The 144,179-nt window shown below is 46.0% G+C and overlaps 1 protein-coding gene across 2 annotated transcripts; it reads right to left on the bottom strand.

Annotated features, from left to right (window-relative positions):
• Positions 1-63,555: 63,555 nt before the first annotated feature.
• On the bottom strand, positions 63,556-131,232 carry HSD17B10 (hydroxysteroid 17-beta dehydrogenase 10). Of its 2 annotated transcripts, XM_069645296.1 has the most exons (6): positions 131,086-131,232; positions 124,629-124,793; positions 100,932-101,096; positions 80,735-80,863; positions 69,510-69,618; positions 63,556-64,072 (listed from the first exon to the last, which is right to left on the bottom strand). In XM_069645296.1, the coding sequence occupies exons 1-6, from the start codon at positions 131,107-131,109 to the stop codon at positions 63,882-63,884; spliced, it is 783 nt and encodes a 260-aa protein (XP_069501397.1). In that variant the 5' UTR covers positions 131,110-131,232; the 3' UTR covers positions 63,556-63,881. The 2 variants fall into 2 exon arrangements, with proteins under 2 accessions (XP_069501397.1, XP_069501398.1); XM_069645297.1 differs by lacking the exon at positions 80,735-80,863.
• Between the last annotated feature and the right edge of the window lie 12,947 nt (positions 131,233-144,179).

Below are 144,179 nucleotides of genomic sequence, written 5' to 3'. Positions count from 1 at the left end.
TGGCGAGGGCGCCAGCCAGCCCCAATCTCAATCTATCAGTGCGCACGCGCTGCGCGCACATAGCTTAAGGGCACGCCGCACGTGCGGTGCGCCCATGCAGCCCATGGGCCTGGCTGGCACCAGCGGGCCCGGGGCGGGGAAGTGAAAGCAACAAAAATGTTGCTAATTTATTAGTCAGTTGCTGCATGGCCTGCCCTGCCTCAGGGCAAAGGCTGCAGCCTGAAGCAGCAGTAATACAACACGGACGTGAGTGACGTTTGTTGTTTGTTTTTGTTTGTGACATGAATCATTTTTTATAATGTCATGATGACATTATAAAAATGATTCTGAATAAAAAATGAGTGAAAAAATGGGCCGAAAGAATTGGTTTAGCACCACTTGAAAAAATTGCACTGCCATAGCATTTATGCCAGCATGATATTTTCATGCTGCCAAAAATGCTGTAGATTTCAATGGGAACGGGCTGTTTCTTCCACCAGAAAAAAAGCAGGCACATTGCAGAGGATTTCATTGTAAATGCTGTCTGGCGTGCGTAAATGGCAAACACCATTTACTACATTTGCACAGCAAAGTGCAAAAGCGAGAAATTAAGGTAATTTCATCTGCTTGTTACACTTACCTTTTACAATTCTTAGTGCAAGCTTCCTCCTGACGCTGCCTGGTAGAAGTACTTTTGCCCAATGCTTTCATAGGCCACAGTTAGACGTGCATATACAGTGGGATGGCTGCCAGTTGTTCAGGGTCACTTTGTAACAGTGGCTTACTGCCTTGTCAACTACCTTACCCTTTCATGTGCACTATATGCCAGCACAGTGTTTAGATACCAGGCCTCCCCTTCCCAAGAGGGCTGTGCCTGCTGTTCTCATCCCCCTGTTCTAGCTCGAGGTATCACACAAGTTTTTCTCATAGTGGTGACAGTTCATTCCACTGCGCATTTTCATTTTGAATTGGCCATTGCTGTCCACTGCCAATAATTTTTAGTTCAAATGTTCTGTGCTGAAAGTACTTTCATTTTTTGTTTGGCCATCTACCCTTTGCATCTGCTGGCAGCACAGGCCTGGCTGGGTGCTTGTGGCCTGGCTTGCAGGACTCGGAGAACTGCCGCACGGCGCCCCCTAGTGGCTGACAGACGTCAGGCAGCCGCCTGAGCTGCCTGACGCAAAGACCGGCCCTGGTAATAGCGCTACCACCGCATTTTTACTGCTCCGCCCAACCCCTGATGAGGCCCCCTGCCTCCATTTTGAAGGAGCCTTCTTAGCACATCATAGACTTGCTTTTTGGGTTTATCCTGATAAGTTCAGGATTTTGACAATTTCTAAATCTCTGAACTAAAGTCAGATATTTCATACTGGAGACTAAGATATTTTTCCGAACACGTCTGAGAAAGTCACACCCCCTCAAGGATCTATTCTAAAATGCTGCTTCCCTGTAAAGCCATGCATAACAATTCTTTTCAAAGCTATATAAAGAGTATAATTTCATCACTATATTGTGTGGACAATCCTGTATTGTGTGCTGTTATAGGCTACACCGTACCTTCTTTTTCTCTCCATGCTTCTCATGAGAGTATACCCTTGCATGCTTCTCATGAGAGTATACCCTTGACTTCTCATCCATGCTTAACCTGTGAAGTGTTAAGCCATGTAGAGAGAAGCCCTGAAGCCTTGGTGTGGATCGCTCTTCCTGAACCCTACACATATAGTCTGGCTAAACCCTTCTAACAGAGTAATATCAGGATAATGGCTATAATCATGCATGAGGGGACTAGAGTAACCAGTTTAGCACCCGAGCCTAGGAAGGCCACGAGGTGCTTAGATGGAATGTAAAGGATATAAAGTGTAGACTGGATTTCTCTATGGACACCACTAAGAATTTAGCCCTGTATCATGGTAGGTTATTGCTGTGGGGCCTGGACTTTAATTCTTTGGTAGACGTGCCATGAGGTTGGTCATCTACTGATTCCTGTAAAAACTGGAGGCGCACTGAATTTCTTAGAAGCACATTGGAGTGCACAAAGTTACAAAGACTACTAATTGCCTTCTGCAATAAGTGATTTGTAGACCATAAGAGGTCAGTTTGTTAAAATGCAGCACTGTGAAATTTCAGGAGTCGACTACAAACCTAGACGCTCCAGTGTATTGGGAATAAGGCTCCATGTTAAAATAGCAGGAAAAAAAAAACACAAGCCATTTTTTTACCTTTTTCCATTGCGGGGTGAGACCCCCTATCTTACCCCCCTTTCTTTTTTATATACCCTTACCCAACCCCCTATGTACACAAATCCTGCAGAAATTCTGCCAAAAACGTCTTTGATTTTGACCTGAGTGTTTTTGGATTTGTTTTGGTGACGCGATACCGGGAAATAGAGAGCACATGAGGATCTGAGGTGCTGTGGAGGCAACAGGTGTATGTATTACAGGACACAGCATTTATGATGCCACTAGAGGAAAACATTCATATGTTTTGGGTCCACTTGGTAGGTATTCAAGATGTGGCTGTTGACATTCCCATTGCTTTGGAAATTGGTATTAGCAGATCTTTGGCTAAAAGGGTCATCTATAACTGATTAACAGAATGGAAATGATTATCTGAAAGACAGACTTAAGTATCCTGTTGAAGTATACACTTGCTTGGTTAGCTAACAGAGGGAGACCAATGAAGAACTATAACTGTCATGATGCCTACCCCCGGGAGCATGCATCATGCCCCCAGGTAAAAGCCCAGCGGCCCCTTATAGGGGCTCTTTGGACTCTGTCCTGGCACCTTTGGCGCCAGGCTCATGTTGGATATCAGTCCTGGCGCAATAGGCGCCAGGCTCATAAAGGAAGGTGTTTTGTGCTCTTACCTGATGCAGACCATGCTGCAAGATTCAGGCCTCCCTGAGACCTGAAAGGGACTATTTTTTCATTGGGACTATTTTGCCACTCGGGCGTGGCCGGGGAAGGATACTTACCTGGAACTACTTTGGGGGCTATTTAAGCCACGCCCAGACAGTAGCTCACGCTTCGCGTTGTTCTGCATCCAAGCAGCTGAACGCTCACCATGTCTGCTCCTGCATCTGGTCTCCAGCCACGCCCGCCTCGATCCTGGAAAACCTGTAAGGAAAGAAGAGAAGAGAAAGGTGGAAACCAAGAATTTTATCAAACTTCTTACCTGCATCCGGAACCTTCACGCCAGCGTTCCTGAGAAAAGACTTTCATTTAAAAGCACTGCGTTGCTCGCTGCAGCGCCGCGCTTCACTCACCTGTCCTCGGGAGTTCTTCTGGCTCCACCGCGACTGTCTGCACCGGTCGCCACATCTCTGCGCCTAGGGGAGAGAAGAAGAGACAAAAGGTGAGCAGAAGGAACATATGAGGAAAGCCTAATTTTCCGCCATAACACTTACCGGTCTTCTGTAGGTGGATCATTCCTCATTTCGGGTTGGCGCCGCTACGTTGGCAGGTACCGCACCCCGGCCCCTATGGGGAAAGGACAAAAGACATTACTGGAGGAATATAAAGACGTTAAGAGGGATCGCCCCCATCGCTAACTCACCTGACTTTACCATTGGCAAGTCAATCCCTCAACGCATCGCCTTCATTCTGCACCTGAAATAAAGGACAGATCACAGGTTAGGAAGGCAACAGAAAAGGAGGCTCAACACTTGAACTTTTGTAATCTTCATACTTACGGCATTCCGCTGGGAAAATTCAAGTGGATTTTGCCAGCGCCATTCTGAAAACCAGTGAAGTAACTGGACAAACATGTGCCCCTGCACCAGAAGCAGGATGGAGAGTTCATCCTTTCAAACCATAAGGTGAGCTTCAACCGGGGATTTCGGAGGAAGTTAGAGAAGAACGAAGGGGGAAGGGGGGAGCAAGCACACTATTCTGCAGACTGTTAATCCCCTTTCTCATCTGCAGAAGGATATTCCTACGGGCCAGACAAGCAGGATTTAAGGGTCCTGTTCAGTCGTTGTTCCGAGTTCTGCGCATCACGCTCGAAGAGGCCACAGCAACCCAGACTAGACCAGCGCCTCCGTGGGAGTCAGGTGAGCTTTACAGAACACGAAGCCTTCCTACAAATTCCCACCCAGGCGCTATGGAAACTTCTGAGACTGATCAGTTGGCCCAACTACTGGGGGAATTACGGGCCGAAGTACACGCCGCTCGTCAAGATACTAATGCTCTCAAGAGGGAAGTGATTGTATCAAAGGAAAGAACTGATGACCTGGCTAGATAGTTTTTGCAAGGTCACGCTGGACACACTCCTCTACCCGGTTCCGGGGAGAACCCCGCTCCTGTGGTTCCCAGTAACCCTGTGCAGATTAATCTACCTGGAAACATGCCGCTGGCCCCACCCGAACGCTTTGCTGGGGACCCCCAAACGATTTGCCGTATTCATGAATCAGTGTTGTTTGCACTTCCTATGCAGACCTGGGGCCTTCCCTAATGACCAGACCAAGGTAGCCTTTGTATTGTCATATCTCAGCGGCTGTGCTGCCGATTGGTCAGTTCCACTGGTTACTCAAGATGACCCGATTCTCCGTGATTTTCAAGGATTTCAAGCAAGCATGGAAAGGTTATTTGCTCGACACTCTCAGGGGCAGGCTCTGGATGACGAACTCCTATCCTACATTGCAACCTTTAATAGACTAATTGTGGAAACTGGGTGGCCAGAGGATAAAAGAATCACGTTATTTTATCGAGGTCTACGCGGAGAACTTAAAGATGTTCTGGCCCAAGTTGTAAATCCGCCCCAAGAATGCACAGAATATATAGACTTAGTGGTCCAATTGGATCACAGACTTCAAAACAGAAAAGCATATCGGTCCAAGTTTGAGACCCTGGTGTTGGTCAAGACCCATGCTAACCCCCAAGGGTGCTGATGTCTCTGAGCCTATGGAAATCGGAGGGGTTAAAGGACCTTTAACTCAAAAAGAACGTGAAAGAAGACGGCAGATGCAATTATGTCTTTATTGTGGGTCCTCTGGACACTTTCTACGAGATTGCCCGGCAAAACCGCCCAAGAAGGTGGTAGGAGCCGCTGATAAGAACCATGAAGACTCTGTTTCGGGAAACGACCACGCCCGACAAGTGTAGGGGTCCACTTGCCGAGCTTGAAAACTAACTCTCAGACCTCGCATTTCATTGTGCCAATGGTCCTCGTAGATCCGGAACAGCCTAAGCGGTTGCATGCAATAAAGGCATACATCGATAGTGGGGCTATACGAAATTATGTGGACCGTGAATTGGTCTCTAGGATTAACCTCCCTCTGCGTCCTAAAACCAGCAAAGATGTCATCACCACAGTCGATGGAACCGAAATTGCCTCAGGACCAGTAACACATTCCACTGCTGAGGTGACACTTATAGGTCCGGACGGCCAGCGGGAGGCAGTTGTGTTTGATGTAATCAAGGCTCCACAGTTTCAGGTTATTCTCGGAATCCCTTGGTTAGAGACACATAATCCTCGAATTGATTGGCGAGCAAAGAGAATAACCTTCCCGGATTGCGCACAAACCTGCTACCCAGAAAATCTGAAGATTAGTCTAGCGTCTGTAACCTCTGTCTCCATGCAACTACCTCCGGAATACCAAGACTTTCAGGACGTCTTCCAAAAGGAACAGGCCAACACGTTACCTCCCCACAGATCGTACGATTGCCAAATCGATCTGGTGCCCGGTGCACAACCCCCTTGTAGCAGGATGTATGCCCTTACTGAACCTGAGAATCTGCATTTGAGACAATATTTAGATCAATACCTAGCCAATGGTTTCATTCGCCCGTCAAAGTCTCCGGCATCCTCGGCTTTGTTCTTCGTGCCCAAAAAAGAAGGCGACCTTAGAACTTGTATCGACTACCGCTCATTGAACCAGATAACTGTTAAAAACCGTTACCCTCTGCCTCTGATCCCTGAACTCCTTGACCAGGCGAAGGACGCTTGCGTATACACCAAGTTAGATCTCCGGGGGGCTTATCATCTGGTGCGAGTAAAAGGCGGCGACGAATGGAAAACGGCCTTCCATAAAAAATATGGATTATTCGAATACCAGGTGATGCCTTTCGGATTGTGCAACGCGCCTGCTGCCTTCCAATTCTTCATGAACAATGTCCTTCGGGAACTCATCGATGTTTGTGTTGTCGTATATATCGATGACATTCTTGTGTACTCCTCTTCGGAATCTGATCACAGAAAGCATGTCAGGGCCGTCCTTGAGAAATTGCGCCAGCACAAACTGTTTGCAAAGCTGGAAAAGTGCGTTTTCCATACCACCGAGGTTGAGTTTCTTGGATTCATCCTGACACCTAAAAGGGTCCGAATGGACTCACGAAAAGTGGATGCCATCCTCAAATGGCCATCACCTAGTTCGGTGAAAGGTGTCCAAAGCATGCTTGGTTTTGCCAATTTTTATCGCAGATTTATCCCGGAATTTTCACGTGTGGTACAACCCATCACTGCACTCTTGCGGAAAAATAAACGCTTCTAATGGACTGAGGAAGCCGAACAGGCCTTTCAGGAATTGAAAGCTAAATTCACGTCCGCACCTATTTTGAAGCACCCGCGTCCCGATCTCCCATATATAGTCGAAACCGACGCGTCCAGCTTAGCCATGGGAGCTGTCCTGTCTCAGAGAGACCCTGAAACCAACCAACTGCACCCCGTAGCATTTTGGTCCAGAAAGTTCTCGCCGCCTGAGGTAAATTATGCAATCACCGACAAGGAATTATTAGCCATTAAGTCCGCCTTTAAGGCTTGGCGGCATTATCTTTTCGGCGCCAGGCATACCATCACCGTGATCACTGATCACCGAAACTTACAATATTTAAAAACTGCCAAGACTCAATCGTCACGTCAGCTCCGATGGGCTTTGTTCTTTGCTGAGTTCGATTTTGTAATCACTTACCGTCCCGGCTGTAAGAATGGCAAAGCGGACGTGCTATCTCGAATAGGAATGGGAGAAATAGACACAAACTCAGAACCTGTGCCGATAATTCCCGAACAAAGAATTTTGGGGATAACCTTTTTACAAACCCTTGAAGACTTCAAGCACGGGTAAAACAACTCCTGGACTCTACAGCCTTGCAGGATTGGATCCAAAGGGGGTCTTACTTTTCGGTCAACGATGGCCTACCTTACTTCCAAGGACGCTTATTTCTGCCAGAAAAGGAGTTGCAAGAACTGGTTATTTCCCGTCATCATGATACTCTGATGGAAGGACATCCTGGCATTGCCAAAACTGAGGAAAAAATTAAACGACAATTCTGGTGGCCTTCCTGGCGAAAGGATATTAAATCTTTCGTGATGTCCTGTGGAGTTTGCGCCCAAAACAAAGGCCAAAAGACAAAACCCGCCTGCCTTCTTTAGCCTTTAGACATTCCACCAGCACATTGGCACACCTTGTCACTAGATTTTATCACAGACCTGCCCCCTTGTAATGGATATAATACTATTCTGGTTGTGGTGGATTTATTTTCCAAGATGGCCCATTTTATTCCGTTGAAAGGATTACCTTCAGCTTCTGTCCTAGCCAAGGAATTCCTCGAAAATATCATCCGTTTGCATGGATACCCGTCCATACTAGTCTCCGACCGGGGAAGCCAGTTTATTTCTCATTTTTGGAGGAAGTGTTGTCAACTGGCACAAATTGACGTAAGACTCTCAACCAGCCACCACCCACAGACCGATGGTCAGACGGAGAGAACGAACCAGACCCTTGAACAATACCTACGATGTATGTTGCACCAATCGGAGGGTAATTGGAAGGATATTTTATGGGTGGCCGAATATGCATACAATAACTCGGTACACTCTGGAACTGGATAAAGCCCCTTTTATACCCTATATGGACATCACCCTCGTACTTCAGACCTGGACTCACCTCTGAGCCTTGAAATGCCCGCAGTGGACCATTTGCATTCCACGATAACTCAAGCCTTCAAGGATGCAACTGCACATTTGCAACAAGCGAAAGGGAAATACAAAAAGAATGCGGATCTGCATCGGAGTGAGGCGCCTCCATACCAAATAGGGAATCAAGTATGGTTGGCTACCAAACACTTATTGCTCAAGGGACCTCGAACTTTTAATCCAAGGTATTTGGGCCCTTACTCGATCAAAGCTATAATTAACCCAATGGCAGTCAAGCGCGATCTACCAGCTAACATGCGGATTCACCCCGTTTTTCATGTGTCACTTTTGAAACCAGTGCAACCAGGAACCAGATTAATAAAGCCACCAGAACCAATCCAGATAGATGGGGAGCCTGAATTCGAGGTGAAGAACATTTTGGATTCTAAGATCTCAAAATCAAAACTTTTCTATCTAATTGATTGGAAAGGGCACGGGCCTCAGGAAAGGTCTTGGGAACCCAGCGACCACGTACATGCACCTCGGCTGGTAAAAAGGTTCCATCGGAATTTCCCAAACAAACCGAAACCTCCAGAGGGAACAACCTTGGGAGGGGCCTTGGGGGGGGGGGGGGAGTGCTGTCATGATGCCTACCCCCGGAGCACCAGGCCAGGCCCAGCACCCCGGTAGCAGGCATCATGCCCCCGGGTAAAAGCCCAGCGGCCCCTTATAGGGGCTCTTTGGACTCTGTCCTGGCGCCTTTGGCGCCAGGCTCATGTTGGATATCAGTCCTGGCGCCAGGCTCATAAAGGGAGGTCTTTTGTGCACTTACCTGATGCAGACCATGCTGCAAGATTCAGGCCTCCCTGAGACCTGAAAGGGACTATTTTTTCATTGGGACTATTTTGCCACTCGGGCATGGCCGGGGAAGGATACTTACCTGGAACTACTTTGGGGGCTATTTAAGCCACGCCCAGACAGTAGCTCACGCTTCGCGTTCTGCATCCAAGCAGCTGAACGCTCACCGTGTCTGCTCCTGCATCTGGTCTCCAGCCACGCCCACCTCGATCCTGGAAAACCTGTAAGGAAAGAAGAGAAGAGAAAGGTGAAAACCAAGAATTTTATCAAACTTCTTACCTGCATCCGGAACCTTCACGCCAGCGTTCCTGAGAAAAGACTTTCATTTAAAAGCACCGCGTTGCTCGCTGCAGCGCCGCGCTTCACTCACCTGTCCTCGGGAGTTCTTCTGGCTCCACCGTGACTGTCTGCACCGGTCGCCACATCTCTGCGCCTAGGGGAGAGAAGAAGAGACAAAAGGTGAGCAGAAGGAACATATGAGGAAAGCCTAATTTTCTGCCATAACACTTACCGGTCTTCTGTAGGTGGATCATTCCTCATTTCGGGTCGGCGCCGCTACGATGGCAGGTACCGCACCCCGGCCCCTATGGGGAAAGGACAAAACACATTACTGGAGGAATATAAAGACATTAAGAGGGTTCGCCCCCATCGCTAACTCACCTGAGTTTACCATCGGCAAGTCAATCCCTCAACACATCGCCTTCATTCTGCACCCGAAATAAAGGACAGATCACAGGTTAGTAAGGCAACAGAAAAGGAGGCTCAACACTTGAACTTTTGTAATCTTCATACTCACGGCATTCCGCTGGGAAAATTCAAGTGGATTTTGCCAGCGCCATTCTGAAAACCAGTGAAGTAACTGGACAAACACGCGCCCCTGCACCAGAAGCAGGATGGAGAGTTCATCCTTTCAAACCATAAGGTGAGCTTCAACCGGGGATTTCAGAGGAAGTTAGAGAAGAACGAAGAGGGGAAGGGGGGAGCAAGCACACTATTCTGCAGACTGTCAATCCCCTTTCTCATCTGCAGAAGGATATTCCTACGGGCCAGACGAGCAAGATTTAAGGGTCCTGTACAGTCGGTGTTCCGAGTTCTGCGCATCACGCTCGAAGAGGCCACAGCAACCCAGACTAGACCAGCGCCTCCGTGGGAGTCAGGTGAGCGTTACAATAACCCACTCCTCCACTGCACGGTGGTTGCAGAGGAGGGCAAGAGGGCGACGCATGTTACAAAGGTCTTAGGGTGGAAGCGCAGCTAAGTGTCCAAGTAGTTGGAATGGACAAAAAGGAGTTTGTCCTGAACTGCTTTTGATTTTGGATTTTGAAGCAAAACATATTTCTGTTTAGGTAGAACTTCTGTAAGGGCTTTGTGGAGGTTTCTCTTACACAGTCTAGAAAAGGTTTGGGGGAGGTGACCCTATAGACTTGTGTCTACATATATGGCATTTTATATTGTTTCCCCACTCCAAGCAATCATGTAATAGAATATAGTGGTACAGGGGCCTCTATGTTTTACAAAATACAAATTCCATGGATGGAGTGAAAGTCTTGACTTTTATTGTACCGTTATCATTTTGTCAAATCCTCTCCTCTTGTACAGGTTTAGGGAAAGATATTGTAGATGATGATTATGTTGCTAACTGGATGAGTTTATTAGAGTTCATATGATCGTCTACACCTTGTGTCTCCTCAACTGAGATATCCTTATACATTCCCCTTGCACCACACCTCTTTTGGATTCGAATTTCTGCCTATATGCATCGCCAACCTCAATCCAACAAATAGACTGACACTCCCCCACTGCTCAACACTCACCATGGACCTCTTGCACCAACAACCAACTCTTCGGAAACATCATTCGAACAAACCTACCCATCATTCAATAAGCATGCAGGCATGAACACTGTTGGACCTTTGCTCACAAATCTGGGGTTTCGCACCCTGACAACATCATGCACCTGAACATGGACCACCTTAACACCGTGCCTGGCATCAGAAAGCCTGGCATGTGTATCTTGTATTTGCCACACCCTTTCAGCCAGCACCTTCATATCAACACACGTGGGCTTGCCACTGCCCAACCATTTGGGATCTAACTTAGACCCTGCCTTCTTCCCCACTCAACATTTCAAACAAGTTGCAACCTGTCAAACCATTAGGTGTGTGTCTGTGCATCTTGATAGTGTCCCACACAACGAATTTCCTGCCCAAATCATTAACAACGCTAACTGGATGGCATCCCTAATGAATCTGGTGGTTCTCTCTGCCAGTCCAGTAAGAGATGGCTTATAGACAGCTGTTCTCTGGTGCTCAATAGCGACCAACTGAGAACATTATTCATCTTGTGCAAAACAAACTGAACACCATTATCTGTAACTACACTCTCGGGTACCCCTTCCTGGTCGAAATCCTTCCTCATGAAATCGTTCACCTTACCAGTCATGATGGTCTCCACTACAACTGCCTTGATCCACTTGGATGTATAATCCATCATGTTCAATACAAATCGTTGTCTTCTACACAGTACTACATTTGGCCCAATAATGTCCATATCCACCTTTCTACACACCTTTTCTAGTACCAGTACGTTGAGTGAGTGGTTGGGCACACACCTTCTATGTTTTGTTACTTATATAACACACCGGAAATTCCTTACCAACCACTTGCAGGTCACTGTCCACTGCTGGCAACCAATAGGATCATGCAAACATCTCTTTATGTGAGAGATTCCAAGATGCCCCACATGTGTGAATGATATTGAAGTGCCCCTTAAAGTTGAGCAGGTATGAGCCTGCCACCACTAGTCACAACCCAGAGCATATTAACCATTTCGTCCAAATTAGCAGCATAACCTCTTCCTTCATGTGCTTGGCCTACGCCCTTCCCACGCACCCCTACACAAGGTCAGTTATTCGTCATTATCACACTGGAACAGTTCTGCTTTGACAATAGCAGACAAATCACTGGCAATTTCTACATCTTCCTAGCTACATTCCACCTGCAGAGACGGTGAAAGTAACTGTGAGAGACAATCAGCCAGAACATTGCTGTTGCCAAGCACATACTCTCCCACACACCGTACTCCTGAAGATGCACATACTCTCCCACACACTGTACTCCTGAAGATGCACATACTCTCCCACACAGTTGTGCTCATGAAGTTCCTCCATTCACCTGGTAAATCGGGCAGAACGAGAGTTCAAACCTTTAGTGTTCAGTACACATCAGCGAAGGGTTTGTGGTCAATCCTGACAACATAAGGCATCGCCACAACAAATTGCAGAAGTAGTTTGCAGGGTAGTAGTTTGGTTGCTTTCGTATGCTTTCATACTTCAGGATGTTTCATAATTCCATTCCCATCTGTTACACTGCAATTTTCTTTTATGCATTCACGCACTGTCATAAGAATGCTACGATGTGATTATCTACCAGGCTCTTGTTGAGGTTGGATCCCAGTGAGGTTACCAGTCCATGACAGTTGAACCCGGTCATGGGGGTTGTGGGATGCTGCCCTCAAACATGTGTTTGTCATGTCTTCCATGACTCTGTATAGTTGCTTTGTTGGCTATGAGGAAACATCACAAAGTTAAATGTTAAAGGTATTTATATCCTGCACCGCTGTGGCGGATCTGTAAAACAAGAAGGCGGGCGGGTTGGGTTAGTCGGAAGAAGATGGAGTGGGGGGGGAGGGGGAAGAGAAAGAGAGAGAGAAAGAGAGAGAGAGCGCTGAGCTTTGGTGTAAGTATTGGACCGGGGAAGACCTTGTGTGATGTTGGTGCTGTTTATGTGTTGTTGGTTTGTTGTTGTTGCAGTGTGGTAAAGTGTGTGCGGTTTGCTGGGCGAGAGGTGGTTGTGTGAATTTTCCAATGAGTTAGGTATGCAGGGATAACATACCATAATACAACACACCAAACAAACTACTACATCTGCCATTCCCCGTATTTAGGGAAATTAACTCAATTGCAATGCCCAGAAAACAAAAGAGTCCCCAGGGTCCAAATGTAAAGTTCACTTTCTGTACCAAATTAAGAATCCTTTAAGTGTTTAGCATCCTGCCCTGGTATGTATACCATAGCCTGTTAAATCCCTTTGCCAAATCCTTTCCATACTTAGAGAAAATACTGCCACATTGGCATCCATGGAGGGAGTCTGAACCAAAGAATAGGGTGTGGGCATTCCATCCTCATCTTGCTGCGGGTACCTGAGTCTAATTCAGTGTGTAACATAGAAGAAGAATATTTCTCCACCCATTGTAAGTGAGCCCATTCTGTGGTGCCCCTCTGAGTCTGGAAACCCTGAAGGTCCTCCATTGGGTCCAAATCATCATTATCATCAGTGTCCTCATAAACCACTAGATCTCCATTCACATTTGTCAAGACTGGGGGTGAACCAGGCTAAGGATCGCTAGAATAAGACCGTAGAGTTCATCTGTCTTTCTTGGCAAGATTATAAGTCTCCTCCTGGTCAGACTATGTGGATAAAGCAAAGAACAAGTCCTTGAGGCTTGTTGATGCTGCTGTCCTGCTGTGGAGTTGGTGTGCAAAGGCAAGGCACTGCATGCACCTGCTTTCTGCAAAAGGTGATTCCTCTTTGTGAGAGCTGTGATGAATCCAGTGGAGTCTCCCCGATTCCCCAGCGGTGACCTACTCCCATCCGGCCAGGGGACAGCAGTCGCTACCTGATCCTGGCGGCGACTATATGAGAGAGGCTCACATGGGGTGAGAGAACCTCAGGGGAGATATAATGGCTTTTCGGGTTAGACATGGTAGCCCACATTTCCCCTTGGAAATAACCTTCTCATATCTAAAACCCTCATGGCCTATTGACATACATCTACTACTGCTCCTATGAAGAATAGGGAAAACCCTTTCCTCAGGCCTACAGGCCCACATTCCAACTTAGGTCTGCCTTGTGAGACTTATGAAACAGTCCTCTCCAGTTCCACCTATCAATCATCCAGGACTCATTCACCATTTAAAACCATTGGGAATGGGAGAAATCGAGCAATGCAGAGCGAGGGACGCCACAAGTCCAATAAGTGCTCTAGTGGTTGCTCGCATACACCTGTGCCTGGGACATTTAAAGGGCAGAAGCAGAGAGTTGAGGTCTGCTGCTGACGGGGGAGAGCTGCGCCTCTCCGCGAAGTACGAAGAACAGAGAGGCTGAAATTGGCATGGTGGAGCCAGGCGGCACACCAATGAAGGAGAAAGAAGCTGCTGCTTAAGGAAAGTACGATGAGGGAACACCAGGAACAGGCACGAGACTCCTGGGCGTTTGCAGGTGACAGACAGCAGTCCTTCACTTACCGCCGGAGCATGGAACGAAGCAGCCGTGTAGAGTGGAAGCCGTGAGAGATGGGAAAACCTAGAGGAAGCGGTCATGAGAAGGAAGCAGACGGAAACGCTTTACAAGCTGACTGCAGGAGAATCCAGGAACGCCAACAAGAGCCATCAGTCCACCCAGAGACGGCGTGGACACCAGAGCTGATCGGCGGCCCTGCCAAATGCAAATAATTGTAAATCAAGCAACCAAGAAAGAGCAAAAGGACTTAATATTAAAAGGGGAATTGAACTACAAGCAAAACCCTTAGAAACATGTGAATGTACGCAATGCAAGAATATGGGAAACCTGAATAAGATCAACGATTCTGGGTGAGGGCAGAGGCCCATGTGAACAGAAGTCCTGGCTGGAGAGTATACCAGGCAATTACAAGTGTGAGAATACAAGCATCCCTGGCAGGAGAGTATACCAGGCAACTGCAAGTGTGTGAAATAAATAGGTCCTGAGAAGGAACATCAGGACCAGGAAAAAGGATTGTGTTAACCAGGATCAATGTTGTTGTTGGTCAAGAAAGGCACAAGGAACTGTTGTTGGTGAAACATTAGAGAGTAAAGAGGATTCCAGAGGGAAGGGAACCACCCACAGTAGCAAGGACCTTTATCCTTGAAGAACTTTTGTGTTGGAGCCATTTATTCTTCATTTCTCACTCTCTAAACCACCCAAGGTTAAAGACATTTCCACCTTCATCTTAAGAATTTAGTTTGTAGTGTGAGGGTTAGAATAGAACTTTGGATATGGGGCAGCTTTTTTGTTTTGGACATTCTGACGCAGACAGATTCTTAGTTTTGGTGTAGGTAAGGAAATTCCTCTTAGAGCAAGGTCAGAAAGGCATTTTCCCAAACCCTTTTATTTTCAGTAAAAGTCTTCAATCAAAATCATGGCTAACTTGTGCCCGGGTTTCATTCCTGACTCCTCACAGAGCCTTACAGAATAAGGGAGTCAACATTGCCCGACCAGGCCTTCATACTCTCTGGGGAAACTCATCATGGGAAACATCCTGTAAAATAAGGAAAGCCCCATCAATGGAGGAATCAAAATTGTTAGAAAGGGCTCCAAGGTTTTTGTCAAAGATCTTGTCCATATCTCTCGATACTGAGAAATCCATGAATTCCCGTTTCCACTCCTCAAGGTCTTGAACTGGGGCATTAGCTATTCCAGCTTCATCAGAGGGCAGTACACCCTTTTGCATTACCACCAGCACCATCCTTCATGACAGACAGGAACACTGCCCTCAGACTCCTGGAAGCAGTGGTTCCAGCTGACCCGTGGGGAGATTTTCTGTCTTCCAGTGAGGGCTCTTCTGGACCAAAAAGACATGTTGCATTGATGACATGACAAACCCTTCCTTTCTCTGCTAACAGGTAATATAGAGCCATCCTGTTATGAAAAGTGTAATCAGTCACTTATTCTATCTTCTCCTGCAATGACAACAGGGTGTGTGCTGTCGAATTAGCAAATATCTCAAGACCTGCGGAAATGTTGACCAATGCCTTTTCTAGCTTTATCACTCCCAACCAAGGAAAAAGTGTTCTTACAAATACATGGAACCCGGACCCCCTTGCTACCAGTGGATTAGTTGACCTTTTCTGGAGGCTAACGGCATCATAAATGCTGATAGCTGGGCGTAATGTTCCTATTGAGTATGTGCCCGACGAATTTGAGGGCAACTTTTTGAATGCTAATTTCCCACATAACCAATATCAACCTGCATTCGTTAACTTAGGATACCACGTTCTCACTCCGCAGTAATAGAATAACCCCTGCTGGCGTGCCTCTCATTGATGACACTGGTCTAGATTTGCAGCTGTCTAGATTTGTTCCAGGCACAATCAGCAGTGGAATTCATAATAACCCCAGAGTGCATTACCCAAAAATATATCTTCCCAGGAACATACCGCTCTCTCAGGTACCCACTAGTTCCAGGCCAGGAGGTTGCTGTTTGTTCCCCCATCTATTCCTCCTAAATATCCGCCCATTTTCTTCAGGTGTACTGTCACATTACAATATAGATACATTCCCACCTGAGGAAAGCTTTTTCCAAACTGGTAACACAAAGAGGACACACCATCTCTACTTATTTTGAAAGGGATTGTAGAATTTGTATTTGTAGAAACAAAATGTTCGCCTTGAGGTGCTAGCCATGCTGCGGATCCCAATGGTGTGGGATACTAAGGTTAAGTAAGCCTTGTCACATGCTCTTTGGAACATTCCCACAGACCCAGCAATCGGAAAAGAACGCAGAAAACAAGTTCAGATGCCAGCAAACAAAAGGGCAATGACTCAAAAGTGGAAATAGAAAGAAGGATACCATAAAAAAAACGGATCCAACGAGGTGGACATGTACCGCATCTTTACCAAAACCCTCAACCAGAACCTAGCCACCAGCTAAAGACCTGGAGGTCCTAAAGCAAGGAACAACAGTGCAAGAGCAGAGGGAGAATGTTTTAAATATTCAAATGGTTTCCTGGAACACTCAAGGATTCAGCCACCTGGCATCCACCAGCAATGCAGACTTAGGTTCCAATTATATCATTTTCCTACAAGAGACGTGGCTCATTACAAGGCCTCACATGGATGGCTACAAAATAATATTTACCACAGCCAGAAAAGGCCTGACAGGCCGCCCAACAGCAGGCCTTATCACAGCAATCCGTTCAGCGTCAGACCTGGATATCCGTGCTCAAATTTTACATTCACAGATTATACAAGGAGCAGTACTAACATAGAAAAGACAACTCAGTTCCGAAGGGCCGACTACCGCGGACAACATCGCCGTGCTAAACACATACTGGAACCCGAAGTCCATCAAAGACGATGAATATCTAAAAATAGTAACTAATACCTTAGAAGAGGCATCTTCGAATTTTCACTTGGACCACGTCATAGTCACAGGCAACTTCAACGCGATCTGCGCAGACATTGCCGACAAAAGAAATCATCTTCCAAGATCAGCCCCAATTCTCGCAAGAGGAAGACTGTTGAACAATTTATGGCTGAAAATGATCTCCATAATCTCCAATGGAATCTACACGTACCCACTTGGGAACGTAATAACCAGTGCAGCACGATAGACCACACTTACGTCTCCAAGGAAATACTGGGGCTGATTGTACTTCGGAGAACTGCAAAGTTGACAAACAGCAACCATAACATTCTAAAAACAACATGGTCAGCCGCGAGAGACAAAGCAGAGAATACCGCATGAATTAGAGACGACGCTTCAGGGAAACAGAGTGAAGCTATCCGAAAGGGCAATCAAGTCAATTACAAACAAATACCTGGAATTTCCAGCAAATAAAACTGGAAACATAGGAGATATGAGCATTGCAATTGACTACACCCCTCTTCTCCAAATCTATACAACAAAAACAGGAAAGAACCGCAAGGGAAAGAAACAGCAGCTAACCCGAATCAATAAAAAATCTATGACACTGGAAAATCAAAAGAGGATAAAGCAAGCTAAAATACAGTGTAGACGGCGGCTGATACAACGAAGATACACACTATATCAAAACGATGCTGAGAACAGCCTCAGGGCAATCCAGGGTAGAAACACAAAAAAGTTTTGGTCTCTAATCAGAAATGCAAACGGTACAACGGAAGACTTGCTGCAGAACAACATCGGGGAAGCCAAATGGTTTTCACATTTCAGCAACCTATACAAACTAGCCACATCATCAATTTATGACCCTCCGACTAGCACAAAGTCTCATTGGGGAATCCCTGAATATATGGAAACAATTTTGTCGAAAATTAAGAAACTGACAAATTCAAGAGCACCTGGCCTGGAAGGTATAGCTAATCTGGAACTGAAGAAAAAACCCAGAGTCATGGGAACAACTCATGAGCGAAATCTTCAAGCGATGTAACAAGGCAAGAGAAATACCAGCCTCATGGTGAAAAGCTACGGTAGTCCCATTTTTCAAAAGGGGGGCAAGAGAAGACCCATGCCAATATCGCCCGATTGCCCTCCTAGATGTGATCGGTAAAGTGTTCGGATCCTTTGCCTTGGACGCCTTCCAGAACTGGCTAAAAGCCGCAGACATGGCTGACCCATTCCAATCGGGATTTACAAAGAACACGGGGACCACAACAAACATCCTTCTGGTGAGTGCTATAAAAGCAAGAACCCTCCAGGATGGCCCCACAGTGTATTTAGCACTAATAGACATTGTTCAAGCGTTCGACCAGGTCAGCAGAGAACGTTTGTGGAAGAAACTCAAAATCAACAACTGTCCAGAAGCAATAATCCGGCCTATTCGAGCATTGTACCAAGAGACCACAATGCGAGTAAGACTGAACAAAGCAGGGGACCTATCAGACGAGATAAAAACAGCTAGGGGCGTGAAGCAGGGGTGCCCTTTGGCTCCCGCTTTATATAACGCTTACATAGCTGATTACGCAGACTCTGAGAAAGAGCTAAGAATTTTTCCACCCACAGTAAGAGGAGAGAAGATCTCCAGAATTCTCTATGCTGATGACATCATCCTCCTCGACCTGATGGCGGTGGGTCTTCAAAGACAGATAAACAACCTGGCACAATACCTGGAAAATAATAACCTAGAAATTAATAGAACAATGACCAAGATCTGGTTATGGGAAAAAAAAACAATGAGAAAAGAACAAATGGACAGTTAAAGGATAGTTCCGGGACTTTTTTTTTATTGTCCCTACGGGTCGGCCATGTGTTTGTAAGCATAAATCGGTAGATCGTAGGAAACTTTCCTATGGACCTTACCCGACTTTTCGCCCATTATCGCACTCGAAATCAGCCTCCATTTTGTGATAATCCTATCATTCCGCCGCATCGACCTGGCTCACCTGCCTTTGCGGCACTAAATCAAATCCCCCGCCCCTGAAACAGACTTTATCAAAACATTCATATTCCCCGCCTCTATCCGTGACGTGACTGAGCTGCGTAGGCAAACGCGCCCAGGCGTCTTCTACGCGACTCCACACAGACCCCGGAAATCAACACAGATCAGCTCACAATACAGCGCACCACAATTCGGAATATGAAACTGTACTTTGAAATCAAACCGCAAGATTGTAAATGTGGTAAAGTACATTTATTTGACATCAAATGTTTAGAGAATATTCAGCGATTTGCATTTTTATTTGCTCATGTTCCAAAAAGTTCGTATTGAGGAACGCGATGGTCCTTTGCTGTACACAGGGTCTTAGAGCATCTCACAATACAGCACCACAATTCGGAATGTGAAACCGTGGTTTAAAAGCTAACGGCAAGATTGTACATTTGGCAAAGTACGTTTATTGGACATCAAATGTTTAGAGAATATTCAGCGATTTGCATTTTTCTTTGCTCTCGATCCAAATTAGTTCGTCTTGAGGGAAGCGATGTTCGTGTGCAGTACACAGGGTGTTGGTTTACGATAAAAATAAGCTCTTCTGTCGCACTGATAATCGCATGGCTGTTCCAACAACGAGGCACTAGGCCACCACAACGGTAGGTATGTTGCATCTAACCGTTAGTACCGCGTAAGGGCATACTTGTACTTGGCGATCGTCCCATAAAATGGTCAGGGTGGTAACGTTGTTCACGCGGAGAAGCAACTGGCGGCTGTAGAAGCCGTCCGCCGGTGTCTGGTACTCGTGACACAGACAGTAGTGAATGATGTACCTAAAAACATAAAAAATGAAATTAGTCTCACCATCAGATCCTTATTAAAATTATTCATTTCATAGCGAGGACAGCGCTACTGGGTGTACACAAGTGTTTAAAGGCGTGGCGAGGCATGGAGGGGGGGGGAGTGGAGTACAAGGTAAGTAGCATAAAATAATAAATAAATAGGGCCAGCTGGTGGCAAGTGCAAGGTAAGTGCAGAACAAGTGCTGGGAAGGGGGGGCTGTAGGATACTGAGACAGTCCCCCAGTGCAGGGGTTGACAGGGAGGCAGTGCAGGTGGAGAGTGGAAGGGCCCAGGACCGAGGTCGCAGACAGTGGACCAGTTGTAGCAGGGGAGAGGGAGAGAGAAAGCAGAAGCAAAGAGGAAGGTTTTGAGGTGCTTCAGTAAAAGCAGATGTTTCTCCTCCAGATAGTGCGCGGTAGAAAACACTATGCCACATAGAACGAACAAGTACAACTGAACCCGTCTTTAAAGCCACTGTATAGTAATGAAATTGCGGTATAAACTCATCAAAAGTTACTTACATTATATTTGCATTTTCCATTGTGTCTCTGTGTAGGGCAGACCCGAAACACCACTCCTTCTTTGCCGACGTTACTTCTTCTAATGAACGTGGCTCATCGTTTCGTTTCTGAAATTTTATTCATTATCTTTTCTTAGTCTTTCAGGATGGTCCCGGCCTGTCAAGGTCAAATCACAATAGAACCTTATATTGGGTCGTGGGCCGTTCCGCCACCCGAGCAAAACATCAAAGCAGCTGACCTTCACTTTGAGCGAGCACACATTTCTAGTTAGCTCCAGTTAGTGTAAGGGCATCTTGTCTGCGTGCCTTTTTTTTTATTGTCCCTATGGGTCGGCCATGTGTTTGTAATACGGAAACATTCTATAATTTTTGTAAAAATGATTTATATTACTGTTTGGTTTAATTGCAATGGGCCTGCAACATGAGGAGACTCGAGAGAACAGACAATCAAATTACAATCATTTAAACCGTGATGTGTATTTCTCAATGAGCTCTGCTTTAGGTGGACATGGAACAGAGGCAATGTTGGGTGGCAATGCAGTTGTCCCCTGCATAGGTTCGTTCACCACTCCATGTATGTGCCTATCGAGGACATCTACGATAAGTCTCTCAATAAACTCATATTGCATATCCTCAAACACTGGTTTGATCACCCATTGTTTACTTCTTTTAGTGAAGGCCTTATTGTAGCGAAGCGTCCCTAAAGTTCCGGTCGTCCTACTTTGTTGACGGCCAACATTATGGTTATGTGCCAAGACCGCTAGAAGAGTCCGATTTATCATGCCTTCCATGCCAAAATGCAATCTTTTGGGCCTGTACTTTAGGCACATATTGTGGAACACCTCCAAATCTCCTGTGTGGCAGAATTCCGTGAGTCCCCTCAAATCTCTTGTTATAGTTTTATCAAATACAATCTTTTCAATGGCCTTGTGAGTGGGTGATGAAGGAATCAACCACTTCTTCTTCCGTGCCTCCTCTGTGGACAAATGGCCATGTTCACATTTGTGGAAATGCTCATTTGTCGACCATCGATGTACGTTGCTACAGTGCAACATTACTGACCGCCATTTTTCCAGTAGAATTTCCAACGACCCTTCACATGTTTTTGAGCTCCACCAAAGATGGTTGCTGATTGACTTGGACCACTGTGAAATACCTTGCATATCTTTTTTTTTTCCTGCAGCCGACAATTTTTTGATTGATTTTGCAAGATGCCAAACGTCAAATTGGTGATTTATATTTTTGTACTGTTCTCTCATTGTCTTGGCAATTGAAACGTGTCTGTCCGTGGCTATCAGGTCGATCACCATTCCCCGCGATTGTAGTTCTTGCAATGATGCTACAAAGCCAACTTTCTCCATGGCCACTGAGGATGTACTTTGTGACACCTGCACGACCACCGAACTCACAATTTTCTTACTTTCCATGTCCTGAAAGTGGTAGGTGCAGTACTTGGCTGAAAATCCTGGACTGTCGCATTGTCCATCACCGGCTAGCCTGAAGCGTTTGCCCGCGAATGTACTTTCCATTGACATTTTTTCCATTCTCCAAGCTTCGCTGATGGCTGGAAATAGATAATCGGTTTGGTATTTGTAGAACTGACTTTTCGCAATGAAATGGATTCCCACAAACTGAAAGAAATACTGTAACTTTTTAAAACTTGAACCACTAAAAAGTGCGGCCGCTGCACAAAGTGGATTGCCTGCTGGCAGTTGTCCCAGCATGGGTTGTGCAGACCATGCGAACGGATGATATTGTGTACAGGTGGCATGTATTTTAAGGTTAGTGCCTCGAATTGCACGAGTCACATTAATCAATGGCTCCCCACATACTTCCCCACCAACCCAATGCCCACATTTCATCATCATAATAATATCCATCAAACAGCTATCGAATACAATGAATTTGGCCTCTTTCCTTATACTGTCACTCTGCATCCCAGCTGGTTCGGCCTGTAACGTTGAGGACATGTCACTCGCATGAAAGGTACAATCTCTGATATCGTCTTCCGCTATGCTGAGTGATATTGATGGTGTTTCATTGTCGTCCACTTCATTCTCTTCCATTGCAACATCTGTTCCTTGTCCGGAGATGGGAGAAAAAAACAATGTCTTCAACTTTCGCGTGCTCTTATTTTTTGCGGGTGTGGATTCTGTGAATTGATCTACGACTGCATCCAAACTACCAGGAGGACATTCACTATCAATGGCTGGTGGTGGTATAGCTCCGTTGTCAATCACTTCATATTCTTCCCATTGGCACGATGCATCTCCAGTCTCAAGTCCCTGCCAAAAGGTTTGACAAGCAACATCTCTCGTTCGCTTCACTGTCTGTGTAGATCTAGTTCTTACACCCACTCGCAACTAGAGGACAGATTAGAAAAGGGATGTTCAGTTTAAACACAACTTACAGTATTGAACTATTGACAGTGAAAGACAACATAATATAGTGAACAGGACACTAACCTTCTTTTGCTTTCTTTTCTTTGAAACTTTCTTTCCTCGAACTTCAACATCTGGACGCTGTTGCTCCGACTCGTGTGTGCATGTCTCCACTTCCTCTCGCGCTGCAACGACTATACTTTCATGATAAGCACATCCATCACTCACTGAGGCTCCATCGACTCGCTGAAACATAGAACTTTCATTAGTATGTATAATAATATTGAAAACACAAAATGTACTTGGGGACCAATACCCATACGTACATCTCAATAGCAAAACACGAATGAACGCATTGTGTAGAACATTCAAACGACAATAGTTCACGCATTGTTGATCTAGTTAGATTGAACTGTCAAGATCCATACCTCGGGCTCCGCATAGACTTCCATTGATGATATTATTGAAGATGACACTTCAGCAACTCCCTGAAACACAGTAATTGCATTAGTATGGTTTTCTATTTTGTTTAAAAGAACATAAACTTTCTGCAGGCGTCAACGGCTCATCTAAATAGACCTGCACAAATGATCAGTTGTCTAAAATAAATAATGGATATCTAAATATGATTCGATTTGCTCCATCGTTGGAAGTGTCACCACCCAGAGATCTGCATCAACTACTAGGGGTGATGTTCTTGTTGAAGAAGCTCCGTCAGCTCCCTGAAACATAGTACTTGCGTTAATAAAGAAGGAAGTATAGCGGATGTAATCACGTCATTTGATCTCGCATGATTGATCTGTCAGTATCCATACCTCGAAATGCATAAGAACATCAAGGGACGCTGTAACTGCGGTGCACACTTCTGCAAGCTGTTGCGCCGACCCGTAACTGCATGCTCCCCCTTCCTCTTGGACTAATGCTCCATCGACTCCCTGAAACATAGGACTTTCATTAGTAATGAACACAATATTGAAAAAAGAAGACACATAGGAGGGCGACGACAGAAGGACATACCAATGGCTAAAAACGAAAGAAACATTGTGTGTAACAATCACGCTACAAGAATGCAAGATCTGATGATCTCCATCGATGGAACTGTCCGGAAACGTACCTCGAGCATCTGAGTGACATCTACGGTTGTCGTCAATGCGTTGGACTCCTCAGCATCTCCCTGAAAGACAGTACTTGCATTATTTTGGATAACAATAATTATAACTGAAAACAAAGACTAGAGGACGAGTACTGTGGTGTACCATTAGGTAAAATAATTACACGATCAATTAAAACTATTGATTTACATGCCTAAAACAAGTCAGTGTCAGAATAGCTAAGTAAGATTACCCGATAGGCGCTTGAAGTGGCTGATGACTGCAATAACGACACGGATGGAGAATCTTCAGCCTTCATATTGAGTGGATACATAAATGGGGAAATTATTGTTAGCTAATGCTACACACTACCGCAATGCCGAGAGATAAATACGTAAACTTGACTCACCAGTGGAGGGATGTGGACGAATAGAGTGGGAATAGCGGTTGAGAGCAATTTTCGCCTCGCTCGCGGTGTTTTCGTCCTTATTAGCAATGATGTGGAGTACATGTCTGGGCTAAAGTGCCTGCTGCAGATGCGGTATCGATCACCCCTCTTGTCCGCAAAGACTTCTAGGACTCTACTTTCTATCTCAGAGGCTGGATATCCGCAATATCGGACCCATTCTCTTATCTGATCTATTGTCTTAGGGAAAACATGCATTATAGTACCTTCAGATTTGTTATGGGTCTTCGAAGGGCAACCGCCAATGGAACAGGCAGGCATTATGGAAAGTTCTGAAAAGTAAAGATCAACAATTCTCTATGAATACCAATGTGTTAAAACATTAAATGACACATAAAAGGTTCAATGCAAGGTCCGTTTTGGTTCTTGGAACTATACACGTTATTCACATGCGGATAAGTATTTCAATAACTTTCAAAAAATAGAAAAAGTAATTTGACTAAACTCAGAACATGTGACTAGTTCCTTGCATGTACTGTCGTGAACGAAAAGAAAACATGGATGCAATTTGATGACTACTAGCAAATAGATATAAATTAAAAAATTGGACGCAAAATGATTATGGTACATGGACTTACCTTGACGAACAAACAGTTAGATGCAGGGATCAGAGTAGTTTCTTGTCGTAGAACAGGGAGCAGTTCACAGGTTGCAAACTGACGAGTTTGCTCAAAGTGGTCACGGAAGTTCACAGAGACGAAGAGCAGATAACCAGCACCTTCACGGGTTGACTAGCAAAGCGCAAAGAAGTTCTCATTAGAAATATGAAGTGGGTTATAAAGAATTCGAAACAGGGGTGTGTTTGTGAATGAATGACGTGTATATGTCGTGGCATTATGCGGTCTGCAGGGGGCCGTCCAGCGTGAGGGGGGATGCTTGGCAGGAGACACGGGGTCTGTAGGTAGACATGGGAACAACAACCCATGCTCTATAGACCACTTTGAAGTGTACATGGTCTTTGGCACCTCTTGGCCTTTATCGCTCCCTGACAGCTCCACTTGCCAGCACAAGTACCCCGGTGCGAACTGCCTTTGATAGGGCGGGGGGTGGATCGGGGCGGTGGTCGTGCAGACAAGACACAGGAAGACTCGTGAATGGAGACACACTTATGTGGATTGCAGGGGGCCGTCCAGCGTGAGGGGGGATGCTTGGCAGGAGACACGGGGTCTGTAGGTAGACATGGGAACAACAACCCATGCTCTATAGACCACTTTGAAGTGTACATGGTCTTTGGCACCTCTTGGCCTTTATCGCTCCCTGACAGCTCCACTTGCCAGCACAAGTACCCCGGTGCGAACTGCCTTTGATAGGGCGGGGGGTGGATCGGGGCGGTGGTCGTGCAGACAAGACACAGGAAGACTCGTGAATGGAGACACACTTATGTGGATTGCAGGGGGCCGTCCAGCGTGAGGGGGGATGCTTGGCAGGAGACACGGGGTCTGTAGGTAGACATGGGAACAACAACCCATGCTCTATAGACCACTTTGAAGTGTACATGGTCTTTGGCACCTCTTGGCCTTTATCGCTCCCTGACAGCTCCACTTGCCAGCACAAGTACCCCGGTGCGAACTGCCTTTGATAGGGCGGGGGGTGGATCGGGGCGGTGGTCGTGCAGACAAGACCAGTTTGCCGCAGGGCCTCACCAAGGAGAGGCCATCTAACTGAATGTAAGAGGATGGCTGCAGGATCTACTACATGGAATGCAGGGGGGTGAGTTTATAAATACCTCACCCTCCCAGGAGAATATACACTAGATTCATTTAAAAAATCAAAACAACCATTGTTAAAATATATGTTGGGCTTTATTTTAGATTTTAATTAAACATAAATAATAAACATTACACATTGTAAAGTTGAGGTTGCAGCACATCGAGGGAAAATCCGCGGTATTGTCCACTGTCACTGGGGAAATGTTGTCTAATGGCAAGTACCGCACAGGCAGGTATTACTCTCCGAACGCGGTGTCCGAGCCTCCCGTGAAGCCACCAAGTGAAGCAACGATAGGCCACCAGCCTGTACCACCTGTGGAAAAAAAAGATGCAAACTGTATTAAACTGACCAAACTTTCTTATCAATGTCGATTCAGGTAACACATGTCATTTTTCTTAGAAAAAAATTATATCTAGAAAATGCACTATATGGAACAAATTTACATGCGTTCGAATGATATGTAAATGTAATTTTATATGTGGGAGACGACCATGAAATAGTGGTGGCATCACTGACATCACAAACAGAGTATACTTACTCGTTACTCGGATTACGCGGACGAACAGTGCCGCGAAGTTCGTGCATAAGCACCATCATCATCCTCAACACGGTCCGTGAGAGGCAGGCTTCCCTGAACTCTGGCAGCTCGGTGATGCATTGCGGACTTTGCTCGCCTTCCTGCAGACTTTGCTCGCTTTCCGAAATGTAGGCCAAGCACCCGGAATTTTCACGGCAGCAGCAGTTCTCCTCCTCAGTTGGCATTAGCTCGCACCGATTGCACGTGCACCAGGTGGAGACGCCGTCCATGCGACATGGTCCAGGCTCTTCATCCGTTGACTGGTCCTCCCAACTGCCGTCCGAATCCCCATCGTTTTCGCGTGCTTGACTTTCCAGTAGTTCTTCCTCGGTGTACTCGGGCTCGTACATATACGGCATTATTGTGGCCATTGTGCGGTAAAGATAGTAAAATAATTTACAGAGATGGTACAGGTGTTCACACGGGCTACAAGCGGCGAAGGTAGCTGACCAGAGCACTGAAACGAGTCACAGAATACTCAAAGTAACACAGAGAGAGGAATGGAATCGAAAATCTGCTGCTGTGTGTTGTGAAACGGTCTGTTTATACTTATTGGGGAAAGAGGCGTCCTGCCATTTCCATGGCAACACGTCAATAGCTGAGGCGCAGCGATTGTTGACACGAGACGTGCTTGAAATGGGCAGTACGCGTCTGCTGATGTCAGGCTCAGGGGCGGGGGATTTGATTTAGTGCCGCAAAGGCAGGTGAGCCAGGTCGATGCGGCGGAATGATAGGATTATCACAAAATGGAGGCTGATTTCGAGTGCGATAATGGGCGAAAAGTCGGGTAAGGTCCATAGGAAAGTTTCCTACGATCTACCGATTTATGCTTACAAACACATGGCCGACCCGTAGGGACAATAAAAAAAAAGTCCCGGAACTATCCTTTAACGGCACCACCCTAGAAAAGGTAGGGGTCTTCAAATATCTGGGGGTGACGCTAAGCAGCACAGCTCTGGAACAGCCATGCAAGACGCACTCTTTGCAAAAATAAAAACGTTGCCATCCCAAGCAAAGGTCATCGACAATAAATACGGACGGTACTCCCTGATCCCAGTGATCAACTTTTACAAGTCCAAAGTAACAGCAAGCATGACATATGGGTCTGACGCCATGCCACAGTTTCCAGGATCTCTCTGGGATAAAATTGAGAGCTATTTCTGGAGGAACGTCCTTGGACTGTCGAAAACCACACCCGTGACTTTGATCAGAAGAGAATTGTGCCTCTCATCGTTGGCGGCAATGGTGACACGAAACACATTGATGCTCTATAGAAAAGATATCACAGAGCCAAGAACGAAGATTATGCATATCATTAATACGGAAATGGAAAGCGGAAAGAACATCATCATGTCCAAATGGGCAGCAAAAAACAAGCAAACGCTGGAAGAGCTGGACACTTCAGCTGAGGAATTATCCATAAACCCCAATAAAGTCAATAAAAGACAAATAGAGATGGACTGGATTCCGACCATGGCCCTTGCAGAACACGGGACAACAACAAAGGCACGCGAAAGCGCGAGCCAATTACAACAAACAGTATTAAACAACAAAAGATATCCCAACTATTCCAGCGAAGTTTAACACAGTGAGAAGCTATTTGGCAAAATTCCCGAATAAAAAACTGGTTAGACTATTCCTGAGATTTAGACTAAAAGACTAAATCAGATTCTGACAAATGAAGTAAAGGCAAGAAGGAAACTAACAGCTACAAACAACTTGCCGTTTTTGTGGAGAGCATGAAACGAAAGAAACTTCTTGCCACCTGCTACTAGCTTGTCCAGGGACTAATCTGCCTAGAACACAAAATCTGACCAAAATCTTAACGAGCAAGGAAACCTTTGATGCGAGACCTGGTGAAATGCCTTGGCAAGCGGGGCGAACACATGATGGGCAACGGGGATAGCTTTATTCTTACAATCTTTGAATTTGGAACAACATAATGAACACTCGAAAAAATTAAATAATGATGAACTTTCACACCAAAAGCTACGCCCCAGTAAGACATTTGACGGACCCCACGGAACTGTTTTCCGTGGCTTTGTAAAAATTGTAATACAATTAAACAAATTAAAAAAAAATATGTTTGCTATGGTTGATGCGATTTGAGTAAGATTGAAAACTGCATTTTCTAACCATAAGCAAGTTGCCTTCCCAGAGAGAAATCAAAAAAGGGATGGGGGTCCTGAGCTCGGCCCAAATGTTTGTTGTGGGTGACAGGCAGTTCCAGACGCTGGTACACATCAGGCCCAGTGAGAAAAATGTGTCTCTAGAAAGCAATTGGACAATAAAATGAAACCAATATGTTTTGGCAAGTATAACTGTAGATTCCTAGAGGCCACCATGTCAACCTAGACATGGCTTACATTTACATTTTGATCTGCCAAAGAATCTGGGAGCACACAGTTATAGAATTTTGGATCAGAGTTGCCCATGGTTAAGGGTTCCATCAGGCTGTTGAAAGGTATACATGTAACTTTATAACTGCCATGTCCCCAAAATCAAAGGCAGATACTGAGAGGTGTCAGTCGACAGGCTCATCAGAGTTACATGTTTGCCCTATACATTTCAGCATAGAGAATTATGAAAGAAGGATCTGATAAGCAGACCCCACTTTCAGAGACAACCAGAATAATTTTATATTAAAAATCAAAGAAGCTTAGGCTAGTTTGCCCTCACAGGTGCTATTCTGTCACAGTCAGAGACTGATTCACAAACACAAGACAAGCTTGTTAAATGATTAAAAGAAAAGTGCTATTTCGATGAGACCCTGGGCTGAATGACCAGACTGTGCATGTTGAGCCAAGGTAAGGGAGCATCAGTGTGGTTCCCTCTGGTACCGGAGTGAGGTTAGAAAAAGCAGGCTCCAGCAGTACTTTACCAGATGGTAAATTGCAGGGGCAGTTTTCTTTTTGTAAGACTTCCGCCCTATTCTTATACAGTTGTTGGGGGGTGGATGCATCCAGCCACTAATCAGGATCATACCACAATTAAAGAATCTGATGATGTAACCAAGAAGATTAACAAAGGTCTCTCACCGCCTGCATAAGGCATCAAAACTAGTTGTATTGCACACCAAACAACTGAAGATGAAGCAAAAGTGAGAACTGATGTGGGCTGTGTCTCTGTAAACGCAATGAAGGTAAAAGATGCAAAATGTGGAGAAAAAGTTCGCAATGTCTCTGCATCAGTCTCTGAAAGTGTCATTCAAGGTTAAACAATCCTAATAGAACTCCTCAAATGTGTTGTAGCAAAGTTCGAAGCACACAAGCTAATCACAGTTCTGGCTCACTGTTCCACTCCTGAGAGCTGAGGTCTGTGAAGCAATGTTAGATGGCAGATTAGAATACCAGGCAATCCCCATTACTGCCCCCCCCACTCCCTCAAGATCAGAGATTAGTTTGTTTATTTGTATAGCACAGCCAAACCCTGGGGTAACTGGGCGCATTAGGCTTATAGAACAACAGGGGTTATAGAAGGTTGCACATGCAAAGTACAGCAGAGGACAATACAAAGAATAGCATGAGGGACCAGGTTACAAGGTGGTCCGCGACAACTGACTGAACCGGGTTACAGATTAGTCAGCCACTGCGGGCGGGTATCAGATTATTGCAGAGTTGTAAGCCACACTTTCACCCTGGCTCTGAACGACCAGAATGATACGTCGGCTCCGATTATCATGGGAAGTGTATTACAGCATTTCGCTGCTAGCACAGGTAAGCTAGTTCCGCCTGCCGCTTTCAGATTGAATTTGGGAATGTTTAGTTGGTGCAGATATGGGGATCTGGTCGGTCTGGACGAGCTATGTCTGGAGAATTTGTCTGATAAGTAGCGTGGGGCTGTCAGAGAGAGGCATTTGTGTGTAGTGACGAGCGATCGTAATTTGATTCTGTCACGGATAGGGAGCCAGTGAACCTCCTTTGTAATGGTGGAGATGTGGGTCTTGAGGGGAAGATTAAGGGCACATCTGAGGGTGTTGTTCTGTAGAATTTGTCATCTGTTCATGTTGTGATTGGTGGAGCCAAGGAAGAGTGTATTGCAATAGTCCAATCTGGACAATATCAGAGCTCTAGCCAATGTGAGGCAACTGATGGTAGATAAGAATGGCTTACAGGCGTTAATAGGTTTATAGGTATAGGCCGTGGATGAAATAGTGGCATTTATTTGTTTTTTGATCGTGAGTGTGGAGTCGAGATACACACCCAGTGTTTTGACTTCTTTTGAGACTTTTATGATGTTGCCATCGATGGTGAAAGATTGGTACCTAGGGTCGAGTTTGTTAAGGCAGGCCTGGGATCCAACGATAAGCAGTTCTGTATTGTTGTCGTTTAAGCAGAGGATGTGGGTGGCCATCCATGCTTGAATTTCGAGGTAGATTTCATTTAGTTTTGTAACATCTTTCTCATAGCTCCCAGTGAGTGTGATGAGGACCTGGGTGTCGTCAGCATAGTTTGTATATGTGACACCCAAGTCGTCAAGGCGGTCAAAGAGGAGCTTGGTAAAGATGTAAAGCGTAGGTGAAATACAAGATCCTTGGGGTACTCCAGATTGGATTGGGACGGGGTCAGTCGCAGCAGAGGGGGTGAAAACCTTGGTTGATCTGTCGGACAGGAAGGACCAAATCCAATTGGTGGCATTCTGGGAGAATGCAGCAGCCGAAGAGAGCTGTTTGGTGGTCAACTAAGTCGAAAGCTGCAGACAGATCCAACAGGAGCAAGATGGCCAAATTGCCTTTATCTTTGGCTTCATCCATTTGGATTTTAAGGACCAGGAGGGCGGTTTTGGTCCCATGCCAGGGTCTAAAGCCAGATTGTCGCAAGCCTAGAAGGTTGTTGGCTTACAAATGTCGTTGTATTTGGTGGTATGCCACTCTATCTAGTATTTTCAGGAGAAAGGGGACTGTCCTATAATTAGTCGGTATGTTGGGGTCTAAATTGGGTTTTTTGAGGAGAGGCAAGACTTGGGTTTCCACCAATCCACATTTGGGCTCATCCTTAGAAATATCTCTGGATCCTAGATGCTTCCAGCCATCACCTCTTGGTTTTCGCTTTTGTCTCCCTGTGTGGGACAAGTATGCCCAGACTTGGTTCCAATGCCTGCTGGGCCTAGAGACCTGGGCTACTCCTCACCGATGATGCCCAATGACGTAGTAACATGCGTGGGGATGCTTGTGGTCTCGTGCAGAAGGGATGTGACCTAGCAGTGGGACCAAGCCTAGTTTGCATATGGTCTTTCCCCTTTCTGTAATGGCTTGGCAGGCAAATAGCAATTGTCTCGAGGGTTGCCCAGAGCAATTTCCAGAGGTTTAAGATTAATTCTAAACCTTCCAGCCATCACCTCTTCATTGCTGTAGGGAGATGCCAGTCAGCGGTTGTTGCCTTTTGACTGCAGCGCAAGTTCGGTTAGTATCTTGGTGGACTTGCTACACTCAGCAGGGCCAGTTAAAATGCTACAGACTAGCTTGTCTCTGCCTTAGTATTCTCTAGTTTGCGACTCTGAGCTGCACAAGCTTAGGCCCTCCTCAACCTCTGGGCCCAAGCCAACCAGGCTTTCCCACTATTCTTGCCTAGTAAACTTGGCCTGGATCCAATGCACACCCACGTTGTGCCACCTACCACCCATCATAATGCTCATCTCACTCAGACTTTGCTCTGGCTCCTACTATTCTCAGAAGATTGTGTCCCCCCTCTTCCACGCTGTTAGTCTGTCGATTTCACTTCCCCTCTGCATTGTTTCTTTTTCTCTACATCTCACTTTTCCTCAACTTTGATGGTTCTTCACTCCTCCTGCTACTAGCTGCTGTTCCTTATACTCGCATCCTTCTCCCAATAAGTGGTTTCGTTTAGGTTTTTCACTTCCCCCCCTTCGCTTCCCGTGAAGTTCTTTCTCCCGTTCTATTGGTGTTTTCCCCCTGTTCCTTCTTCTACCTCTCTTCTCACTCCTTTCACTTTCCCTCCTCCTCCTTATTCCTCTCACAGCTCTTGGTCTCTCCATGTCTTCACTCTCCTGTTCCCTGCCCTGCACCAAATGTTCCTACTCCCGTCTTTCCATCCTTCTTTAGATCTCTCGCTGTCTGCGTTCTTGAATTTTGGGCTGGGCTAAAGCTACATCGCCCAAACACATAAAATATTGCATCACAATCTCAGACTCAGGCAGGTTCACACCACTGACTGCCCGATTGACTCCAACATGATGTTGCAGAGGAACTCAATGTCGCACTGCGCTGCCCATGGAGGCCCCTGCCACACTGACTTTTATGTTCTCTCAGTTCAGATAAGCACTTTCCTTGGGGCTCACAATCGCAAGCAATTGTAAAAATCCCAGGCTTATCAGTCAAGCCTGGAGCCTTACCATATCTGATGTTTTGCGACCACAAGAAGAGGGGATAGCAGCGGTGGGGCAGTGAAGAGGGACTGTTTACCAAATACCATCTTTGGGTAGACAGAGCGGGTGGTCGCCCCTGAAAAGGGACTGCCGAGACGTTTTTCCTCCGTGAGGGTTTGAGAATCCATCACAGCAGCAACCCAAACAGGAGTGTTTTCCACATTTAAATCTTCCTCTGCAAATATGCAGAATGTGGATTTGGGAGTGAATCCTGTGAGGAACTCATGGTAACAACACTAAGCAGACACAAGTGATCACAGTTCAGGGGTGTTAATTTAACTGTATTCAGGGTGGAAAACGTCTACTCTAAACCTAAATCGAAGATGGGAACAAGCATTGACCATCAAATGAAAAATAAGGCAGTACTTGTGGCATTGTGTCAAATAATAAAGGCCTATACTAAGAAACCTATTGCCAAACCTCACAACTAATAAAAAGGGTGTGGGTAGTTTTTAAGACTAGAAAAAAAAGTGTTCGTAAATACTATGTCAGGATGCGGTAGCTTGGTACTCCCTTCCTCACGTTTGAAGCACAGGTAAGATGGGAGCTTGGAGCACAGCAAACACTGGAGCCTTCCCAGCACGAGTTAACGGTTCCAATGGCAGCAATCAGGACCGTTGATGGCCAAGCCTTGTTTCTTCTTGAAAGTCTTTTGCCTTAGAGGGCCTAAGGTATTTACAAAACAAACAAACACAAAAGCTCCTCTTGCAGTTCATGTTGGGTGAAGGTTTCAGCCTAGGGGCCCCCTCTTCTGGGGCTGACCCTTCAAAAACAGTTCCTCTTTTTAATGGGTTTTGGGTGATGAGTTCACTCCTGGATGTCTCTCCTCCAGGTTCCTTGTGGCTTTCAACAAGTCTTCCTACTATGGCTCTCACAGAAGTCTGTTCCACAGTTGGCTGTGACCCTCCTTTTCTCCGGTTCACTTGATCAGGGTGATAACTACTCACCCCTAGGTCCCCCTCTTCTGGGGCTGACCCTTCTTTGACAAGCGGGACAGTGCACTTCTCCTGTCTTATAGTGTCTCTTGGTTTCTCCCTCCATCGGGCTCGGATTCCAAAACGACCAGCGACATAGTGTACTTCTCCAGTCCCCTCCTTAGCGTCTCAATATCTTTTCAAACAGTTCATAGTGGACATTCCTTGCTTTGTCGACACACTGTTTCTCGGAACTTTAAACTTTGCCCCTTAGCATCCCTCTTCTGGGTTCACTCTTGCCAACTTCACATTCACTTTCACTTGTAATGTTTACAGGATTCACTTCCCCTTTTACTTTCACCATGCAGGATTCCCTTCCCCGTTTCTCAAGTTTGTGGATCAAAGTCTTTCAATTGTACAAGGATTTTACTATCCCTCCAGTATAACCACTTTGACCTCTTCGGACAGCTCTCCTATGGCTTTCTGGTTTCTTTAGATTTCTTCAAACTGGGATCAACCAGAGTCTCTTGGAGCAACAGCCATGTGGTGCTGGTTCCCGCTGCATCTGGTCTCCCCTAAACACTTTTACAGTTCTTCCATAGTTCAATGCAGTCCAAACCTGCCACTTTGCGTTCCTCATTCAACACAGCCCGGCTTTTAATCGGTTCTCCCCTCGACTCACCGGCTGTGATGAATCGCTGGTCTTTCTGTTTTCTTGGAGTCAAGGCCGGTACCCCGGTAGCAGGAGTTTCCCTCATCGACACGCTCTGTGTACCGTTGACATCTGCTGCAAGACACTTGTGCTATTGTCTGTGGTCTTAGGTTCTTCACGTAGGTTCTGCTGGTCCGGGACAAAAAGGCCAAGGTCACTTCTCTCCTCGCCACCCTTCTCCTTCTCTTGAACTGCAGCACTTGGGTAGCAGCCTCATCAAGCAGTCTGCCATGCTCATAGTGTGCTCTTGCTCCACAAGAGAAGGCTGTGCCCCCTCAGGTGGAGGAGGTGGACAAGGCACAGGCTTGCGCCCAGATTGTGGCTTTTAGCAAGCACCTCACTGGCCAAAAAAAACAACAGAAGTGTTCTAAATTAAATCTTATGAAAACAGGCTTGTCAGCTAGCGCTGGGCGGTTTGAACCATCGTCAACCATAGTTAATCCTTTAATGCATCACGAGCCGCACCTGAACCAGTATTAGTGTCAAGAACAATGGCAGACAGTGCCACCAGGCACACACTTCTACAGGAGCCTATGGACAAATGGGTACAGCCAGCCTTACATATAGCAACACACTAATTACAATGTTACGCTCGATAGAGAAACACTTGTGTATAGGCGCGCTATAAATAAAACATATCATGGAAGTCAACAAGACCTTGTCTCCCTCTCTTCCATTGGGTCTTAGTTATACCCAATATGTGTCCGTTTCTTAACAATATTCGCAAAACAAAGCACCAAAAGCCACCTCTAATCTCCCAAAATGTTGCAATACTAGTGCTCTTGGAAAGTGGGCTGAATTAGAAGAGCTGTATCCTACGAATAATAGTCTTTTTCTGAACCAAAGTTTTCTCCTTGAGCTTTGACAACAATCGAAGCTGGGAAGAACATTTCTTCATATGATATAAAATACATCGAACTACCTAAAGTTGATAGTCCCACCAACTGGGTCGTAATCGAATTTACATCATTGGCTGTGGGAGCTTTATTGAGTACACACTACTCTGCCATCAGCAATCTAGGCTTGCAATTAACTGTTTGCCATAAATTCACAACTTTGGTATCCAATCAGAAAGATCACCATATATTCAAGGAGCCTAAAGTTGATAGTCCCACCAACTGGGTCGTAATCGAATTTACATCATTGGCTGTGGGAGCTTTATTGAGTACACACTACTCTGCCATCAGCAATCTAGGCTTGCAATTAACTGTTTGCCATAAATTCACAACTTTGGTATCCAATCAGAAAGATCACCATATATTCAAGGAGCCCTCTACTTTAACAAAACAAAAGCTCACTGATCAGCTCGAAAAGAACATTTTAATGGCATCTGTTGTATCTACTCAACACACTAAGGGCCTCATCACAAGTTTGGTGGTAACCCTTAAATCCAGCGGTCGCGCTATTACCGCCAGATGTAAGGGTCTGCCAAATCAGGGCTTCGGCGGATTCCTCCCCAGCTCTGAGCTGGGGGGAAATCCGCAGAAAATTCGCGCTATTACCGCCGGCGGGAAATCCGCCGGCGGCAAGAGCGCGAAAATTCCCCATTGAGCCCAATGGGGAATGGGGCATTCCCGAATGGGCTCAGTGGGGAATGGGGAATGGGGAATTCCATTACCGCCAAACCTGTGATCCGGCACTAATTGCACCAGGGGTTTGGCGGTAGGGCTAATACCGCCAGCGGTTATACTGCTGGCGTTACCGCCCAACTCGTGATGAGGCCCCAAGACAGATACTGAGGAAGTGGCCAGCTGAGTTCTTTACATTTGAGTGTGAGCAGTATTGAAGGTGTGTGTCAAACCGGCTAACTACAAATGGTTGCCGTGGAACACCTGTGGTCACAAGTCTTTGCTAAGAAATCCCTTGGGTATTTCTACCATCTCGTCAAGTGACATTGTCCTTCTACAAGAGACCTGGTTGACTGAATCTTTTAATATCGATGGATACAATGTTCTGTCATTCTGCTAGCCTTACCGACAGAGGCGGCCTTGCTGTTGGAGCAAAAATGCACAAAAACATCAAATGGTACCCGAGTGATCCTCTCTCAACTTATGTGCTTCCAGTATACACGACAAGTGGCAGTGTGTATAATAGTGGGCTGCTGATTGTCAATATATATGATCCCCCGGAAGCACAGGTTACTGAAATCATCCAGGAAAAGGTCGATACATTGGTGGTGGCATGGTTTGACCAGTTCCCAAGTGGTAACATTGTAATCGCTGGTGATGTTAATGCTCATCTTTCTTTTAAAACCCAGAGTCGAAGTGACGCTGATGATGAGGATGCCCTTTTGTCCTATATGATACCTATGGAAATCAGTGCTGACCATAGCTGGGGGAAATTGTGCAATTCAATTGACTTTGCATTTCTTAACAAGAAGTCACTGGGGGCCAAACTTTGAAACAGACGAGGTCCAATGGCAAATATTCTTCTGTTGTTGACCATTTTATTTTAAAATCGCTATGTGTACGATCCAGCGCCATTACAGTCTCCGAATTGAGAATTAGTGATCATTTTCCCATCTCAAGGAAACACTAAGCAGCAGATGTGTTTTTCATTAACAGATCCCAATTGTAGGGTGCATTTACAAGGGAACCATATTATATCGTCTGACGGCAACGTCAAAAAAAGTCTGCATTAATAAACCTTGATCATTACACGTTGGAATCTTGGCTTAAGGTAAATAATTGGGACTTGGGAAGGTGCATCACTTACCTCGGGAGCCGCCTCAATCTAAATCCTGTAAGAGGAAACAGTCAGCTCCGTAGAAAGGGAGTTTTTGACATAGCCATACAACAACGTAAAATATTGTATAATAAAGAAAGAACAAACATTAGGAAGGACAGCATTGAAAGCTAAATCCCACATCACTCTCGCTACCAAGTACAAAAATTGGCTCAGAGGATATAGGCACAACAAACATAATGGCAATTGGAAGTTCATGTTTAACCTTCTAAAAACCAATGATAATAAATTCTGGGCATTCGATATGCAACATCTATCTTATGCCAGTGCACCAGAAATAAATGCAGCATCTGAAGGGGCATGGCTGGAACATCCATCTTCCCTTTATTGTATTGATACTTCACAACAAATCAATTTACCACCTAATGCCCTTTTTGTGGAGTTCACTCCAAGCTGCGACACGGATGGCATATTAGCATTAATATATACACTATATACACTGAAGTCATCCAGGGATCCAGTTCCCAATACTATTGCAAACATGGTTTTGAAGGCAAACCCCGAATTTTGGGCAAGACAACTAGGCCAGGTATTTCAGGGTATTATGGCAAATGTAAAGAATAACACATTTTTCCCCATTGAACAAAATCGTATATGAAAAAATGTGTCTTTCTTTTCACTATTTTTCATTTTATATTAAATGGTTAAGGTCATCTAAATATTAAAAAAGAAAATACATTGTTGCGCACACATAGGGCCTCATCACAAGTTGGGCTATTAGCCCTAGCACCAACCCCCCTGGCGCTATTAGTTTGGGTTTGGCAGAACGGTAAGTCCCCATTCCCCATTGGGCTCATTCGGGAATTTCCCATTCCCCATTGGGCCCAATGAGGAATGTTCAGCGGTAATAGCACCAAAAATCAGCTAAATCGCAGCGGATTTGCCCCCAGCTCAGAGCTTGGGGTAAATCGGCCATGCCCGTGATTTGGCAGACCTTTAAATAGCGTTCCCGACGCATTTAAGGGTTACCGCCAAACTTGTGATGAGGCCCATAATCTAAACACATATACTAAAGTGCATCCAATAGTGGAAAAATACTATTCAACAATGTCCAACAATTTGTGAAACAAATGAAATCAAAAAAAGAAATCAAAGCAAAAAAATAAAACTTTCTTAAAAAATCACCTGGCCATCCCTAACGGGATTACATCTAAAGATGTGAAAATAATAAATGTACACAGTCAATTACTAACTATTCACAAATGAAAAATCTAAAAAGTAATAACATTCAAATCCATTTATCACTTACAACCAATTACAGAAACTTCCAATATTCCTGGCTTCAGTCAATATTAGGCTAGTCGACGTCTCATTGATGTTTCGGCAAATGGCCCGATAACTTATAGCTGGAGGGAGTCAATCCTGATCCCGGTCCATAAGAGAGGTGACAACTACAGACTTCTCGCCATGCTTGAGCTGGATTCCAGTTCAAAGGTATTTGCACCATTGGTATTAAAACAACTATCCCAGGGGACTGAAGAAAAATACCTCCTTAGCAAGAGTCAAACTGGTTTTAGGAAGGGCTACAGCAGGATTAACAACAATCACCTGTCTGATGAGATCATTAATCAACCTAATGGGAAATTGTACGTATGTTTTATAGACTTTTTTTAAAACATTTTTTTTATCAACTGTATTTATTTCACAGCAGTATAGATCACAAATATTCACATGTCAAATAAAATTTCAAACAATAATATCACCAGCATCTTTCCCGCCAACTACACCCATCTGGGGTGCCGTTTGCTGCTGAACTTTAACTAATACAACTCTCACTCACTCCTCCCCCAACCCCCCCGCCTCGATAACAATTCAACATTTGGGTGGAATATAGAGTCTACTTCCAACCACCTAGGAGGACCCTCAGGCACAAACCTTCTCGCCACTCAAATTTCCCAGTTATAGGATAGAGACATTACAAAGTAATCTAGTACATCTGATCCCAATCGTTCATGAATTCATGCAGCGGTGCCCAGGTATTGATATATTTCGAGTAGGAGCCATTGGCAATTGCGGTCACTTTCTCCATGGCCATCACCCCAGAGTCTCACCCACCTGCGGCCACTACAGGCCCCTGCTTGTTCTTCCATGCCTGCGCTATGGTGATTCTTGCTGCGCTCAACATGTGGGTGATAAGACCAGCCTTGCATCCAGAATTGGCGTAGCTCCCCTCCACTGCATCACCCAGCAAGACGACCACCAGGTCAAACGGCAATTGTGTCTCGGTTATATCTTTTATATGACTTAGAACCTCCTTCCAATAAGTCTCCACCACCGGACACTTCCACCACATATGAATTAGATCCCCAGGTTGTCCACAGCCCCTCCAACAAAGGATGGAATAGTCTGAGTTGATGGAATGCAATCGTTGTGGTGTCATGTACCAGCGAAGGCAAAGTTTGTACGCTCCCCTCTTTAATTGATGTGCATTTAGAACCCTTGACGGTGCGATGCCATATGTGGCCCCATGACTCCCCCGAGATGGATCCACCCACATCCGCTGCCCATTTTTGCATATATGGGAGAATCTCCTCCGGGTCCGCATCCCCCATCAGCCGATACAATCTTGACACCCCTTTCTCTTCCTTTCCCTCTTGTACCGTAAGCTCCAGCCCTGTGGGGGCTCTTGTAGCTCCCTCTCGTACCCTCTCATTGGTAATCCAATGTCGGAGTTGGATGTAGTGGAAGCGTTCCTTCTCCGGTATCTGGAATTTAACTTTGCAACTTTCAAAAGTTAACGGCATACCCTCCGAGTAGAGATCCCCCAGTACCAGAGCCCGTTCCTGCCCACCCCAATGCTTCCAAAAGATTTGCTGTAAACCTGGCGTGAAATCTGGGTTCTAGGCTACCGGGGCAAGCAGGCCTCCCCCACCCTCACCTTATTCCCCAGTAGGGCTTTGTCCCAATACCACAGGGTGGCCTTGGAAGCCTCCAATAGTGTGCCCCCTTTGCCTCTATGTCGACCTGCGAGGAAACCCAAGTATTCCAGGGGCATCTTAGATGCGGTTTTCTCCAGGATCACCCACCGATTTTGATTGTCCCTAGGTGACCATTGCAGCATAGGTGCCACCTGTACTGCCCATAAATACCTGCAAAATTCCGGCATCCCTAAGCCCCCCAAAACTTGGTCTAAATAGGACTTTCTTGGGAACCCTTGGCTTCTTCCCCTTCCAGATAAAGGACATCACCTCTGGTTTTATAGACTTAAGAATTCAACTCAGTCTCACGCCATTGATTGTGGCACAAACTCAGAACCTGGGGCCTGGATCCCACGTTTTTGTTCTGCATTCGGTCTTCATATAGTGACACAAGGGTGACTGTTCGCCTAAACCAAGAGGGGGTCCTTTCCAAGCAGACAGGAACAAATCAGGGATTGAAGCAGGGGTGCGTTTTGGCACCTCTGCTCTTCAATCTCTACATTTCAGACATCAACAGTGCCCTTGGTTCTGTGCGCAACTTTCCTCCCTGCATAGGAAATGAAACAGTGCCGTGGAAATTATATGCAGACGATGACCGTATCCCCCATCAGTTTACAGCGATTTAACAGTGATTTATCACTGCCCTTTCTTCTTATTCTTCGTTAAATCATCTGTCCATACATGAAGCTAAAACTAAAATATTGGTAATGGGCAACAAACGTAGTGTGCAATGTAATTTTGTTTGAAAATTAGGTCAGCATCCTTTGGAAGTGGTCGATTGTTACGTGTACTTAGGATTTTCCTTTACGTTTCTTTCCTGCTAAATCTTTCTACGAAGACTACATTTTCACAAAAATGTGGAAGTGGGTGGTAATAAAAAGATTAATTGCACTAAAAGGTGATAATAACATCGAGGTGCTGCTGTCCATTTACTGCACCAGCATAGTGTCTGGTTTACTCTACGGTCTCAAACTATTGCCAGAAAGATATGTAGAATGTGTGGGAAGAAACATGTTGCACTCTATTTTAGGTGTTCTTCAATTGGTCCCCATTGAGGAAGCAAGTAGTGAGCTAGGGATTCTGTCGATTAGATCCCGCTGGTTAATCCAGCGTTGTCAGCTTTTCTTTGTCAGCTCATTGATTGCTTGCCTGGAGACCAAACCTTAATGGGGCTTTTAGCCACAAGCATTAGGGCACTCTGTGTGAATGGATCTTTTAATGCCCCGACGGAAACTGCCCTGTCCCACTTTGCTAATATTGCTTTTTCCGTTGAACAAATGCTGTCCCTCCTTATCTTTAAAAAAAGGTTGTTATATTGGGACAGCATTGAGAACATAACTAAATTACGGAGGAAGAAACGTTACAGTGAATATATCCTCCAGAGCCATCAGCTCGGAATTCCATCCTCTTATTTTACTAAGTTATGTGATGGGAAACTGAGACGGTTCATAACTTAATTACGTTTTAATATACTCCTGAACCGGGAGTATACTGGTATCTGGTTAAATATTCCTATTGAAGAGGGACGTTGTTGGCTTTGAAACACTGCTGTGGAATCTCCTTGCCATATTTTAACTGTGTGTTCTGTCCTTCATCCTTTTATGTGAAAGGATACCGAGACTTACTAACCAACATTGACTTTGGCAGGTCAGATCAAATTTGGAGTTTGTTATATTCTACCAAATCTCTAGTCATCACTGCTACTGCATTTTATGTATGGCATACATTTTTATCTATCCGTGATATTATTCATTCTGCTTTAATCATGACATTTTGGGTGTTAGTTATGAAATTTTAATTGTATTTGGATTAATTGTCATTTTTGAACCGAGATTCTTTTGATTTGTTTTTTACGAAATGTTGAATAACTATAAAGATGTTAACTGTTTTTCATAGAAGTGCCTAAGATTATGATTGGCTAAGTGCACCGGATTAAAAATAAATAAATACATTTGTATTAAATGCATGGTGTGCAATGCTTTCCATAGAACAATTCTGCACTGCCTCCTCTTCTGCACTCTACCTCACCAGCACACAATGACACAGGACATGAATACATTTAATACAGAGGCAAGTGCGTCAAAGATGATACTACACTGAGATTCAGACATCAGAAAATGCAATACCATAAAGAGCTTGCAATTGTCAGATTGATTTGTAAGCAAATTTGGGGAGGACATTTCTGTGTAGAGTGTCGTGGCAGAGAAAGGTGAAGTGATCTGTTTTTGATCTACTTTTAAAAAAGGCACAAATCATGGGGGGGCAAGAAACCGCATTCTCCTCTCCCAACTTCGATATTGTAACCGAATCGTTTTGTTTTACAACATCTTTTTTATTAAAGGTTACACAACAAGAAAAAGTACAATACAAATATAATAAAAAACCATCACAACAATAGAGAACAATTTTCCAGATAAGAAATCTATTCCTGCAGGTAAAATGACATTAACAAAGGGAGGAGGAAAAAAACGCCAACTCATGTAACTATCGAGGGGTAGAGGCAGAGGCAGAGAAGAAATCGCAATTCATAACAGGCCCAATGAACATGCACCAAAGGTGACAGTGTTCTCAAATCTATTCGGTGTCACTTGCAGGGCTGCAGTCACAGTTGGGAGTGGACCTCACAAATCCTTTTGGCAACGTTTGGCTCCTAGGGTGGCAAATCGCCCCCAATCTTGTGACAAGATTCTGTTCCATTTCCTTGATTTAGGGTGTGGGTCAGGGACCAATTTCCCACACAGTTCAAATTCATTTTTTCAAACAAACTTTTTGAAGGGAAAAACAAGAGTATGCAGAGGCTTGGACAATTTTTCACTCTTTTGGGCCACATCGCACGACAGAGGAAGAGATGTGAAATCTGAAATCTAAGTCCAGAAGCAGGTTTCTTTTTCTTTAATTATTACTGCTTTTATTCTTTGATTACAAGTCTCTATGACATCATGCACAAACAATACAACATAATGATATCATTTTCAAACCTGTGGTAAAATAGTTAAAATGAATCATGAAGACTATATGTGAAGCAGTGAGAAAACTGAATGACACCATTTGCTATGAAAAATTGGAACAAAACCGTATAAAGCAAAGTACAGAATAATGGTCACAACTACTAAAACAATACAATCTAAATGTGAACGATCCAATATTGGCAACTATATCTTTTATTCCCAAGATGCATATGGAGTCTTCCATCTTCCCAGCACGCAGGCCTATAATCAATGGGATACAATCGGTCACAGAACATACTTCACAAGTTGTAGCTACATATCTAATTCCTGTGGCACAAACTATAGCTTCATACATCAAAGACACAAAGGATGTTATAATACAGAACAGATAAGTTGGAACAACTGTCAGTTTCCAAAAAATCTACTATTGGCCTGGCCCCACATGGGCGACCAATGTGTCAGACTGCAAATCTACCTCAGGAGGGTGTGGACCACTATGACCCCTCCCCCCACCAGTATATCTCAGGGCGATTGTGCACTGCTCAGTTACTATGCTATGGATACACAAACATAACCTAACACCATAACCCTAAGAATAGACACAAGACGAAATAACAAAGCACAAAGAAAACACACAAGTCAGTCTGAATTATAACAATGACACACATTTATTCATGTGCAGCAAGGCATAATAAACACTTCTAGCAAAACCCAATATTGCACCCTTATACTTGGGTGTAAACTACAATGAATGGAAGCCTTACAGACTTCTAATGCAAACAATCCAATATCAACAAAGCCTAATAACAACAACTCCAGCCTAATAACAATTTGCAAGCATCAGCATTCAGTATTCCTCTCCAATCCACACCACAGATCACACTCTCTAAGACAATCCCTGTTTTGATTTCTATCAAACCAAAAGCTCTGTGCGAGTGTCTGTCCTCATCAATCAGTTAAGGCCATAAACCATACTTCCGATTTGCATGTGCAAGCTTACCAAGATCTCATCTCGAATGTGTCCAATCTCTCCAGCCAGCCAGTCCCTGCACAGGCCTCTCAGTGGTCTGCTCTCCTGCCAAAGCTCTGCCAGATCAATCTCATCAGCTCTCCCAGAATGCTTCCTCAAGCTGCATGTCAGCCGATTCTCCAAAAGCCCGCTGTGCCAAAACGCCTCTCAATGCTTTCCTATATGCCACCGCCAATGCCACACCAAACGTTTCCCTCAATGGCTTCCCAAACGCCTTCAATGCCTTCCCAAACGCCTCTAACATAATGTCAATTTCAGGCTTCCAGTTAAAGTGTCAAATGACATACTCTTTCCCCATGGTTAGATCCTCTCTTAGCTAAGATTCACTTCCTTTCTGTCAGACCAGCATTTCTGTAGCCAAGCACCTGCAAGTCTGTGTACGCAAGTCTTGTTCTAGTCCCCAGTCACTGTGTGTTCTAGTCACTGACATTTCATTTGAGAGCATATCTTGTCTGTGTCTTCTATCCGTGTTACGAAACACCATCCCATGCGCTCTCCGTTTCTCTATTCACTGAAATCCCTCTGTGTGTTTCTGTCTAAAGCACCTCACTCCCTGCATGCCCCAACCTTTCTGTCTGCGAGCAAGCCAGGCAGGGCCTGCTAATAAAGCTTCCAGTCTTCGCTTCTACTAAGGCAAAAGTCACATCTTATCTTCCTGTCTGCCAGCCTTTGTTTACACATTCCAACACTCACAGTGTTACTCAACAATTCTTCGCAGACCGTGGCGCTGCTCTTCTGTCTCTCTCAATGGCTTCAGAATGCCAGCTACATGCTCTATATAGTGCCTTACGCATTCACTCACAAACCAAGCACTATAACAAGGCTCAATGCACATTCTAGGTGCACATTCATGCCTGTCTCTAAATGCATAATAACATGTGTCTATCTAAACATTTCTTTACAAGGCACTTGATATAACAGGCCTCATACTTTAGCAAAGGCAAATGGCTGAAACTAATATATGGATAGGGGATAACTAATGTCACTACTCAGAATGAAAGATTTACTAATGAATCACTAAATGAGTAATGAATTTCTAATGGTAACATACCAGGCCTCTTCATATAATATCTGGTTTTACACAATGATTATCGATTTGTGATACTGGATGTTACCCCACTGTATACCAGCATTAAGCATGAGAAGAAAATGTTATCAATAAGTCACTTCCTCAAATCAAGGTCTGCCTCTTTCTTTGAAGGCAATCAAATGTTACGGACAATGCTACAATTCACTTTGATTCACAGTAATTTTTGTGTTAATGTTTTCCTTTTGAACAATTACAAGGATCCGAGAAGGGTGCACCAATATGCACTTTCCTATGGCAATGTATTCATGGGTTGAGTTCAAACATGCCTGGACTCATTGAACTTTTACAACTAATAACAATATAATGTACTGGGGAAGGTACATACATTTTACCTATTTGGGATGGAGACAAACTAATAGGAAAATGTATTGTTCCTTCACAATAACAGCTAGAATATTCACCTAACCATGAATGAAAGCACAGATAGACTTCCAGGTCTAGAAATGCATTTCTATATGAAGAATAATAGGATTCAAATAACCGGTACAAAAAACTATTTCAGGGAACACAATAATATATTAAAACATCAATCATCCTGAGCATATTATCAAAAACATATCATATAGATAACTTCATGGCATAAAAGGAAACTGTAGTGATACACAAGAAAATGAGAAACATGCATCAGCAGCAACAGAGAAGTTATAAATATCCCTTTATTAATAAAGCGCAAGACAAAGGAAATTATGTTTCAAGAAATTCCCAGTTACAATCTGATCTATCAAACTCAAGAAAAATAACAGACTAAAACAGTAAGGTTCATAACCACTTAACAGTATAAAGGCCAGTGCTATAAGGAAAATACTTACTAGACATTGGAGAGTTCTATGGGTAAACAAAGATATAAGGAAATACCTATCAGATGAATGTTCTATATAAAATCTATCAGAGCCCCAACAATAAGAAGCAAAATCAGTCAGAACTTTCCAAATCACCTCAAGAAGTAATACAGAAAAACAAAAACATGAGATAAAAGATGAAGATGAACGTTACTTGGATGAATTTACAATTGGTGGGCAATTATAAATGTGGCCATTGCAACATGTGCCATTACATGATGGATACACAAAAAAGAGATTAGTTTGTAGCCATTAGGCAAAACAATCACATTCATCAATTGCAACACATCTTATATAATCTATGCAATCCAATATAACACGTCTAAAGTAGGTATATTGGAAGTACAAGAAGAAAGCTCAAAGCACATTCAGGAACACAGAGCAATAAAGAAGATGGATTTTAAATACCCTCTAGCCTCCCATTGAAACACAGAACATCAGAAATATCTGGTACAAGAAATGAAATACACATGCCTGCAGGAAGCACATCCAGCCCCCTAGGGGAGTGTGACAAATCTGAGCAATTCATCCATTCTCCCCAGAGGGGAGCCACACCATTTGGATTCTAGGGAGGTGAGCCCACTAAACAAGAACCTCCACAGGGGTCTGGGCAAGTGGCACCTCACTGGGTGGGACTCCCCTCTTAGGGACAAGGACTTCCATTACAGAATGGAACTCCCAGTTCAAACCACATTGCCTGCATCTTTTATATCTCCCACAACTAAAAAGGGAAAAGGGGAGGCTTGCACAACAACTGGATTTCACAAGAATCCTTCTTTACCTCTTGTGGCTGAAGGCAATGCTGAACACAGCCTGAATGCCTTGGGCACAGGACACTGTTTCAGCTGCCCCTGTGATGTGCCTAAGAAGAGGAAGGGTGGATTGAAAAGCAGGAGGGGAACCCCTTCTGAGGCAGGCGAACAGCTAGGCAGAGGTGAAACTCTGCAGTCTTCACGCCCTGGTGGGCGGAGCCGCGTTGGGCCACAGGGTCAGTGGAAGCAACCAGGAGGAAGAAGAGGCTAACAGAAGGCCTGCAGGTTGGTGTTCTATCTGTCTGAGAAGCGCAGGTCAGAACAGGAGCGGTGACCAAGAGATCTCCACCCTGTCTGGTGGCGGGACCACAAAGGAGCTGTAGTGGCCTAAAAGGCTGGCAAAGGATTCCGAGACCAGACCGCACAAGGGAGCTTGGATACCTGAGCTCAGCACACATCGGACCATGGTTACAGAGATGCCTAGCCATGGGGAAAGCCAACAAGATTTCAGGAGCCCGAGGAACCCAAAGGGAAACCTACTTCTACAAGGTATGAACATGATAAATTACGATTGGAAAACATATCAAAGCTACGGAAGATTAACACACCCGAAAGTGGTAAAACCCTATGAAAAGGGAATGGAGAGAAATAAAACCTTTGTGAAAATCGATTGGGAAAGATATCAAAGCTACAGGAGCCTGAGAAACCCAAGAGTGAAAAAATTCTAAAGAAAAGGGGGAGTGAAAGTAACACGAATACTGTTTGTTTATTTCATTTATATAGCGCGCCTGACCCAGGGGTATCTGGGAGCTTTGAGGTGAAGGTAATGGTTACAAAATGCAGTTCATACAGACAGAATACAAATAATACATTCAAATAGCAGAGGAAGGCATGGATAATGATATATACAGTTAAGGGAATGAGAGTACAGGGAGTAGCTGTAAGGTAAGTAGTATTAGTTTTTATTCTGTAACCATGTGATGACGTGACTTCTGAATATTTGAAAGGTAGGAATAGTTTTGTTGTCCTGTGGAAGTGTGTTCCATAGTTGGGAGGCTAGGACTGGGAAACTAGTTCCACCAGCTCTTTTTAGGTTATACCTGGGCACCACCAGGCAAGATGTGTTAGTAGATCTAGTAATTCTGGCTGATGATATTAGAGTACATTTATCCGTGAGATATGGTGGGGCTTGGTGGTTCAAAGCTTTGTAGGTGAGGCAGATGGTTTTTAAGTAAATATTTTCTTGTATGGAGAGCCATTTGTACAATTTTCTGGTTGCAGAGATGTGTTCTCTTCTAGGTATATTTAATGCAGCTCTGAGTGCATTATTTTGCAGGACCTGCAATTTGTTAATTATGGATTTGTTGGCACCTAATTATAGACCATTGCAGTAGTCCAGTTTGGACTGTATAAGTGTTCTGGCCAATATAAGGAAGCTATTGGAGGACAGTAGGTGTCTGCAAGCCCTGATCAGCTTGCCAGTGTAGGCAGTGGCTGAGGAAGTCATGTTTACTTGTTTGGTTAGGTTGGTATTGGCATCGAGGTAGAAGCCAAGGGTTTTACATTTTTGGCAATGGGTATGTTGTTCCCATCAATGAGGATGCTACTGTAGTTGGGACTAAGTTTCAGCATGTTGTTGGGTGAGCCGACGAGGGGTAGCTCAGTCTTATCATCATTCAGGCAGAGGCCATGTGTGGCCATCCATGCCTGAATGATGGTATAGACTTTGTTAATCCAGCAGACATCAGAGTCATAGGTTCCTGATATAGTATCTGGGTGTCATCTGCATAGCTGGTGTAGGTGACACCCAGACGGTCCAGTTTGTTGAATAAGGGCTTTGTAAAGATATTGTACAAAGTGGGCGATACACAGGAACCTTGTGGGACACTGCAGGTGATGAGGATCGGGTCAGCCGCAGCTGTGGGTGAGAAAACACGCATGGTTCTATTTGCGAGGAAGGATTGGATCCACGTGACAGCAGAGTTGGAGAAGTGTGCTGCTGATGACAGGTGGTCGCATAGGATTTTATGGTCAACCAGCTCAAAGGCTGCCGATAAGTCAAAGAAGTAGGATGGCAACTCTACCTTTGTCTTTTAGTTCGTCGATCCGACTTTTAAGGTAAAACAAGGGCAGTTTCCGTTCCATGTTGGGGTCTAAAGCCAGATTGACGGATTCCTAATAGTTGTTTTTTCTCTAGATAGTCTTGAATTTGCAGATATGCAAGTCCGTCTAAGATTTTCAGTAAGAAAGGGACAGTGGTGATCGGGCTATAATTAGTGGGTATAGATGGATCTAGTGTTTATTTCTTGAGTAATGGGAGAACCCAAGATTGTTTCAGGTTACTTGGGACTGAGTTGCTGGCGAATGAGGAGTTTATTAGTTTGGTAATAAAAGGAGATCAATCTCTGGCTGTGTCTTATGATCTGAGCTGGGAAACTGTAACCTTTACAGTTAGATGTGAAAAAAACTGATGGAAAAGCTATTCGAGTTACCAGTGACTAAAATAAGCATATGAAAAGGGGACTGAGGGAAGTATCAACACTGTCAATAACTGCTGGGAAGCGATCTAGGTTACAGGAGACGGAGGACCCAGAGTGAGCAAATACCCTAGCAAAGGGGAAGAAAAGGAATATAAAGGCTTGTTATATAAAAGCTATATTTACCTGTGTGCGCAGCCTGCATTGGTTTTGCTGTGGTTTCCAAAAATTGTTTTTAGGTGTGTTCACATCCTGTTTTTCATGGGAATGTGCTGACTGGTTACCCCCTCTGCCCTCTGTCTGGTCTGTTATCTGTTCTCTTACCCTTGTCACTTCCCATTGTTTCTTCCCTCTCCTGTTGTGTCTCACTGTGCACTTGCTCCCTCCTTCCTACCTCCTCCCACGTACCTCAACTGCTCTGCCTGGTTACATGTACCAAACTCTGTGCCCCACACACTATGACACTTTCTATCACCCCCATTTACACTAACTGCTTCTCCATCTCCTATCCCTCACCTCTCACTAAGTCTGGCAAGAAGACACTCAAGAAGGACATACTGGGCTTCAACCCAGGCCTTCCAATCGCTGACACCTACATCAGTGCTTCCGCCAGAGGGACTCTCACAGACATCCTCTTTCTCGCTCCTTCTGCCGACCTATGGACTCTCTATTTGGCTGCTTTGCTCTCTCCTTACTCTTCCTCACATATAAATGGCGACACCCGCTGAGCGGTCCTTCTGGACTCCTTTTCCCCCTCCAAGGCCATCATAAATGTCTATCGAAATGGTACCATCCTGGTACAAGGGCCTCAACCCAAACTCTTAATTTTTGATAGGAAAGTTGATAAGATGAGGAAGGAGCCTCTTTCCTCATCACTGGCTTCCTTGCCCTCTACCAACCCCACCACCTCCCTTACAACTCCCCCCTTGTCACTTTCAACTGTACATGCTCCCTTGCCTACTCTCACTATACTGACAACCTTGTCAGCCACTCCCGCCCTGCGGCCCGGACCACCCACTGCCACTGGAGCCCTATTGCCTCCCGTGGCCCCTCCCACAATGACTCCCTTGCCATTTTCCACTATCCTGGTTCCCTTGCCTGCACCCTCCTCATTGACACCCTGGCCATCCCTGCCTCCTCTGCCCCCTCCTACTTCTATCTCTCAGGCACTCTTACAACATACAGGGGGACTTCTGTCCCCTGCACCCCATGTAAGTCTTTCAAAAGTGGCAACCTGCTTCATGTTGCCACACTAAACTTTCGTTCTGTTAAGCACTCCTCCGACACCCGACACCTCCTTGAACTCCTGGACCTTGATGTTCTTGCTCTTACTGAGACATGGTTTAAGGACAGCTCTGTCACGACTTTTGATCCACTTCTCCCTGAAGGCTACAAGACCCTCTCCGTGCCCAGGCCCAACAAGGCAGGAGGTGGAGTAGCCTTGATCTTTTCTCAGTGGATCACCGTTTCAATTATTCCCACTCAGGTCTACTCCGCCTTTGAAAGCCTAGTCTTCAGGCGCCCTCTCTCTTCCCTGTCGCCTTTCTTACTCTTGCCACTTTCTATCGGCCGCCAGGCCAGTCCAGTCAAGTCCACCCTCTTCCTCTCAGAATGGGCTGACCTGGCCTCTTCTCTCCTCCTTTTCATTCATCTTGACTCTACAGACTCCTCAGGACCTTTCCACAACCTGTCGGACCCCCTTTCTCTTTCCATGCTACCCTCTGGTCCAACGCACACAGCTGGCCACACGCTGGATGCACTCACCTCCACAAACATCCCACTCTCTATTCCTCCCACTACCTCACTGTCATGGACTGATCATTCTCTTCTCTCTTGAACCTCTCTTCTCCTTAACAATGGCACACCCCACGCCACCTCCTGCCTTCACGGTCATCCGACCAATGAAAAGAGTGTCAGTGGCTGCCTTTGCCTCCACCTTTCTCCTCTTTCTACTCCTGCGGCTGTCTCCCACCCTCATACTGCCCTCTCTAATTTTCACTGTTCCATCTCAAAAACTCTTGACATTCTTGCCCCTGACATGAGGGTCCGACATAAGCCTGCCAAAAAATGCAACTCTGTCGATTCTGATCGGGCTGCTCTTAAACACAAGTGCAGAGCAGCGGAACGGAAATGGGGATCTTCAGGTGCATTCTCCGACAAACTGGCCTGCCGCCGTCTTCAAAGGCAATATAGACTCTGCATCTGCTCCAAAGAAACAGTCTACATTCAATCCTGCATCTCTGCAGCATCTAACAACACAGCAGAACTTGGTTGAGTCTGCAATGAGCTGGCCAGCCCTACTGAAGCCACATCCTCTACTGCACCCACCCAGGCCCTTTGCTCGGCCCTGGCTGCACATTTCACCACAAAACACAGGACATCCTGCCCTCACTCGCTTCCGCTCCCCGTCCTGCACCAAAATCTCTTGTGCCCCCTTCGGCCACGCCCACCCTTCCTCCTCTTCTCTCCCCTGTCAAACCCAATTAGGTCTCTAGACTAGTCAGTCTGTGAAAACCTCTTCCAAACAGGTGGACCCCTGCCTCTCCAAAACCATCAAGGACAATATTGACACTCTCGCTCCAGCCTTGGCCGATGTCCTTTTGCCACTGGAGTTATCCACTCTCCTCTTAAGCACTCTCTTGTGCACCCTCTGCTAAAAAGAAACTGTACTGACCCGTACATTCTGGCAAACTATCGCCCGATCTCCATCACCGGTTCCTGGTAAAACTGGAGAAGCTGGCTAACACTCAACTTACCCTCCACACTGAATCTGTTGGTTGTATCCGTGACAATCAGTCTTGCTTTAGATATAGGATATTATATGATGTGGCATTTAGAACGTGCCTGTACACACGTTTCTAGGCGAGACTAGACAAGGAGGGGGAAACAAGGGAGGACATAATAGCGAGCTTACTTGGCCTTGTGTCATTCAGATTGCGCAAGTGCGGGGAAGAGGGAATGGGAGATGTGTGAGGGGAAGAGGAGGGGAAAGGGAAGTGCAGTTAACTCACAAGTGCAGCTAGGAGTTGGCTCATAAGTGCAGAGAGAAGGGACTGTAGGGTTGCAGATACAGACCCTTAAGCGCTGGGGAGCCTGGAGGCAGTGCAAGGGCAAATGGACATGCAGGTGCCTGAGCCAGAGTTCAGAGGTGACAAGGTGATCAGTGCACAGAGCAGTCGGGTGCATCAGCAAGGGAGAGGAAGAGAAAGCGGAAGCGAAAAGGAAGGTCTTGAGTTGCTTCCGGAACCGGGGGTGGTTCTGGTCATGTTTGAGAGAAGCAGGAAGGCTCTTCCAGAAGGAGGCCTCAGCTGAGGAGATAGTTCTGCCCCCAACTCTGTGCTTGGAGAAGCGTCTGACCCTCAGAGTTGGAGGTGGAGAGCTCGAGAAGGAAGATGTTTTGGAAGAGAAAGTTGGTGGTAGAGCGGTCCCGGGCCCCAGAAAGCCTTGTGTACAATGCAGAGGGTCTTGAAGTTGATCCTTGCAGCCACGGGGAGCCAGTGAAGAGATTTCAGAGCTGGAGAGATACGATCCCTCGGTATGAGGCCAAGGACAAGTCTCACAGTCCTGTTCTGGATAAGTTGTAAAGGTCGAAGAGTAGAGGCAGGAAGATTTAGAATGAGGCTGTTGCAATAGTCCAGCCTATAGAGGACCAGAGCTCTGGAGACTGAGAGCTTCTGGGGGAAAGTGGAAAAGGAACAATACCTCTGAGCAGGTGCAGCCGATAGTTTGACTTCTTAGAGACGTCAGAGATGTGAGGAGAGAAGGAGAGGGTGGAGTCGAAGAGGACACCAAGGTTCTTAGCCTCACAGGAAGGAGAGGAAGAGGGCCCAGAGTGAGTGGATAGAGAGACAGAAGAAAGGTGGGGGAGCAGGTGTCCCAATGAGGAGAATGTCAGTCTTACTGGCATTAAAGCAGAGCTCATTGGTGGCACACCATTCCGTAATTGCGGCAAGCCAGTCTGGTATGACAGAAGAAGCAGCGGTGGCTGAGGGGAGCCTGAAAGAGAGTTGAGTGTTATCTGCATAACATTGAAAATTGGAGCAGAAAGTAGCAATGCAGTGGGAAAGATGTGCCAGCTAGTGGTTGAAGAGCCAGGGGGAGAGGTTAGACACCTGGGGAACACTAAAAGTAGAGCTAGAAGAGAGGAAAGACCCCAGAGCATCCGGAGGCACGGAAACTGCTCTTCTGAACACCTGTGAAGACCTACTCTCAAATGTGGACTCCAACTCTCCCCTCTGGACCTCTCTTCCGCTTTCGGTTTGGTAAATCACAACATCCATCTCCGCGATACCCTGGGCATCACAGATCAGGCCCTGGCGTGGCTCGCCTCCTTTCTCATGGACCAGCCCTCCCAAGTGGAACTTGGGTCCTTTCTCTCCTCTATCACTTGCTCTACTTGTGGTATCCCCCAGGGATCTAACTTGTCCCCCTGGTTCGTCAATATTTCCATGGCCCCCTTAACCCACAGGATGATTATGATGAGGATGATTCTTCTTTCCGTAGTTCAGTCCTGGTGTGCGGCTCCAGTTTTCCCACTTTCACACTGGCCGGCCTCGCTTGGCACTGCGCCTTCACCTACCAATGAGGCAAGGAATCTTGGGGTCATCTTCTACTACACGCTCTCCTCTTCGCACATCTCAAGACATCTCCAAAAGGTCCCGCTACCAACTGCACCTCCCCAGAGGTATTCTACCTTTTCTCACATATGCTAACTACCTCGAGAGCCCTGGTTCCCTATAGGCTGTACTATTGCAACAGCCTCTTCCTCAACCTTCCTACCTCTACCCTCGGTCCTCTACAACTGATGCAGAACAGAATGACTTATCCTTGACCTGAAGCCCTGGGACCGCATCTCTCCGGCGCTGAAATCCCTTCACTGGCACCCCGTGGCTGCAAGGACCCTCTGCATAACCCACAAGGCTTTCTGAGGCCGGGGGCCTGCACTATCTACAACGCTCTCTTCATAAATACTCTCCCTCTAGAGTCCACAGCTCATACTCCTTCAACTCTCTGCGGGTGAGCTGCTTTCACAAACAGAGATTTGGGGGTAGATCTTGATCCTCTGCAGGTGCCTCCCTCTAGAACAGCCTCCCTGCCTCTCTCTGTCTTAAGCCGGAGAACCTTTAGTTCTGGAAATCATCAAAACCTTCCTCTTCTCTTCCTCCTCCTCCTCCTCTCTCCCTCTACCCTGATAATCCTCCAACTTTTTCTCCACTCTCCTTAACTCTGTTCAGTTTTTGCTGACTGGTTGCCTGGCTCACCTCCAGAGCCTTACAGGTCCCAGCCCCCCCCACCAGTCTTTGCACTTGCTTCTGGGCCACTGCACTATGTTCAGCATTACTGCACTTTCAGCTTATGCTCCATGAGCAAGGCAACCTTTCTGCACTTAACACAGAGCCCTGTTGAACTGGGCACATTTGTTTCCCCCCCCCCCTTCCTCGCACCTTTGTACACATGCATTACCTAAACATATTAGGACTAGCAAGTTTGTCTGTAAACCAACAACCCCCCCCCCACCCAAGCCGGGTCAAAACTATAACACTTCATGCACTTGCACTAGGAGAAATGCTGTCAGGCCGGTTCCATGTAATAATGTCGCCACAAAAATCTCGCCATGCAAAAATATCGCCGTAAAATGGCAGTTTTTTGTGGCGACATTATTGCATGGACCATGCAAGGGACACCCCTGCAACCCCCAACATTTTTTTTTTTTTCTCCAAGCTGTTGAGTTCCATAAGAAGACATTGTCTGAACTGATAAACAACGTAGTTATTGGGCATCATCATTTCAAGTATTAGTGCTCCTGAAGAGCCACAGTAGTAACGAAACACGCCTAGAGGAGAACTAGGATAATGAGAGAACACGAACAAGAGTAAAAAATAAGGTTACCTATGCTGAAATCAGGATACAAACTGAGGAGAACAAGGATAATGACAGAATAAGGACACTAGTAAAATAATAAGGATACCAAGACCAAAAGCAAGATACTAAGTCGATTATATTTGAAACTGGACATAAATGGGCCGGATGATTCACACAGTGTTTTTCAGTTGGATTTTCCCCTTGAAAAATGCTCTGTGCACCAGGCTCAAATACATTTAGTGAAGAAAATGATGAAAACATGAAAATATCTAATTGACCACATATTCAAAATATAAAATTGGATAATTTAAAAATGAAAACATCTAAATATAAAGAAACTGAGCAAATGTTCAAATTGTGGACTTCACTTGAAGAACGCGGCCCCGAGGCATACGGCACCAGGATCAAGGTCCCCATGGTGACGTTAATAGACAATAACACAGTCCTCTAAGCCATTTACGATGCTTATTTAAGTAGGCAAGTTTTTAGCGTTTTCTTGAAGCATTCCAGTGATTCACAACTTCTAAGGTCAGCAGGCATTGCATTCCAGGTAAGTGCTGCAACCCAAAATGCACTTCTTTTGACCACGGCCAGATTAAATCTTGGCACTTCTAAGAGTTTAAGGTCACTTGATCTGAAAAAAAATCTTTTTTTCTTTTTCAGTAGGTCTGCCACATAGGCTGGATATTGCCCTGATAGACATTTACACCTGATGGTGAGAAGGCAAAACTTGATCCTAGCCTCTATGGGCAGCCAGTGGAGTCCTCTCCTGGCAACCGAGACATGCTCGAATTGGTTTAGGCTCATTATGGCTCAGACGGTACTATTTTGTACCACCTGCAGTCTGACCAGCTCTCCTTTTCCAAGTCCTACCAATAGGCTACCACAGTAGTCGATTTGGAACCAATAATCGCTCTGGCCACTGTCTCAACTTTTTTGGGACAGATGGGGTCAAATATGGCAGAGACATAGTATGCAGCTGACGAGACCAGACTACTCACTTGTGCCTTCATGGCCAGGGGAAAATAATCCCAACAGTCTTTATCTTGTTCTTAGTTAATATTTCACCGTCTGCAATACCAAAGCTTTCATATTCCCCACAAAGATATCTCAATCTAAGGCTAGAGCCTACAACCATAAATTCTGTTTTATCGTGGTTGAGCGCAAGACCACTCATGCACATCCAATCCTGGATGAGGTTATAGGTCTCGTTCACCACTCTTGTATCTTCCTTATAATCCCCAGCCAATGGAATGAGGGATGGAGTATCATCTGCATAATTAGAAAAACAGATCCTTTTCCCTACAGCATCTGAAATAATGGCATTTTGAAAAAGGTTATAAAAAACTGAGGGCAATCAGGCTCCCTGAGGCCCTCTGCAACTGAGCGGAGCCGGTTGAGTTTATGCAATATTGCTGCAAACCGTCACATTTCCATTTCCTAAGAAGGACTGCATCCAAGCTACCGCATGATCACTGAAGTCAGCTACTTCTTGTAATCTTTTTAGAATAAGTGGGTGATCAACTAAGTCAAACGCAGCAGACAAATCTAACACCATCAGCATCATAGTGTGTCCTTCATTTATCTTTTACATCATGTTGGACTTTAAATCTAGGAGGGCTGATACTGTACTAAAGCCTGGTCTGAAGCCAGACTGCCACTTATTCAGAATGGTGTGGTCCTTCAAGTGTTCCAAGACTTGCTGATAAGCTACCCTATGCAATACCCTGAGCAAGAAAGGGGAGTTAGCTATAGGTTTGTAGTTAGTTGGAATCAGGTCATCAAGCCCCTGCTTTTTGAGCAGGGCTGTAATCCAAGCACTCTTCAAACTGTGGGAACAGAACTTTCCATCAAGGAGGCATTAACAATTTTGGTAATCGTACAGATCAGGATTTCGGAGAACACCTTAATGGCTGTAGCTGGGAATGTTATCTCCTTTACGGACAAGTAAAAGAATACAAGACAATCCAATATCAACTAAGATTAATTCCATATTGAAGCATTTGGGCACACATACGCTCGCTCATCTTTTATTAACCACATATTGACTGGCCCCATCTTTATGAACTGTAACCTAATTTTTCATTTTGAAATTCTTTTTAAATATATCGCATTGTTTATCTTTTCACATATAAAACGTGTACTCACATATTTCTCTTTGATCCTGGATGCACAATTTCCACATTTTTAAAAACCGATTTCCTGAAGCACAGGAGACTTAAAAGATGTAGTCTTACAGGAAATGCATGCAGCTTTAAGATATTTATTTTCCTTACAATAAAATACATTTTAGGCCCAGTGTACATGGACTATTGACATCTGCCAATCTTAATTTTAAAACTCTGCAGCATTCCAGCAGCCAAATTATGTATGCAATCATTTAACAAAGCAAGATGAAAAATATTTTTTAAAAGTCTTAAAGGGAGAATTAAAGTGCGGATCACAGAGCCGCCTCTGCGGCTTGCTATTAAAAGGGTTTTTGCTTACACAGGTCTTTTCGCTCGGTTTGAATTGGATGGGGGTGCAAGGCCATTTCTTAGGGACGACATGGCTCCATAGACACAAGCCATATAAAATTGAGTGCAAGGGAATGAGAGGGTAGAGATGTGCCGGTCAAGCCAGCGATAAAAAGCCTGATATTCTTTAAATCATCTCTCCGCTGCCAGATTGCCTGGTGCTTAACGCCTCCCATACATTAGGGCTGCCTTTCAAACTAAACTCAAATGTACGGGTTGGGGGGTTACATTGACGTAGAGTGTAGGACCTTTACAGCAGCAAAACAAACTCAGCTTCTCCATGGGGTTTATTAGGAGGCAGGGAACATCTGCTGGCCACCATTAACAATTTGGGAGGAATGTCTTCAGGAAGGGGTCCAAAACAATGTAATATTCAGAGGTGTAGTGTTTGTCCTCGCCAAGCGTGAGGCCATCCCGCCCAGTCCCATTTTTCTCCTTTGAATTGTGGCACCTGTGATTTCTTAACCCATTTTAAACTTAGGAAAACTACAAATCTGGATGGATTCCATTTGTCACACATGGCTAGGGGAAACTTTCGTATCTCGGAAGGCTACCTTTTCTGGATACATGTAGATGTTCTTCCCTTGCTGGGCATTCAAGGATGTGAATGTGGGGGGTGGGGGGGGGGGGGTTAGGAGGTGGTGGAAGGTAGTCCAACAGGCATGAGGTTTGGCACAGACCTACACCCCAGGTGATGAGTGACCTGCAAACTGTGATTGATCCCAGGAGTGCTACAAACAGTAAGAATGTAATCATTTGGTACACATAGATACAATGGTTGGACCAGGACCACACACATCAGTTATTAGGTGAAGCCGTGATATGAGACCAGTCTGTAAGTCAGCTTATCATTTATTCTTTCAGGTCCAAATGTGTGACTATCAATAACACTTGGTTTAATAAAGGGGAATTGAAAATAACTCAAATCAAAACAAAAACCAGATGAATATAAAATTCCTCACCAAAAAAATGGAAGGAGTACATATAGCTTCAGTTTTCTCCGGCTTGAAAGGAAGACGGCAAGCAACAAGTACAACAATGCAAATCAATCGAGCTAAAAAAATGCCCTCTGGGATTTGCAAATGCGTTTTCCAAACTTAAGCAAGTATCACACAGTCTTGTGTTCTGTGTCGGTCATTGTCACTCCCATAATATTGAAGGGGATTTTTCCCTGCATGCAATTGGGCTGCATTTCGGCTAGTTATTAGGTACAGTAGGGCTATATATGTGTTTCAATTTCGGGCAATAAGAGTCAAAGAAATCCTCCCCCACTCACCTGTCTCTCCAATTGGTCATTATCATTAGATAATTTTTTTAAACTGCGCCAGCTCACCACCGTAGCAGTCTCAAAGCACGTAACCTTGGCCGAGTTAAGGTGTGTTGTGTCCCCACCCCAGGGAATGCAAGGCTAGAGTCTGCTGGAACAAACAGACCGAAAAATAGTGTGATAAAAAGAGAAGAACTAGGAGGCTGTGAAGTATGAATGATGCAGAGCTTGCAAAATTGTGTAAAATGGGAGAATGAATAGTTGAGACGGATTTATTGTGAATCGTAGGAACTCAATGCTAGCCGCCATTACAAACCCCTGCCAGTTGCGCAATGACCTGCAAACACAGACAGGCCCAGCTACTGGAATTGCTCTCATGATGGGTCTTATGGAGCATTTGCACCCTCTGGATTCAGTGCATTAGTGTAGACTCCAGTGTACTGGCACCCTTCAAAATATACAGCTCCAACTGAGGAGACTCCTGCCACAGGAACATCCTCCCAGTTGACAACAACATAGACATACTCCTTCAATACGAGGTCATGCTAATATGGAGGGTTGACCCACACAACCGATTTCCTTTCCCCTGTGTGGCCATCTAATTCATTTTGCAGGCAGTCCACTCAGGGTTGAGTCACTTCTGAGAGTTGGCTAGCCAATCCAATGTTTCTCGCTCTGTGGCCTGTCAGATTACTTTAACACCCAATTCACAAACAAGCTTTTATTAAAATAAAAATAAAAAAAAAAAAAAAGTACCCCGGAGGACAATAAGAGCCCATCACACAACCACTCACCAATTTCAGAATGCGCCTACAAGTACTAAAAACGGCCCACAAAGGTATACACTTGTTCGCGGGTGCATTGGTTTTTTCCTGAGGAGGTTCTTTTATCATTCCCCACTGATCCACCAGGCATGCACAAAATCAAACTCCATTGCTACCCTTCCACCCGCATTCCCTTTCTTACCTGTACACATGTTAGAAGTGTGTCTAACATTTCTCCCTATTGACCTTTCCCTCACTTTCTGTTCTCGTGCAGGCTGTGGAATAATATGCCACGCTCTAGATAGTCACAGCACCATTAACACCACTGTAGTGGTGATTTGGTGCAGTGTAACATCATTTAAAATAGTTTACAAAATGTCAAACAACAGGTAGCAGAAAGCATTGCAAGAGAAACATAAAATGAGAGTTTGTTTTTTTGGAATTTGAGTGTTTGTAGACATTTAAAACCGACTTTATTTATTTTTATTTGTGTTTAACCAAATTGGTTTTTACAAAAGGAGGAAAATTCTGTGTTCATCACTTTTTCTGGGTAGCTTGGGACACCACTTTTGATCACACAAGTTCTTCACACTAGACGTCCGGTCCTATGATTGCTAGAGGCCTGATGGTGTCAATCGAGTTGGCCCTTTTAAGTGCCACATCCAGGAATTTTGCTGTCATCCTGGACCATCTGGCAGAGTCTCCTGCGATCAATCGGGACCAACCAGTTTCTTCATCTAGAGTCGTAGCATCTGAGGTAAGTGGTGCCAAGTACGCTTGTCTTTCCACTGTTAGGGCTGAGCAGGTCATAAGCAGGTGACAAATCGTTTCTGCCTGGTCTGTGGATTTGCATAAACGACAGTTGGAGACAGACGAGCATGCTCAGGAGGCCAAGATTTCCCTGGTGTGAAGTATGTTCAATCGAGCTTGCATAAAATTTTTCCTTAGGTCCTTCTCTGGGAATCGTTCGCAGTACTTCAATGGGACCTTTAACTGATTATGAGTCGGAGTAAGTGCTTTAAGGACTTGTACTGCAAGATCCTCTCAGTTGTGTTAATCCAAAACTGGCATTGGAGCTTCTTCTTTACCCGCCCTGGGTTAGACAGGAGAATTTCGACCGGGCAAGACACTTCAAGCTTTTCATGAATTTTTTTTAACCCATGCAACTAGCGGTTTGCAGGTTCCTTTGGAGATTTCCAATGCCACGACCTGGAAGATCGGCAGCGAACTAGGAGATAGGATTTTCCTATATGGCTGTACAGTGCTTGCTTTGAGCCACCACTGAGGCTAAAGATGGTAGGCTTAAGTCGCGTCGTATAGCTGGCATTGGGGCAGATTTGGGCAAACCGAGCAGCGATTTCCACAAGAAGCCCTCCAGCTTGGACCAGATCTCTGGGGGTAGATTTAGGTTCGCTGCCTATCCATAGGTTATCGCTGGGACTACTTTGGACTTCTAGAACTAAAGTGCTGGTGTCCAAGAGAATTTCCCAAATTTTTTGTCAACAGCGTGGGTTTGGGCTGTCAGATTTCGTATTTTTTCCCACAGAGAGTTCTGGAGAGAGTTGTCATTCAGTGCGTTATCAATCAAAACACCCAGGTATTTGAATTCCTTTACTGCTTCGATTTTTGACTCTTCAAGATCCCAAGAGTGTGTATTCTGGGTTTTCATTGTTGTTTTGGAAAATGAAAGAATTTTTGTTTCCAATTGTCTTTGCAGGCCTATTACCGTCTGGTCCAACAGGATCAAGTCATCCGCATACCACAATCTTGATACTTTGGAGTCTCCCAATTTCCTGACTTTTCTGAGTGCACGAGGCCCGGTGTCCAGAGATCAGCGCACTGCACTAATCTCTTTAGTATGGAGGAACCAGTGATGGCATCCAGCCAGCTTTCCATCAATAAGCTATTAATGGTCCATTATTAATCACGGCTAACTAACAGACCAACACAGCCCCCTTTGCACACCATTACAGAATGATAATATTTATTGCCAATAAAACTAAATGGCAAAAATCACACACATACAAAAAAATTCATGCAGACAGTTCAAGAATGTTTCCAAATGTGTTGTAATCCAAGGTTTCCAGCCATGTCTCTCAACGCCAGTCACCCAGGGCAAGGACACAGCAGCAATTGTCAAAGCACCGCCCCTTAATGCATCTTTATAATCAATAAGAGCCACAGGGTGCCATCTCATCAACCAATAACGTCATGGTTTTATGGACACATTTAAAGCAATACCTTCTTTGCCCAACTCCATATCCAAGGGAAGATCCGGGGTGCTTAATGGCAATGACAAAACATTTTAACCTATTTTCTGTGACTACCAAACATGACATTTTTCAATGATCCCACAATTCAGCACCACAGAGTAAAGACATTAAGGCCTGATGAAATAGCCCTCCCACCAAACCATTTTGAGAATCGAATGGGTCGCTCCGCCTCTTCTAGACTAGGCCAGGTTCCTTTTCTCAATCTGGGGGTGTCTCGATTTATCCGAACAGCTGGCAAAAACACCTTCTCAATCCTAACTCCCATCAGGAACAGGACCTTGGTGGTCTCCAGTCATGAAATGATATACATTTGGTTTTGCTCACAGATATGACCAAACCCTTTAACCAAAAGTTTGTGAAACGTATTCGGCATCGGCTGAAAACCTGCAGGAGGTTTTCACGAGCAAAGCCGCACCATTGGCAAAAAGATAAACCTCATAATTAAACCAAGTGTGGGAATCAGTACTCGCTGCAAACGATTCTGCCAGCATATCATTACTGTAGGCAGACCTGCCCCATTCCCTTCAGAACTGGGACATTTTTCCCCCACCGGTTGCCCAGCGCATGACAGTTCTGTTGCCACTCTACAGGTATTGATCTGCATTAAAAGCGCCAGAGGAAATCAGAGCAACCCTCAGGAGCAGCCTAGTTACACCATAAAATGCGGTCTTCAAATCAAACACAATACATACAGGGCATGCCCTTTTACAAACACAAACGTATTTATGTGAAGAGCCTGTTCAATAGATCCTAACCCCTTAACGGAAACCCAGCTTGAAAATGGGAGACACTTGGGTGCCATTTCTGCCAAGAAAGATGTTCACATAGACTAGAGCCAAGGTGCCAATCAATGAGATTGGTTTACAGTGCCATACTCACTTTGTATATATTGCTACAATGTCTGCAAATCCCCAGGAGCCGGAAAACAAACTGCTATTTGCCACATTTAATAATGACTGACTCATGCTTGATGGCGTCTATGGATAGTAGGTCTTGGTCCAAAGCCCGGCGAGGTTTCCGTGAAACCAGTGCAGTTCTCATTTCTAGAAGTGCAAAAACTAAAACGAGTAGTGCAAAAACGAAAGGAACGATACCATTTCTATCATACTGTCTACTGTGCAAAATGTAGGTAAGCCCTCCTGGCTGCGCTACGCCTTGCCTCGGTACACGCCAGTTATTAAATTTAAGACATATTCAGGCCCCACATCAGACCCAGCACAGGCTGTGTACACGTAGATTTAAGTTCTAAACAAGAAGTACACTTTTACAGATCAGGAGATGATAACATTTGATGGACTCTTGCACAAAAATGCTGTCCCCCAAGTTATTGACAGACCAGTTGGTCTATTTGCCTTACGCTTTTAAGTGTGGCCACTTTTCAAGAAACCGTTTTGTATCCACTATACATACTGGTTTGCATATCGATTATATTACTGACGAGACACAGGGAGGTTGTATTTTCCCCTAGATCCTGCTCACTTGAGTTGAGCATGTTATGATCCCACTCATGTGTGCACCGTAGCTCTTCTACCATTATAGGAGCCCTGCTCTCAATTGACCCTACATCACTGATGTAGCATGTAGGCCTGGGCCAATGGCTGCAGATGTGGCTCCATTTGAAAGCAGAGAATGTGGCACACAGTAACAGATCTCACACTCCACTTTTTATTAAACAGATCAATTATTCAAATTTCCAACCATCATTCCCAATAAGCAAAATCAATATGGTGCTACAGCATGGATCCAATGCAATTAGCAGCAACGTTCCCAGATCAATAATTTGTTCGTTTGATTCAACAACTATCTGAAAGTTGGGAGACTCTGCAGAAATAAAGTTCACGATTTTTCAGGACAGAAGAAGCCATATTTCCAACACAAAACCGTGGAAAAAGACCAGCTCCTTTACTCCTGACATGATCATAAACCGGACAGTCTCATATTCCTTTGCCAGGCATGTACAGAGGGCTCTCATGGCTGCATGCGGATAGCAGCATCCAGACGGATCACCTCCCCATTCAGCATGGGGTTCTCCACGATGGCCTGTACCAGATGGGCATACTCTCCTGGGTGACCCAAGCGGCTGGGGAATGGCACCTGCTTGGCCAAAAATGTTATCACTTTTTCGGGTAAGCTAGACATCAGAGGGGTGGCAAACAAACCTACAGTGGAAGTAAACGAGAGAAAAAAAAATAAGTCAAGTGCTTTAGTTCACATGTCTAGTCACAAACAACATAACATGCTCTTGCACAGCTGCGTCTGTCCTTCACAACCACAGTCTGGGGTCCAGTAACCATGGACTCCAAGCATACTTAAAGATGAATTTGCAGATCCACTTCGCCCCTCGCTCCTCCAACACCACCAGGCCTTACTAACTGCAGCATTTTAACATCCTTGTCTGAATGTTCCAATTGGCTTAGCCAAATCGGGAACAAGGACTCCGAGCAACTTCCAGGCACTACTACCTGCTATTTGCTCAGAATACGCTTTCCCGTCTGGCTCAGCCACACCGGATGCTACTCAGCACTCTGCCAGTCCTCCAAGTCTCCCCATGCTGTGGCAGTCGGAATCTCCTGATATTGCACCTCACTCCTGCACCTCTGGCATGCCTTTCCTCCTCCGGGGTCTCCCAGACTGTCTACCCTGTTCTTGCGTGCAACATCACGTCATACATTTTGCCTGCCACGTCCATCAATGTAGCCATGTTGCCAGGACAATGGGGCAAAAGCATCTATGTGATCACTGCGCCGCCCATTATGTCGACTTACATAATGCTGAGTCCCGTTATGGCGCGGTGCAGTGATCACATAGATCACTGTGCCCTGCATCGCCCTAGCCACCTCCCCCTACCCACTTACCTTTTCGGCCGCACACTTCTGTGTGTGCCGCCGTCTCTCCTCTGTCCCTGCGGTGTCCGTTCTCTTGCACAAACGTGGGTCTGAAATGACGCTGCAGGATCCTTTTTTCATTTTTTGTTCACTTATTTTTCTTTATTGTCCCCTGCTACCATCTAACGGTAGTAGGGGACACCCCTGCAATCCCTGCCCTGACCCCCATTACACCGACAAAGAGCAGGGGACACCCCTGTAAAACCCCTTGTCGGTGTAGTGGGGGGGTGAGGGGGTCGCTATTTCAATACGGCGCAAAGGCACAGTAAATTAAATGTTGCAGTGTTCAGGGTGTGGGTAGTGATGGGAATTCCCAGGCATTAGATGTCCAAAACCCCTTTAATACCAAATATCCAGGAATAAGCCATAACCCCTGAACCCCGGAACCCGCTCAGGGCGCTAAAACCTAGTTAGGAAATGTGTACATGGCTTACGTGGGTCTTGTAATTATCGCCAGTGTCTTCCATTTCCTAAGTCGGCCATACTCCCTCCTGGCAACAGATCATCAATTAAGAATGTCCCCTCCACCCAAGACAAAAACAGAATGCAGCTATTTTAGGGCTTTTTCCATTTTTAAGGCTATCAAACCTATCCTTTTGAGGGGACAAACAAAGCAAGTTCTTAATTCTGTGGCAATAAAAAAAAAAAAAAAAAAAAACTTTCTTCACACCGCAGAGTGATTACTGAACAGCAATTTCAAAGCACTAGACCCAAAATCAACATGACAGTTAAGCGCAACATACAGACGTGTTAGTGCAAAACATTTCTGAAAAGGGAAACAACCACCCCAGCTGTGCACATTCAGTCTACCTGTGCCCCGGCAAGTTCTTCACAAGGGAGAATATGCTGGGTGAAGATAAAGTTTGAAAGGACATGGAAGGGGATGAGGCAGGTCATGAATCCTGGGTTGTTCCAATATGTAATGACCTTTAGTTCACTTGGTCGCGGGATGAAATTGATTTAAACCAGTTTAAAAATATGGTTATATGGTTGGAACGACAGAACTTGAATAAATATAAAACTCCCCGTACACCATAGCAAGAGAAATTAAGTTTTTCGATGTATTTAGTGGCCATCTTTCCAATATGTCTATACAAAATGCAGACCACAACATGGCGCTCCATTGTACGAACAAACACCCACAGCATCTAAGGCTGCATGTACCTCTAGAACAATTAATTGCAGTTTGAACATCGGTGCTAAGAATCCTATCACTCTGCAACAACTCTGCTCACACAGGTACCATGAGAAAGGAGTGAACAGGCTTAGAAACCGGCTCATCATGTCAACAGATATCCACGTTTGTCACAAATATGACACCAGTTTTAGGTCAAGATGGTTTGATTTGCCTAGGCAGGATTCAGATTAGTAAAATAATAAGAACTGGCATGTATGTACAAACATGCTGAAGTGAGGAGCGACTAATTCTTCACTGAAACTGCACTGAATCTGCTACTGGGCCACTCTCACCGACCTCGGTCCTGGGCCCAGTCACTCTCCACTTGCACTGCCTCCCTGGCAACCCCTGCACTGCGGGACTGTCTCTGTATCCCTACAGCCCCCCTCCCTTCCCAGCACTTGTCTGCACTTGCCACCAGACGGCCCTATTTTATTTGTTTTACTCTACTTACTTTGTACTGCACCCCCCCCTCCCCCTTGCACTTGCACTTGCACTTTTCCTTTCCCCCTACCCCTGCACGGTCTGAATGACACCTGGCCTAGTAGGATCGTTGTCCGTCTTCCCCTTGTTCCCCCCTCCCTGCCTCGTCGCGTCTTGAAACACTTGTGTATAGGCGCGTTACAAATGCCATATCATAACCTCGCAAAAATTGGTCCACACCTTGCCCAAGCACCATTTTCCCCTATTACAGCTTCTGGGGTTTACTCTCATAGTTGGAAATTATCCATGGGGCCATTGTACCATATGTTCCTCATGAGAGCAGAAAATAATGTATGCACAGTAACTTCAATTGGGAGCTAACGCATCATACTAACTGCCTATGTAATATAGGCCCATGCAATCTCATGGATGTGGGCTTGAAGTCCCTCAAGTTGTGCATGAGAATAGTGGGAAAACTGGTCGAACATGCGAAAGAAAGATTATCTTGGATGGCTGAAAGGGGATTGCGTGGTTTCGACCCCATGAGTTTGTTTTTTAAATAAATGTTTTTGATGAAATTATTTCGAAAAAACGTATCTAAATATACAGGGGGTGGGATTAGGGGTTACCAGAGGTGGTTGGGGAGGGGCCGGTGTAGGGTTTCTAATATCGGGAAGGGGGGCATGGGAGAGGGAGCCGACCAAATATAAAATTAAACAAGTGATGAGTTTTTTAAAAACAAATTTCGTCAAAAAATATTAAAACAAACAAAAAGTCATTGTAGGGACACAGAACCAGTTGAAAGGAAAGTGAAAAGAGATAACCATACAAGACTATTGCTCGAAAAAGAACACTTAACCGACACCCTCCTCCCATGAGCAACCTACCCAGTACACAAATTCTTGTCTTGGGTCCTATACTGGTTTTAGCTAGATAGACCTGCTGCCGGTTCCGCATAATCAAGTTTTGTACCTGGATATTGGTTGTGGAAAGACTAATATAAAGCGAAAATATCCTGGTGCATCTACTTATTTGCATCCACAATGCAGTTACATAGAAGCAGCCACGGAACCCACCTGGATGCAGAATTATTTATAATTTCATCCATCATGTTCTTTCGCCTCAAATGTACAAAATGCAATGGCTTCTCAGTTGAAGAACAATCCAGTGGCTAGATGGTGCATTCCAGTCATCACAGGCAGTGATTTACCCCAGTCCAGCCAGTGGACAGGTTTTTATCTAAAAGGACCCACATTTGTGTTGTTCTACACCTGTAAACTTTAGTCATAACCATAAGCCTGTATCAATAGGAACCAAAGGACCTTTCAATCAAGTGTAGCGGTCTAGCTCATCAGCCCTGTCGGTACATGTGGCCATGAATAGCAACATAAAGCCCACATCTGGATGAAAATCAGTATTGCTGGCTGTTTAAACTGTATAGAGGCTGAAGCGTAAAAATGCTCAATTAAGCTTCCTTTAAGTAAAATACTTAAGACCTGCATTAAACACCGTTTCCCCTGCTGTCTTTAGATAAATACGTTACATTGAAAGCGAGAGACATGTTGTAACACCAATGGTGTCTAAGATTATTATATCTATGTAGTATCTGGAGAGTATCTGATATCGAGAACCCATCCAGCTTGATGCCAATAGGAGGATGTGAGGGATTACTGCATAGCCACTCATTGGCAATGGCCAGCTGGGATACCCAATAGTATTTGTGTAAATCCGGGACTCCCATACTGCCCTTCCAAAACGAGTTGTAGAATATGCAATGCGACCCTGGACAGCGCCCCCGCACCAGAGCAATTGTGCAAAATTCAGCATGGGGGATTGCTACTGGGGTATTTTGAAAGACATGTATATCTGGGAAGAGTCACCATCTTAAACATGGCAGCCCCTCCAAGTATAGAAAGTGGAAGGGCTGCCGAGAATTTGGTGTCAGACCGGAATCTATCCATGATTGGTATTAAGTTGTGTTTGAGAAAGGAGTTCGGATTTAGTACATTCTGAATGCCTAGGTATTCAAACAAATCCTTAGCCAAACCGGAAACTTGCATCCATCGGGACTGCCTCTTGACCTCCGAGCAAGATTAAATCTAGTGTAGTCCAATGGCTAAGCCCAGCAGTAAACAAGTCATACACCACCACGGTAATCACGAAGAGGCTTACGTTCAGGTTGGAGTACTATCGGGATTGCTGGGAACGTCTCTGGAAGCTCATGTAAGCTTCCTTTACGAAGGTACAAAACTCGCCTCCCCTACAATTAATGGCCAAACGATTTAAGTGGACAAAAGGAACTCATTAAGAAAGCAATTTGCACTCAATCTTTAGGTGGTCTGCGATATTGAACGCAAGTGACTAGAGAAAGTGAATAATTTAGCCCATGACCACTCAAAGACAAAAGGCATATTCACGATCACCTTGAACAACATGAGGTCAATAACTTTTAAACTCAAAATGAATTAACGGTTGCACGTTGCGGTTAAAAAAAAAAATATATATATATATATCTGTGTCAGGGGAAATCAATATTGTAACCCTGTCCGTCCCAGCCAGTTGCAATGATGTCACGATTAACTTACCTTTGCATCAGCCAGCCACATTAGGTAAGTGGCCCTTACCTATAGGACTAGACAGCACGCAGCATCAGTATTTCCAATGCCCCTTACCGGCGCATTCAGACATTTATGCATGAATTAAGGCTCCTGCCATAAAGTTAAACTGAATAACGTGTTCGAATTGCTTGTTGTTTTATAAATCACCTGCAATAACATAGTACATACAGTTTGACATGCTCTACATCCTGTGTATGTATGCATTTGTACCCAAACAGGGAACCAACATTTTGTAAACAAGACCGCAAATTAATCAAAAAGTATATGTAATTGAGAAATTGGGCACCCAGAAAGGGCAATATTTACATACGTTAGACCCATTTCTAAGACCTGACGGGGCATTCCTGTCGGAGCTTCATTTCAAAGTTCATGTCATGTGCAACGGTTCTTGCTCTGGGGCAGCCGTTAATGGCCATAGCAATATGCACTCGGCCTTCCCCGATTTTCAGAATGGGTGCTACTGAAGAGTTTTCTAGTAGGCCTTTGTTCATACCTGGTGCAATGGTGAGCACACGGATGCCCATCGGGGCCAGATCACGGGCGATGGGCAGGGTCATTCCAACGATTCCTCCTTTGGAAGCAGAGTAGGCCGCCTGCCCCACCTGTAGAAAGGAGAGAAAACAGTGAAGAAAGAGACTGTCCAATAACAACTTCAGGCAGCAATGACACCAAGTGCTAGGTATTAAGATGGAGGTCATCCGATTATGGTGAACAGGGAGACACTGTAGTCTAGCCAAACCCAATCAAAGTAAGGTAACCTAGCGGAAAGGCTTAGACTCGGGAGGGCTGAGAGAGCGCTCTAGGGCCACAGTGAGTCCACACAGAACACCAGCAATAATTCCAGTTAGGCACGTTAAGTCCAAAAATATACAATTATTTATTGGAACTTTAAAATAAACACTACGCAAATGAAACCTCTAGGAAAATATTGTCATACACTTACTGGAAAAAAGATCTATACATTCACCCTTAGGAGAAGAAAGAAAGCATATGATTCAATAACCAGTGTAAAACATGTACGAAGTCGGGTGCATAAAGTTCAGTGGAAGCACTTTAGGGAACGTTCAGTCATTACTCTAACACATGGTATGCCCAGAACAAGATGCTTTGGGGCCTTGTGCCCTAAAGTAATCTGTTCCAAAGTTATACTTTTCAGGAAGATTTACTATGTGATTGGACAATGTGGTTAGATACAAAGTTAAAAAGGTAATTAAAAGTTCAGGAACGTAATTTACTCAATCCCAGGCACTATGATAGGCCTAGCAAGGGAACCTCACCAGCCCTCCATTAACCAAAGTCAGGAAGGAGTGCGAGAGGGACAGGATTTGATGCCCATGTAACCCTATGGAGAACAGGGGGAAAGGAACTGATATGGTAACTTACCCCCTGACCAAGATTTCTCCAGACATCACTGCTGAGTCTCTGGATTCTGCTACAGGCATAATCTTCTGTGCTTGATTCGGTTGAGTGAGGAACAGAGGTCGCAGTGAAAAGCTCATTTTTGGCGTCAGGATTTAGTTTGTTGGTTGCGGTTCTTGGATCGGAGCACCTTCCAGCTGAACACCCAGGTGAAGAAAAGAGGACTTCGGTAACCCCAGGACACTATCGGGGAGCGAAGAAGACGGATTGCAACGGGAGTCACCACGGTCAGGCAGTGACAGCCTATCTTCAACGGATGACCAAAGAAGCAGGCACTGCACGGCTTCCATTGATGCAGGAAGGCTGAAAAGGCAGGAGCGGGCATCTTGTAGTACAAGGTAAAGATCCTCCAAGTTCCAAAGGTGCACTCGGAATGGCAACGGCTCCAGAGAGGTGGCCCAGGAGAGAGCTGGTCAGCCTACAGATTGATCCAGGGACACTTCTGAAGCCTTAGAAGGCACGGATCCTCGAGCAGTGGTTGAGACTGGTGGTTACCACTGGTTGAAGTGTGGAAGCACCAACAAGGATCTCCTTGAGATAAGAACAGTGGAGTAGGGCATCAATGAAGTTGATGCTGGTCAGCTGCAACAGTCGTACACAGCTCGTCAGAGGCTGCATTTCTTAGTAAGGTTTTTAACTCCAATGATGATCCGTTGAATGGCTGCAGGAGTCATCCTTTTAGCCAAGTTTCAGACTGGAAACTTGCCCAGGTCCACCAATGGTAAGGATCTGCACCCTTCCAGCCAGCAATGGCCATCAAATCATGGATAGCCACTGCTCACAACATCTGTTCAGCAACAGACATTCAGGCACCTGGATGTGCAATGGGACCAGCCACTCCCACGCCTGCACCTTCACCTGGGCCACTCCTTTGCCTGCGAAAGCAGCAGTTGTCCCCAGGAAAGGGCTTCCTATACATGACAATTCCTGATCCGAGAGGGCAGGAAGAAGGCGAAAGCACAGGCAAAAAAAAAAAAAAAAAAAAAAAAAAAAGTGCTCACTACCTTTAGATGAATTTAAAAAAAAAAGAAACATGGTAGAAAAATATTTGCTGCCCTACCTGGCCTCCCACCTCTCGTATATCTTTACATGGGGTCACTCTGGGGGATTCGTTCGTCAATTTGAGCAGCAGCCCAATCAGATCTGCGCTTCTCTCCTCGACAGACGACACACTCGCATGCTGCAACCTGGCCACTAAAAGAAAGCACACCTACAGGCTTGGTCCTGCGGTCGCCCGTGGTCAGCAACCTGGAGCTCACTCCTTCAAAACACACAACATTTGCAGCTTGGACCAACAGGGGCCTGAGTGAACTCAGACAATTTTTCAGGGACGGCTCTCCACTCGCCTTCGAGGAATGCAAGCAGCTATTTTTATTACAGGAGGGACAAAGGTTCCAGTACTGCGCTACTGTGGATGTCACCCGATTGTTCGTCAGAGAGGCACCAGAGACCTCAATGCTCTAGAACCTACCTACCTGGCGGGCAGATGTAAAGGCAGAGCTTCAGGGCTTTATAACTTGCTAGATCGCTTTGACCCCCAGGACAGTTTGCCATACATGCTGGGCAAAGGATTTGGGGGTGGCCATTTGGGAGGACTGTTGGCGTAATATGTGGGAACGCAACCATAGGTCTCCAGGTGCGCCGCGGACAAGGAGTGCCAACTTAAGCTTTGCTACCGATGTCACTATATCCCTTACAGACTCCACTGCATGGCCCCCTCGTGTCCTGAGAACTTGTGGAGAAGCTTTCAAGAAACCTACTTCCAGATGTGGTGGCTGTGCCCTAAGGCCCAGACTTATTCAAAGGAGCTCCTCTCTCATATCAGACCCATGTTAGCAATTGACCTGCTGTTGGACGCTTTGGTCATTTTGTTGGGAGATTATGGGGATGGCTTTAACCTCTCACAGGCTGTAAAGCTAGGCTTCTTACTTGTCTCGCAGCCAAGATCTCTCTAGCCTGTAACTGGAAAGCTGCAGATGGGCCGGTGCTGGGTATGTGGTGGGGGAACTCTGGGAGATGTTGGCTTCTCAGAAAATAACGTCCCCGACTAAAAGGAGGGACCCCCTCTCATGTGACAACCTGGCTTCCTTTTATAGACTACACACAAGAGACTTACAAAAAGAGAATTTGATCCAGACGTACTGCGCACACAAGAGACTTACCATGGGGCACACAAGCCCAAGCTATATGAATATCTAGCTCTACTCTAGGATTGGGAATAGGCTTGTGTGCCATCAGTCGGAACGTCATAAGGCAGTGTACAACAATCATATGAATACATGTTTGTCCTTTATGTGCTTTCGCTCATCAACATTTACCTGTATCCATTCATGCCTGTACATGTTAATTTGCGCTGTCACCCATGTCTCATTTAAAACCAATAAATAAAGATGTTAAAAAAATATATTTGGATCGGGCCAACAGGGGGCGCACGGATGATCGCCTATCCCGTGTGAGCTCCGTCGCCGATGGTCCGCGAAGTGACTTGAGCCCCCACGTCGCGACCCCCCCGGCGACAAACCCGTGAATAAGGCGTCGGAACACTTCCCCGCGGAGCCGGAAGAAACCCGACCGAAATCGGGGCTGGGAAGCCCAGGAAAACCCCATCTGAAGTTTCACCTCGTCGGAAGCTGGAAAGTGAAACTAAGCCGACCCGACGTGGCTGCGCTGGAAGGCGGGCTTGCCTAGAGGAGAACACTCGACGTCTGAAGTGCCCGTCGGCGTGTCCTCCCCAGCCTGCAGCCCTTAATGTTGGAGTGCCCCCGCTGACTCCCCAGCGCGGACCCACACTCCTGACCCGTGGAACATCAGAGGGACCCGCCATGGAGGTAAGCCGCACCCCGGGCCGAGCGCGGCCCGCACAGTCAGCTGAGGCCGAGTTGCCTCACAGTGCCGAGACCCATCACTGGAGCCCCCGGTGCTCGGTGGACTAAACCGGGCCCTCCCACTTACGAGCGCCTGGCGTAGATGCGCATCGCCCTATGCGGCTCCGGTCCTGACTGCCGCCAAGTGGGAATACAGGGGTGGCGCGGGATCCAATGTGAAGCACCCGACCCCCCAGAGAGCATATACCCTCCATTGTCCTCCGCCCTATAGACTGGCCAGCGCGAGAGGGTGGGGGCTTGCTTCCCCCTCTCCAGGGGAGAAAACTCTGATGCGGAGACTCACGAATTGAGGGCATGGCGAACGGCGCGATTATGGGAATCACTTTTAAGCCCTCCATTGTCTAACAAGCTAAAGTTGCACAGAAACAGTGCCCCTGTGAGAGGTACCTTCAATCACATGCACAGACCCCGGGAGCAAGACACTGGGGGAGTGGTCCGAAGCACAGGATTGCAGACTTGATAATTATTGCCCCTTCACAAGACCAACATTTTACGAATAATCTGTTGGACGCACTCCATTCCGTCCACGTGAGCAAACGGGGACCTGTAGCCTGGTTGACTCTGGTGCTACACCACAAACTCGACCCTGGGTGGCCACAGCGCAGGGGCAAAAAGGAGACCCCTTGAGAACACCAATGTGAACAGAAGGCGCACTGACGTCGCACTATAAGTAAAGGTCGCTGAAGGACCTGACCGGAAAACTGAAGCCCCTCTATCCTGGGGGCCCACTGCATACACACGGAGTACACCCCACAGAGCCTGAAATCCTCAATCTGCATCCTGCACCGCCAGTAAACAACGAGCACTGAGAGGTGGAATCTGCCCCCCCCTCAACTCTGTATACAAACTGATCCCTGTTCATCGGGGAATCCAGAGAATCTTCACGCTACCGCCCCCTACATTCTCCGCAGTGTTACGGTGGCCACACTTACTCGCCCCCGGTGGACTGTGCTTTGGGGCTCTTGGTGCTCCCGACGGACGGTGACTCCTCTGGGAACGTGGTACTGGACCCTGCCCCAGCCAACCCTCCCCCCCACAGAACACAACTCTGGAAGTACTACTTGGAGAATTTGCAGCACCTCCCCACGGAATGCGCACCGCAACTTCCGATGGCTTTATGTCAATTTACACGAGATACCAAAATTAGGAGACAGCCTTGAACCTGCAGTCCTGCACGTCTTCATAGAGGGTAGGGCCCCCTACTTAGGGGCGTGTGCCTCCTCTCATCCGGGTTGCACTGTATGGACCCACTTAACAAACTAGCCAGATTTGCCTACGACCCGTTCCCCCCGCCGAGCAGGCCTACAGCAACTATGTCCACGGACACATCGGAGGAGAGTGCTGCCACCACCAAAGGAGACATTACCACACTACTAAATGAGATAAAAAACATGGGGGCCAATCTAGGCGGTAAAATCGATAAAATTACCCAGAGAATGGACAGATTTGAGGAACGATTGGAATGTGTGGAGAATAATCAGGCTTCGATTGACACCCTTGAAACTCAGATGGATGTACGGATTCGTAACATTGAAAAAAGAGGTTGAGGCGTGGCTCAAGATGGAGGATTTAGAAAACAGGGAGAGGAGGAACAACCTCCGCTTTTTTCGGTATTCCAGAGCGCGAAGGTGAAACTGAAAAGGACCTCAAAGATACCATTCATGATATCATAAGAATACTCACAGCTGATGAAGAAATTGATGAGCCTAAGACCGAACGCATACTTAGAGCTGGCGGACCGCCTGGTGGCCCGCGTTCCGTCCTAGCCAAGTTCCACCGTCATCAAGATAAAACCAGGATTCTGGAGAAGGCCAGGTCCAGAGGCCCACTCACAATGGTGGGGCGCCCAAATCACGATCTTTCAGGACTTATCGTCACTAACATTGGCACTCAGACGCCTTTGCAGCCCCGACGAAATGGCTCAAGGACCAAGGCACACGGTACAGATGGGGTTACCCTTTCTTGCTCACTTTTGAGCATGGGAGCAGAAAAATAGTCCTAAACTCTGAAGACGAAATCAAAGACTGCATCACTGACTTCCTTGGCACGGGCCCGAAGGGCAACGAAGGAGGTGACAATGAGCAGCCGGGACCACAGTGGGAGCTCCAGGGCCCCAGGCGCAAGAGGGTGAAGGGATCGAGGAAATATAGACGCCCCAACAACACGCCTGATAGTGAATAAGGGAGAAGAAGTGTGTACGAACCGGCCAGACTGCAACCACCGGTGAAGGACGAGACACCGGCCCCCGCAGAGTTGCGAAAAGGCAAGATCGGTCGTTGGGGTGCCACCGCTGGCGGGGCACCCCTCTGGACTAAGTGGTGATGTGAACTCTTGCGAGAGGACCCGGGGAACGCACGTAACGTTAAACTTTTATATGTTTGTTGCCATTATTGTTGAAATTGTATAATGTTTTGGGGGGGGGGGGGGGATTGAGACAGGGGCTCACCCTTAAGTTGTGATGGTATAGTTGACCGGGACCGTGAGGCAATGGTCCCCACTGATGGTCCGCCAACGGGCCGCACAATGTCATCCGGCCCGTACCGGACGCCGTCAACAGCTGCCCAGGCAGCACCTCCAGTTCCCAATCTCAAAAGAGCTCCACCAGCTATGGCGGAACAGGAGGAGAGGGGTCATAGACACTTGGGAAATGTACACACATCATTGGGCGCACTCCAAAATGTCACAGTTAAGATGACACTGGGAATTTTCATACCTATCTGGCCGCAACAGATGAGCGATCCTCGAACCCAAATCATCGATGGCATCACTTGAGAAGTCCAAGGGCAAGGGTCTCCTAAGAGTTGGGACTGTCAATGTGAAGGGACTGAACTCTCCTACTAAGAGATCACTGGTCCACAGAGAATTCCGCAGATCTAACAGACATTCTTCTCATCCAAGAGACGAAATTTGCAAGGGGGGTGAGGAGCGAAGACTCCTGGGAAGGCGCGGGGGCATGGAATTCTGGGGCTCCGGCCCACTCAGGAAGGCAGGGGTCAGAATCCTCATCAAGAAGGGAATTGGGTTTGAATTGGAAAAGACTTGGTCGGATGTGAGTGGTCGAGCCCTTCTAATAGTGGGGAGAATTGCACGAGTCCAGGTCACAATTGCTACAATATACTCACCCAACAGCGGACAGGCCGCATTCCTTAGGAAAACGATCCCCAAAATTGTACTAGAAACCACGGGTCACCTCATACTAGGTGGTGACTTTAACCATTGGGTAGACCCCGCCGTGGATTGGAGGCCAGGCAAGCCGGGCCCGAGGACCCAACATAGAGGGGACCGTACTGAATTTGCTGCCATGATGGATCTATACGACCTACGTGACGTATGGAGGACTCTGCACCCTGACGAAAGTGGCTTCACCTTTTATTCGCATCACCATGGCACATTCACACGTATAGATTACATATTCCTTTCCTGACCTTTTAGAGTCCACAAGCTACTCTGGAATCGTCCCAATAACACGGTCTTATCATGATATGGTCTTAGCGGATGTCAATTGGACCAACCTACCTGTCGCTGGGGGATCTTGGCGCTGCAATGAGTCCCTCTGGACTGATGCAGTGTTTAAAAACGAAATGGAGACCGAGATCGAAGAATATTTCAAGGTGAACAACAATGGGGAGGTCTCCAAACAGGTGATTTGGGAAGCTGGGAAGGCCACTTGGAGGGGGGTACTGATACGCGAGGGCTCCTCTAAAAAAAGGGAACGTAATGAAATACACCAACTGGAGGCGGAAGTAAGAGATAATGCAGAGGTAGACCCCATTAAATTAGACACAGCTCACCGTAAAAGAGAAGAATTGCGACTGTTAGAACATGGCCAGGTGGTGAGAAAACTACAATTCCTCAGGCAAACATACTACGAGAAGGGGGACAAGGCCGACACACTATTAGCTGCCAGGCTAAGAGAACGGAGGGAGGAACGTAAGGTGAGAGATAACAGGGACCACTAATTAGACAGTCGCCCTCCCCACTCAATACCCGAGTACTTCGCCAACTTCTACAAAAACCTATATACCTCTGAGCTGATCTCGATCTCTGCCCAATCTGACATATCCTCCTACTTCTCCTCAATCAACATGCCTACAGTAACACTCACAGAGGCCGAGCTCCTTGATACTCCAATACTCGAGCATGAGATACGTGATGCAATTAAACGATTAACACTAGAGAAATCCCCAGGCGAGGACGGTTTCACGGCAGGCTTTTACAAGTCCTTTAGCGACCAACTGTCTCCCTTCCTCACGGAACTCTTTAATGAGATAGTGGACACTGGGGCTGCTCCGGAATCTTTCAAGAAAGCCCTGATAACAGTCATCCCTAAGGAAGGCAGGGACCCCAAATTATGCGGATCATACCGCCCCATCTCCCTCAATCTCAACGCCAAGATCTATGCTCGAGTTTTGGCTGCGAAACTGGAAACCTTAATGCCTAAATTGATCCACCCCGACCAGGTCGGGTTTATTCTTGGGAGGCAAGGTGCCGACACCATGCGTAAAACCTTACACCTCATTCACGCAGCACACAATCTACCAGATGATCCGGTTCTCTTATCCATTGACGCAGAAAAAGCCTTTGATAGGGTGGAGTGGGATTTCCTGGGAGCAGTCCTCCAGAAAGTAGGGATAGGCCCCAAATTCCGCGATGGGATACGTGCAATATATGCCTCCCCCAAAGCATCGATATTCGTGAACGGGGAGTATTCCAGGTGGTTTGCGCTACAGCGAGGGACCAGACAGGAAAGCCCCCTCTCCGCAATCCTGTTTGCACTTCCCCTTGAACCCCTGGCCCAAAAACTTAGAGAAGACCCCCTAATAGAGGGTATACGGTTGGGAGAGACGGAATATAAGGCAGCGCTGTATGCAGACGATATCCTTCTACACGTAACCAAACCCAATAACTATCCCCCATGCTCTAAAACTAATAGAAGAATATGGCCAATACTCCGGCTTTAAAGTAAACAAATCAAAGTTCACACTCTTCCCCTCCAAGGCACCCCTGACGAGAACGATGCCAAATTCCTCTCACTTGGGCTTAATCTGGAGCATACGAAACTGCAATACCTGGGTATTCAGATTACCATAACCTTAAGCGACCTAAACGAGGCCAACTCCCCCCCCACCCCCCCCTCCGACGATTCGAGACAGATCTTGAGAAGTGGAGTAGATTGACGATTTCCTAGCTGGGGCGTATCAACGCCGTCAAGATGGTGTGCCTCCCCCGCTTCCTTTACCCTTTCCAGATGCTTCCAATTGAGATGCCCAAAAAATTCTTCACAGATGCCCGTAAGATCATGATGCGATTCATTTGGCAGGGGAAGAGACCGAGGATCGCATTTGACACACTCATACTCCCCAAGGACAAGGGAGGAGTAGGCCTTCCCGATCTAACTACTTACTACAAACCCGCTCAGTTAGGTGTCTTGATCCCACACCTTAGGGACCACAAACACTTGCAATGGGTACAGTTGGACAATCATTACATGTCCCCCGCCACTGTAGCGGAATGGCTATGGTCACCTTACCAAAGGAAAATGAAACGCCATCCCATACTGACTATCATAGGGAGCATATGGCGCACTGGGAAAGAGATGCGAGAAGTCACAACCTGGCCATCCCCGCTCAGTCACTTTTGGTCTCCTGGCATAAACAACCACATTCCGAATCTAGAACGAGGCAGGCCTGGAGAGGGTAGGGCAACTCCAAAGAAAGGACTCGTTCATAACGCTACCGGACCTAACCACAGCATTGGGGATAGGTAATTTATCGACATTCCACTTTCTCCAATTGAAGGGGGTGCTAACGAAACCTGAGTGGAGAGAGAAACTGAAAAGAGACCTTACCGCCTTTGAGAGACTACTAGACTCCAGAACGGAAATGAAAGGTCTTATATCTGTGATGTATGAGACGCTAATAGCAGCGGGGGGGGGGGGGGGCGGATCCACAGACCCCCCTCATAGCCAGGTGGGGAAAAGACTTTGGTGAGGAGATACGCCCCGATCAATGGGACTTAATGTGTAGAGCTGCACCCAAATCCTCCTTGTCTAATCAATACAAGCTCCGTGCCATAAAGCTCCTACATAGGTGGCATTATGATCCACTCAAACTCTCTAAAATGTTCCAGTCAATGAGCCCGAGATGCTGGAGGAATTGTGGATCAACTGCCGACTACTGGCACATGTGGTGGAGCTGCCCGCATATCACAGTGCTTTGGACCGAGGTCCTGGGATGGATTAAGGAGATCGATGGAATCCAAAGGGAGCTCGACCCATGCCTTGTATTGTTTGGTCTTGAAAGAGACGAAGACTGGTTCCAGGTGAAAGGTCTGGGCTCCCCAGCTGCTGTTGGCGGCGAGAGCCCTGATAGCGATCAAATGGAAGTCTCCTCTTTCCCCAGGAAAGAGCGAATGGATTAAATTGGCCACGAGCATTTACGTGATGGAAATGATCACAGCCTCTCTGCATAATAAATCAGCTAAATGCGAAACCCTATGGATGGACTTTAAGAATAAATATATCACACCTATCACGGACTCCCAGTCAGAGGAACCCTCAGAAACCTGACTTAATGATGTCAAACTCAAAAGCACACTGCAAGAGATCGGAGACTCATTCCCAGCTACCATGGTGCTGGCAGATGCTGCACTGTGCCAATTATGTGCTCCCAATGTTTATGTTAAATGATTATACTCACGATGTACACTACTCCAAGTGGGGGAGGGGGGGGGTGGGAGCGGGTTGGGGCGAACAGTGTAAGAGACATATCCAGGCAAATGGAACTGTCACGAAACTAAGTGATTCCAACAGCGTCTTTTACTTTGCATTGTCTCTCTGACATGTACCTCTGGAAGATGTACAACTTTCTATGATTACTGTTTGCCCTATATATATATATATATATATATATATATATATATATATATATATATATATTTGCTGCCACCAGCCCATGCTAGGCACACTATTTGTAACCAAAATGACATTACAGAAAAAGATAGAACACAAAGTATCCGAAGCCAACTTCACTTTTGGGTGTTGTGTGCAGTTGTAAAAATACAAGAAATCCATAATGTGAGACAGTCCCCCAGTACGGACAGTTTTATGGACTGATCTTTCCCCATAAGAAGGAGCCAAAGAACAAGGGAAGTAAAGAACACTTTACTTCCCTCCAAAAACTCAGGCCCTTGGGTCCAAACAAAGCAAAAGGTAAGGGTGTCCGATAGACGTCTATGGGAGTAAAGCAGCAAAAAGAAAACACTAGGTACAAAGCATGCAACGTCAGACTTTATACACAGAACATGGCACCTTGGCACAGTTTTTCCATTTGTGAAAATCAGTGTGATCCTGTCCGATGGCCATTTATAAGGATATTTCTGATGATAGTTGCAGCATCCACACCCTTGTGCTCACCTGTCCATCAAAGGCAGCCACACTGGCTGTGTTGACTATGACCCCTCTGTGCCCATCTGCGTCAGGCTCATTCTTCCCCATCTCCCCAGCTGCTAGGCGGATAACGTTAAATGTTCCACCAATGTTCACCTGTAGGAGGAAAGACCAGAGCATAGGGTCAGTAGTTTTGCAAGGATGGGTAGTACGATGTCCTGCTTTAGCGGTTAGGGAAAAAGACAGATTGGGCTGGTTCTCCTGGTAGTGTGTAGGTCAGATGTGGTAAATGGTGCTTTTGAAAAGAGGTTTGTACACACAGGTGCACATGTAGCCCCATCACGTAATTTGATGGCGGGGACTTGGCACATTTGCACTGAGGCGTATCCAGTTCCTCGCCGCCAAATGTTCATCCTTTGTATGGCAGAGGGCAAACGTGCAGGGCAAAAGGCAGCGTACACAAGTGTACGCCAACTAGCGCACACAAGTGTACGCCAACTGTTGCACTCTTCTGTACAAATTAAGTAAACATTACCTGGCATGCTTGTATGCCATGCAGGATTTACTTTGAATTGCACATTGCAGTGTGTTCAATTACAATTAAACGGTGCCAGACATACTCATACGAAGCTTGAATACCGTGGATGCAGGAGCACACCCCTCATCCCCACAAGCACTACAGCATGCTGCAGGAGCAGTGCAAATCCTCTAGAGCATAGATCTGCTAGGCTCATCAACCCGCGAAACAAACAAATATTTCGCTTTTTGTCCGATGCACCTCCCTGCGTGTCTAAAGCTCAGGAGAGCTTCTCCACATCACTGGGCACACTGCGGGCTAGTTTTTGTAGCCCCCCCATCGGTTGTCTCAGCCCATACACGACGCTGCCAGCAGCATTGCCAAGGATCAGCAAGGACTACAAAAATGGCTGCGAGTGTCGCAGCTAAGCAACAAAGTAGCTTCTAGCTACAGCTGAGAGGACTGGCTGCTGCTGTATACTAGTTGTATCCTAGGCAACCGTCAGGTTTAAGCCGGCCCCTTCCACCAAAGGCCCTGTACGAAAGGCTCCTGTCTGAGCCTGTTGGAGACAGTACGAGCAGCACCTGACCTGCCACACCCTTGTGTTTCCCTCTGACTTGTCCTGCTGCGCCAGAGACACCACGCTAATCCACACTCAGATGGCCCCAGACGCTTGCTAACTGAACAGCAGCGACTCAATAGTTTTATGTGGCTTGCCTGTAGCACAGTAAGGTTCGAGAGACACGTGTTCACTCCTCTGCCAATTCCCCTGTTGCATGATTGTTTAGGCTATTCATATGCACATGTATCTAGGCCAAGTACCCTGCTGTATGATTGTGTAGTAACTAACTGTGCATACTGCAACTCGGTCCTCCTGCCCTCCAAACCCTCCCTCGTCTCCTCCCCCTCTCTACACCATGCACAGCTTACCGCCCGCACTATTGCAGAGTTAGCTGAACCGCAGGCGCTATATGCTGAGTTACCGCACAGAACCCCCTCACCACCCTGCGCACCAAAGGTCCATGGCGCTCAGGAACGAACAGCTTGGCCTTTGTACCGGTCATGATGCCTACCCACGGGCATCCGGACCAAGCCTATCAGCCCCGGGAGCAGGCATTCAGGTGCTTACTAAAAACCCAGCAACCCCAGCTAGGGGCTGTCTGGGTACAGTCCTGGCACAATTGGCACCAGGCTCATGTACATTACTTACCTCATGCAGACCATTCTGCATTGAAGTCAAGCCAACGTGAGGCCTGAATGGGACTACTTTACTTCAGGGAGCATTTTTGTTACTCAGGTGTGGTTCTGGGGGAACTTCTTACCTGGGGCTATGAAGGCTATTTAAACCACGCCCGAACAGCAGCACATGCTTCGCGTTATTCTGCACCCCGCAGCGAAACGCTCACCCTGCCTGCAGTCAGCATCCAGTCTTCTGCCACGCCCGCCTCGAATCCAGAGCTCCTAGAAAAAGAGGAAAGAAGAAGGAAAGGTTAAAACACAGACTTTATTTTAATTCCTTACCTGATTCCGGATCCATCACGTCTTCGAACTTGGAAAGGACATTATTTCTGCACGCGTCGCATCGCCAGCTGCAGCGCCGCGCCATACTCACCAGTCCTCACAGCATTTTTCGATTTGGCGCTGCCTCCATCATTTTCCTCGCCGAACTCCAGCATCTAGGGGACAAAAGAAATATAAGGTGAGCCGAGAGAGCCAACAAATACAATCTCTTTTTGCCACCATAGACTTACCTGATTTACCACCGGAGGCATTATTCTTTAACATTCCGCAACTTCTTACGCCGCACCTGTAAGGAGAGAGAAAACAACAAGTTAAATACATGCATCTTTTACCGGACAGTGTTGGGTAATACAGACTCTTACCTGAACGCCATCAGCTGCCACAAAACAATCTTCTCTTGGACCCAGCTGCAACACAAGAAGGGAATGGGACAAGAGTGAACATCGGACATATTGAACTCTTTGGACTTTATACTTACGGGTTCTCGCCAGGAACCTCGGAGTCAATATTCATCCGGAACTCTTCAAACGCCTTCGAACCAGTGAAGGAACGGGTATCTACGCGCCCCTGCCTTCCACGCAGGATGGAGAGCTCATCCTTCAAAAACATAAGGTGAGATTACTGAAAGGGAATAACGGAGGTGATTAGTGGGGAGAACAGTGGGGTGCCATTACTAGAATCCACGGGTGGCTAAATCCCTTTCTCCACTTGCAGGAGAATACTTCTACGGGTCAAGCAGACGAGATTAGGCGGGCCAGTCCAGTCTGTCATCTCTGCACTACGCTTCACGTTGGAGGAGACCGCAGCTGTCCGGGTCCGATCGACGCCCATGTGGGAGCCAGGTGAGCGTAACAGAATGCGAAGCCCATCTACAAATCCCCACCCGGGCGTTATGGAAACCTCAGAAACCGACCAACTAGCCCAATTATTAGGGGAATTTAGGGCGGAAGTGCATTCCGCGCGCCAAGAAACTAATGCCCTCAGGAGAGAACTGATTGTGTCAAAGGAGCGCACTGATGATCTATCTAGACAACTGCTGCAAAACCAAGCTGGGCAAACACCCCTACCTGGACTCGGGGGGATCCCAACTCCTGTTTCATCGAGCAATCCTGTGCAAGTAATTCTACCAGGGACTATTCCTTCAGCTCCACCCAAACGCTTTGCTGGGGACCCAAAAAGGTTTGCAGTGTTTATGAACCAATGCCGCTTGCACTTTTTATGCAGACCTGGAGCTTTTCCAAATGACCAAGCCAAAGTAGCCTTTGAACTATCATATCTTAGTGGCAGCGCAGCCGATTGGTCAATTCCACTAGTCAACCAGGATGACCCTCTTCTTCGGGATTTTCAAAGGAGCATGGAAAGACTATTCGCCAGACATTCACAGGGACAGGCCCTGGATAACAAACTTTTATCCCTTTGACAGGGTAACCAGGATCTGCTAACCTATATCGCAACCTTCAATAGGTTGGTGGTGGAAACCGGATGGCCTGAGGAGAAACGAATTACATTATTTCATCGTGGACTTCGGGGAGAACTCAAAGATGTTTTGGCTCAAGTTGTGAACCCACCTCAGGATTGCGCAGAATATATAGACTTAGTGGTCCAGTTAGACCACCGACTTCAGAATAGAAAGGCTGATCGAGCTAAGTTCGAGAATCGGGTATGGGTTAAACCCAACGTTACCCCCAAAGTAACAGATGCATCAGAACCTATGCAGATCGGGGAGTTAAAGGACCCTTAACTCAAAAGGAAAGAGAAAAGAGACGGCAGATGCAATTGTGTCTGTACTGTGGAACCGCAGGACATTTTCTACGGGATTGCCCTATTAAACCACCCAAGAAAGTAGTAGGAGTTGCTGACAAAAGCCGAATAGAGCCTGATTCGGGAAACGACCACGCCCGACAAGCGTAGAGGTCCGCTTGCCGAGCTTAAAGAAGGACACTCAGACCTTGCACCGATAATGGTCCTTATTGATCCAAGGCAGCCATCACGTATGCACGCAGTAAGGGCATATATTGATAGTGGGGCCCTAAGAAACTACATGGACCACGAATTGGCCTCAAGGATGAATCTACCCCTTTGCAAAAAGACCGCTTCGGATGTCATCACCACAGTCGATGGAACTGAAATTGCCTCTGGGCCCGTAACTCATTCCACTACTAAGATGACACTGTTGGGTCAAGATGGGCATCGAGAAACTATTGTGTCTGATTTAATCAAGGCCCCGCAATTCCAAACAATTCTGGGAATGCCATGGATGGAAACACAATCCGTGTATTGAATGGCGAGAGAAGAGAGTGACCTTCCCGGATTGTGCACACACCTGTTACCCGGAAAAAACCTTCAACAAAGGCCTGGCCACAGTCACTAATCCAGTCGTGCAGTTACCTCAGGAATATCAAGAATTTCAGGATGTTTTTCAAAAAGAACAGGCAAACACCTTACCACCTCACAGATCATACGATTGTCAAATCAACCTCGTACCCGTGCACAACCTCCATGCAGTAGGATCTACACCCTTACGGAACCCGAAAATCTTCACCTACAACAATACTTGGACCAATACCTTGCTAATGGCTTCATTCGGCCATCCAAGTCTCCTGCATCTTCAGCTTTATTCTTCGTGCCTAAAAAGGAAGGTGACCTTAGAACGTGCATAGACTACCGCACATGATTACGGTTAAAAAACGATACCCATTGCCTCTGATCCCCGAATTACTAGACCAAGTAAAGGATGCTTGTATCTACACTAAGTTAGATCTCCGAGGGGCATATCATCTGGTACGTGTAAAGAAAGGCGATGAATGGAAGACTGCCTTTCACACACCAGGTGATGCCTTCGGGTTGTGCAATGCACCAGCAACCTTCCAGTATTTTATGAACGATGTCTTTCATGAACTCATTGACGTCTGTGTTGTCGTATACATAGACAATGTTCTAGTGTACTCCTCCTCAGAATCAGACCATGTTAAGCACGTTCGTGCAGTCCTTGAGAAACTACGCCAGCACAAGTTATACGCAAAATTGGAGAAATGCGTTTATCATTCTACAGAAGTTGAATTCCTCTGATTTATCCTGACTCCAAAAGGAGTTCGAATGGACCCTCGAAAGGTGGATGCAATCCTCAAGTGGCCATCACCCAGTTCAGTTAAAGGGGTACAAAGCATGCTTGGATTTGCTAACTTCTATCGCAGATTTATTCCTGAATTCTCACATATTGTACACCCCATCACAGCACTTTTGCAAAAAAACAAACGCTTCTTGTGGACCGAAGAGGCTGAAAGAGCCTTCCAAGAGCTCAAATTGAAATTCACGTCTGCACCTGTCTTAAAGCATCCACGCCCTGAGCTTCCATACATAGTTGAAACCGATGCATCCAGTTTAGCTTTGGGAGCTGTCCTGTCCCAGAAGGATCCTTCAACCGGTCAACTTCATCCAGTAGCATTCTGGTCAAGACAGTTCTCGGCACCCGAGTTAAACTATGCGGTTACTGATAAAGAGTTAATAGCCATCAAATCTGCCTTCAAGGCTTGGCGGCATTATCTTCTCGGTGCCAGGCATACCATCACTGTAATCACCGATCACAGGAATTTGCAGTATTTGAAAACAGCCAAGGCCCAATCATCGCGTCAACTTCGATGGGCATTATTCTTTGCCGAATTCGATTTCGTGATCACTTATCGACCAGGTTGTAAAAACGGCAAGGCAGATGCCTTATCCCGAATAGGGATGGGAGAAGCATATTCGAACCCGGAACCAGTGCCTATAATTTCAGAACAAAGAATTCTTGGCATAACTACTCTACATACTTTAGAAGATATTCATCGATCCTGCAGCCCTGCAGGACTGGGTAAAGAAAGGCAAAGATTATTCAGTCAGCAATGACCTACCTTACTATCAAGGGCGTCTATTTCTACCACACAAGGAACTACAAGAACTAGTTATCTCCAATTATCATGATGCTCTGATGGAAAGACACTCAGGTATCGCAAAAACTGAAGCTAAAATTAAAAACAATTCTGGTGGCCCACCTGGCGAAAAGACGTAAAGTCATTTGTGCTATCTTGTGGTATCTGCGCCCAAAACAAAAGTCAGAAGAAAAAAAACAGCTGGTCTTTTACAACCTTTGGATATTCCACCTACACCATGGCATACTTTGTCTTTAGACTATTACTGATCTACCTCCATGTAATGGCGGTAACACCATTCTAGTTATTGTGGATCTTTTTTACAAGATGGCCCACTTTATTCCTTTAAAGGGATTAACTTCTGCTTCTATTTTGGCCAAGGAATTTCTCGAAAACATTGTTCGAATACATGGCTTTCCTTCTGTATTGGTCTCTGACTGAGGTAGTCCATTCATTCTGAATTTTGGAAGAGATGTCAATTAGCGCAAATCGACGTGAGGTTATCAACCAGTCACCATCCCCAGACCGATGGTCAGACGGAGAGGACCAACCAGACTCTTGAACAGTACCTACGTTGCACGCTACACCAAACCGAAAGCAATTGGAAGGATATTTTATGGATTTCCAAATGCGCATACAATAACTCTGTACATTCAGGAACCGGACAAAGCCCCTTTTATACCATATATGGACATCATCCTCGAACCTCAGAACTCGATTCGCCTCAACACTTACAAATGCCCGCAGTGAATCATCTGCACTCTACTATTACACAAGCCTTTAAGGAAGCAACAGAACATTTGAAACAAGCAAAAGAGAAATACAAGAAAAATTCTGATCAACATAGAAGTGATGCTCCACAATACCAGATTGGGGATCAAGTTTGGCTGGCTACAAAACACATGCCTCTAAAAGGGACTCTTTTAATCCTAGATATTACACTATTAAGGCCATTATCAACCTGGTGGCCGTCAAATTGGAATTACCCTCTAATATGCGGATTCATCCCGTCTTTCATGTTTCACTCCTGAAACCAGTTGAACCCGGGACAAGACTAGCCAAATCACCCGACCCCATCCTAATAGATGGGGAACCCGAATTCGAAGTTAAAAATATCCTGGACTCTAAAAAGGTTAAATCAAGACTTTTTTATTTCATCGACTGGAAGGGTTACGGACCACAAGAAAGGTCATGGGAGCCTAGTGACCACGGTCATGCACCTCGGTTGGTGAAAAAATTCCATCGGAACTTCCCAGACAAACCAGGACCAAGGGGAAGAACACCTTTAGGAGGGGCCTTGGGGGGAGGGGAGTGCTGTCATGATGCCCACCTCCGGGCATCCAGACCAAGCCCATCAGCCCCGGGAGCAGGCATTCAGGTGCTTACTAAAAACCCAGCAACCCCAGCTAGGGGCTGTCTGGGTACAGTGCTGGCGCCATAGGTGCCAGGCTCATGTACAGGTGCCAGGCTCATGTACATTACTTGTGTTGGGTAATACAGACTCTTACCTGAACGCCATCAGCTGCCAGAAGACAATCTTCTCTTGGACCCAGCTGCAACACAAGAAGTGAATGGGACCAGAGTGAACATAGGACATATTGAACTCGTTGGACTTTATACTTACGGGTTCTCGCCAGGAACCTCGGAGTCAATATTCATCTGGAACTCTTCCAACGCCTTCGAACCAGTGAAGTAACTGGTATCTATGCGCCCCTGCATTCCACGCAGGATGGATAGCTCATCCTTCAAAATCATAAGGTGAGATTAGTGAAAGGGAATATCGGAGGTGATTAGTGGGGAGAACAGTGGGGGGCCATTACTAGAATCCACAGGTGGCTAAATCCCTTTCTCCACTTGCAGGAGAATACTTCTACAGGTCAAGCAGATGAGATTAGGCGGGCCAGTCCAGTCTGTCATCTCTGCACTACGCTTCACGTTGGAGGAGACTACAACTGTCCGGGTCAGATCGACGCCCCTGTGGGAGCCAGGTGAGCGCAACAGTACCTTCCACACAGTTGCCCCGACACGTATAACGCGCCACAAAGGCATTAGGCAGCCAGCCCTCATTGCTATTGCACCCACTAGCTGCAAGGTCAGCCATGCCAGCCCAGTGAAGCTTAATAACAACGCTGCACTCCCCACACGACACCCCAGGGCTGCGCTAGTTGCACCTACCCACTCAGGCCCTACGCCCGACCATGCCTGCGGCCTAAGCACACCCCCTATCAATGTCAGAGATCACACGTTCTAGGAAAGTGGTCACTCTCACTAAACTACACGCCAGCCTTAGAACAACTCGCAACTTGCAAGTAGACTCGCCCTACTTCTCCTTCATGGGCACCGCTACCAATTCTGCCCACTTGGATCATAGCACCCCCAATAGACACAAAGCTGCTCCAGCTCCACCGCCAATAGGTGAGCCACACGACACACCTACCGTACTCTCCATCCTAGGTCCCAACACTCACCTTAATCAACCAAACCCACCCTCTAATGAGGTCGCCGGTGTCTCCTCCCCCAACAGTGCAGTGACGTACCTGCTTACGATACCCCTATTGCACAGCCAATGCTGGTTGCACATCTAAAGACGCCCTCCACTCCCAAGTCCATCCCCTCACAAAGCCGTTAGCGTCACCAGGACCATTCCAACCCCACGACCACTCACTTGGCCCTTCCAATGCCAACATTATGCACCTGTACTACCCTTTTCTATGCGCCCTCATCAACGCACGCTCCATCCCAGCTCACTCCACAGAGAACCAGGACCTCCTCACTACCCATAACCTAGACCTCCTGGCGGTCGCAGAAATCTGGCTTTAGCTCTACCCAAAGGATACACCATCTTTTGGCAGGACTGTCAACTAGCGAAAGGGGGTGGGGTAGCACTTATAGCAAAAGAATCTCTGCAGATCAGACAGATTCACTTTCCCACGGAAAACAACCTAGACACTTTGTCCTTATCTCACAATTGCACCCTCGCAATCTATGTCATTTACCGACCCCCTTGCCCAGCAGCCGACTTCCACGAAAACCTACTACACCTCATTGGTAACAGCCTAAAAACAGCTGCCAAATCCATTCTCCTCTGCAATCTCAACTTGGGTTTTGATGACCCAAAAGAATCAGGCAATCGCTCTTGCCAAAGCACTAAACACCATGAGCATCTTACAAATAGTCACCAGCCCCACTCATTCTAAAGGCCGAATCCTAGACTGGATTGCGGACCACAACTGCTCTGCCACCATCAGCGCTAATGCTCCCTGCCCCTGGACATACCACCATGCCATTTACTTCTCCATCCCCAAGCCTTCTAAAACAAATCCCAAATCACACGATCCACACTACCACCCTGCCTTGCTAGGAGCTCACGAAAATTAACCAAAGAGAACCTCGCACCCTATCTAGATTCGCCCGTTTTCAAGCCTCCATTCTCAAACGACCCCACGCTGCTAGTACAAAGCTACATTGACACACTCAAGGTAGCAGTGGAGGCCATTGCCCCACTATCGCTTAAAAAAAAATCCAAAGCTGTAAGACACGCCAGCTCGGGGAATTACGGGCCCAGAAGCACACTGCGCTCTCCAAATGGCAATCTAACCCTTAGGCTACTCAATACAAAAAAGCCATCATCGCCGCTAAATCCAACTCTTAACAGAATCTCCAATGCAAACTCGGAACCCAAAGAGATGTTCGCCATCTTCAGGGAACTAGTGACGCCGGCTCCCACCCTCTCAAAATATTGCCAACAATTAATCCTGGTGTTCCAGCATACAAGCTGCCATGATTAATGAGAAAACCCTTCTACAAAACAAAATCTAATCTAGTCAAAAGCCCCCTTCCTCTCCACCTCCCAACACGCCTGCTACCAACAGTCCTACCGTAGACAACCCAGGATTCACCTTCAAAGACGTCACAGAACTTGAAGTGCTCACACTCCTCAAATACATTAAACCATCCAATTGTAAAGGTGATATTTGCCCAGCCAATATCATCAAAGACTGCACAACCAAACTAGCCCCTTTCATCACTGCCTTTATAAATGCCTCCCTTGCAACAAGTATGGTTCCCCTGTGCCTCAAAGAAGCATGGGTACGACCGCTCCTAAAAAAAAGAAAAAACACACTTCCTGGACCCCTACTCCCCCAACAGCTACCGTCCCATCACCGCAGTGCCATTCCTTTAAAAAATCCTGGACAAAGCAGCTTACACTCTGGAAACTAATGGCATTTTGGGTAAGCGGCAATCGGGCTTCCGCCCAGGTCATGGGATGGAATCTGCCCTACTACATTTAAAAAATCAACTGCAAAATTATCGATTAAGGTAAACCAGCTGTACTCCTCCTTGATTTATCTTCGGCGTTTGACTCAGTAGACCATAAGACCCTCACTACCGCAGCACAGTTTTCAGTCAAAGCCGCATCCTGGATCTCCTCCTTTCTTGAAGGTGTTCTCAGAACAGGCCTGTGAAGCTCCTACTAACAGAGTGCAGAGTCCTGCAGGGCTCATGTGTCGCGCCCACTCTTTACAATATTTTTATGAAGCCACTCTGACATCCTGGACGCGTTAGACATAGTTTACACTAAGTATGCTGATGACACCCAGGTCCTCATTACTCTCACTGGCAAGTATGAAACAGACTCCAGAACACTTGATGCGGTTTACGCCACAATCCAGGCCTGGATGGCAGATAAAGGACTCCGTTTAAACTGAGACAAAACCAAAATTCTTTTAGTTGGTCCCAAGGAAACTCTAAACAAACTCAACTCGCAATACACCTCTTTCACTGCCGAGAACACTCAGATAGCAGCTTCTAAAGCCGTCAAGATGCTTGGCGTCTACCTGGACTCCACACTCTCCATGTCATGACAAGTTAACGCTATTGCCTCCTCAGCAGCGTACCCCACTAAGCTTATCAATGTGGTCAAACCTTTCCTGTCGACACAAAACTTGACATTGCAAGAGCCACGATAGGATCAAAATTAGATTACTGCAATGTCCTCCTAGCTGGCACCTCTGAAACAAATGTCAAAAGACTGCAAGTTATTCAAAATAATGCGCTCCGTGCTGTCCTCAATATACCAAAGAGGGAATACATATCAGCTGCTATATGGGCTGTACACTGGCTCCCTGTAAAAGAACGCTGCTTGTTCAAGACACTCGCCATCAAACACAACTGCCTCACACACACACACACAGCCCCAGAATATCTTTCTGAGAAGATAGAGCAGTCTCAACCAGGCCTACCAGGACACACTACACTAACCAGCTCTACACCCCTGGGGTTAAGCGCACCAAGGCGGGTGGTGCCAGCTTCCCTGTCATTGCCTCCAAACAATGGAATGCCCGGTCACCTGTCCTCAGGAATGAACCTTCTCACTATTCCTTGCGCAAAGCCGTGAAAACGTGGTTCTTCATCTAAAAGACAATCGCAGTTCGCAGCTCCAGCTGCCAACTCGGTAACCTCTCTGCTGGACTCATGTACTGTCAACTAGCTGTTACCAGGTTCGCTTGTAACTGTATGAACCTTGGATTTCTATGCTGTATTCGCACGCTGTATGTTTTGTATTCACGTCTGGAACGAAGTGAGTTTGCCTGTAACAGCGTCACAATCCCCAACGGCTGCTTTGTGCACTTTATAAAATGTAAAAAATAAAAACTCACTGGTCAGGCAGCGTTTAAGTTTACTTGCGAATGCAGCTTGTCATGTGCGCTTGGTGAGCAGCTTTCAACAAGAAAAATGTAATGCTGCCCAACATGCAAGCATGTCAGGCACCGTTTAATTATAATTGTACACATAGCCATGCGAGTATGGCAGGCAGTGTGTACAATGGATCCCTATAGTGTCTGCCTACTTTATGCTGGGGCATACGGATCTCCGGCATTTGCGCCGGCATGAAAATCCAGGCCGGCACAAATACTGGAGCATTTGTATGGCGGAGAAGAAGGAAGGCAGCGGAAATGCAAGTTGCGTTCCACCAATCTTCTCCACCATACAAACAATTGCAAAAGTGGTGTGGCATGAATGGAAGGTTTTTACGCCTTTCAATTTACGTTACACCACGTGTTAAAATGAGCTCTCCACAGTGTAGGTAGAAACAAAATAAAATCGTGCTTTCTTGATTATTGCTCTTTGGAAAGAGTGACAATACTTGCAGAAGGGTCATGTTTTGCAAAAAGGAGAAGGTGGACGGAAATAAATCAATTCTCTCTCTCTCTCGGAGAAAAAAACAATTGTGCTCAGGAGTTGAAGGGCTTAGGGTTTACTTTACATAATTGGAATATAAACAGCACCTGGGTTAATGAACGTCTATGTTCAGGATGTCGGCTGTCTCAGGACATGAGCTTCCCGATTAATAGGTGCCAATTCTATTTAACTAGTTATTCTCGATCAACATTCTTGGGTTCCCAAAAAGCATCTAGAGAAGCATGAAGCAATAACTTCCTAGTATGCAGCCCGCATAGTGGCTGCAAGCTTAAAATAAAGCCCAACTAATTTTCACTGGCGGCTTTCTTGCGAGGCAAATACCCAATATGCCGTCAACAGTGCCATGGTTAAGCGTGTGCACAGATTACTAATATCTTTCTAGAACAGTAGGGCCCGATACTGCTTGGTGTGGACCTTGTAGATTTATAAAAGTTAAAATTATGTCAATTTAGAAGTGGTTAGTACCTGACAAAAATCGTCGCCAATCGATGGGCGGAAGTTGTGAAAGGAAGGCAGGTTGTGGGTGGTGGTTACAAAAGAAAAGTTAAAACAAATAAATGGTCCAAAAAAAAAAAATAAATAAGTCAGCTCTCATTGCAAGCCCTCATTCCAGCAGTTTGGTATGGCCCCACTTTATCTGGCCCGTACACGTTATTTCTAAAGACATATGCACGCGTGTGTGTGTGTATATTGTGCGTGGATATCGGAGACGGTGGATACAATTTAGAAAAACTTAAGGAACGGAGGGGGCAAACTAAATACAGAAGGGAACCAGCAGGTCTGTGGTCAGGGTAAGAGCACTGTGGTTTCATGCACGAAAGAAAACAGACAAATTGGCCATTTCACCATGGTAAAACAGTCAATAGATAGCAATACACAATCTAAACATGTCAATGCAGACCGACTACAGCCATAGTATAAGATCAGGTCAGGTATTTTATGCAGGAATCCATTTGAAGAGAGACTTGCCTATTTTATGGCTTAAGAATAAATGAGTACTTTGAATGGCTGAGATGCAAGTATGTACCAACAGAGTCAAATGTCCATAAGTAAGTTTTAATTGGGCAGAGGTGCCAACATGATAAATGTTTCACAGTTATTCATAAGGAACAACCTCGCCTTTGCTGCAGCCGTAAAGGAAAGCATTGGTCAGTGTTCCAAATGTCTCAACTGTAAATATGTGCTGACAATTTAGATATGTTGTGCACTGCCTCCATTGGAAGCCATTAGCAACGATTTCTATTTTTAAATGTATCAATTTTTACTGTCACATCACTGCAGGTTTATAGATTACATAATCCACTATTGTCGTGTCAGGGCAAGGTGTAGAGCATTGTCACTGCCTTTCCCAGGCACATAATCTGCGGCTTCCTTCACAAAGCAGGTGATGCAAGTCTAAACGTTTGAAAAAGCCATGGCTACCACTCTGTCAAAGACTGCTCTACCACCAAAACTGCCAGAATCGCAGCTCCCGAGGAATAGAGAGCCACACCGGGCGTGAGAGGGAGGACTATGACGAGGAAGGAGGTTGGGGGCAGCAACACTCCAGGTATTTCCTGAACTTGCTTCGGGGTCAGAGGGATGGGGGAGAGCCTAGCAAAATGAGGTGGGACAGGTTGTGGGTCACCAGCTATAACGTTTTTATTTTTTGGAGTGGGAAGAGACAAGTGACCATATTTGAGAGGTGGGGCAAGGTTGGCACCAGGTACATTGTTTCCCAGTTTGGGATGGAGGAAGGAGATTTTGTTCTTCATTTTAAATTGCATGCAATCCCCTTCAGTCTGCTCTCAGTATTGCTAGCAATGCATAAAATAACAAATGGGTAGATAGCAACTACAACATATATTGCATTTCAGGGATCCGAGTGAAAACGGCCAACTCGAGCTACATTCTCATTGATCAAATATCACTTGGAAGCTCTGTGCAATATATCCCCACAGTTGGTAGCCTCCATCTATACGTTTATACAGAAATGCACACATCAAAGTATATGAATGTGTGTAGCCAAAACATTATATGGATACATGCTTTGGAAAATGCATACGAAAATGGACGTTAAGGGGAGTTTTCAAATTTCTCACAATATATATGATGAACATGAAAGGTAAATAGGTCTGAGGGACGCTGATCTAGATTGTTCACTAAATGTTCTCCACAAAAAAAAGATTTATTGGTGCTTTCATGTTGTCCACAAAAAAAGGCTTATTGGTGCTTTCGATTTTCTTAACACAATTCAAAACACTCAACAATCTCTAAAAGGATATCCCTTGAAGACATTCCACAAAATGATGTACTTAATGTACTAAATGTCCCTTTGTGAGACAGCATAGCAAATAAGGTACATCTCTGAAATGTTTTTTCAGAATACCATTTCTATGACAAGACTGGAGGCGAGCATTATGCTTCAACTTCAATGCATCAGTCCTCAGCAGTTTCAACAAAAACAACCAGAAAACTCTGAAAAGTGACCATACATAGGTTTTCCTTTTCTGAAACTTCAAATCCCAAAGTCTCTGTAGTCCATTCCAGCACAGCCCCTCTATGACACACATCCTGTCTCTGGGCTCCTCTTCTTTTACTGCTCTTCAGCAGACAAGTCCTATTTTATTACCTCTCCATGTACTGAGTTTGTGTAATGAGATACGTTCAGTTAGGAGGGGGATTATGTGTGGGAAAGTTATGTAGACAAGCATAACTGTAGAAATATGTAATTGATTGTGGATTTTAGTGATAGTTACGCGCGCGTCAGGCGTACTTAATAACTTAAGGCAGCAGGCGGTGAGTGGCCGCGGCGGTAAGAGGCACGATTACAGGTAAGTGAATTGCAACGTCGCGGCAAGGCGAGAGGCCCAGTGCTGTATTCCCGGCATGACAGGGGCTTAGCTCGCCCTCGCAGGCGCAAGCTCTCCACTTCGTCTCCCCACCCTCGCGGGAGCAGAGCAAAAGCTCCACGAGTGCTCCGGCCCCCACCCTCGGGAAGGTACAGCCAGAGTGTAACACAAAGGGAATGAACGCCGGGCCCGGCGTTGGGATCACAAGCATAATCAATCGGATAGGGCCTATTGATCCGAATTATATACGCCGCAACATCGGCGTTGCAAAGCAGCTACAAGTCAGCTGTGCAGCGGGCCTGTATCCAGCGCAAGGGAGAGGAATTACCTCCCACGAAAGCAGGCGCATAAAACCTGCAGTGATCCACAAAGCCACCCAAGGGGGGGGGGGGGGGCAGATTGAACATACAGAACCTATCACAGGGCAGAAAAAAGAAATGTAAACAGTCCGGTGCAAGCCACAAGGAGACCGAGTGCACACCCACTGAACCCTTGAAGACAGGGTCGAAGGGGAGTAACCAGGCCCAAAAGAGGAACTCCTCTTACAAACCCCCAGGCCCATCAGACCGGGTGAAACAGAAGACCCCAGAGGCAGATGACGCATTCGCTAAGCTTAAAGAAGCTTACCTGCGACATCAGGCAGTGCCGAGCCTCACAACCCCCACTCGAGGGGTGGACAATATAGGAGAAGATGACCCAGGCTCGGAAGAGTATCCAGCAGAGAAAGACCTTTCCTCTCAAGGAGGAGATGAAGTAGCTGAGGAGGAATGGGAGAAACCCAGCAGGGGGGGAAGAGAATGACCAGGAGGACATGTTTGACCCAGACAGTATCTGGAACCCAAGGTCCTCAGACTGGCAGCCATCTCCCAGGGTCACTCAATATATGAAGATAAGGTTGCAGAAGGCCCTTGACAAAGAAGTAAGGCAGAGCCTGCGGGCAAAGTGTCCACACCCAGACCTCCCAGGGAAGGTGGCTGAAACTCCTGAGCTGGACGCTAAGATGTTGACCTTCGTGTCTAAGACCAGTAAAGATCTACACAAAGGTATTGACAGGTCGTGGGGAAGCTGCCAAGAGAAGGTTCTAGATTTGGCAGGACCTCTCGCGAAGATAATGGATCTGGCAGAGAGGGCTAAGGATACGGGGGAGGAAGTGGATCCCAACGCTCTGGCGAGCTGGGCGCAAAGGGCAGTTTTCCTTCTAGGCAACGCTAACTGTGCCATCTCCTCAGAAAGAAGGAGAGGTTTGCTGCTCAAGATAGATCCCAAGTTGAGCGACCTCGCATCATATGAAGCCGGAGAAGCGGCACAGGGATTCCTCTTCGGAGAGACTTTCGGAAAGGAGATGGGCCGGTTCGTCGGCACTTAAACTTCCTTGGAAAAGGCGCAAGCCTCCATATGAAAGGTGTTCCCGAATAGTGTTGTTGCCATGACCGGCCGCTTCAGGGGTCGTGCAGCCGGTAGCTATCAAGGAGGAAAAAGACCCCCTAATCCTAGAGCCCAATACTAGGAAAACAAACAGCAAGACGACACCTTCCCGGCCAGGGGATGTTTCCCTAGAGGACGCAGAGGAAGAGGAGCTGGTCACGGACAAGGCTTTACACCAGGTGAGAGCAACAGAGTATCCTCCGGTTGGGGGAAAACAGGAAAGTTCTGGGGAAATTGGTGCACGCTTTCTAGCGATGCTTGGATATTGCAAACCGTCAGTGGTCTGTGGCTAGAGTTCATGCAACCGCTGGTGCAGTTATGCTGGCCACACCAGCAGCGCCTAGCGCGAGCGGAACAACAATACTTAGCTTGCGAGCTGGCCGAGCAAGCGCAGAAAGACAGCATGGAGAGGTGCACAGCATCCCCCAGATTTGTGAGCAATATGTTTATAGTGCACAGGAAGGAGAAGGCAAGACCAGATATACATTTAAAAGAATTAAACGGGTAGATCGTATACCGCCATTTCAAGATGGAAGGTATCCATCAGCTCAGAGACTCTCTGAGAGAGGGAGACTGGCTGACAAGGCTAGACTTGAAAGACACCTACCTGACGGTGCAGGAGGATTACAGGATGTTCCTAGTTTTTCACTGGAACTGACAGCTCTGGCAATACAAGACAATGCCCTTCGGGCTTGCGTTGGCACCCTGGGCTTTTACCAAGCTGATGAAGCCAGTGGCAGCAACGATTCAGGAAAAGGGCATCAGGTTGATTATATATCTAGACGACCTGTTACTCCTAGCAGAGGACCGGGACACTCCAGACAAGATGGGTGCAGAACCTACTGTTATCGCTGGGCTTTCTAGTGAACGTGGAGAAGTCAGACACCACGCCAGCACAGAGGCTAGATTTCCTAGGATTCGATTCCAGGAAGGCTACGTTAGAACGAACAGCCAGAACGATAAGAGATATCAAAAGGGAGATGAGATTCAATCTCTCTCAGGGTGCTAGTGAGGATTGCAGGGTTATTAGCAGCCTCCAGTCAGGCCATATTTCCAGGTCCTTTACACGATCGAGCTCTACAGAGGCTAAAAATAAAACACTTGCTGCAAGGTTTGAAGTATCATCAGCAAGTGCCGTTAGATCAGGAGTCCATCACAGAGCTGGAATGGTGGTTGAAGAATACGGATGCCTGGAATGGCCGTGCCATCTACAGAGACCGACCGGACCTGATAATAGAATAAAACGCCAGTCGCATAGGCTGGGGTGCGGGATCTGGAAACAGGAGGGAAGTGGAGCGAAGAGGAGCGTTGCCTGCACATAAACTGCCTGGAACTTCTGGCAGGATCATTCGCGATCAAAGCGTTTACGAGAGGGAAGGTGAAGTCCTGCGTTCTGCTAAAGATGGACAATATCTCGGCAGGCCGCTACACAAATCACCTAGGAGGAATGAAGTACAAGTTGAGCTAGCAAAGGATTTTTGGCACTTCTGCCTCCAGTCAGGGACTTCAGTGAAAGCAGAGTACCTGCCAGGAGCACTGAATGTAGCAGCCGACTGGAACTCAAGGTACCCGACGGACTCCAGCGACTGGAGACTGGATCCAGCAGTATTTCAGACTCTGAATGCGAGGTAGAGCCCAGTACACATGGACCTCTTTGCGTCCCGCCTCAATGCCCTAACAGCCAATTACTTCAGTTGGAGGCTAGACCCGGAGGCGCAGGGTACGGACGCATGTCTACAGAAATGGCCAGGAGGCCTGCACTATGCATTTCTCCCCTTTGTGATGCTGAGCAGAGTTCTAGCGAAGTGTCGAGGGAGAGAGCGGAATTGATTTTAGTAGCACTAATGTGAAAGTCACAGTTGTGGTTCCCAACGCTAATGGAGCTAGCAGCAGATTCTCCAAGGGTGCTTCCCGAAGGAGACCAACTGCTCACGGACCCAGCTGGGTTGTGTCATCCTCGGAGAGTGAGAGGGACTCTCCCGCTCGTCGCATGCAGGATATCAGGAGATGCTGGGCGCTGCCAGCATTTCGGACAAGGCAGCAGAGCTTATCGCAGAATCCTGGGCTCCATCCACTAGGAGGCGCTACGACGCAGCTTGGGCTAAATGGACGAACTGGTGTAAAGGGAGAAATCTTTATCCCATTTCAGCCCCTGTAGTGACTATATTACATTTTTTAGCACAATTGTTGCAAGACGGGAGAGCATTTTGTACCATAGATGTGTACAGATCTGCGATTTCGGCAGGGAACCTACCAATTGAAGGTGTCCCAGCGGGGCAACATCCAGCTGTAGTGAGACTCAAAGGAGCTAGATACAAGGTGCCCCAGAGCGTAAGTATAATACAGTATGGGATGTGACAGTAGCACGACGGTTGTTGGAGAGTTGGCCTACGGATAGATGTCACTGAAACAATTATCAGGCAAACTGGCAATGCTGTTATGCCTAATATCTTGCAAGCACGTGTCGGATGTCAAGGCACTGGAGATTAATAGGCGATCATTTGGTCAGGATGGTGTGACCTTTTCCATAGTGAAAAGGACTAAGACAGGGACCCTCACGGTCCATTACCCCTATTTTCCAGATAATTCGAAATTGTGTGTATCAAGATGCAATAAAGAATATTAAAGTAGAACAGCAGAGTGCAGAGCAGCTGGCAGCACCCAATTGCTAATAGTGCATAGAAAGCCTTTCCAGGCGGTTCCTACGGCCACCATAGCGAGGTGGGTCAAAGAGGTTATGCAAGCCTCGGGTAATGATTTGGGAATGTATGGAGCACATTCGTTAAGAGGAGCGATGGCTTCTAGAGCCTTTACGACAGGAGTATCTTTGAGAGAAGTTAGCAGCTGACTGGTCGAGTGATCGTACATTTAAAGGGTTTTACTTTGAGCCAACTGACAGTCTAGCTGTTACAGCGTTGGGGAAGCTTTGAACAAGCATAATGCTAGCCTCCAGTCTTGTCATAGAATGAAGATTACCCCTGCTTACTGCACAGGGAGTATTAATTCTATTAAAGACTAGGAAGCAAGCATTAAATTCCCACCCGATAATGTACTATTAATAAATGTGATATTTGTGGATTGTAACAGTACATGGATGCCATCCTGAATTTGTTCATTGTATGTTCCTTAGGGGAGGAGCAGAAGACTAACAGAGCGGAGGCCGATGGGCACAGAGATCTGAGTTGTGGAACAGAAAAGCAAAGGAGCTGCATCGCTTCAGTTGACGAGTTGGGAGTCTTTGCGCTGTTGGAACGACATGGTTATAAAGTTAAAGAGACAGTTCAGAGCAGGTAAAAGAGAGGAGGAGCCCAGAGACAGGATGTGTGTCAGAGGGGCTGTGCTGGAATGGACTACAGAGATTTTGTGATTTGTAGTTTCAGAAAAGGAAAAGAGTTATGTATGGTCACTTTTCAGAGTTTTGTTTTTTTGTTGTTGAAACTGCTGAGGAGTAATACATTGAAGTTTAAGCATAATGCTCGGCTCCTAGTCTTTAATAGAATTAATACTCTCAGCGCAGTTAGCAGAGGTAATATTCATTAGTGTTTACATTTTATCAACATATATCGTTTCATTTGATACACAGCGAACAAGAACCGTGAGTGAGCAAGAACTTAAGAGGTTTACAAAAAACAATTGTCAGTTGAGGAATATGAACATCCATGTTGTCAAATACATTGACAAAATGCATGGAGATTTGGTTTTAGTAGAAATGTGTAAAATTCTTCAGGCAGCCTCAGTCTCCTTGCGCTCCCATATGAACATCCTCTTGTGACAATCCAAAGAAGGGCTGCCTCACAATTTAAAGATCATTGACTTACATTGATCACCCTTTGAAAGTCCTCCAGGCTGTGGGGAAGATCCTTTTTGAAGTTGTAGGTTTTCATAGCCACTGCAATTCCTGCACAGTTCACTGCAATATCCAGGCGTCCAAACTTTTCTATAGCTAGGGCAAGGGCTTTCTTCACGTCTGCTTCAGATGTCACCTACATGCAAGTGAAGAAATCAAACAAAAAAAACCGTTTAATATACAAGAAGAGCCATCCTAATGCAGGAGTTGAAACTGGACTTCATAGCTGGCTCCTGGGTATCACGATTTTCATCGGACCAGGACTGGGCGTTACTCAGAATAACCCATGAGCTATAAGAGACCATCCTCATGAACTTTGTGCCTGAAAGGGGGCAGAACATGCACATTACCCAACCCCCGTGCACATTACCCAACCCCCACCCCTTTCCATTGCTTTGTTGCCAGTTACTGTACTCCTATTGCTTTCCGTCTGTTGAATCCTCTATCTTGCCATGTTGCTTTAAATGGCTTCCCTTTTCATGATCTGTTTATACTGCATTCCGTTTTGTTTCTTTTCTATCAGTTCTTTTTTTCTTGCTGCTTCCTCTCATTTAATCTTTAGCTAGGCTTGCGGCCACTTTTAACGCTGCCACTACATTTGTTACAGGGTTAAACTCAGTTACCGCCTCGACATTTGTATCTCTGGTGCTTGCTCACTCTCCCTCGCTGCTCCTGCAAAATGAGGTGCTAATAATTAGTATAGAAGTTGTTTAGTAAAGTCCTGCGCCACGGCAAAAGAAAATATGTTCTTGAATTAGTGTAAAATCAGATGTATTTATTTTACAAGTTTAAATAATGCGAGTTCATATGCAAGCCAACATTAACCTGATGGTGGCACGTGCTATGTTTCACCCTGTTCTGGAAGGCACAGGAATTTCAGTAATTACTATTTAGAAATATTAAATAATCGAAACCCCTGTTCAAAGTCAAAGGTGGTAGTGGGTTAGTAGCATATATTGTGTCATTGACACATAATATCACATGCATTCATAGTCAGTATTCCTAGACTTTTGTATAAGTACATAAGTATCGGTTCACAAATCAATGTTACACATACAGGGGCCTGTTGGAAAGAAAGCAGGGATGGTGGGAGGAAAGGAATGAAGAGGAGAGTCCAGGTAATTTGTAAAAGGATTCTCCATTGATACCAGTGTGATTTTAGGTTGAGCAGGCATTCAGTGCCCAATTAAAAGCCACCTGGCAATGGTGTCCTATGTGGTTGAAGCCATATTACCTTGGTAGTTTGTTATTTTAATGCATGCTTGTTGCAGTACAAATATAGTGGCACTGGGGCACCCGATGCACCTTTCTTATGGTGTGTAGCAATTGGTTCAGTGTGGTAGCTGCGTGGCTGTGGTCAGAGGTGAAAAACAGATTATACCTGTATAGTGCAAGGGCCAGTTGACTTTAGGTGTTTTTGCAGTGAAAGTATAGAGTGGTCTAAAGGACGGTTGCCCGGTTGCCTTTTGGTTGCAGACTTGCTGTTTGGTATGGAGTATGGATAATTACAGATTATAATTCAGATCACAACGGTTGCATTCTGTGTCTAAGGGAGAATAGCAGAGCATAAGATCAGTTTGTGTGTCGGCAAACATTGGTTATAGTGAGTGAAGGGTTAGGCCGTGGCCTACGTTCCTGGCTGTCTTGTGCGCTAGCATTGAGTTACTAGATAGCAGCAGACTTTAATTCCGGCTTCTCCTGTGGGGAGAATGGCTTGGCTAGGTTTCTTTAAAAGTGATTGCTTGGAGCTTTATCTAAAAGGGAGGCTGGGACAGTGCCCATCATTTTCTTAACCGTTTAGGATTTTAGCTGTTCCTTGGGTCTGGATTCTATATGGCAATGCTCCGCTGGATACATTGGGCACCGTCATCTTGGGATCGGCTTATTAAAGTCACCCTGTGATATTGTCACGCGTTATATGCGCGATGATAGCTTGAGTGGAGTGCTGCGATCACAGTGAATTTGTAAATATATACGTTTTGTTTAAAATAAAATTTTAAAAGGAAACAAAAACACATACATTGGGTGGATTATCCCTGATGCAAGTCTGGAGGAAATGGCCAGGCGCCTTGATAGGATGTGGAAAATAAAAGACTACAATGTTTGTTTCGAGGATAAAAGTAATTCAATGGGATGCTTTCCTGGTTAGAATACATGAGGAGGATAGTTACTGGGTTGGTGGTCGTTGCGTGTGCCGCAGCGGACCAGGACTCCTGGATGCTGGCATGGGTGGGAAGTGCAGTGAGGTAGCCAGTGTTTTGATAGACATTCCTGTCGCAGGAGAGTGATCATGTTGAAGTGAAATGGAGTCAGGGGGTGAGAGCTGTGGTGGTGGTAGGCATGCAGGACATAATGGAGTCTGGCGATTCCCTTTGTACTACTCTCTTTGCATGCCAGTGGGACTGGGGGTGATTGGCTACTTCTTTGACACCAATATCATTAGTAGGCATGTTCCATACGCCATTCTTTTCCTTTCAGTTATACAAACATCCATATATTGATCATTAACCAATTGCCTGTAATGCAGGAGATGATGGATCTTATCATAGGAAGTGGTGCATCTCACTATCCGCCTTCAGCCCTTCCTTGATAGCTCTTAAATTGCATATGATCTTCTTGGCTGAGAATTTTCTCACACCCCCGCAGTCTTGGTTCTAGTTTGATGTGTCGTATCCCGAAGAATTAAATGTTGTCTTTTTTTCTCTGACTGGTGTTCCATGAACCAGTGTTCAGCCAGAGCTCCCTACATATAGTTTGTTGCAGATACATACAATGATATAGATAACATGTGTTGTCCTGCAGTGAATTTATTTATTTTGATGATTTTACCATAAATAGTTGTATGCAGCTGTATATTGTTCGAAGCATAGCAACACATTACAATTTGAACACTTGTAGAAGCCAGTTACTGGTTTGCCCGTTATTAAGATAGTCTGCCCCACCGGTTTTTTGACATAAAGCTTGGACTGAGTTCCATTGCCAGGGTGGATGCTTTGGTATAGACTATGCTACGTTTGTCAGTAATGTTTTTAGGGTGTGCATCAAGCATCAGTAAATGCCAGTTTTTCTGTAAAATCTTACTAATGATATGGTTGTCGGAGTACTGGTTGATCAGTCTGACTGGGTTTGTTATGGGTACAGCCTAGTATGTAGTGCACAACTGAGATGTCTTTCCCTTTATTTTATACAAATTCAATTTGAGATGGTAGACAACTCGTCTCACACCCACTTTTTCAAATACGCCGGGTCACAATGGACTATGAAGTAGGCCAGTTGGTGAAAATGCAATATTTTATTTACTTTTGAAATTCAAAAGAAATCATACAATTTTTAATTATGGGGCAGCAATCAGCAATGGGGTGATACTTACAATGAAAATGGAAGCAATTCACTTGGTTAACCTTCTCGTAGAACATATACAAAAGCACAAGTGAATAGGAGCACTTTTTGAATTAGGATAGATAGCACCCAAGGTAAGGTTTCCCCCTGCAATGTTATCTCAACCCACAATTAATAAAATTCAGAGCGGATAGAAAGAAGCAGCAGGTAATCAGGAATAAGAGGCAGTGAACAGAATCAAAATCCAACCTTATTTTAAAGCCCCTTGCAATAGCATGAAATGACACTCAGAAATTGGCAAATAAATAATGTGCGGTTAAATCTATGAGGCAAATATGATTTCTCACACTAGCATGAATGTATAAAAAAAAACAGAGAGGGGGGGGGCCTGGGAAACTCTCTACCAGCAGGAACACAGCCCATTGACTTGTTCTTGGGTGGATAGCCCCTGGGAGAGTCTCAACCAAGTCTTTAGCTCACTGTTCTTTTCACAGAGAAGAAATGTTCCCGAATATCAGTCTTTGTCCTGCCCAGGGGCAGTCCAGCACCGAAATGCTAGGCAATTCTTCTCTGAACAAGAGTACTACAGCAACCCCATACACGCGTTTCAGCCTAGTTGGGCATCATCAGTGAGGTGAAGCTGTGCCTCTCTAAGAGCAGTGAGCAAGGGGCCCACGTCTGGATTCCCCTGGCAAGTTAGGAGATCGAAAGTTACTTGGTATGCAAAACAGACAGGGGTCTGGGAAACTTTCTACCAGCACGAACATAGCCCATTGACTTGACTTTGTTCAACATTCTTCTCTGTGAAAAGAACAGTGAGCTAAAGACTTGGTTGAGACTCTCCCAGGGGCCATCCACCCAAGAACAAGTCAATGGGCTGTGTTCGTGCCGGTAGAGTTTCCCAGACCCCCTCTCTGTTTTGAATACCAAGTAACCTTGCGTCTCACTAAATTCCAGTCCAATCCTCCAGTTTGTGAGAAATATTCAGCCTAAAATTCCATAACTTTATACATGTGTGTGGACTATCATAAGGGATGCAAGCATGAAAATTCGCAATGGCATCACGGATACTTTCCTTATAATCCCCAATTCTCTGCCACTTCTGTTCCCCATGCACCAATGAAGTCTATGACGTCTTAAATGAAAACCTATAAAATCATATTTAAACTGTTATTTTCACATTTTTGCAAAGTCCTATGGCAAAGATAAAAGTCTTCAAAGTTTATTTATAAAATAGTCTCTGGAAACAGATGGGCTGGCCTTTGTCCGTCACCGGACCATTTTTTTCTCTTCAGCTACCACCAACTGTCATTTCCTCCAGAGTAATGATGGGGGTTGCCCAGCTTGATTGAAGGTGTATTGCCTCTTATCCACTTCACACGTTGGTGTCCCAGAATTCTATTGTACAAGGCTGGAGCACAGACAAGTTTGTCCAACCTAGTAATTATCACTTGTGTGTTCGAGGATCTACTGTGGGGGTCCTTCTGTTGCTAGCATCCTCCCAGCAGGCCTGTTTGGGTGGTCCCCCCGCCCCCATGTAGCCACTGCCGTTTGATTTATTTTAGTTATTTTTGCTCTGAATTGGAAGAAAACCTGCTAAATAAAATCATCTCATACATGTATTTTCACAGCTCAATCCCCTTTCCCATTGCTAGGCAAGGAGAAGTTTTTGTTCAACATAGTGCTTTCAAACAGGCATTTTTTTTTTCTTTAGTTTGTAAAAGCCCACTTTGAACTGTGAGAATCCCACCCTCCAGCCCCCGACCCGGTTTGAAATATGTTAGATTATGGTTTCAAATATTTTTCAATTGCTGGGTCACACATGTAATAACTGAAATTAGTAAAATTAAAGACACATTTCTCTCCATACTATGTCACTTTATAAATATTTGAATTCCAAAATGCAGCATATGCATGCATTTCAACTGCAGGTAAACTAGCATCAAGTGATCAGTTCCTTCACTGACGCTAAGCTTTCCCTTCAATTCAGGTTTTCTTCATAGTGTGATGTGAGGAACTCATGGTGACAAGTAAGACAGACACATGTGATGACAGTTCAAGGGTGTTTATTGAACAATGAAATGCTGTACGCAGGTTGGGAAAACGCCTAATCTAAACCCAAATCTAAGATGGGAGCAAACGTCAACCATCAAATGAAAAATAAGGCAGTCCTAGTGATGTGTCAAATCAAAAAGGCCTATACTAAAAGAAAAATATTGCCAAACCTCGAAACTAATACAAAAAAAAAAGGGTGTGCGATAGTTCTCAAGAAAAGAAAGAAGTGTTCTCAAATAATATGCGGTAGTCTTGGTCCCCCTTCCCCACGTTTAGGATACGGGGTAAGATAGGAGCTTGGAGCACAGTACGGTCTCGTGCCTTTCCAGCACGAGAGGACAGTTCTTAGGACACACTCAGGTTTGTCTAGCACGAGATGGCAGTTCAACTTTATCCCTCAAGCATTCCATAATCAGGACTGTCTATGTCCAAGTCTTGTTTCACTTGAAAGTTTCTTGCCTTCGAGGGACTGACGTGTTCAAACAATAAAACAAAAGTTCCTTTAACAAATGAAAGTTCTTTTCCAATGTTCACTGGATGCTGATTCACCATTGGGTCCCCCCTCTTCTGGGTGCTAACCCTTCTTAATTATATTCCAAAATTCTGATAGGGTGATGGTTTCACCTCTGGGTCCCCCTCTTTTGGGCTGACCCCTTTCAGTTGTAATCTACAAATGTATATATCAGTTTCTTCTTGAAGCTCGGATGATAGCTTCACCCCGGATCGCCCTCTGCCGCGCTCGGAACTCTCTTGACTGTCAGTATTCGGATGATGGCTTCACCCCTGGATCTCCCTCCGCAGGGCTCAGACCCCTCTTGACTGCTAGTACTTGGGCGATAGCTTCATCCCCGACATCCCTCCATCAAGTTCACTCTTGACTTTAACAGGAGTCAATTCCTTTTTGCTGTGGGATTCACTTTCATTTCTTTCACAGTGCTTGTAGCTCAAAGTCTTTCGATTGTACAGGGATTTTGCTTGACCCTCTGTATGACCACTTTGACCTATTTCGCGAGTCTTCCCACGGCCTCCTGGTACTTGTAGTCTCTCTCATATGGGGCTCAACCAGAGTGTCTCGAATTAGCACACATGTGGTGCCGCTTCCCCTCTGCAGCTGGTCTCCCCTTCACACTTCTGCCAGTTCACTCAAAGTTCATTAGCTTTGGTTCTAAACTTGCCACTTTGCGATTCTCACTTATCACAGCCCGGTTCTTATTGATACCAGTTATTTCTTTTCTCCCCCGCACCCATTAAGACTTGAATGAGATCTTATGAGCCACAGGAGCTCTAAATCATCTAAACTTAAACTTACCATAGTTTATAGAGTCAATACAAGAAAGGGTGTGCTTTTTCTCATTTGTAGTTTTCTGCATCTTATCAGCTCTCCCCCTCGACTCACCGGCTGTGTTGGACCGCTTGGCTTGTGGCTTTGTTGGAGTCAAGGGCGGTACCACAAGCGTAGGAGCTTCCTTCGCTCCTGCTTATCGACATAGGCTTGCCCCGTGTACCGTTGACATGTGCTGCAGGACACTTGTGCTATTGTTCGCGGTCTTAGTCTCTCTTCCACAAAGGTTCTGCGGGCCTGGGACGAAAAGGGCAAGGTCACCTCTATCCTCGCAACGCTTTCGATTCCTGCCGCCTTTCTCCTTCCTTTGAACTGCCGGTGTAGTAGCTGTCTCGTCATGCTGTCTGCTGTCCTCGCCTTGCTCGTAGTGTGCTTTCTTGCTGCCACCTTTTATCCCTGTGGGGAAAGGGAAGGGCTGTCAGGTGTGTATGGTTTCAGTCAATTGCCTGCCTTTCGGGTTGGGAAATATCAGGTGGACAAGTTTATTACAAGTCCTTTGTCTATTGTGTTAAAAAGTATTTGTATTGGAAAAGGAGAAGGTTGGAGTGTCAAGAGTATTTTACGGTACAGGATAGGGAAGGTTGGTGCAATGGACGAGAATGACCAGGATATAGAACAGAACACAGGTTGGGAGTGCAGAAAATAATAAATCAGAGGGATGGGGAGTATTCCAATGGAGACCGGTGAAACAAGGATTCTGTGAATTATGCTTTTTGGGTGTAACCGGGTTTGGGACCTTAGAGGATTGGTTGCGAGTTGAGGGGTTGTTGGATCTGGGCAAGAGAGATCTAATGGGAGGAGGAGAGGCAGATGTAATACAGCCTATAAAAGTTTCAGATATCTCGCCCTCCTCTCCTTCTCTGGCACAATACCACGTCTCACCTGGAGTATTCTCACCCTCTTCCCCCCCAGCATAACCCCGGGTTACCCTACCCAGGTGATCCTCTCCCACTGGTCCACCCCCAGTAACTGGATCCAATAGCGTTGGCAGTGTCCTGGCCACCTGAATAAGGGATTCTCGAGGTCTTACGGGGAGAATACCCTCAGGTTTCTCACAGTGATGAGTCAGAGGTGATTCACCCAGGAAACCTGGTCTGGAACCACTCATGTGGCAAGGGAAAGGCAGACACTTTCTGATCCTGATCCTGGGGGCAGTGTTAGCCAGGAGGATCACATGGGAGGGGAAACAACAGGTCAGGAGGTATGGGAGACCCCCCTTAGGTAATTTTCACCAAGACCCCAATCTCCGAAGAGCTGATTATAAAATAGAAGCTGTTGAGAAAACCAACTTTTGTGTTAGGGACTTCGTCCCAGTATTATCAGAATGCTGGGACTCGAAGAAGAGGGCAGCAGAGGCACATGGTTGCAGAGTGCAGCACATTAAGGTTAATGACCCACACCGGAGGAGGGCTGAGAGGCATACAAGGCCCCCTCAGGTGCAGGCCAGAAGACCAAGGTGGAAGAGGGCGGGGCAGCTGAAGCAGCAGCAGGAGAGCATTAGCAGCAGTAATAGTAGTAGAAGTGTGAGGAAGAGTTTTGAAATCTCCATGAAGCAGCAGAGGAAGAAATCGTGGAAGAGCCAGGACCAGAATGCTGCGAGGAGTTGATGCCGGTCTGGACAGGGTTGTATGGGCTCGAACATTAGTAGTAGTAGAAGTGTAAGGAGGAGTTTTGAAATCTCCACGAAGTTGATGCCGGTCCAGAGAGGTTGTATTTGTATCGCGCACCGAACCCTGGAGGTAACTGGGCGCTGGAAATCTTGTGTTACAGGCATAACTAAAATGTTGACAGGGGTGGGAAGACCAGTGGTTACAGTTAGGTCTGATGACAATCATTTACAAGTGAGAGCAAAAGGTGGACAGGGGAGGCCTCATCGGATAGGCTTGTCACTAAGCCAGCTTTTTACTCTGGTTTTGAAGGTCAGCAAGGATGGTTCTAGTTTGTGAGAAAGAGGCAGAGAATTCCAGCAATTGGCTGCTTGGGCAAGGAAGCTAGCACCACCTGCAGTTTTTAGGTTGAAACTTGGTACTACGAGGCGTTTGGATTGGGCGGATCTGGTATGCCAGGATGGTTGGCGCTTGCTGAATTTATCTGACAGATATTTAGGAGCAGAGTTTGACAGACATTTGTGTGCGATTGCCAGAGTGCGGAGAGTGATTCTATTGCGAACAGCAAGCCAGTTGGCTTCTCGTCCGATTGTTGAGATGTGGCTGGATCTGGGAAGATTAAGTGCTGCGCTCAATGAATTATTTTGTAAGACTTGAAGCCTATTTAAATTCTGCTCAGAGGATCTTAGGAAGAGGGTATCGCAATAGTCAATCTTTGACAGCGCTAGGGCTCTGGCAAGCATTATGCAGCTGTTAGTGGACAAGTAGGATTTGCAGCTGTAGATGGACGGTAGGCGGTAGCAGATGTCACAGCACTGACTTGTTTCTTTAGGGACAAAGTCGAATCCAGATAGACTCCCAAGGTTTTTATTTCCTTGGCGACTTGGATCCAGTTCCCGTCAATATTGAAGGAGATATACCTTTGATCAAGTTTAATCAGTCGTGCCTGAGTGCCGACAATCAGAAGCTCAGTCTTTTCATCATTAAGGCACAGGCTGTTGGTGGCCATCCAGGCCTGGATTTCTAGGTAGATTTCATCGATTTACTTGGAATCCTCATCGTAGTGGCCAGTAAGCGGGATGAGGACCTGGCTGTCATCTGCATAGTTAGCGTAGATGACACCCAAGTTATCCAAGCGATCGAAGAGGAGCTTTGGGAATATATTATAAAGCGTTGGCGAAACGCAGGAGCCTTGGGGGACTCCACACAGTATAGGGACTGGGTTGGCAGAGGCAGTAGGTTCGCTTGGATACAATTAGAGGTGTTGGAGGAGAAAGCTGCTGCTGAGGTGAGATGTCCGGTGAGGATTTGGTGGTCGACTAGATCAAATGCCGCAGACTGGTATAACAGAAGGATCGCTAATTTTATTTTTTATTATTATTAATTTGATTTAGTTGTTAGTACAGATAAACAAATAAAATCAACATTTACTTTCAACATATAAAAAGAACTATATAAAATTATAGATAAGTGTTTTTTTTTGTTTTTTTTCTCCCCGTTTTCTGGTACACTAAGGTGCAACTTTTAGGAAATTATTTTTGCACAAGGAAATGCTATGTCAAGCAATTGTATAGCAGCAATGCTGATCGATATTTTTCTTGCACTGAAAATTTCACACCATATTTCATCATAGGATCGACTAACATGTTGCCATGTCATTTCTTTTATCAGTTTGAATCGATGTGGAGCAAAAGCATTACATTGGATAATGATATGAGCAAGCGTTTCTGTTTGAGATTTATCATTACAAAACCGACAGTGGCTCTGCTTCTTTGTGACCATACCACGTCTTTCCAAGATTTCATTGACTGGCCATAGATTAAAACGCAAACGCAAAATTTTCGATCTTAAATTTACAGATGGACATTTAAATGAGATAGTCAGCCATACTACCAAATTCCTTGTGACCAAAAAAAGGTCTATTAAAATCTTTTAGTCTTAGGCACTTTTCTTGAGTGGTTAGCCAATCGGTCTGATACATTTTAGTCTTAGCTCGATTCGGATTTGTAATCAAAAGATCAATTGATATGTGTGCGTCAACAAGGGCATTCATAACATGTGTTCTCCATTTTTGTGGAAATGAGTGAGTGGAGAACAAAAGGTAATTTGCTAAAATGGCAAGGCTATCTCGCTTACTTATCCCCATAAGACATTTTCTTAGAAGGCTGCACATTTTCCATGTAACTTGAGCATGAATGGACAGCAGGCCAAGTTCAAATCTCAGTAACATGTTAGGTGTGCACTTGTGCAGTCCAAGTACACATTTCCAAAATTTTGCTTCAATACCATTCCAGAACTTAAAGGTTCTTGGGAGGAGAGATTCCAAACCATATATGAGAACAGGTATTACCTTTTGCTGGTAATATTTCATGATCGGAATGCAAGTAAACTTACCAAATCTTGCATGAATTAATCTGGCCTGGGAAATTAATCCTGTTAATTTGATTTGAATTGTTGTCTCAAGTGCATTTTCTGAGGCGAAGTTGTTAAAATATACTCCTAGATATTTGTATTCGTTCACGATCTGTAGTTTTTTATTACATATCGACCATGTATGTTTAGTCCGTAGAGACGACTTTGGTTTCCCAAGAATAATAATTTGCGTCTTGTGTTCATTCACTGTGAGATTATTTTTTGCTACATAAAGATCGAGGACATTTAATGAATGTTGGAGCCCACTAGGAGTTTGAGAAATGAGGACTAGATTGTCAGCATAAAGAAGCCAAGCAACAGCTCGAGTTCCCAACTTTGGGGGGGGATCAGATTGTGACACCGCAAGGTCATCCGCCAAATCAAGCAAAAATAGATTGAAGAGAGTAGAGGCGAGTATGCATCCTTGCTTGAGTCCCCTCTCAGTTGGGATAGATTTAGATAAAAGGCCCTCTAGATTAAGTTTCACCTGGACAGAAGTGTTAGAGTGTAGCAAGCTCAAAATTTTTAACAGTCTCCCTGGGCAACCATAATACTTAAGTTTCCTCAAAAGACGCACGCGGTCAACGGAATCAAATGCCATGCGAAAGTCCACAAATGCGGCATATAAGGGTTGCTTTCGCATGGCATAAGATTGTTTGATTGCGTTAAGAATGTTCAGATTAATAGCTGTTCCGAGTCCTGCTACAAAACCGGATTGAAACGAGTCTCTTCGCTTACACTGGAGAGACCAATTGTTTAGATCACGTAATACCAGCCTGCAGAAAAATGTTCCCGGTACATCTAATAAGGCGATAGGTCGATAGGCAAATGGCCTATCTCCTTTTTTATAGATAGGGGCAATGATAGTGTGTCCAGGAGCTTGGAATTTTTTGAAGGTAAATGATTAATTGAAAAAGTGAGTACAAAATTGGTGCCCACATATCGGTGTGTTTCTTTAAGACCGCGTTCGAGAGTCCATCAGGACCCGGAGCCCGCGACATGCTTGTTTTGTTAATGTAATAAAAAATGTCATCTTGATCAAATTTTAAAGGTAAAGGGTGACACTATCATGTCCGAGGACTCACTCAAGGTTGGAGCAACATATATGGATGAAAAATGGTTGCACCAATCGTTTTCCGACACTCCATTTATATGAGATGATACTTGCGATGCGTTAGTAACTGAGTTTAGGAATTGCCAAATGTGTGCTGTATTTTTGTTCTTAGTTTGGTCCAACATAGCTTCTCCTTTTTGTTGTTTTGTTATTTTGTATTCTTTTATCCAATTTCTATATGCAGTTTTGATAGCTCTTAATGTGTGAAACTTTAAAAGTGGAGATAATTTGAGAGCTCGTCGCTTTTGTGTTTTAAACAGAGCTTTCCTAGTGCGAATTGCAGTATCATATGGTTGGGCGGACTTTAGTTTGATGTTTTGTTTTGTGGCATATAATTGCATAAGATCAAAAGGGACCATTCTGTATGATTCTACTGACATTTGAGAAATTTCTGCATAAGATCTTATATGGTCACGATAGCATGTTAAGGACTTGTGAGACCATTTTAATCGGTTTAGAGAATTATTAGTTTCATATTGGCCCATAAGAGATTGACTTTCTACATTCGGTACTGGAGACAGCATGATCTTAAACGTTAATGGACAGTGGTCGCTATATTGCGATGACTTGATGGCAAAATCGGTAGTGTGTGCAAGAGATTTCTGGAAACAAAAATAAAATCAATAGTTACTGACTGTTTTTGGCTATGCCATGTCGGTAATGGAGGGGAATCCGCTGCACTTGTGCCATTCAGCATAATTAGATTCCATGACTTCATGAATTTGTTCCATAATCTTATACGCTCAAGATCTTTTGAGGTTTCTTTGTTGAGAAGATGCAAATTCAAGTCACCCGCAATAACAAAATGTACAATTTCTCGCATAGGCATAACATTTTCCAGGACAGCTGTTAGATCTTTCAAAAATTTGGCAGTTGTAATGCCCATTGGATTCCAATATACATTAATGCAAGCAATTTTAAGAGAACTGACCGAAATATAGGAGCATTGGATGAACGGATTGCTAAAAGGCAAGGGAGAGAGATGGATATTTGCTAGAGAATTTGATGCAATAAGCAGACCTGACATAGGTCTACCTCTCAAAGCACGCAATGCTGGTTCAAGTAATATATCGTAAATATTCCAAGTTGGTGCAATGGACAGCCAAGTCTCTTGTAGTAAAACCAAATCATAATCGCCCAGTGTAACGCTCACCTGATTCTCACAGAGGCGCCGGTCTTGACTGGGCGACTACCGTATCTTCAAAGGTGATGTGTAGCACCTGGTTGGCTCTTTGGGCTGGACCTCTGTGCACTGTATGCCTGACGTGTAGAGTAAGATGTCTGCAGATAGAAAATATGGGGTTAATGAACTGGGGTTATTGGGGTGTCCCTATCTCTTTCCTCTTCTCCTCTCCTGTAGTGAATGCCGAGCTCTCCATCTGCCTCGGGGCAGGGTGCTGTAACCAGTTTCTTCACTGGATAGGTAGCGCAGGCCTCTTGACTTCAGAGGACTGCTGTCCGTCGTTTACTGCACGAACAGTAAGTTTCGAGTCATTCAAATGTCTTTAAAGTCTTTAGTAATGATGTCTCTTGTTTTGCAGGGTTCCGGCGATGGCGGACGACGGGCTAAGTGAGTTGAAGATGGAGCCCGTGTGATGAATAGAAGCGCCTGGAAGCACGTAAGTAAGCGCTTGTTGCCTGCTTCACTATGCGCTCTGTCTTTTTATTTTGCAGGTACGAGTTCGGAGCGGCTGCAGGGTGCTGGAATACCCACTGGATTAGATGTGGAAAGGAGTAATGGCACGTGAGTATTAAAGTTCCCCAATGTCTTTAAACGCACCTTGTTTTGTCTTTCAGATGCCGGAATGCAGTGTGAAGACCTCCGGAGCGCACAAAGAGTAGGTAAGCCTTTGCCTTTCAGATGCCGGAATGCTAACCTGTTCTTTCTTGTCTTTATAGGTGTTGCTGAAGACTGGATTCAGGATGGTAAGCCTTTGCCTTTCAGATGCCGGAATGCTAACCTGTTCTTTCTTGTCTTTATAGGTGTTGCTGAAGACTGGATTCAGGATGGTAAGCCTTTTTCCTTAGGCCCTGGACCGGATGCAGAAGACACGATGAGCGTTCTGCTGCAGAGGTTGCAGAATAACGCAAAGCAAGATTCATCCACCGGGTGTGGTTTAAATAGCCTCCTGTAGTGCTTAGGTGTCTCCTTCCACAGCCACGCCTAAGTAAGAAAAGAGTTCCTGGTAAGAAAAGAGTTCCTGCCTTCCAGAAGAGTTCCAGTGTTCTGAATCTAGGGAGTGGCTCCAGCCCCACCCAACAGGAAAAGTAGTTCCAAACAGAAGAGGATCAGAGGCTCAACTGGCAGGCAAGTAAGCAGCATGGTCTGCTGAAGGTAAGTCCACCCAAGCATTATGAGCCCGGCGCTTCCAGCGCTGGGACTGGGCATATTTATGAGCCTGGTGCCACTGGCGCCAGGACTGGGTCCAAAAGGTCCCAATTGGGACTGGTTGGCACTCAGAACCTGGGTTATGGATCTGCTTCCAAGGGAGTTGGGAAAACCCTGACCTTTTGGAAGCAGAGATCATGACACCCAGTATGCTTTCGGAGTAATTAATAAAATGAGAGACACCTCGAGTGTTCCAACTTAGCACCGACAAACCCACCTGCTCCCTATTTCGATCTAGTTATACTCTAGTAATGACATTTTGACTCTTATACATGGGTGTATTTGTTTCATTTCTGTGTTTAGGGATGTACGATTGGAATCTATGGGTAGATTTCAAGCAAGACTTAATAGGACCTTCATCTTTGTTATTACGTGAGAGTACAAATCCCAAATCAAAACAGCTCGTCCCGGGCAGCCCAAATAATGTTATAAATAATTAGAGACCGACACCATATAAGGACTGTTGTCAGATCCTCACTGCGAGGGAATTCAATTTGATCAATATCATTAGAATCAATCTCCCGCAAGGATTTCACATCTGAGAAAAGTCTGAGAATACTTTTTCGATTCATGTTGTATGATGTAGTTAAATCTTCTCGTGCTGTTAAGAGCCAGGAGTGTCTGTTTTCTACTTTTGTTTGCCGTTTTCTACCAGACTTCGTTGATTTATCAGAAGGCGGCTTTGGGTCTGCCACTGCTTGGTTATCAAATTGATGTGAGTTTGGATGTTTTTTGAGTCTTTCATCTTTCGGATGGTTTTGCATTTGCGCTTTGGAATTTAGCATCCATAAGCGTGCGATAGACTCTTTAATTTCATTTAAATCTGATTGTGACATATTATTATTAACAAACCCCTCCCGTGTTGTTTTCTCATCGGCGTATGACAATGAGTCAGCAAACGATACTCGTTTTACTGATGGCTTTATTAATTCACTAGGCATCACATATGATACAAGATCCAGTGAATTAAGAGTCGAAAATTTTGCTGGACCATTAGTTATGATCGGAAAAACTGGAGGGTCAAATTTACGTGTCTCCAGATATAAATCAATTTCCTCCCTTAGTGCTTTTCTTGATGATGCAACTACTTCTGTCACTTTTGTAATTGGGGCACTCACTGCATTTACTTTTTCAACAGTGGTTCTCAAAGGCACAGAAGCGTGTTTATTTGGAATTCTAAAAGATAAGCTTTCAGCCACTGCGTTAAGATCATTGCTAGGATTGATGAGTGGGACAGAGGATAGTGCACTATGATCTTTATTTTTGATTGAGGTCTGTTGTCCCTCAGCCAATATGATCAAATCATTCAATGGAGGATGATCCATAATCATTCCCGCTGACTGAGTGCTAGTGATGTTTTTTAGCTTCTTGGATTTTGCTAAAGCAACATATTTTTTAGTTATGAGGCTCGCTGCTGTTGTTGATCTAGAATTCGCCCTTGTAATATTATTGACAAATTGTTTAATAGATGGAGAGGCTGTTACTTTTAAAGTTTTCATATTTTTTGTTTTTTTTACAGCCATTTGCTTGGAGCTCTTCTTTTTTGAGACATTCTCACTCACTTCATTGATAGTTTTTTTGTCAAAAACAGGGTAGATCGATTTATGTGTTTGAGCACATTCCAGTTTTTTATTATTTTCTTTTTGTACTAAAGAACGTTCAATGGAGGACAATATGACAGGTTCTTGGGGTGCCATTTTTTCTACTATGATACCTGGCACAAAGGGAACCGCCGTCTTGGAAATGTGTGGGACACTGGATTTATGTGATTCAAGACAGATTTGAGAGTCCATAATGATTTCTACGATTTGACAATCTGGGTCTTCTATGGTTTGAGTGCTTATACAGGTCCCAGTCACACTTTCTTTTAATGTACATTTACAACTCGGCTTCTGGGCCAGAGACTCGGCTATTTTTTGTTGTAAATGGGTGACATTTATTTTTGCATTAATGTCATCATGTAAAAAAGACATCTCTGATGACAGTTTAGTTTGATTATTTTCCAGAGTTTTAACATTAGCAGTGAGGCACTTTAAGGTGCTGTCCACTGATTCAAAGAGCTTCGCAAGAGCCATTAATGCCATATTCATGACTTCCAAAGTCAAATTTTCAGATTTGGGATTACTAGAAGATCTTTCAAGACTCGTAAGGATATTATTCGATCTTCGTGGAGTTGGTGGTATAAATGATACCTCCAAAGTCGATATGTCACAATCAGGATGATGGAACATATCTGGGGATTGTGATAGTTTAGAGCCCTCTGCTCTAGCCGAGCAATCCGAGTTGTTATTCTCTAGAACATTTGTTAATTCACTTGGTTTTTCTAAAGCCGCAGCAGCTCCAGGCTGCACAACGCCAGACGAAGCATTTTTCAAAAGCATACTGTCTGACATGGAGGCAGGCATTTTAGAAGTTTCCAGAGTCTCTTTTAAGTTTAAGTTGTCATCTGATGTAAGCACCAGCTCACCCCCACTACCTATTTCAGAGTTAGTTGGCATAATATCAATAATATCATTAACATGAGCAGCAGTTACCGTCTGATTAGTAAGGAGAGCTGGAGTACTCGTTCCACACTGCGCCCCAAAGCCATATTTCCGAATGTCAACATTATCCATCGGTAGCCTTTTCATTTTATCCTTTGTTTTGCATTTGGTTCGAGCAGAGTGTTGAACAGGCGTAGAGCAGATATTTACTGCAGAACTTGATGGAAGTCTTTCGTCCGCCGTCGCAATCAGCATAGGCTGCGTTTCTGACATAATTCGTAGCCGTGTGTTCGTGGGCATACCAGTTGTAAGACGATAAATTTCGTTTCTTTTGGTGGTCATGTTTTAAAAATAACACTACAGGCCACAAGTTTAGTGGACAAAACAAACTGTAATAAAATGCTCTACCGCTTGAGAGTAGATTTAAAAAGGCCCCGTGGAGCCGTGGCAAAGCGGGGACTCGCACGGGTGCGCGCGGTGCGTTTTGCTCCAACCTTATATAGGCCCGCCTCCAACAGGGACCAGCACAAAGCCTAGATAAATATAAACAAACTATAATTATTATAGTTCACCTTATATGTAAGGTAAAGAGAGCTTTCTTGGGAGTTGGTTTCACCTGCTGGGAGTTGTAGTCGCGTCCACAAAAGTTTTATATGTCCAAATAGCAGGAGCAGAGCACACTGCAGCAGAGTGAAGCGGCAAAGCGGGGACTCCACGGGGACTCACGCGCGGCTCCAACCTTATATAGGCCCGCCTCCAACAGGGACCAGCACAAAGCCTGCTGGGAGTTGTAGTCGCGTCCACAAAAGTTTTATATGTCCAAATAGAGGAGCAGAGCAGACTGCAGCAGAGTGAAGCGGCAAAGCGGGGACTCCACGGGGACTTGCTCGGGTGTGCGCGCGCGGCTCCAACCTTATATAGGCCCGCCTCTAACAGGCACCAGCACAAAGCCTGCTGGGAGTTGTAGTCGCGTCCACAAAAGTGTTATATGTCCAAATAGCAGGAGCAGAGCAGACTGCAGCACAGTGAAGCGGCAAAGCGGGGACTCCACGGGGACTCGCTCGGGTGCGCTAATTTACCTTTATCCTTCGCCTCGTCCATCTGGATTTTCAAATCCAAAAGTGCTGTCTCCGTTCCATGTCTTGGCCTAAAACTGGGTTGTCCGAGGCCTAATGGGTTGTTTACTTCCAAGTGATTCTGGATTTGCAAGTATGCAACTCTGTCCATGATTTTTTTTAAAGGAAGGGAACAGTGGTAATGTGCCTGTAATTGGTTGGAATTTTCGGGTCTAGTGGGTTTTTTTTTGGAGAGGCATGACCCAGACCTCCTTGAGATTGTTGGGTACTACGCTTGTCTTTAATGAGGAATGTATTAATGTAACAAAGAAAGGGGACAGTTCTTTGGCTCCTTCCTCAATGGTGGAAGCTGGGCAAGTGTCTCCTTGGCAGCAAGAGGGTTTCAGGCTCTAAATAATTTCTTCCACTTCTTTTGGTGTCACATGGGAGAACACAAGGTGGGCACTGAGGGGGTGCCTGATCATGAGATGCATCGACGTGCTGGTTGATTGAGAGGGTGCTCTTTTTAGCTTCTATCTTATTTTGTAGTACTGCTATTTCATCAGATAGGGCTTGTTGGATTTTAGTGCACCAGGCCGCATCCTTGATGCAATCCTCAGTAGGAGGTGCTGGTGATTCTAGTTCCTTTAAGATGCTGAATAGCTCCTTAGAGCTTGCGTTGGCATTAAGGATTCTAGCGTTATAGGCTTCTTTTTTTGTGGATAGAATGGCAGATTTGTAGAATGCTGCAGCTGTAGCGAACACAGCTTTGTTATGACGGCAGGCGAGTTTCGCCAAGTGGATTCAGCCATCCTTTTGGTGTTCCTTAGGATTTTTAACTTGGGCGTGAACCACTTATTGAGGTGGGCCGTTGGTTTGGCTTTTTTTTGCTTGAGTGGTGCAGAGACGTTTAGGGCTGATTCATGAGTGTCATTGTATAGGTCCACTAACTTATTTGAGTCTACATTCTTATAATTGGACACGTTAAGGATGTTGTTGATAAGAGGCCGGAGACTTGAGATTGTGATGTTTTGACAGTTTGTAGAAAGGATAGGGGTGCCAAGGTAGAGTTATCCCTTGGATAGTGAACGGTATGAAATGGTGGTCTGCGACAGGTTCATTCTGAAGTATTGTTAAAGAACAATTAAGGTCTGGCACCCAATCCAGGATTCTGCCCTCGATGTGAGTAGAATCAGTGACTCTTTGTTTAAAGCAAAGTTGGAAGATGGAGTTTTCTAACGCTAAGGCCTTGTGAATACCAAATTCATGTAATTGCCACGTTTCTTTGCCTCAGCAAGACTTAAACCCATTGCCCATGTTATAGTATTATGTCCATGTTAAACCAACTGCTTTTGTATCCGCGCACGAGGCCCAGGGTTTTCACCTTGAACATATATTACTCATAGATTTAGGAATGTTCCCTCTGCTCTCCTTTCCTGTAAAAGCTACATAAATAATGTCTGTTAACGCTCTTGCACTTCCCGTCCTGTTTAAAGCGGCCTTGCGAGTCAGCATGTGTTTTACTGACCCTGGGGTCTCCTCTATGAATGACGATTGCTAGCATCCGCACTCTTCCCCGAATCGTGAGCATAAAGCGTATCTATATTTGGAGTTGTTATTTTCAGGGATATGTGGGAAGGGGAACTTGTGTCAGACGCTCGTGCGTCACTCAGTAAAAAGATAGGTCCTGCTATTGTCCGGCAGCCCATGAATGGATATTATTATCGCTCCCGCGGCAAGATGTGTAGTTTGCAAATTCCCCACTGTGTAAAATGTGATGAATTAGCTTGTTTATACGACCACGCATGTTAAAGATTACACGTGCATCCTGAAGGATCTTTTGACTTGCTTAGATAAGCTATATGAGTAATGACCATTTGCAATGTCCGGCCTTTGTAAATCTCACCGCAAGGTCTGGAATAACAGCCAAAAGTGTTTTGGCAGGAAACTGTATGTCAGGAAGTGCCTGGGCTTTGCGCCAGTCATAAGACTCAATGTAAACGTTTTCCTATAAAGAGCATGCTCACTGTAATGTAATGTTATCAGCTCACTCTAGATAGCATCCCTATGGTGCTTCTTGCAGTCAGCCCTTCTGCGGAAGCTTTGTATTGCAATAAATGATTGTTAAACTCACTTACTAGTGTGTTTATTGATGGAGACCTCCGCCTGGCGAATTTTAGCATGGACTGCCCGAGTGTCCTCAAGGTCCAGAAGTCCTAGATAATGGTCCCCCAGGAGGATAGTTTGGGAGCCAAGCTTAGTGTTGGCAGAAAGGAGGTCAATGATGTCTTCCTCAAAGGAAGAGATTGGACCAGGAGGACTGTAGATGAGATGCATAAGAATTGTTTGGGTGGGTGAGAGTGCGACTTTGACAGATAGAAGTTCTGCAGAAGGAAGGCTGGTATGGGGGGGGGGGGGGACTCCGAGGCCCAAATGGGTTTTCGTTATAAGGGCAACTCCTTCACCTGATTTTCTGCCAGCCCTAGTGATAGTATATTCCTCAGGGAGGGCTAGTGAGATTGCTGGGCCTGCTGCAGCCAGGTTTCGGTAATGGCCAAGAAGTCAAGACAATGGGCTGTGATAAGGTCAGCAATGGTAAGGGCAACTAGTGCGCGGGCGTTAATGAGTGCTCCTTTGATGGTGGGCAGCTGCGGTGTGTCTGACAGACCTTCTAGGCTCAGATTTCCTGATGAGGATGGTGCCAAGGTCATGGTGGGGGCCATTGTGGTTGTGGTGGGGGTGGGGGGGGGGGGTCGGTGAGATTAGAGGCTGTGAGGCTGCTGCTAGGCAGGGAGTTGGCAGATGCTTTTTGGACTTTTAGGTGGTGTATAAAATCGAGTGGGCATCCTTAAAGTTACTTTGTGGTTAGGGAAACGAAAGCCAAGTCTCTGATGTCAACCAGATAAGGGATAAGTGGAGTGGGAGGTGGGGCGAAGCGCTGAATTCATTCCGTAGGGCTGAGTAATGGATTGGCTGTGTTCCTAGTGAGGGTGCCATCTATTGGTATGCATTTTTTTGTGTGTTGGAGAGGGGGGAGGAAGCGCGTTGGGGTGGTAGTATGGAACAATGCGAGGAAGATTTCAGCTCGAGATTTCAGCTGCAGAAGTTGCGTAGCGGAAAGCGCACCTTTCTATGACTTTCCCCAATTGAGAAGCATTCAGCTGTGGCAGGCAAGAACTAGATCGCTGGGCGAGCCGTGCAGGATCTGGAAGTAGCAGACGTGAGCGGCGGGAAGTCGTGCAAAAGAGGTTGTTGGGCTGCGCAGGAGAACTGATGCAGATGAGCTGTAAGCAGCGAGGTACACAGAAGCGCACGCCAAACCTGGTGGGTTCACTGTTATATTGTGACCCTGGAGTGCTCTGCGACTACCCTTTGCCTGAATCCAGACCTCTTTTTTAATACTGAACTGATGTAAAAGAAATTAATGATTGTGACGCATACCAAGCGGATGTAAACCAAAGCAGTTGGCATAAAGAGACTTTATAGATCCATCAGAAGGAGGTGATTGTTATATAGTGGGCAATAATAGCCAACCTCACAAAGGGGCAATATCTTGAGAAGGCAACCCAAACCACTATTGCCAAAGCAAAAAGGGATGCACACTAAGGCAATTGACAAACAACCAGGGTTGCCTAAGCAAAAATAAGATAATTGAGCATAATGGAGTGTGTGAAGAATATTGCCCAGGTGTAGAGAATGTCTTAAACCCACATTGCCAAAGTGGTGTGAAGGAGAAAGGGTTATCAGCATTTTGCTACTTTAACTAGTTAAATATGAATATATATCGAGACTGAAATGTTGTAATGACTAAATATAGCATCCTTTAGCAGGCTGTGCTATAGCATGCCGCCCCCCCCCCAGTCTGGGAAAGGCAAGATCTCACCTGTGTTTAGAATCTTTAAGTGTCACACTGTAAACTCTTGTTTTTATTTTTGTTTGTTTGTTGCCAAACCAAACAAAGGCCATGCATCATTTTGCAAGTGAGAAAATGATGGTTTGGGGATTTTAATGTGTAATGCCTGGAAAAGATATAAAAGCTTAGGCAGGACCATAGTCTTGATGGTTTCTATGTGCAAATGGAATTGATCAATGCCGCAATGAAATGGGTGTGGATTGATCATGCTGTGGTGGGGATGTCGTTAAAAAAGGTGATGTGGCTACCTAAAGCTGATAGGCCCCTTAATGCGCATTTTAGCGCAATTATAAGTACTATGGTACTATGCTACACTTCTGGAATACATTGGTCAGTAAATATCAACTAACTTTCCCTCACCACGAACGCCAATACATAGAAACCCAAACTTATCCCTAGCACTTAAGGGTGCAAATGACTGCAGATGGACACGATGGGGCTGTGGCGTAATATAGGATACGTTCGATCGGGGGGTTGGGGGGAAATAACAGAAAACACATATTGAGAGGGCACCAAACACCTAATTACTAACCTCTATAGAATTATAAAAAATGTATAGAAACAACCCAATGGGGCAATATGACAAAATGGTTAAACTTACTGAAGGATGATATATCTTTTGGAATCTGGCAAAGATTATGAAAAGAAATGTCAAAGACGTGGCCTACAACGCCAGAACCACTTGGTAATTAAACCCAGCACGCCTAACGAAAAAAAACAAATAACTACAAAAAAAAAATAAAGCAAAATAAACCCGAATCTGTCAGTTCAATGATGGAGGAAATGCGGTTAGAGAGGAGACATACTTCACATATGGTGTGCAGCAACCTGTAAATTCTTGGAAAAGAAGTGCTTAGCTGCATTAACATACATTTTGGACTGTAATCTCCCCTTTTGTCCCAAACTCTTCATACTGGGAATGACAGATATGGACAGTAAGGAATGCCCCAACAGAAAAAGGAAAACAGTCTAAACCCTGATCGACCACTGTGGCTAACTCACTCTCTGGAAAAAGGAGTCCCCTCTTACCCACCTACAGTGAACGCAAGGTCTCTGGTACGTCATAGCAGTGGAACAAGTAACTTTTACGCTCTCACAGTGACATTTCTCACATCCAAATTTAGAGACCTTTCCATGCCAGCAAAGATTGCGAATCTTGAATCTTTTTATGTGAGCCGAGAAACCTTAATAGTTTTGGATAAATATTTATTAGTAAGACGATTTAATTATCCTACTATCGCATTTAGAAATGTTCTGTTTTGGGGGGGAGATGTTCTTGTATATTTTGGTTATAGTACTGTACATAATGTTTGAAAATGAAAATAAAATAAAAAAGATATTTAAAAAGTTATCATGCCTCTCCATTCTTGAGGGAGCTGCACTGGTAACCAATACCAGCTTAAAAATTGTGTAGAAAGCCTGTACCACATACAAGAAAGTAGCCAAGGCAAAGGCTTGCTTACTTTGCCAAAAATTGGCCATTTGGGGAAGACAAGGACATTTGAGAATCCACCATCATAGGAAGGCTAATGCGCGCTGGCACTATACAACAACGTGCCAACATACATCCGCGAAGCAGCCCTTCCCCTGCAGTTCAGAACAGCACTGCAGACCACCCCGTTTATGAAATTCCTCAAAAGCTCTGTGCACTGTCCCAAACTCGGTGGCCACCAGCCCACCTTGGACACCCTTGGATGATAACCATCGTAAAGCGCTTCAACGCTTGTTCTATAAAAACGACATTGTATAAATACAGACAACAGCTATATTTGCGACTTGTGTGATTTTTTTTAAAATCCATTTCAGCAAGTAGCAACCCTCTTAAACTCCATTAAATTGTGGAGGTTAATGGCCTCTGTCCAGAGCTGTAAAATGAACACAAGTAAGCCCATTGATCAAGTTCTGGATGAAATAACGATCTGTTTGAAGTATCTTGGACAGTGGTCATATCATACGTACATCAGCAGGGGCGAAAACACACTGGTTACCCAACTCTTTGGCCACGCTGCTACCCTCAGACGTGGGCAGATCTAGCACCACCGCACATGCTCCCTGTTGAACCAGTCGCTCCACAGTTGCCCGGCCAAGACCCGAGGCTCCTCCAGTAACGATGCCAACCATTCCCTGTGTTGCAAAGAGAAAGATAGAAGGTTAGTAGTCAAGCATCACCGGACTCAATATGAAAAAGGCAGTTCACATAAGGAGTCAGAACAGTAGATTACCGTACAGGAGTCACTTCCTTAGCAGGAGAGAACCTGCCACTCTTGTACAGTGGACGTTTTCTCGGGGGTTTCTTCTCAGAGTAGGGAATACCTATGGAGGACCTTGCATGCTCTTGCCAGGTCTCACATGGGCACCCTGTTGTCTTTCAGTGTGTAACTACCTCAGTTTAAAGTAATACGATTTCTGAAAATGGGTACAATTTTGCAAAGTGCCACTAGAAAGAGGATGTCAAATGCTGAGCCCTGAAATGTATATGACTGACCAGAACGCCTACAACTCAAGATAGGCATATGGGAAGAGTAGTGGTATACCTGGGTCTTTTTCCCCCTTCAGATAGGCATCTTTAGCTTCTCTCATAGGTTTTTACGGGCTATTTCAACAAGTTCAATAACCAGTGCCCCAATAGTATTTGTACCATGCGCACCAGGTTCACAAAAGTATTAGCGGGGGTGAATCACCAACATGGCAATTGTAGGTCAAACAGCATTCGCCTTTTGACCTGATGACATCCAATTAAGTGATGTCCTATGACCTTTGATCCTCTAGGACATCAGTTAGTGACATTACTGAAAATACAATAAGTTAATAAAACAGAAATGTCTAACTAAAAAAGGTTACAAATATACTGTTACTGACTGTAAAAGGGAAGTAGGACGTCACATGACTAGCCGTTTCTCTGAAGCCTGCAGATTGCTTTCCCGGTCCTATCCGAGGGTCAACCAAGTGGTGTGAAATAACCTAAGTGGGGCCTTCCACCATTCAGCACGCAGGAACCAGGTAAGCTACTTGAGGTTTATTGTGCCAATTTTACATGCAAGTTCCTCAGTACAATAGAAGTGTAGACATTGGACCATCCACCCAGCTCACTCTCCATCTCCAATTGACACCCTTGGAACCTCCTCAGTCAAGACTCCACCGCACACCAACATTCTACACACAGGAGATTCCACAAGGCCAGAACATTCTAGAGCACCAGCACATTATGACACAGGTGTCATGTGGTTTGAAGCTGCATTGTTCTTTCTTTGGACAGGAGGGTGCGGAGGTTAGCGCTGGACTTTAGCACCGAGACATTTTGCTGGTGCGTGTTTTTGTGTCCAGTTGGCCTCTGTTTGTACTGGTATCGGTGGTGGGGTGCTTGGTTACGGGTATTCTTGGCAGTGGTCTGAGTCCATGAGTGGCCGGGCAGGCTTTTTGGGGTTACGAGTATCTTTGCCATCTGCAGTCAGGTGCTGTTTACGTTCAGAGTGGCCGGTGGGCTCTGGAGGACTTACTGGTTTTTGGGTATGGGCAGTGTGGTGCTGTGTTAATCAGAGCGGCCGGGTGAGCTCTGGGGTATGGGTATTGGAATTTTTGGTTGTGCAGTGAGGTGCCGTTAGGTGTCGCACTGGGGTGCTGCTGTATGGTGTCCATGGTGTAGCAGTCAGGTGATGTCTATATTCGGGGTGGCTGGGCGGGCCCAGAGTTTTTTTTTTTTGGTGTTTTGGGATTTAGGTAGGGTGGTGTTGTAGCTAACCAAACAGTCATGCACCACATACGAATCCAGACTGCAGCCGAAATCCCCTAACCTGCTGCCATAACCAACAGCCCCCACTGGGCCAATACAAAACTACAACACAACCTACACACCTCATAATCCTGCTCAGACACCTAAAATATGCACCAAAACCAACCCAATGGCGACCACAACTGACCAACCCCACTAATAAGACGCAACTCACAGCCATATATGAAGTGCCATGCCCTCACACGGCCCTACACCAAATGCCATGCACCTCACACGGCCCTGAACCAAATACCCCGACTGTACCAAACAGTCAACCGGTACAATGCACCTCACACAGCCCTAAACACAGGCCATGCACCTCACATGGCCATATACCAAAAGCTATGCACCTCACACCATACGGTCCTATATCAACCATACCAACACCACAGAATGTAAATAACCAAACTGCATACTGGCAGAATGTACACCAAACAGTCGCGGCTCCATGAAATCTTCCCAAAACAATGGGAACACCCCAATTGACCTCATCCACCTCCTGCATGCACCTCAACACAAACCACAAGTGCAACCAGTTTCACAATACCAACAGTACCCTGCACCTCCCACACCTCAGATGGCTCTGGATACAACCATCAGCCCTAACCTGCTGCAACTAACAGCAACCGACCGACTGTAACCAAACAGTCATGCACCACATACGAATCCAGACTGCAGCCTAAAGCCCCTAACCTGTTGCCATAACCAACAGCCTCGAATGGGGCACTACAAAACAACCTACACACCCCATAATACCGCTCACACACCTAAAATATGCACCAAAACCAACACAATCGCGACCACAACTGACCAACCCCACAAATAAGATGCACCTCACTGGTGTAGGTGAAGATGAGGGTCGGAGCAATGGCAAAGTGTGTGGCAAGAGGCAGCGAGTGCCCTCTGGACAGATGGAAACCGGGGATGATCGTTGTGGTGTGCTGGCGAGGGAGGATATTTGTTTTGTGTATGTCAAGGGATGGTCGTACTGTCAAGTGTTTTGCGACCTGTGCCGTGGAGCAGCAGAGAGCTTGCGGGAGCTGGAGCCAGAGCGCCACACACTTCATCATTCCGCCTTTTAACACCATCAGGTCCTGAAATTGACTCCTCTGCCACACGTCTCCATTGTAGATCTGATGGCGCGCCAGTGACTCACCGTCTGCCCCTGCGGCATAGAACACCAAATGTACCTGTAACAGGCACCTCCGTGCCCACGGATGACCCCCGCTACTCCGGGTCACTCCACAATCTTGCAGGCCCACGGCACCTGCGTTCCAACTGAACGCTGGTGCCCACAGCAATGTCGCGTTCCAGCTGTCCACGCTGGAACGGACGCACCCCGCCCACCGACCTCATCATACTCTGTGCCGGCTCCGTGGAGTGAACACCGCCACCCGCTCCTTCCCTGACTGCAGCAATCATGCCCCCACCTACTGTTGCCATACAGTGAGACTTGCAGCAGCCAACCGAATTGTCCCCAACAACAAACAAAGGCTCCACTCTAATTTCTGATGGCGCCTCCCTGGACCCTGTCGCCACACTATCTCCCATGGCCTCAGACCGCAGCAGACATAATATTCCTGCTCGCTCAGCCGAAACTTGTGCGGTCACGACCACACCTGACAAACCCCACGAATAAGACGCACCTCACAGCCATATACAAAATGCCATGCCCTCACACGGCCCTACACCAAATACCCTGATAGCCATATACAAAGTGCCAATGCCGTGTGAGGTGCATGGCATTTGGTGTAGGGCAGTGCGAGGGCATGGCATTTCGTATATGTCTGTGAGCTGCATCTTATTTGTGGGGTTGGTCAGTTGTGGTTGCGACTGTACCCAACAGTCAACCGGTACCTCATGCCACGCACCTCAAAATGTGCACCTCACACAGCCCTATACCAAATGCCCGGCACCTCACACGGCCCTAAACCAAATACCATGCCCCTCAGACCGTGCACCCCACACTGCTAATATCCTGGCTGAACCCAACAGCCCCCGCACCCTGCTGTACCCACAGCAACCGACCGACCATACCAAACAGTCATGCATTTAAACAGTTATACACCCCACTTGAATCCAGGTCGCCAACAGCCGCTAACTTGCTGTAACCAACTGACTGTACCCAGCACCAACAGCCCCCAACAACAGCCAAACGACTGTACCCAACAGTCACACTCTTCAGCGCCGCCACGACCCAGCTCCACTGTCTCCTCCGAAAACCGACACCAAATACTGCTCCGACTCCTGCTGTGCCCGCAAACTCAGGACACCCAGCCTGCAGCTCCCACGTGGACCCGGGGGCCACTGAGGCTACCCCTGTCAACACCGGCACAGGAACCAGTTGCTGTGCCACCTGGCTCGCAGCTGCTCCACCGGGGCTACCTTTGCCAGGACTCCTCGGAGGCTACCTCTGCCTTACTGCACGCTCCGAGGCTACCTCCGCCTCCCTGCAGGCTGCGGCACCACACGGCCACCAACACTCTACGGACCAGGACTCTACCAATGCCACCACTTCCTCCTGGCCGACACTGACCCCGACAGATGAAATGGTTGCTGCACCGCCCGGCCCACAGCTGCTTCTGTCGTACCCTTGCACTCAGGACTCACCCTTCAGTCCTTGGGCCGCACCACGGACAGTGTTCCACGCACTGTTGCCACTCCAGCAAAGGACTGCCGTGCCCCCAGCACCATGGTCACTCTCCACCGGAGATCTCCTCTGCTCAATTGTCTGCCTGAAAACACCTCACACCGCCCGGGCTGCGAAGTACCCTGAGAAGGAAAGCTGATGGATGGGAACCTTTGGGGCCAGTGCCTGTCTTCCGCCTGCTGCTCCCCCACAGCAGCTCCTGGTGCTGACAAAAGGATCCTCGTCGCCAGTGAAATAACCTAAGCGGGGTCCATCCACCATTCAGCACGCAGGAACCAGGTAAGCTACTTGAGGTTTATTGTGCCAATTTTACATGCAAGTTCCTCAGTACAATAGAAGTATAGCCACTGGCCCATCCACCCAGCTCACTCTCCATCTCCAACTGACACCCTTGGAACTTCCTCACTCAAGACTCCACACCACACCAACATTCTACACACAGGAGATTCCACAGGGCCAGAACATTCTACAGCGCCAGCACATTATGACATGGTGCTTGCAAAGCAGATATATTCCCCCACACCATGTCAGGAGTGAGTGGATCTACCTGCGTTCTTCGTTTCTTTACACTTGTGTACCTGTTCTTTATCACTAGAAGTGCAGGGCCCAGGCTTCAAAATTGCAGGGAGCTATTTAGCTACGAGAGCCTAGTTAGTTTTAAAGCAACAGTTACCAGGAGCTACTTTGGGATCCCCATGCCAACGAGTGCCTTAACATGCATATGTAACATTAACTTTGAGTGTTTGAGAATGTAAATAAAGAAGAAGAATTAGGAATATTTAATCATAATGGATCATACATAATGGCCAAAAGGTTTGTGTGTATCTTTTGTGAAAGTTAGATTTCCAGTGTGCTCGCTCCTGGCTCCTGCCAGACACCCAGGAGCTTGTGTTCGTTGAATCTTAATTTTGGATCCCTTCGAACCATCCCTCTCAAACTCACTCGCCATGTTATTTGATCACATTCACGGCAAGCCCTCTACACATCAATAGATTTCAATGGGCACTCAACCAACCAAAACACGAACATCTGATTTCCACCTCCAAGGCAACCAATAAGTTGATTGGTACCAGAATCAAAATAAACAAGAAAATCTGGCCAAGATAAACAGATTCAACCGTCTTTAGTACTATCAGGAGAGCGCAATCAAGAAACGTTACATGTTTCTTAAGTTGGTTGAAAACGATGCGCACATCTCGTGAATAAAAAGCGTGGCTCAGCAAAAAAATAAACCCTGCACTGCAGCTTTGTATAGAGTGCACTTTTTCTTGCACATGTTAACCAATCAGCGGCTTTGATTATGATTGGTCGGAAAAATAAAACTGCTATCACATCATCCTATAGGATGGGGAAGCGCCTGCGTGGGTCCGCCCACGCCTCCAATTAAGAAGAAGAAGCGAACAATAGCACAAGGAGAAGCTTTGATGAACCCCAGTCATGTCAACTGCGGTCATGACACATAACTTCGGGGTAAGGAGTTCTTCAACCGAGATCAGGAGAAACACCTGCCTAAAAGTTACGCCCTTGCTCAGCACGTTCATTCTAGTCCGTAGACAGCCACGTTCTGCTTTGTTGTATACATCTGTCAAAATCCCTCTTTGCATTTCTCCACATAACTACCATTCAGAACGAGAGTGTGCGCCTGCTCATTAAATGCGCGCTCTCTCTATTTCAAAAGGTGCACGTTGTGCTGGGGCTCACCACAACTACCCTCAGGCAAGTGCATGGATCCCTATCCTACTTGTTGTGCTACAGAATGTCAGCCCAGGAAGAGCTTGCAGTTACTGGGAAAGTTCAGGGCTACATTCGCGTTGATTAATTCATTCACCCATCCATTCCTCGCACTCTCTCGCAGCAGGCTGCGCGATACATAAGGTACTCTTCTGCAAGGGCAGTGAAACCTCTATGCTCGAGCACATCTAAACCATCCAGCTCAAGGTGGTACCCTGTTTTTAAGTAGTATTCTGCTAGAAGAGACACCCCATTTGTTCGCTCACCTTCAAACTCCTCAACGCCGCCATGTTGCCTGTTCTATAGCACCGGGCACCGTTGTCAGTAAAGCAATGGCAAACAAACCAGAAGTGCGCAGCTCTCTTTGCCAACTAAGTGACCGCTTTCCATTAGAGGAACGGACCTAGCACCACTGCCTCATCACGTGTTTTATACGTTACGAACCTTGAGGCAGCATTACGTCCTACAGTAGTTTGCACATCATCCTATAGGATGGGGAAGCGCCTGCGTGGGTCCGCCCACGCCTCCGATAATGAAGAAGAAGTGATATCTCAAGTCACGTTGAGCTATTCTTTGTTATCCTCGGTCCACTTGATGGAAAGGCAAGTACAACAAGGGCGAACTTTGTACCCGAGATCATGGTTGCCAACTTTTGATTTTCGAAATTGCTAGGGAGCCGTACCAATCACCGCATCGAAACAACTCATTTTAGAGCACATTTCATACTTGCCAACATTCTGTGACCAAAAAGATGTAGGATTTTTCAGGTTTCAAAAATAATACTTCGCATAACAATTACATCACAGGAACATTCAAAAACATACATTGTCGGCGCCACTGGAGCATTCTAAAATACACAACCCATCAAACAGCACAACAGGGAAAGACGTTGAAAGGTTAAAAATGTATAATTCGGAATGGTAAGTTAACACCGAATTCAATTACCTACCTACCTTCACAGAAAATAATCACACAGAGCGGGTAGGCAACGTTTGCCACTGCTCTGTAGCAGCAGCCTGGGCAACACATATTTATTCCGGCAGTTCAAGATGAATAACTGGACAAGACGGAGACTGGTACCCTCCTCATTCAGTCTGATATGCAGATGCTGCGTGATGGTGGTACAATCTGGCACTTGCCTTCACTGGTGATTCTCCCAACGCCTGTCCCGGCCAGAGTGCAGGGAAGATTCATGTAGCTGTCAGGTCACTGGTCTGGTCTGAGCCCATCACTCCAAGTAATCACTTACCTGTCCACCGCACAGACAAACTAACTAATGTGTTAAATGCTTTGTCCTGGGCTGATCTCAAGCAGCCTGCCTTAGTAACATAAATTACCTGCCCCTGGAAAAAGCAGTGGGATCTGTCACCTAAATCTGTAGGCGGTAGGACTGCTTAAAACACAGTAGCCTACTGCTTTAATCAGTAGGGTTGGCAAGTATGACATTTTGCTGCAAGAACTGGAAAACGGGCACGTCTAACATATAACATTTCAGCAGTCGCCTAACCTGCAGAACTGTCTTTCCTCACTTGTTGATTTAGCAAGAAGCATGCTGACACTTCATTGAGCCTCCACCCAACAGGAGAGGAGCTCGAAAGCCCTGTCGCAATGAGTGATTTAAAAGCACACAGCATCGTCAGCATGTAGCCTTTTTTGTTTTCATTTGTGGTTTCCCCATACAAATACCTGCAGAATATCCACGTGGTTCAATGAGTACGGGGTCAATTGCCCCCATGTACTCTGTGCATATGCCTGAGATCTGACACACTTACTGATGTCGGGAGATGATCTGATTACTTACTAGTAATCTACATTACTCCTAGTCCTACTCTTCCTTGTCACATTACTTACTTCATGAGGCCCCTGCCTCCGACACAGGACCTTCTTTTATTTCTTTTAATCCCTATAACTCCTCCCCCATAACCACATCATTTAGTTTTCATATTACCAAGCTGGAGAATGGGACCATCCCCGCAGGGAGGGTGAGGAGGGTCATTAGTACGGCGACGAGGAAGAGTAGGACTTGGAGTAATGAAGATTACCGGTAAGTAATCAGAGCATTACCTCCACGTCCACTCTTCCTCGTCCCAGTACTTACTTCATGAGGCATACCATAACAGCAACGGGGAAAAAGGTCCCAATGAGACAAGAAGTCAAAACAGTGCAGAAACACATACCTTTAATGACTCCAAAATCACATCCCCACCGAGAAAACCCCAACCCTGAAGGAACGCTCCCCCGAGTGGGAGACATTCAACCGATAGTGGTTGACGAAAGTGCTCTTATCAGCCCAGGTGGCAGCCCTACAAATCTCCTGTAGAGAAACACTCCGTGCATCAGCCCAAGAAGCTGCCAAACCCCTGGAGGACCATCCCTGAATGTGCGCGCGCACAGGGAACCCCGCCGCCACATAGGCCATGGAGACAACAACCCTGATCCAATGGCTAATGGAGACCACAGAGGTCTTGCGACCTGCACCAGGAGGGCCAAACTTAACCATGAGGCTATCAGATTTGCGAAAGAGGGCAGTCCGCGCCAAATACTCCAACAACGCCCGCCGCACATCAGTGGCATGCCAGGTCACCTCCTCTGGTGGTTTTGAATTCTGAAAAAATGCTGGGAGAACCAGATTCTGAGAGACACAACCTCAGGAAGGAACTTCGGATCACACCTCAGTACCACCGAATCCGGCAGCACCCTCAGAAAAGGGGGATGACATAATAAAGCCCCACTCCCCCCCAGCCTATGGGCAGAAGTGATAGCAATAAGAAATCTAAAACTTGTCTAACTACCAAACCTAATAGCTCTTTAACGCTAATAGGATCCCTCATTAACGCGAGATCAGTGGTGGCCCACGCCACAGAAATTGCTGACATCCTAAATAATAACAACTTGGACCTATTGGCCATAACTGAGACTTGGCTTCACGAGGCTGCAGGACCAACACTAATGCTAGCAGTGCCTGATAAATACCAAATTCTCAGAGCTGACAGGCCAAATGCCAGAGGCGGTGGACTAGCCATCCTCTTCAAATCTATCCATCCCATCAGACTTGTCACCTCAGTCTCCTAACCATACTGTGAAATACAGGCAAAATGTCCCTTTCTAATAATCGCACGCTCTCAATTCTTCTGATATTTAGACCCCCTGGGCCACTAGGTACCTTTGAAGATGATCTAACTAGCCTTATAGCCAACAACACCAAAGACCATTCCCAAACCCTACTGTTGGAAGACTTTAACCTCGGCTTTAATGAAATGGACAATAAACATGCAGAGTCAATTGCAGCTCTGCTCAAGGACCACGGTCTTGATCAAAAAGTCCTCGCCCCTACCAACATCAAAGGAAGGACCCTCGACTGGGTAACTGAACTGAACTGCAACATCATTATTACCGATATTGCTCCGCAAACATCTACTGATCATTATCTAATAACTTTCTCCGCCACATTAGATCTCCTTAGCCCTAAAATCAACAACATGGTCCCCCCGCTCCCGACCACAAGTAAGAAGGATATAACTGCTGAAAATAGTATCCCTCTCCTCCTTCCAACCATATCTGGACTGGAAAGTAACAACCCTGACGCCCTAGTAAATACTTTCAATGATGCTATGAGCAAAGCACTAGACGCAGTTGCTCCAATCAAACTGCGCAAAGCTAAACAGGAAGCCCACCTAAATGCCTGGTTTACGCCCCACCTCAAATCTCTAAGATTACAAAAAAGAAAGCTATAATCCATCTGGCGCCACTCACCCACTGAATACAACAAAAACAAGCTAACTGAATTTGCCAAATTTTACAAAAAAGAAATAATCAAAACCAAGAAGAACACCTTTAACGACAGGATCACGAAAGCTAGCTCTAATACTAAAGAGCTATTCGCCATCCTTCGCGAACTGGAATACCCTATTCAACCAATAGACAATGCCCCCAAAAACAAAGTTTGGTGCACTAATATACAAAACGCCCTTTCTAAAAAAATCTCCTCGCTACAATGAAAAATTGCAAAAAAAAGGCCACACTGTCACCCCTAGACCAACAAATACCCCAACCTCAGGAGAATAAGACTACCGCACCTTTCAGATTCAAGACTATCTCCATAATCGACACTGAAAAAAATAATACTTTCCCTCAAACCTTCTAACTGCAAGGGCGACTCCTGCCCAGCACAACTAATAAAGGATGCAGCTAGGGACCTAGCTCCCTTCCTTTCCAAGCTTATAAACTCCTCCTTTAAATCCAACACGGTACCCACCAACATTAAAGAATCATGGATCCTCCCACTACTGAAAAAAACAAACCTTGTACCCCACCATCCCTACCAACTACAGACCAATCACCACCTTGCCATTTCTACTTAAAATCCTAGACAGAGCTGCCTACATACAAATCCAGGACTACTTGGAAGCTAACCTCCTGCTTGGCTCATGGCAATCTGGCTTCCACCCACTCCATGGCACGGAAACAGCTCTGTTAGACCTCAAGACACAAATTGAGGAACTAAAGGATAATGGAAAAACAGCCTTGCTCCTCCTACTGGATTTGTCGGCAGCTTTCGACTTGGTGGACCATGCAGTTTTATGCAACCACCTCGAATATGCCTCCAACTTCACCGGAGATGACATAGCCTGGGTCCAATCCTTCTTAGCTAATCGTACTATGCAAGTCTTCTCCACCTTCGACTCTGCTGACCCCATCAAAATAACCTGTGGCATCCCACAAGGATCCTGTGTCTCACCCACCATGTACAACATCTTCACCAAGCCTTTGTTTGACAAGTTGGACAGACTGGGTGTCACATACACGAACTACGCAGACGACACCCAGATGCTCATACCCCATTCAGGCGACTTCGAGGCAGACTCAGCCTTGGTGAACAAGATATACACCCTCATTCAGGCATGGATGGCCTCCGCCTGAATGACGATAAAACGGAGATACTAATCCTAGGTTCTGAAGCTAATATCCAAAAATTAAGCCCAAACTACACATCCATCAGCATTGATAACAACCCTATCAAGGTGATGTCTTTGGTTAAAACCATTGTGTTCTATCTGGCCTCCTCCCTCACTTTCAAGAAGCAAGTCAACTCCCTCGCCTCTTCTACCACCTACACGTGCAAACTTATCCGCGCATCCAGACCGTACCTCTCCAGTGCTAGTTGTATCACCCTAGCTAATGCTCTCGTCATGTCTAGGTTAGACTATTGCAATGCCCTGTACTCAGGAGCCAATAAATATATCACAGACAAAATTCAAAGACTGCAGAACAATGCCCTGAGAGCAGCACTAAACATCCCTTACAGAGAGCACGTCACTAAACTTAGAAAAGAGGTTAATTGGTTAAAAATAACAGATAGAATCCTACTCAAAACAGCTTCCCTCACCTCTAAATGTCTGAACAACCTAGCCCCCCAGGGGCCTAATGGAAAAAATCACTAGGAAAACGTCCATGCTACTCATGAGATCTGCTAACTTAAGCAGAGAACTAGAGATTCCTAGGTTTAAACGCTCGACCGCGGGTGGAACTAGCTTTCCTGTCAAAGCTGCCCACTGCTGGAACAAGCTACCGCTCGACCTTAGAACTGAACAACCATACCCTAAATTCAGACATAAGATAATCAAATGGCTGCGTGCCAATGACACATAACTTGACCAACACCTAGCCTACTTCTACCTTGGCCCATACCATACCTTTTGCTTCCTGTATTTATCCATACTAAAAATAGCCGAGCATGCATCCCTACCTACCTAGCCTATATATGATGCCTAGATTTATAGCCTGACCTATAAACCTGATCATATAGCTGCCTGTCTAGATAGTTTTGCTTGAGTGCCTCGGACATCCTAAGATATGCCCTGTACTTGTACATATGTTTGTATATATTCCTGCATATATTTTCTTTTTGCCTATGTGTTTTTTATACTCATGCCAAATACTGTAATAAGCTTAAGATTTCTTGCACACTGTTGCGCCCGGCTACCCAAAGGTTTGGTGCGCATTACCAAATAAATAAGCAAACAAACAAACAAAGGCAGTCTTCAGCGTAAAATCTTTAAAGTCAATCTCAGGAATGGGCTCAAAAGTAGGCCCTTGAACGAATCCCAAGACAAACGGGAGCTCCCAAAGGAGAAGCCCCTTATAAGCAGAGGGCCGGGAAGAAGAAAAACCCTGGAACAACTTCCCCACTAACACCTCCTCATCCAGGTCACCATCAGAGTCCCCCAAGTGGAGGGTCTAAGAGCATTCATTATAGACTCGATTACGTGACCTGAGAACCCCTGAGATAACCCAGAACGTGCAATAGCCACACTGCCCATTGCATCCAGTGGACTTCGAACCGCAGATCCCCTTGAAGGGGACAATGCCACTTCGGAACCAGCCAAGGTTCCCGGGACCGAAGCTCCAACAGAGAGGAGAACCAACTCTGGCGGTGCCAGAACGGAGCTAACAACAACACAGTTACCCTGGACACTCTGATGCGCTGAACCACCCGGGGCAGAAGGGGAATAGGTGGAAAGGCATAAAGGAGACCGCAAGGCCCCTGCAACGAGAGGGCGTCCACCCCCCAAACCACCTCAACCTGAAACCGAGAGCAGAAGAGGGGAACCTTTGCAGAGGCCGGAGATGCAAACAGGTCAAGAACAGGGGTCCCGAATCTGACACGGATCTCCTCAAAGACCGAGGCCGACAGGACAAGTTCCACAGAGGAGGGAAACCGGCGGCTGAGAAGATCTGCTCGAACATTGTCCGCCCCCGTGATATGTGAGGCCACCAGGGACACCAGATGTGATTCCCCCCAGGGTGCCTATCTGAGCTGCCAGAGCATTCAAGGAGCGTCCGGAACCCCCTTGGCGGGTTGACATATGCCAAGGCCGTTGTATTGTCCGTCCGGACCAAAACCGCCCAGCATTCCAGAAACCTCTTGAAGTACACCAGAGCTCGGGGAATGGCACACAACTCTCGCCAGTTGGATGATCGACGGCTCTCCTCCAGATCCCCCAACCCTTGAGCTGAGAGGACAACCAATTTAGCCCCCAACCCCTTCCGCTGGTGTCGGTAGTAAGAGTGGTCACAGGAGGAAGGACCAGGGACACCCCAGTCTGTAGATTCAGAGCCCCCAACCACAACAGCAGGGAGTCCCGTATCGCTGGGGACACCGGAATAAAAACCTCGAAAGCTTGAGACGTTGGGAGCCTGTGGGAGAGAAGATAAGACATCAGAGGACATAAATGAAGACGGGCCCAAGGAACCAGAAATATGCAAGACGCCATGTGCCCCTGCAACTTCAGCAACAGGCGAGCCAAGACATACTGCCTCCCGAGAACCATTCCCAGAACAGCCAGCAAGCGATGGACCCTCTCTAGGGGCAGGAACACCTTCCCCATCCTGGTGCAAATCTGTGCGCCGATGAAAACTAGATCCTGGGAAGGCTCCAGCTGAGACTTCTGCCAGTTCACCAGGAAACCCCAGTCCTTCAATGCCTGGCAGACCAATCCAAAATTAGTCATGACAGTCTGCCGGTAGGACGCTTTTTTCAACCAATCGTTCAGGTAGGGAAAACTCTGAATGCCCCACAGATGCAAATGCTCCACCAGGGGAGCCACCAGCTTGGTGAACACTCTGGGGTCTGATCGCTGCCTGAACGGGAGCACTCGGAACTGAAAATGTCGGGATCCCACTGCAAAGCGGAAGAACTTCATGTGCCAGAGGCAGAGAGCCATGTCGTAATAAGCATCCTGGTGATCCAGAAATGCCATCCAATCCCCCTTGAACAACATTGGTAGAATGTTCTGTAAAGCCTCCATTTTGAAGTGTAACTTCAGGACAAAGCAGTTCAGGGCTTTGAGGTCCAACATTAGGCAATACTTCCCCGAAGGTTTGGGGACCAGGAACACCCGTGAGTAGAAACCTGACCCCGAACAGGGAGAGGAACGGGCATGATGGCCACCTTCAACAATAATTCAGAAAGAGTGGTTTCCATGGCCAACCTCTTGATCCGTGACCTGGAAACCACAGTCCGAACCATGAAATCCTGGACAGGAGGAGACAGGACATTTACTTGATAGCCCCTCCGAACCGTGTCCAGCACCCAGGAATCAGAGCCCCACTCTTCCCACACAGCAAAAACCTGCCAGAGCCGCCCGCCTACCGGCATGTCCAAACCATCAGGACTTAGGTACCGTACCAGGACACGAGGAGCGTGGAGGACCCCGACCACCCCTCGCTCTCCGAAAAGAATGTGATGAGGAGCCAGGGAAAGACCTGCTGGTCACCGCACCAGCACTAGAGGAAGACTTCTTGGCCGTCGAAGGAAGCTTGCGTTGCAATTTGTCAGCATGTTTTTCTGCCCTAAAAACTTTATGCACCTTGTCCTCAAGGGAATCCTCAGTTTCTGACACATTGAAAGGAAGTTTCAGGGGAGCACCCTTCTGAGAACCATCAGTTTTGCAATCCCACAGATGCATATGTCTCCGGGCAGACACACCAGCCTCCATGGCCATGGCCGAACCACGCACCCCATCAAAAGCCAGATCGGACAAAAGTTCAACCTGTCTTTACAAGTCCGATAGCAAAGGGGCACAATCAGAACCTCCGTCGATAGCCTTTATCAACCGTTTCAGCCATGTAGAAACCGTAGACATTCACCCTAAGGGCCAAATGTGCCCCTGCATGAACCTTCTTAAGGCTGAAATTAACCCGGCGGTCCACTGGATTCCGGACAGCCACCTCCTCCGCTGACATAGAGGAGTGACCCAGCAGGCTGGCGAGGATATCGTCAACTTCAACTGGATCAGACAGCAAAGTCTTGGCCCCTTTTAATGGGTAAAGTTTGGACATGAAGCGGGGCATTGCAATCTTCTCAGGGTCATGCCATTCCCGAAGGTTTTTATCCCGGATATCAGAAACCAATGGCAACCCCATCCTAGGGGTATGCCTATACTGGCGAATAGAAGGGTCGGCCCTCTCCACCGGTACCAGAGGCTCCGAAAACCCCATGCAATCTCCAACTTGAGCAAGCACCTCCACCACTCCATCTCTGTCCAGATACTTCCCTTATGCATCAGCCGATGAGGAACATGAAGAGGCCGAGGACTCAGTGCCAGAAGAAGAGGAGGACGACGAGGAAGACAGACGCCTGCGCTTATGTCCATGTGCATGGGCGCGACTCCCTCCATGATGCTTAAGTAGCTTTTTTAACTCCTTTCTGGGCAGGGAAGTACGCTTAGCCTTCTTCTTTCTCTTTCTGTATAACTCGGGTGAAGAGGAAGATGAAGAAGAAGACAGGACCAGATGCCTGCTCTTTGCAGAATGTTTACCCATGTCGAGTATTTCCAAAAACAGTGACGAAAGGATGCCTGCTTCACCACTACAGTTGACAGTACACTGAACCGAGGCTCCACATACAACCAATTGCCAGTTTGCCTCTTCCACATTCACATAGAGGCCAGAAAGAACAACAACCAATAGGAATAAACAACAATTAGTTCCTATGGCAACACCGCTTGCAGCACTAGAGACGGAGCCCACCCACCTCCAGAGCAACGTGGAGAGAGATCAAACAAAGGGAGCCGACAAGCCGCGCACACCCTCCCATGAAAGCCTGGCCATACCGGCAGGAGAAAACATGCCCCCAAACTCCTTACCTCAACCCGGGTCAGTTTCTCCCAAGGACCTGGGCTGCGATGCCCTGCGTGGGCCACAGCCCCACAGAAACCAGGCAAGGCAACCCTACTCAACCACACCCGAGCCCCGCAGGGAACCCGAGAGTATTGCCGCATCTGAGGGAGCCGAAGTCCCTGCCACACAGTCCCACGAGGGGGCCAGTAATCGTCATTCCCCAGCACCACTCGCTGGGAAAAAAAAACCAGCCCAATTAAATTAAAACTAAGTGACGTGGTTATGGGGAGAGGTTATAGCGATTAAAAGAAATCAAAGAAGGTCCTGTGTAAGAGGCGCGGGCCTCATGAAGTAAGTACTGGGACAAGGAAGAGTGGACGTGGAGGTAATGCAGATGTACAGTGACTCAGGGTATATTTATCAGGTGGCACTTTTGCGACACCACTGAAGTGACTGCGATGGAATGAGGGCTCATAGGAGGGTATATGAGTATTGCAGTGCAGGGAAAGGGCCGCTGTTAAGTAATATTTGGTATCCCATACCGATCTTGTATCCCCTGGCTTCAGCTTTCTTTGTAGATTGCAGACCAAAGTAGGATAGTTCCCAGCCTGCTCTGGTTTAAAACAACCACAGGCTCCATTGCGTTAATATGCAAGCATTGGCAGGCTCGCATTGTAAACATTACTTTGAGCACCAACTTCTTACCAAATGAGCCTCCCAATACAAGCTTTTATATTAATACAATGGAGCCAAATGAAGTATTTCACACTGCAGTGTGTTTATAAGGCTTCATGAGTACACGAGGCAGTGTCTTATAAACACGCTGCAATGTGGAATGCTGTGGCAGGGCCATATTTTAATAAAAATTAGTTTGTGAAACACTTCATAAGTCTTGTATTTGCCTTTTTTTCCACTGGAAAACGCCAACCACTTTCCAAAACCACCTGCATGTGGACGATAAAGCGCTTTGTTTTCAAAACCTGCATGTAGACAATAAAGCACTTTGTTTAGGAAATACGATGGGGAGGGCGTCTCTTTCCAGTAAGCATTGGGCTGCAGAAGCTCGTTTTATGCCTGAGAGGAGGATCCAGGGGTGCGCTGCTCAGTGCGAACATAGCGCTTGGGCTGAGTGCTGCTTTTTCCGAGTGATGGTCCTTTGGAGTCCTATCTCAGAGGGACTGATTTGTGCTGCTGTGTGTTAGTACTTCCCCGCCCACCTCCCCCTTTGGGGTGTCTCTGTGTGAGTATATACTGATAGCTGCTCTTAAAGTTGTCTGACCCTTGCCCTTTGTGAATGCCGGCCAATGTCAGTGCAGTTGCTGCTTTGTGTTGCTGTGCAAGCTTCCCTTTATAGTGCTCTTCAGTGGGAGTGATTTCTCCGAGTGAGATCTGTTCAGTTTTAGTGCTGATAATTGGGTGTGCTGTTTAGTGCAAGTGTTATCCCTGGGTGCTGTTCAGTGTGAGCTCTGTCTGTCTGATGGCTACTCAGTGTGAGTGCTCTGCTGCTAAGTGGTGAGAGTACAGGCCAGCGGGTGTATTGTCTGTCAGTGTTGCTTAATGTGAGTGATTCACATTGCAGTGCTGTTTCTGAGTGCTACTCGGTGTGCGTGTTGCCTCTAGATGCTGCTCAGTGAGAGCTCTGTTACGTTTGTATTCAACTCCTGATACAAGGAATAGGTCAAGCAGTGCTTTGCTAAATGTTAACTATCTAAATCAACGGGGCACCAAATAGTACAACGCTATATTAGGTGCTATATTTGTTATCCCCTTGAAAAAATTGATGGAATGACTTCCAGAAGGCGTCACAGTGTAGACTTATGATGTACTCCCCTCCCCAATGCAAGGGGTAGTTCAAGCAGTGTTTTGTTAAATGTTAACCCTAAAAATTAAGGGGATAGCAAATATTACAGCACTAAATCAGCTATTATATTTGGTATCCTCATAAAAAAGGATGGGAGTACTTAAAGAAGGAGCCATAGTGTAGACAAATAGTGCACCCCCTATACTCCCCTCCCCAATACAAGGGATAGTTCAAGCAGTGCTTTGTTAAATGTTTACCATAAGAATCAAGGGGATACCAAATATTAAGACACTATATCTGTCACATCCCGCTACAACCGATGGTCATGGTGGCGTTGTGGCTGACTTCGCTATACTGGTGCCCGTGCCCTCTTTACTCGTTATTCTGCTTCTCTGACTTCCTCCAAGATGGCGGCCGAGGAACGCCAGTCGGGCTTTGCTGATTTCCGAGTTCCAGTGCTCGGATGTCTCAGCCTCCATACAGTCATGTGACGGCTTATAAACGACTGAAGCCGGCGCTCTTGTGCGTCGCTACTCTTTTGTCTGACGCTCCGTAAGTTCGCAAACTAGGAGAAGCTTTGTTCTAACTCTTATGTTCTGTCTGCTAAAATGTCCCTTTCCTCGTAGGATCATTCTCCCCGTGTTCACTCCTGCTTCCGGATCTCGCATGCTTCTCTCACTCATAACAGCTCGTATTGATTCCCATCCAGTCTCTGTTCTTGGCTCTCATTTCAGTGTACTCTCAGAAGACTTTGAGTCATGCTAGGGAATACACGTTTGTTTTCTTAACCGCCCCGATACTAACGAGGACGGTTTAGTATCTCTTGCAGCTCTTCACTTCTAGCCTAGGATCAGCTTGTAGAGGAGGAGCCAAGCACCCCTACTCCAACTGCCCCGCCTCTATTACCTATAGAGTGTTAACCAGAGTATGAGACACAGATGGAACAGTTGAACAAAGAGCAGAGCGTGGACTCTGTGCAGTACCAATAAGAGTACCTATACCTAAGAAGATCTGAGAGGCAAGGTATCCATTGAGAAAACCGTACCTGCATAAAAGACAATATGATGGCCATTTAAATGAGATTTCTGAAGAAGCAGAGAAGTTGAATGGCAAAGATGAATGGTGACGTCACACAGAAAGAGATGACATACACAGAAGAGATGCAGAGACCAGAGAATGCAGATATTCTATAAGGCATCAAGAAAGTATCAAGGATAAGTGACATCTTGGGCTCAAGGTGAAGAAGCTTATGCCAAAGAAACAGATAAAGATATTAAGCTAGTTTATACACGTACAGACGCAACAGAAATGCAAGCAGCAAAGCAATCTTAAACGCTAGCTTCAAGCTTTATAGTAAATAATTTGCGGCAAGCGCCAATATATATAGATGCATATAAACGAGTAAAAGATGGATGTTTCCATTACGCATTATAAGCAGTGCTGAACTTTAACAAGAAGGCCTCACTTCAGTGTGTCGCAGTTAAAAGGCTAATTGAAGTTACAAGTGTATCCCCGCAGAAGGAGATGGATGAGCCAAGAAGCCAAGGTCTTCTTTAAACTGGAATTGGCTGACATTGGATACAAATTGTGTGAAAGAACAGAGACTCCTGTTCAAAGACTTGAGCAAAACAAAAGACGTCAGAGGACTATTAGAAAATAATGTTAAATACATGAAAAGGCTCGATTTCATGGTCTCCAGTCACGTCGAAGAAGGTAGTTGGCCGATCGAGGTGGTCACACCTACACACAAGGGCAGGATGTGCCCGCACTCCTAAAATTTCCCAGAGCACAGTAGAAACTCAAGGCCAAACTTCAAAGCACTAATTGACACTGGACCATTGAGGTGATGATGGACTAATACATTAATTGGTGGGAAGCTAGTGTTAAAAGAAGCCCACCAGCACCTGGACATTCAGTCTGCATGCTGCTAGACGTAGG

Source organism: Ambystoma mexicanum, chromosome 2p (assembly GCF_040938575.1).
Source record: "Ambystoma mexicanum isolate Mex_15411 chromosome 2p, UKY_AmexF1_1, whole genome shotgun sequence".
In the NCBI taxonomy this organism is placed as follows: domain Eukaryota; kingdom Metazoa; phylum Chordata; class Amphibia; order Caudata; family Ambystomatidae; genus Ambystoma; species Ambystoma mexicanum.
This window is presented reverse-complemented; position numbering and strand designations above follow the sequence as displayed.

Bases quoted from the DNA above. Each gene is read 5' to 3' on its own strand.
- HSD17B10 (XM_069645296.1), bottom strand. From the start codon at position 131,109: ATGGCGGCGTTGAGGAGTTTGAAG. The intron at 80,864-100,931 runs GTAAGTCAATGA...TTCCTCCTACAG, and splicing joins ACTTTCAAAGGGTGATCAAT to GTGAACATTGGTGGAACATT. The intron at 64,073-69,509 runs GTATGAACAAAG...CTTCCACTGTAG, and splicing joins TGTGCTCACCATTGCACCAG to GTTTGTTTGCCACCCCTCTG.